Source organism: Muscardinus avellanarius, assembly GCF_963383645.1.
Source record: "Muscardinus avellanarius genome assembly, chromosome: 18".
Lineage (NCBI taxonomy): Eukaryota > Metazoa > Chordata > Mammalia > Rodentia > Gliridae > Muscardinus > Muscardinus avellanarius.
The window spans coordinates 25,964,363-26,108,541 of record NC_137804.1 but is presented as its reverse complement, the minus strand read 5'-3'; the positions used below and the strand labels follow the sequence as shown (position 1 = coordinate 26,108,541).

The 144,179-nt window shown below is 39.0% G+C and overlaps 2 protein-coding genes across 13 annotated transcripts; one reads left to right on the top strand and one right to left on the bottom strand.

The window, feature by feature from the left end:
* Positions 1 to 36,107: 36,107 nt before the first annotated feature.
* Positions 36,108 to 69,233, top strand: CCDC66 (coiled-coil domain containing 66; the record flags this gene model as incomplete). Of its 8 annotated transcripts, XM_080715955.1 has the most annotated exons (16): positions 36,108 to 36,552; positions 39,142 to 39,307; positions 39,707 to 39,810; positions 43,553 to 43,674; positions 44,355 to 44,456; positions 56,744 to 56,875; positions 57,203 to 57,453; positions 57,847 to 57,931; positions 59,054 to 59,215; positions 61,564 to 61,708; positions 62,524 to 62,661; positions 65,278 to 65,747; positions 66,892 to 66,932; positions 67,636 to 67,895; positions 68,126 to 68,250; positions 69,147 to 69,233. In XM_080715955.1, the coding sequence occupies 16 exons, from the start codon at positions 36,108 to 36,110 to the stop codon at positions 69,231 to 69,233; spliced, it is 2,835 nt and encodes a 944-aa protein (XP_080572081.1). The 8 variants fall into 8 exon arrangements, with proteins under 8 accessions (XP_080572081.1, XP_080572080.1, XP_080572077.1 ...); XM_080715954.1 differs by lacking the exon at positions 44,355 to 44,456 and having other exon boundaries at positions 39,142 to 39,286; positions 57,332 to 57,453; XM_080715951.1 differs by lacking the exon at positions 44,355 to 44,456 and having other exon boundaries at positions 39,142 to 39,286.
* A 1,859-nt stretch (positions 69,234 to 71,092) lies between these two features.
* On the bottom strand, positions 71,093 to 137,812 carry TASOR (transcription activation suppressor; the record flags this gene model as incomplete). 5 transcript variants are annotated; one of them, XM_080715835.1, is made up of 24 exons in its annotated part: positions 71,093 to 71,148; positions 71,765 to 71,926; positions 73,077 to 73,255; positions 75,326 to 75,434; positions 75,892 to 76,051; positions 76,824 to 76,946; positions 80,602 to 81,536; positions 85,914 to 85,973; positions 87,509 to 87,653; positions 88,658 to 89,064; positions 96,231 to 96,926; positions 98,477 to 98,548; positions 98,630 to 98,702; positions 104,824 to 104,927; positions 105,233 to 105,336; positions 106,003 to 106,108; positions 107,194 to 107,225; positions 115,840 to 115,964; positions 120,763 to 120,924; positions 121,247 to 121,338; positions 123,518 to 123,590; positions 125,425 to 125,517; positions 128,070 to 128,215; positions 137,485 to 137,812. In XM_080715835.1, the coding sequence occupies 24 exons, from the start codon at positions 137,810 to 137,812 to the stop codon at positions 71,093 to 71,095; spliced, it is 4,542 nt and encodes a 1,513-aa protein (XP_080571961.1). The 5 variants fall into 5 exon arrangements, with proteins under 5 accessions (XP_080571961.1, XP_080571964.1, XP_080571962.1 ...); XM_080715838.1 differs by having other exon boundaries at positions 80,602 to 81,413; XM_080715836.1 differs by having other exon boundaries at positions 88,691 to 89,064.
* Between the last annotated feature and the right edge of the window lie 6,367 nt (positions 137,813 to 144,179).

The window sequence follows — 144,179 nt, the reverse complement described above, 5'->3', positions numbered from 1 at the left end:
GGAAAGTGAGGCCTTAGGAAAGAGGGACAGGCCTTCAGAGAAGATGGCCGTGTCCCCAGAAATGATGGTGTGAACAAGAGCTGGCATGAATTTCTTTGAAAATTCAGAGTTGGTGAAGATAAACACTGGTGAGCAAAATGAGAGAGAAGTGCACATTTCAAATGGGAGAGAAGAATGAGAAAAAGGAAAAAGAATCAAGCCCACCACACTAGGATTGAACAATAATTTTGATTTTGATATTCTTGAACACAGAACAAAACAGCTAATTGGTTCATTGTTTCACTAATATATATTGAAATAAGATTCCATTTATTGATTATTTACTATGCATTAGACATAATTCTAAGTACTTTATTTTTTTTAATTTTTTAATTTTTTATTTTTGGTGGTACTGGGGTTCCTGGAAGTCCTTCTGCTTCGGGGCTACACTCCCAGATATATATATGAAACAGGTCTCTTAAGCCAGCGTGGCTGGCTTCAAACTTGCGCGATCCTCCTGTCTCCATCTCCCAAGCGCGGGGATTACAAGCATGTGCCACCATGCCCGGCTTAATTCTAAGTACTTTAAAATATTATGTTTATTTATTATATTTGTAGTGCTGGGAATTAAGCCCAGGGCTTTACACATGTTTGGCAAATGTGGACAGGAGGGTGCAAAGAAAGTATACTAGCAAAATATATACCAGTAAATCTTAAGTTAAAAACTATTTTTTGTGTGTGGTACTGGGGATGAAACCCAGGGGTCTTCTTCTACCTTTGGTCTCTGCACTTTCAAACTTATTTTATATTTTGTTTGGAAACAGGGTCTCATCAAGTTGCTGAGAGACTCACTAAGTAGCTGAGGCTGGCTTTGAACCTATAAACCCTCCTGTCTCAGCCTCCCAAGTACTGGGATTATAGGTGTGTGCCACTATGTCTGGCAAGTAAAAATCTATTTAAACTTAACTCTGTGTTTGATTTTTCAAAAAGTGTTGTAAAAAATGTGATCTTACAGTCAAAAGAGGTGGTGCATTCTTGTAATCCCAGTACTTGGGAGGTGAGACAGGAGGATCGCAGGTTCACAGCCTGGCTCAGCTACTTAGTATGGCCCTCTGCAACTTAGTGAGACCCTGTTTCAAAATAAATAATAAAGACTTCCGTAAGATGGCGACTGAGGGTAGCAGCACATACCACTCCTGCTGACACCTGATCTCCATTGCCTTAAAAATAGCATTCTTACAAAAGCCAGAAAATATCATAACTATAAAAGGAGCATGATAAGTAAAAGGTAGAAGAAAAAAAGTGATCAGAGAGCAGAAAAGAAACCCACCCGCCTCACAGCCTCGGGCACCACAGTGGCACCATCTTGCCTCACTGCACCTGACTCCAGAGACAAACTGGAAAACAACCAAGGATGTGTAGTAAGTAGCTGCAGGTTATCAAAACTGTATGCCATCAGTTCCTTCTACACAAACACTGGCTACGGTTTCCAGCAGTGGCAGTTGAGCTCACCACACCCTTCAGAGATCTAGAGCAGCTCTCAACAACACCATAAGTGAGGCCACCATCCCAGCAGGAGAATACCCAGTGCAGCACCCCCCAGGCACTGGCACAGCCACAACAAACTCCCTGGGTCTGAGACTTTGCGGTTCAACCCAGCAAAGGTGGGGGTGGAGCCTGCTGTTGGACATAGTAGAGGCTTGGACAGATTCAGTGGAAAGTACAGAGGAAGACCTATGCTTAACACTAAATCTAACTAGTAGGATCTCCAGGATCACCAGAGACCACTCAATTGTGGTGAATGGGGAGAAGTCAGACCATCCCATCTCTTGCTGTGCAAAAAAAGACCCTTACATTGAGTTTTATCTCAGAGGTATCTGCCACCTACAGAGGCAGGGAGAGACTAAGACTCTACATCTGTGGAAAGCATGGAGGGTCACCTACGCTTAACACTAGGTCCAGCCCCCTTGTTACCAGCCACCAGCATAGACTGAAAGACTCAGAGAACCAGGCTTGCAGAAGGAAAGGTGCCAGTGGCACTTGGTATCTGCACAAGAGAGAGACTACAGAGGCCCAGTCTGCTGAATATTCATATATTTGTAGAGCTACATTATTTTGTTTTTGTTTTGTTTGTTTGTATGTGTATGTTTGTTTGTTTGCTCTCTTCCCAATTCCTCTCCCAAGCTTCTTCCCCTGTACATAACTATTTTCTTCTCTCCATCCCTTTTCTTTTTTCTCTCTTCCTTTCTCTTTTTTGTCTTGTATTAAATCCACTTCATAGCACTATACTAAAAACTCTACATTAGTTACTAGAATACTACTAAATATTCACTATCTCTAATCTCTACTATACACTACCGTACCAAACTCATACTCTCATTTTATTTGATCCCATCTGTAGCTTTATTCTATTTTTGCATTTACGACCTCACTTTCCTCCTCACTCAACCTTCATTGTTGAATACAACACAATTTGCACCTGAACATACCAGCTGAGACCTAGAGATTGAGAGAAATCTACCAAAAGCAACAAATACAAACTTCTGAAATTATGAGCAGGAATAACAAGAAAGCAATGAGCTCCCACAATCTCACAATAACAGAACCTGACAACACAGAAATGCAGAGATCTCCAGAAGGTCAAATGAGGAATGTAACTGTAGAAATAATACAGGACTTAGCCGGGCGTAGTGGCGCATGCTTGTAATCCCAGCATTCGGGAGGCTGGAACCTGGAAGATTGTGGTTCACAGACAGCCTCAGCTACTTAGTGAGGCCCTCTGCAACTCAGTGAGACCTGGTTTCAAAATCAAGAATAAAAAATAGGGCAGGGGGTGTAGCTTGGAGGTCAAATGCCCCTGGGTTCCATCTCCAGACCCGCAAAAAAAAAAAAAAAAAAAAAAAAAAGAAAAGAAATAATACAGGACTTCTAAAGAGAATTTAGAGAGAGTCTGAAAGAAATAAAGGATGCAATCTTTGAAGTCAAGGCATCAATTCAAACTATAAATGATCGATTAGACCACATGAAGAATAGAATCTTGCTCCTAGAAGACAATCACTCCAAAAATGAACACATAGTATATAACTTAGAAAGAACAATTTGATGGCATGAATTGGATATTGAAGAAATATGGGTCCATTTTAAAAGAGCTAACCTAAGAATAATTGACATAGAAGAGGGAATAGAAGGTAAAATCAATGGATCAACAATCTTTTCAAAGAAGTAATATTAGAAAATTTTCCAAACATAAAACAAGAGGTTGATAAACAGGTACAGGAAACTTATAGAACCCTCTTTAGACAAGATCAGAGAAAAAGTTCACCATACCACATAATAGTCAAAATGACCAATGTAGAAGCCAAGGAGAGAATCTTAAAGGCAACAAAAACAAAAGACCAAGGGACATTTAGAGGCAAACCAATTAGAATCACTCCAGACTTCCCAAACCAAGTCATGAAAGCCAGAAGGGCCTGAAGTAACATATTCCAAACTCTGAAAGAAAACAATATGCAGTCAAAAATATTCTATCCAGCAAAACTATCTCTCAAATTAGACAGGGAAGTAAAAATCTTTCACAATAAACAGAAGCTGAAGGAATTCATGTCTTCCAAACCAGCACTAGAGAATATACTCAAAGAGATTAACTGCAAAGAAGAAATAAGTAATATACTCCAGAACCAGAGAAACAAGAATTTCTACCCAGCAAACAACTAAGGAAAGAAGAACAAATGCTACTTCAAACAGAAGTTAAATCTCAATATGTTAGGAATTAAAAACCATCTCTCAATATCACACTGAACATAAATGGCCTCAACTCCCCCCCCCCAACAAAAGACATAAGGTAGCAAAATGGATTAAAAATCAGAATCCATCCTATCTGTTGCCTGCGAGAAACAAACCTTACAAGTAAAGATAGTAACAAATGTAAGGTAAAAGGCTGGTAAACCATGCCTACTAAACTCAGATACAACCAGGAGTAGCAACTATGATATCAGAGAAGTAAGACTTCAAGTCCAAGCTTATTAGAAGCAAGAAAGTAGGTCATTTTTTACTGGTAAATGGAACAATCCACCATGAGGAAATAACAATACTCAACATTTATGCCCCAAACATAGGTGCAGCTACTTTCAAAAAACAAACTCTTTGCAACATTAAGTCACACATAAGTCCCAATACAATAATACTGGGAGACTTCAACACCCTTTTCACACCATTAGACCTATCTTCTAGACAAAAGGTCAGTAAAGATGCCTCAGACCTAAAGAACACCATCAACTAAATGGACATATTAGACACATATAGAATATTCCACCCAACTACATCAGAGTTCACATTTTCTCAACTGCTCACAGAACCTTCTCCAAAATATATCACATCCTGGGCCACAAAGTGAGCACTAGCAAATTCAAAAAATGTGACATACTTCCCTGTGTCTTTTCAGACCATAATGGAATGAAACTAGACACCAACTCTAAGAAGACTCAGAGAAACCACATAAACATGTGGAGACAAAACACCATACTGCTTAATGAAGAATGGATCATAGAAGAAATAAGGGGTGGCATCAATAAATTTCTAGAAACAAAAATAGAGATACAATATATTATATCCATTGGGACACTCATTTGAAGGCAGTATTAAGAGAAAAATTCATAGCACTGAGTGCCCAAATAAGAAGAACAGAAAATCATCAAATAAATAACCTAATGACACATCTCAAAGTCCTTGAAAAACAGGAACAATCTAACCTCAAAACCAGCAGAAAGCAGGAAATTATTAAAATCAGAGCAGAAATAAATGAAGTAGAGAATAAAAACAATACAGAAAATCAACAAAACCAAAAGCTGATTTCTTGAAAAAAAATTAACAAGATAAATAAACCACTAACCAACTTAACAAGAGAGAGAGAGAGGGAGAGAGAGAGAGAGAGAGAGAGAGAGAGAGAGAGAGAGAGAGAGAGAGAATCAATCCAAATTATGAAGATACGAGAAGAAAAAGAAGATATTACCACCAACAGGGTAGATATCCAATGGATTATCAGAAACTACTTTGAAAAACTATACTCCAACAAAATGGACTATTTGGAAGAAATTGACAAGTTTCTAGATAAATAAATCTTCCTAAACTGAATCAAGAAAATATAGAAAATTTAAACCAACCAATAACAATCAAAGAGATTAAAATAGCAATAAAGATCTTACCATCAAAGAAAAGCCCAGGACCATATGGTTTTCTCAAGTGAATTTTATAAAACTTTTAAAGAAGAGTTAATCCCGATATTCCTCAATCTGTTTTATGAAATAGAAACAGGAGTCTCCAAAACAAATTCTATGAAGCCAACATCACATTAATACCCAAACCAAATAAAGACAGCTCAAGAAAGGAAAATTACAGGCCCATATCTTTAATAAACTTAGATGCAAACCTGCTAAACAAAATACTAGCAATGCACATTCAGAATCACATCAATAAAATCATACACCATGACCAAGTAAGGTTCATCCCAGGGATGCAAAGCTGGTTCAGCATACAATAAACAATCCATGTAATTCATCACATAAATAGAACCAAAGACAAAAATCACATGATCATCTCAACAGACTGAAAAAGCATTTGACAAAATCTAACATCCATTTATTCTAAAAGCACTGCAAAGAATCATAATAAAGGGAACATATCTCAACATCATAAAGATAGTCTAAGGCTGGGCGTGGTGGCGCACGCTTGTAATCCCCGCGCTTGGGAGGCGGAGACAGGAGAATCGCGCAGATTCGAAGCCAGCCGCGCTGGCGTAAGAGACCCTGTTTCAAAAATATAAAATAGGTCTGGGAGCGTAGCCCAGAGGTAGAAGGGCTTCCAGGAACCCCAGTACCACAAAAAAAAAGATAGTCTAAAATAGGCCCACAGCCAATGTCATAATAAATGGGGGGAAAACAGTGAGAATTCCCCCTAAAAACAGGAACAAGACAAGGATGTCCATTATCACCACTTCTTTTCAATATAGTACTTGAGACTCCAGCCAGAGCAATAAGGTAAGAAAAAGAAAGTAAAGGAGTACAAATAGGAAAATAAGAACTCAAACTTTCACTACTTGCAGATGACATGATACATAAATCCACAGAGAAAGAAATCCAGAAAAAAACTTCCACTCAGGATAACACATACACACACACACACACACACACACACACACACACACACACACACTTAAGAATAAACTTAATCAAGGGGGTAAAAGACCTCTACAAAGAAAATTACAAAACATTGAAAAAATAAATCAAAGAAGACCTTGAGGATAGAAAGATCTTCCATGTTCATGAATAGGCAGAATAAATATCATCAAAATGGCCATACTTCCAAAAGTGATCTACAGCTTCAATGCAATACTCATTAAATTACCAAGATCATTTCTTACAGACATAGAAAAATCAGTCCTTAAATTCATTTGGAACAACAAAAAACCGAGAATAACAAAAGTAGTTCTCAGCAACAAAAACCATGCAGGAAGAATCACAATACCTGACTTTAAACTATACTACAAACCCATAGTAATAAAAACAGCATTGTACTGGCACAAAAATAGATACATAGACCAGTGGAGCAGAATAGAAGACTCAGAAACAAATTCACACACTTACAGCCAATTGATTTTTTACAAAGGGGCCAAAAACATAGACTGGAAAAAAGATACCCTATTCAACAAATGGTGTTGGCAACACTGGTTAACCATATGCAGAAAAATGGAAATAAACCCCACTTTCTCACCCTGCACAAGAGTCAATTCAAGATTGATCAAAGACTTGGAAATTAGACAAGAGACATTGAGGCTCCTTAAAGAGGGCTGAGGTCCAACACGGCAACACAAAGGCACAGACAAAAACTTTCCCAACAATACTCCAAAGGCACAAGAAACTAAAAGGCGGATCAAAACATGGGATTGCATTAAACTGAAGAGCTTCTATACAGCAAAGGAAACTATCAAGAACTTCAACTGAGAACCAACAGAATGGGAGATTTTTGCCACCTACACCACCAATAGAGACTAATATCTAGAATTCCCTGGATTCAATCTCCAGTATCACAAAAAATGTGTGATCTTACAGCCAGGTGTAGTGGCACACACCTATAGTACTTGGGAGGCTGAGACTGCCACATTCAAGGCCAGCCCTAGCAATTTAGCAAAACTCTCAGCAACCTAGTGAGAACCTGCTTCAAAACAAAAATAAAAAGGGGTTGGGGTGTAGCTTGGAGGTAGAATGCCCCTAAGGTTCAACTCTCATTAACACACACACACACACACACACACACACACACACACACACAGTTTTACCCCACAATAAAAAAATTGTGAGATTCTTAAGTAATTTTATATACAGAATTTATTTGCAAAAGACAAGCTTCAAGTATTAGTTCACACACTCACTCAAATCTTATGAGAATGAGGGTTACTTGCTATTTCTTTGGAGATGGTGGTTTAGCTATATCAAGGAAGCAATTTTTGTGTGTATGTGGTACTGGGGTTCCTGGAAGCCCTTCTACCTCCGGGCTATGCTCCCAGACCTATTTTATGCTTTTTTCTTTTCTTTTTTTTTTTTTTTGGAAACAGGGTCTCTTAAGCCAGTGTGGTTGGCTTCGAACCTACGTGATCCTCCTGTCTCTGCCTCCCAAGCACGGGGATTACAAACGTGCACCACCACACCTGGCTCAATGAAGCATTTTTTGTAAATTTTTTTATTGGTGCATTATATTCATACATCTTATTGTGGTAAAAAAAAAAACTTGTGTGTACATACATGTACACATCACTGATTTAACCCCTACCCAATTCCCACCCCATTCCCTCCCCATCCCTCCCTCCCTTTCTTGGCTTAGTGGTTGACTTCAATGAAGCATTTTTAAATGAGCTTAATATAATTAAAAAAATATGTTTCTAAATCCCCAGGAAAGGAGCTATAATATTCTATAAATTTAAATTTATGTTACCCAGTTAAAACCAAAAATTTTCAGCTAAAAGAAATTTTATCTGTGAATGTATCCATGTGGTATTGTCACGTAGGAAGCTGGGTTTACACTGCCATCTGCTGGGTTGAGATTAGGTTCAAAATCACCCACATTACCACCCGGCATGGTGGAGCATGCCTGTAATCCCAGCACTTGGGAGGCTGAAACAGGAGGATTGTACAGATTTAAAGCCAGCCTCAGCTACTTAGTGAGGCTCTCAGCAACTTAGTGAAACCCTGTTTCCAAATAAAATATAAAATAGGTCTGGGAGTAGAAAGCCCCTGGGTTCCACCCCCAGTACCACCAAAAAAAAAAAAAAAAAAAAAAAAATCACCCACATTGACTGGCTTTCAGGAATGTAGAATGCACTTGGGAAAGGGCTGTACTGCTTTGCTGTGTGGAAAACCAGTGCAGGATAAAGCATATAATTGCAGCTCTATATTCCAAATTGTATTAGAAATGTGAGAGAGGGCTATTTTTTTTTAATATGACACATTAGACACATGGTGGTGTACACCTATAATCCCAGTATTTGGGAGGTTGAGACAGAAAGATTACAGGTTCAAGGCCAACCTCAGCAATTTAGCAAGACCCTTAGTAACTTAGCAAGACCTTGTTTCAAAAAAAAAAAAAAAGTAAGGCGTGCATGGTACATACACCTGCAATCTCAGTATTTGGGAGGCTGGTAAAGAGAATTGCAAGTTCAAGGGCAGCATCAGCAACTTAGCGGGGCCCTCAGCAATTTAGTGCAACCCTGTTTTACAATTTAAAAAATATAGGACTGGAGATGTAGCCCAGAGGTAGAATACTCTTGGTTTCAATCTGCAGTACCCTCCACTCACACAATAGAATAAAATAAAATAAAAAATAAAAAGGCTAGGATGTAGTTCAGAGGAAGAATGCCCCCAGGTTCAATCTCTGGCATAAAAAAGGTACATTTGGGTAAAAGTAAGTAGACTGCTACACAGCTGGAGTCTGCCATCAGCAGAGGACCCTTTTAACACTCTTTCCATTGTCACATCTCCTTTCTGCCCTGCTCTCCCCCTTTGCTTGTGATTATATTAGGCCCCCTCAAATCCTCTAGGATAATATCCATATTTTAAGGAGAGCTCATTAGCAAATTTACTTCCATATGCAACATTAATTTCCTTTTGTATGTATCATAGCATATCCACAGGTTCTGGGATCTCGCTGAAATTTAAGAATTTAGCTGCCTAGCTAATCTTTCTTTAGTTGCTGCTGAGTGAGTTTTATACTAATCATGGTGTTCTCTTTAATTTGCCACCTCTAAGAAAATATAGCCGGGCGTGGTGGTGCACGCTTGTAATCCCCGCGCTTGGGAGGCGAGACAGGAGGATCGCGCAGGTTCGAAGCCAGCTGTGCTGGCGTAAGAGACCCTGTTTCAAAAATATAAAATAGGTCTGGGAGTGTAGCCCGGAGGAAGAAGGGCTTCCAGGAACCCCAGTACCACCAAAAAAAGAAAAGAAAAAAAGAAAATATAAAGTATGTGCCTCAGTCAGGCATGATAGTGCACTCCTGTAATCCCAGTACTTGGGAGACTGAGACAGGGCTATCACAGGTTTGAAGCCAGCCTCAGCAACTTAATGAGGATGTCATCAACTTAGTGAGACCCTGTTTGAAAACAAAAAGTAAAAAAATAGGACTGGGGTTGTAGTTAGAAAATAAAATGCTCCTGAATTCAATCCCTATCACCAACACTCACCACAGACACACATACACACACACACACACACACACACACACACACACACACAATTTATGAGCCTCTGTATTCCTATAATAAATTCAGAAGCAGTATTTCCCTATTTTATAAGATTCCTTTTCCATCAGGCAGTCATTGGTTTATGGTGACTTTAATATATCTTCTTTTGAACAAATATTCCTTTTGGGTTTGCCATGTGTCTTTGGTGGGCAATGATAAACAATGATTGCATGACCTCTCTAATGAGAATTCAGAAAGCAAATGCCTTTTGGCTGGAAGAAAAGAACAGAGTACACCCCAACCCATCAAGAGAGAAGCCACAGTAGGAAGAGGCTCCCAAAAGGATGTGAATTCTCAGCAAAAACTCAGGAGACCTGGGTGAAGGGGTACTATGAGGAAAGCATTCCCCTAACACTGCAAAAATAAAGTAAGGCGAAACAAAATAAAATCAGTGTGTTCAGAGGAGCAGTGTGAGAGAGAAGTTTTAAAAGTCAGGATGGGACTCATCAACATGGGAAGCCCCCTATACTTTGCATCATAAAGACAGCAGGATTTTTTAATTATTGAGTTTCATCCAGGCATAGTGGCACATGCCTGTAATCCCAATACTTGGAAGGCTGTGACATGAGGATCACAGGTTAGAGGCTATTCTCAGCAATTTAGCAAGACTCTGTTTTAACATTTTAAAAATAAATATCTCCCATGATGACTACAATGACCATGATGACTACTTCCAGCAGGAAGTAGCTAGAGGATGATTGCTGCCCACTATCCTATAACAAAAGGGTAGAATGTTGGCTCAAAGACTCTCTGCTGCCTATGGCCTAGTGATAACCCTAATGCAGAAACAGAAAATGCCCAGGAAGTATGGAACATATAAGCACCTAAAGAAACAAACAAACAAACAAACAAAAAACAACCTGCAGTTGCAACTTTCAGCCACAAATATTTTCTCCACCCATTCCTGGGACTCTTAAAAACCTGCTAACAGCCCTTAGGCTGCTGGCTTTCTGTTTGTTTTTATCCCATGCACCAACCCCTTGCAACCTGCCATTAGAAGCTAATCTCAGAGTTCTTTTGTGCCTTCTTCATCCTTTTCTGATCTGTAATTCTAACAGAGGACAATGTCAACAATTTAGCGAAGTCCTCAGTAATTTAGTGAGTCTCTGTTTCAAAATAAAATATATCTGGAAGTATAGAGGTAGAATGATCCTCTGCTCAATCACCAGTTTAAAAAAAAAAAAAAAAAAAAAAGCTTGGCGTGGTGGTGCATACTTGTAATCTCAGCATTCAGGAGGTGAAGACCAGAGTATCTCGGTTCCCAGAAAGCCTCAGCTACTTAGCGAGGCCATTCACAACTCAGTGAGACCCTATTTCAAAAATAAAAAGACTAAAAAAATAGGGCTGGGGGTGTAGTTCGGAGGTAGAATGCCCCTGGGTTCTATCACTAGTACCACAAAACAAACAAAAAACAAACAAAAAAAACACCTTCCTAGAACCAAGTGATGCAGAATGCAAATACACAAACATCAATCATTTGCGGTAATCATGTGCTGGTTTGAGTTTGGAGTGGATCCACACTAGTTGGCCAAGGCCTTGTGAGGATGACAAGATGTGGTCCTGTCCATTGTGGCTGGAAGAGGTCTTTATGTCCCTGATGCTGGGCACTGGAGTGTAGATAGGTATGGTCTCCAGGTTTCAAGGAGTGAAGAATTTTTTCTCCAGAGGCCTGAGGAATAATCTGGTCAGCATATTTCCTAAAAAGCTCTCTAAGGAAAGTGAAAGTGGGTAAGTAATTGTTTAGGAAAGTAGGGGGTAAAGTAGGAAGATTACCCAACATGAGCTCAAAGGGACTAAAAAAAAAAAAAAAATGATGGGGCTCCTGGAACTGCACATAATTTGGTCAAGCTCAATGGGAGAAGAGAGGGCCATGGCAGGTGGAGTTCAAGGGCAAGTTTGGCCAAATGATCTTTAATGAGCTCATTTGCCATTTCCACTTTGCTGGATGATTGAGGCCTGTAGGGGATATATAATTTCCAATGCCCAGTTGTGCAGAGACTGCCTAAGTAACCTTAGTGATGATGTAATATTTTTCCTGCAGAGTCAATCATCCCTCCTGGGAAATTGCTCCCTGTGATATTAGGTTCTTTTGTTGGGTAAAGGAGCATGCAGGAGATAGATGTGCCAGAGCTAGGGAAAAAAATATTGTCCGACTGAAATGAGGTATTGCTAGCCTGTTTGGCCTCCATTTCAGCCAAATCGTTTCCCTTGGCTTTCTCACTAGTTAACATCTGGTGTCCTTTACAATGAATGACAGCTGCTTTAGCAGGGAGATAAGAAGTGTTCAGTAGTTTGGAAATGAGTGACACATTAGTGACTGGATATCCTTCAGTAGTCAGGAATCCCCTTTCCTTCCAAATCAAGGCATGGTGATAAAGAATATGGAAGACATGTTTAGAGTCAATATAAATGTTAATTGTTTAATCTTTTGCTAAGGTGAAAGCCCTGATTAGGGCTATAAGCTCTGCTTTTTGAGAGGTGGTCCCCAAGGAAAGAGGTCCAAACTCAATGGTCCCATCTAGAAAGACTTCTGCAAACCCTGCTCTTTGGTTCCCATTAGGAGTAATAGAGGAACTGCCATCAACAAACCAAGTATGGTTGGAAGTGGGAAGTGGGATTATAGGAATCAGGGGGTCAGCATAAGTAAGCTCCTGGAAGGTCTCAATACAAGAGTGGGTGAGGGTCATCTCAGAAGGGAGAAGAGTAGCCTGGTTGGTTGAAAGAAGAGATTTCCAAAGTAAGAGAGGGGTGGTCAACAATTGTGGTGTGGAAGAGTTGTAGTTTAGATGGTGCTCATGTGGCTAGAGAGTAGTGACTGAGTAAATCTTTAAGGCAATGTGGCAGTTATTGATTGTCCCAAAGTTAACTCTAGCCCTTCCTGGGCCAATATGGCTGCTGTTACCAGCGCTTGAAGAGATAGCTGCCATCCCCTAACAGTGGGCTCCAATTGTTTGAACAGATAGTCCACCGGAGCAAATGTTGGCCCCTTCATCTATCCCACGACCCTGGGGGAAAATCCCTTGTTTTTAGTGGTGTATAAAAGATAAGGTTGGGGAGAGCAATGCCAGAGTCATAGAAGGACCTCCCAGATTTCTGTGAATGCCATATTTACTGATCCCAGGGGGTCCACAGATTCAGATAGGTTCCCCTTGGATGCCTCATAAGGGGGTTTTGCAATCAAAGCAAAGTTGGGGATCTAGATGTGTAAATATCCAGCAATACCCAGAAAAGAGAGTCTTCTATTTGGTGGTGGGGGTTTTTAGGAATTTGAGGTGATTCTTGCAGTCTACAGTAGGGCAATGGGAAATGAGTGTGATGAGAAAGCCCAAATATTTAACCTTGGATAATGAAAGTTGGGCCTTGGCAAGAAAAACTTGATATCACTTATCTCCAAATGAAGTCATTTGTATGGGCTAGAGTCGGAAAAAGAAGGGGAGCAGAGTAGGAGATTGTCTACATACTATAAAACCAATGAGGGTGAGAGATCCAGGAAAGCCAGGTCATGGGCTAGGGCCTGCCCAAGTAAATGGGGGCTATCATAGAATCCCTGAGGCAAAACCATTCAAGTCAGCTGAGAGGCCATCCGGGTATCTGGATTTTCCCATGTAAAGGCAAAAATATTATGGGAGTCTGGATGGAGGGGGATGGAGAAAAAGACATCCTTTAGGTCTATGACAGTACAGTGTGTAGTAGATGGTAGGATTTGGGATAGCAGTGTATATGGGTTGGGAACTACAGGGTGGATGGGAACCACTACTGCATTGACAAGATGTAGATGTCTCTTTGTTCCATATTTTCCTGGGGGTTGTTTTTTTCTGTTTCTGCAGATGCATATATGTTCTGGACTTCCTGGGGGTTGTTTTTCTGTTTCTGCATTAGGGTAGGGTCATCATTGGGCCATATGCAGTTGAGAATCTGAGCCAACATCCTCAAACCTGTGATCCTCCTGTCTCAGCCTCCCAAGTACTAGGATTACAGAAACACACCACTATGCCTGGATTTCAGGATTTTTTATATTTTATTTTTTATTTTTGAGGTACTAGGGATTGAACCCAGGGGCATTCTACCATTGAGCTACACTCTCAGCCCTATTTTTCTGTTGTTGTTTCTTATTTTGAAACAGGGTCTCACTAAATTATGGAGGCTCTCACTAAGTAACTGAGGCTGTTCTCAAACCTGTGATCCTCCTATCTCAGCCTCCCAAATAATGGGATTATGTGTGCCACACCTTACCTGGCCTTCCTGAAGGTTTGTTGTTGTTGTTGTTGTTGTTGTTGTTGTTTGTTTGTTTGTTTCTTTGTTTGTTTATGGGGGTTTTTTGCAGTACTGGGGATGGAACTCAAGGGCATTCTACCTCTGAGCTACACCTTCCATTATTTTTATTTTATATTTTGAAACAGGGTCTCTCTGAGTTGCAAAGGACCTCACTAAGTAGCTAAAGCTGTCTGTCAATCACAATCCGCCTGTCTCAGCCTCCAAAATGCTGGGATTACAAGTGTGCACCACCATGCCTGGCTCCAGAAGGTTTTTTAAAAATCAGTTATTTCAGATTTTCCACATGGATTACAACATTTGAGAACAAAGTTTTATTTCTTTCTTTTCATTCTGTATACCTTTTTTAAAAAAAATCTTTTTTTCTTCTCTTAGCCAGAGCTAAGGCTGCGTCCCAGAATTAGCTCAGACTTCTAGTACAATGTTGAAGGGCAATGATGAGGTCTTTGCTTTTTCCTGATCTTTGTGGGCTTTTTAAGGATAGTTGTTAGTTCGTTTGTTGTTGTTTGTTTGTTTATTGTTTATTTTAAGGAGAGTTTAAGGTTCACCGTAAAACTATGTGGAAAATTCAGAGATTTCCTATATATTCCGTGCCTCCAAGCTTCGCCCATTATCAACACCCTACCCCCACCAGAGTGGTACATTTGTTGTGCTGTAATTGGTGAAACTACATTAATCACTCTGAGTCCATAGTTTACATTAGGATTCACTCTTGGTGATGTATATTTCATGGTTTTGCACAAATGTATAGTGACATGGTGAAGGCTTTGAGAATCGCCCACCAACCCAAATAACGAAGAACTCACAAGAGATGTAAAATGCAAGCGAGGTTTATTGTGCTGCAGCTCTGTCCCGGCAAGCCAGGGGTCAAGACCAAGACACTAAATGGTCAAGGTTTGACCCAGAGCTCACTCCAAGGTCTGAATTTATAGCCCCAGGAGGGAGTGGTTACACACGTCAGAGCCCGCCAAAAGTCGGAGCCTGCCAACCTTAGAATACAACCAATCAGATACAAGGACAAACAAGTATAACCAATAATTTTAAAACATGCATCCACACGTCAGAGCCTGCTAAAGACTGCTTATCTCCCTTATGGTATGTGCTCCTTCCCTAGGGCTGCCTTTCCCACCCACCTGGGCTGGGCCAGGCTTATCTCTGCGCTGAGGAATCTGCCTGGAGAGCAGATTAGCATGGCCTTCTTTCCCAGGCTGGAGGAGGAGGGCTGACCTGGCTCAGAGATAGGGGGATGGGGCCCATGTTGCTTGCAGCTGTGGGGGCAGCACAGGGAGCGCAGGGAACGGGGAGGACAAAGACCTTGGCCGGCAAGCTGGAGATTAGAAGCTTTGACCTGGCGGGTCCCCTACCCTGGTCCTTGAATCCTACAACCTGGACAGCTGGGCTTACGGATCTTCATTCTGTTTCCAATCCTACCTTACTTATATATCTTAACTCTATATTCTAATATCTTATTTCTAATCCTAATATGGGAGAAGACTTCTCTAGTTAACTTCTCATGCTGGGGGGGAAGCGCTTCTTCCAGCCTGCTTTCCAGCACCCCTACAATGGAAACACAATTGCAGTACTATGAAGAATAACTCACTACTCTAAAAATTCTTGATGCTTTGCCCAAAGATGAGAGTCTTTCACTATCAAGTCTGATATTAGATTTAGGCTTTTTGTAGATAGTCTTTTATCAAATTGAGGAAGTTCTTCTCTGAGAGATTTTAAGTAGCAGAGTAACTTAAATAGCTCCTCCTCCTCCTCCTCCTCCTCCTCCTCCTCCTCCTCCTTCTTTTCTTGTGGTACTGGAGAATGAGCTCAGGAGCATTCTACCCCTGACCAATACCTCCAGCCCTACTTAGATGTTTTATTTGGAAACAGGGTCTCGCTAAGTTGCTGAGGCTGTCCTTGAAGATGTGACCCTACAGGTATGCACCAGCTTAGCTTTACATTTTGAAAATCAGTCTGAGCCAGGTGTGGTGGTACATGCCTGTAATCCCAGCATTTGGGAGGCTGAGACAGGAGGATTGGAGGTTTAAGGACAGCCTCAGCAAGTAGAGAGACTCTCATCAATATAGCAAGACCCTGTTTCAAAATTTAAACAAAATATGGCTAGTGGTGTAGCTAAGAAGTAGAATGTCCCCCAAGGAAAGAAAATCCATCTGGCCATAGTGGGGACAAGTTAGGAGGCTACTGTGTTTCTCCCAGAAAGAGAGAGTGGCCCTATCTAGGGTGGAGGCAGTGAGTATGGAGAGATATTAAGGATAATTTAAATCATCCATTTACAAACTGAAAGGGTCCTTAGACAGCTTGTCCAATCTTTCTTTTATACAAAGAGCCTGAGATCACAGAGGGTTAACTTGTTCACATAGTGATTTTCTTTCTCTTCCCTTGCGCTTCCCATATCCTTAAAGACATTTCTCAGAATTACAATTAAGACCTTCATCCCATCACACTTGAACAATTTATGTAACTTAATTTTGTTTTTGTATAATGTATCTGTCCTTCCCTTTGTATTGTCTGGTCTTGAAGATAGGGAAGATTGCTAATTAACTTCCTCTGTGGAGCTGCAACTCACAAATGAATCATAAATGTTGCTTGATGGTGTTTAAAGAGGAAAAGTGAATGCCACAAGTGGAGGATGCAGGAAAGCCTTTATAATCACTTAGTTTTAGGAGTGTGTGTGTGTGTGTGCGTGCACACACACACGCATGTGTGCAAGCGCACACTACTGGGGATTGAACCCAGCAGCATTCTATCTCGGATCTACACCCCAACCCTATTTTATTTTTATTTTAAAACATGGTTTTATTAGGTTGATGAAAATCTACTTGCTGAGGCTGTCCTTGAACCTATGATCCTCCTGTCTCAGCCTCCCAAGTACTAGGATTATAGACATGTGCCACCACATCCAGCTCTGGAACAGCTTTTGAACAATTTCTCACAAAGCTGCAGAAATCACTAAACCACAGGTCTGTGATACAGTTTTCCAAGGCAGGGTTTTGTATTTTATTTTTGCATAATATAAAAATGAGACTGGGCATGGTTGAACACACCTATAATCCGAGTACTTGTGAGGCTGAGATAGGAGGATCACAGGTTTGAGGGCCGCCTCAGCAATGTAGTGAGACCCTGTTTCAAAAGAAAAGTAAAAAAGTCTCAAAGGAAGAATGCCCCTGGGTTTAATCCCTTGTAATACATGTGGGTGCGCATGTGCACACACACACGCAGACCCACAAATACACACTTCGAAAATCCTGCTAGAAAGAAAACCATAAAAACCAACAATAAGGGTCTTAGGGATTGACTATGAAAAAGATTCTAGGTCATTCTGACAACAGAAGTCCTCGTAGTTACATAGGTCTGAAGCCATTGATTTTCACCATTAATAAAAATGACCTTGGGCCATCTATAGATGTTTGATATATACAATGGTCCTGTCTATTCTAATACAAATTCAGCCTGAATGGTGCACTGCCACACACTACTGGTCATACATGTGTAAGTGTCTAATAAATTGATCAGTAAATTTACTAGAGTCCATTGCAATGACCTGAAAGGAAGAAAACACTTAATAATTGGCTCTCTACTTATACACTTCATGAAAACTAAATAGAGGTGCTCAAAGTTCATTCAGGAAACATAAATTAAAACTATGAGATGCACATTTCACATCCACTGGAATGGCTAAAATTAAAAGCCCAACAAGATCAAATGTTGAAGATGTGAAGCCACTGGAACTCCCATCATCATACACCGGGAGTGTGAAATGATATAGTCTCTTTGGAAAACAAATTGTATTTCCTAATTAAAAAAAAAAAAACCTGCCCTGGGACTCAGCAATTCTTCTCCTAGGTACTTACCCATGAGAAATAAAATCTCTTGTCCACAAAGATAAAGTTAGGGCAAGAGTGTATAGAGTAGCTTTTTTTTTTTTTTAAATAATGACTCCAAGTTAGAAATGATTGTGTGTGTGTGTGTGTGTGTGTGTGTGTGTGTGTGTGTGTGTGTGGTTAGTTACAGGCAATTAAACCCAGGGGCATTCTACCTCTGAATTACAACCCCAGCCCTATTTTTTTTATTTTAATTTTGAAACAGGGTCTTGCTAGGTTGATGAGAGTCTCCCTATTTGCTGAGGCTGTCTTTGAACCTGCAATCCTCCTGTCCCAGCCTTCAAAGTACTGGAATTACAGGTGTATACTACCACGCCCAGCTTATACCCACAGATATTTTACCTCTGAGCTACACCCTCAGCTTTCTTTTATTCTTTTTTTTTTTTTTTTTTTTTTTTTGGTGGTACTGGGGTTCCTGGAAGCCCTTTTACCTCCGGGCTACACTCCCAGACCTATTTTATATTTTTGAAACAGGGTATCTTACGCCAGCACGGCTGGCTTCGATCCTGCGCGATCCTCCTGTCTCCGCCTCCCAAGCGCAGGGATTACAAGCGTGCGCCACCACGCCCGGCGTTCTTTTATTCTTTTATTTGGAAACAGGGTCTCACTAAGTTGATGCAAGCCTCACTGAGTTGCTGAGGCTGGCTTTGACCCTGTCTCAGCCTCTCAAGTACTGGGATTATAAGTGTGTGCCACCACAGTGCCGTGGTTTAGAAATAATCTCCAAACATCCAAAAATTGTCACATATTCATGCAATAGAACACTGCACAGAAGTAAAAAAAAATGAACCATGTACTCATACAACACAACACTCATAAATATTATGAAAAATGGAAGAAGTCAGGCTCGAAGCACACACTATCCCATTTATATGAAGCTAATCTATGGTGATGGAAATCAGAACAGTGGTTGCCAATAGAAAAGGGCGAGGAGTGATAAAAGAGGTACAAGAGAACATTCTAGGGTCACACAAATGTTTTATGTCTTTATTTAAGTGGTGATTAAATGGGTGCATATATTTACCAAAACTCAAAATTTTCAGTAAAGATCTATATATTTGACTGTTGGAACTTGTGTGTGTGTTTGTGTGTGTGTGTATGTGTGTGTGTGTGTTTGTGTGTGTGTGTGTGTGTGTGTGTGTGTGTGTGTGTGTGTTTTATTGGGGATGATGGAACCCAGGGGCTTTTCTACCTCCAGGCTACACTCCCAGACCTATTTTATATTTTATTGGAAATAGGGTCTCACTAAGTCACTGGGGGGCTCATTAAGTTGCTGAAGATGTCTTGGAATCTGTGATCCTGCTGTCTCAGCATCTCAAATTCTGGGATTCTTCATGTGCTACCTCATCCCCTGATTATTGGTAATTTTTACAGAGTTTATTTTTGGGGGAGAGGTGCTGGGAATTGAACCCAGGGAAATTTTACCTCCAAGCTATACCCTTAGATCGATTTTATTTTATTTATTTGGCAACAGGGTCCCCCCCTTTGTTTTTGTTTGTTTGTTTGTTTGTTTGTTTTTTGGTACTGGAGATTGAACCCAGCCACATTCTACTTCTGAGCCACATCCCTAACCCTATTTTTATTCTTTATTTTGAAACAGGGTCTGAGTAAGTTTCAGAGGGCCTCACAAGTTGCTGAAGCTGGCCACAAACCTGCAATCCACCTGCCTGTCTTATCCTCCCAAGTACTGGTATTACATGCATGGGCCATCACGACCAGGGAGAAATAGGGTCTTGATGAGTTGCTGAGAGCCTAAGTTGCTGAGGCTGGAGGCTGGATTCAAACCCATGATCCTCCTGTTTCAGCTTCCCAAGTACTAGGGACTACTGGCATGTGCCACCATGCTGGACTTATCTTAATTTTTTTAATTGGAAAATTTTTATCTAAGAATCCTGAGTTTCTGGCTCTCTAAGTCACTGAGCTCAAACAGCACTTCTTTGGTAATAATTATTGTTAACACATTACATGGCACTAAAGGTCAGTACTATCCTAAGCATTTTGCAAATATTAAATTCATGAAATTCTCACAATAATCCTATTAGAGTACTATTGTTCCTGCTCATTATATTGTAGAAGAAACTAAAGCAGAGAACGTTAACAACTTACCAAGTTATTGGTAACCTGATAACTAGCAAGCAACAGAGCTGTGTTGTGATGTGAAGCCAGGGATTCTAGCTCCAAAATGCTGATAAATTATGCCATGCACTGGAACAGAACAGAAAGGGCATGCATTTCTTCTCCCTCCAGGTAACTTCCATGTTGTGCACCTCAAGGCTCCAGTGCACTGCTGGTAGGACCTGGAAGTGCTCTGGAGGTGCTTGGCACAGGCCAAGATCCCCCAGGAGTAGGCAAGTTCAGGACAATGTGACACAAATTCATATTGCTATTTGTTTATTTAATCTATCAAGCCAACAGTGTTCATTTAAATATGTCTTACATAGGCCAAGTACAAAAGCGAATGTTAAAAGATCTCTGAGTCCCACACAAGTTTTTTTTTTATCCCATTATGATGTATAAATACAATGCACCAATAAAAATTGAATAAAAAAAAGATCTCTGAGTAGCCGGGCGTGGTGGCGCACGCTTGTAATCCCCGCACTTGGGAGGCTGAAACAGGAGGATCACACAGGTTGGAAGCCAGCCTCAGCTACTTAGTGAGGCTCTCAGCTACTTAGTGAGACCCTGTTTCCAAATAAAATATAAAATAGGTCTGGGAGTGTAGCCCAGAGGGAGAAAAGCCCCTGGGTTCCACCCCAGTACCACACACACAAAAAAAGATCTCTGAGTGTTCTCTGAATGTACGACGAAAGTTCAATGTGCCTCATCTTTAATCAATTATAGTTGTTGTTTATTTGTTGTTTGCTTATTTGTTTGTTTGTTTTGCAATACTGAGGATGGAACCCAGGGGCATTCTACCTCTCAGCTACACCTCCAGCCTTATTTATTTATTAATTTTTGTCTTTTACTTTTGAAACAGGGTCTCACTGAGTTGCAAAGAGCCTCGCTAAGTAGCTGAGGCTGTCTGCGAACCATGATCAATAGGTCTCGGGTCTCCGCCTTCTAATGCTGGGACTACAAGCTGCGCCACCATGCCCGGCTCAATTATTGTTTGTTGTTGTTGTTGTTGTTGTTGTTGTTGTTGTACTGGAGATTGAGCCCAGGGTCAATCTCCAGTGAAACAGGGTCTAAGTTGTGAAGGGCTGAGAGCCTCACTAACCAGCTGAGGCTGGCCACAAAAATGCGAACAGCTTGTCTCAGTCTCCCAAGTGCTGGGATTACAAAATGTACCACTACACTGGACTTAATCATCTATAGTTTTTTTTAAAAAAACATATAAGGGTAGATACTTGACAAATTGTGAACTTTTAGCAACAGCATTATAATCTAGGGTCATCCTTGTCGTGAAGTGTGCAGTTGGTCAAATTTAATTAAAAATGTTGATTTTTTATTTTTTCTGTTCATTCATGTAATATTTACAATCTACACTGTGCAGTTGCAGGTGCTGCAGCTACAGAAGTGTATAATGCACTAATTCTCTACCCTCTTAAGCTCCCTCTGGTACAGGATCCTAAATGAATTACGTGTTCCGATAGAAAGGCAACTAATTTACTCCTTAGTGGATTCCAGGAGGGCTTCCTGGAAGAAGTGACTTTTAAGTTGAGACCTGAAAGATGAATAAGAGTGAGTTAGGATTCCTAAGACATGGGTTCTGGTGCTAAATTTCTCAATGGTCAATGATGTTGGGCAAGCCGCTTAACCTCTGTCTCAAAGATAATATTGTAGGGCTTAAATAATAGACATAAGGGTTCAGATCCATGAATGACACATAACATCTAAATTTATCGAGCATTTGTGGTTGCTGCTACAGAGCTACGATGTGCCAGGCTTACTGCGGAGGTTACAGTCAGAGACAAGAGGAACCCACTATGTGCCCTAAGTGTCCCCTCTTACTCAGCTTCTTTTGTACTAAATATCTCTCTTCCAAATAAATACAGTATAGAAAGTGGTAGTGAAAACACCTTTTTGTATCTCCCTATATTTTGCCAGCGGAGGCACTTCTCCAGGGTCCCCAGTGAAGAGGCCAGACACGCAGGTCCGCTCTGCAGCCGGACTCCGCCCCTTCCCGAGGCCCCGCCCCCACCCCAGGCCCCCGGCCGCAGGACGCACGCGCCAGCGTACTTCACTCTGATTGGTCCGTCCCTCCAGCTCGCCGGCACCCGCGCGTCCAATCTGCGCGGCGCTTGTTGAGCGGCGTCGGCAACCGTTGTACACAGGGGCCGCGACGGCGGCGGAGGCTGCGGCCGGTCCCGGTCGGGCCATGAACTTGGGGTGAGTCGAGGCGGGCAGTGGGTCGTTCGTGGGGAAGCAAGTGAAGCTGGCCAGGCCCTTGGCGTCTTTAGCGAAGAACTGCTCCGAGCGTCGCCTCCTGGAGCAGCAGAGCCCGGCTTCCCGAGAGGAAAGAGGCCGGCGGGGCCGGCCTCACGACCCGCTGACCTCGCTTCCCACTCGTAACTCGGCCTGAAAGCGTCGGTGGCCTCCTTCCCGCGCCCCAGGACCTTCACTGGGGAGGAGGAGAGGCGTGGCGGGAAGCCGCGGAGGGCGGGCGGGGAGCGAGCTCAGCGCCTTAGCGGGAGGGATCGGGCCCGCACAGGGTTCTTGGCGACCCGTCCTTGGAGTCTTGCCGAAGATCGGAGCGCCCGGCTTCGTGGGGAGCCTCCTGGGAAAGGCGCCCGGTATCTGACAGGTGCTCCTGAGCACTGCTTGAATAAATTAAGAAGTCTGGACGGGGCGTGGTGGCACGCCCCTGAAATCGCAGTACTGGGGAGGCTGAGACAGGGTTGTAGATTCAGGGCTGGTGCGCGGTATCTTAGCGGAGATCTTTCTTTCTTTCTTCTTTCTTCCTTTCTTTCTTTTCTTGGTGGTACTGGGGGTGGAACCCAGGGTCTTTTCTACCTCCAGGCTATACTCCCAGACCTATTTTATACTTTATTTGGAAACAAGGTCTCACTAAGTTGCAGAGAGCCTCACAAAGTAGCTGAGGCTGGATTCGAACCTGTGTTCCTCCTGTCTCAGTCTCCTAAATACTGGGATTACAAGCGTGCGCCACCACGCCTGGCTCAAGACCTTGTTTTCTAATGAAAATTAAATCCGGGCGCACGTTTGTAATCCCAGTACTTAGGAGACTGAGACAGGAGGATCATAGGTTCTTGGCCAGCCTCAGCTACTTACGAAGGCCTCCCACAACTTAGTGAGATCCTGTTTCAAAATAAGAAATAAAAGATACAGCTGGGGGTGTAGCTCAGCAGTAGACCACCTCTGGGTTTAGTCCCCAGAACCAATAAACAAGTAGGTCTGTGGCGTGGCTTTCATCACTCACATTTGATGTTTAGGAAAATGAGGTGGGGGAAGCTATCAAACCCAGATTTAGGTGCACAGCGTCCAGCAAATGAATTATGTTCTAGAATCTGGAGATTTAGAAATAAAATGGCCTAATTTGGGTGTGGCCCTGTACTTATGAGGATAAAATAGAAGAGGCACAGGTTCCAGGCCTGCCTTGGCAATTTAGCAAGGTCTTTAACAACTTAGACTGTGTTTCACAATAAAAAATAAAATGGGGCTGGGGGTGTAGATTGAAAGTAGAATGACCCTGGGTTCAACCTGCAGCATCTCCTCGCCCCCCCCACCCCACGCCCCCAATTAAAAGAATTAAGATGATCTGCTGGTTAAGAATTTAACAGTGTGGTGTAGAACAGATACTCAGATATTTTGCAGTTTCACTCAAGGTGTGTGTGTGTGTGTGTGTATATGTGTGTGTGTGTGTGTGTGTGTGTGTGTGTGTGTGTGTGTGTGTGTAAATTCACCAACATGAACTATTCATAAGTGCAATAGGGAAACATTTACAAACCTATTTGTTCCATTGGTTTTACCTTTAATAAATCTTAGATAATTTGACTTCCCCCACCTAAGCAACACCATACATTTTGGGGGGCCTAATCAGACTTTTCCCAAGCTCCCTTTACAGACAGATTTACTCTTATCCCTTATATTTCACTATTGACCCTAGCAATGTATGTTGACATAAACTTGTTTTTGGCTCTTTTCTCCTAGTAAGACAATAATGAGTTACTGAATGGACTGCATTTTTTGTTTTTAATGGAGTATTTAATTTATTTATTTGGTGGTACTGGGGGTGGCACTCAGGGGCTTTCTACCTTCAGGCTATACCCCAGACCTATTTTATATTTTTATTTGGAAATAGGGTCTCACTAAGTAGCTGAGGCTGGCTTCCAACCTGTGTGATCCTCCTGGCTCAGCCTCCCAAGCGTAGGGATTACAAGCATGCGCCACCACACCTGGCTTTAATGGAGTATTAAAGACCTTAATCCCGGTGCTTGGGAGGCGGAGACAGGAGGATCGCACAGGTTCCAAGCCAGCAGCGCTGGCTGAAGAGACCCTGTTTCCAAATAAAAATATAAAAAATAGGTCTGGGAGTGTAGCTTGGAGGTAGAAGGGCTTCCAGAAACCCAGTACCACCAAAAAAAAAAAAAAAAAAAGACCTTAACAGATGTAGTTTTGTTGGCATATATGCTGTTACTTTATGTTTGTGGTGTGTGGTGGGAGGTACTAGGGATGAAACCAGCTAAATCCCCAGCCCTTTTTTTTTTTTTTTTTATCTTGAAATAGGCCTCTTTAAGTTGCTGTTGCTGTCCTTCAGCCTGCAGTGCTCCTGTCTCAGCCTTCCAAGTTCAGGGATCACAGGCATGTACCATCACACCCAGTTTATGTTCATGCTTTTAAAATGTACATTTGCGGTATGATAGCAGCTGAGGCTTATTGTCAGTTTGTTTATAGTAACAAGTCACTAAATGTAGGTGTAGATTATTTAAAATATTCAAAATAGAATGAAACTGCTCAAGCTTAGTAACCTTTGCAGCTTTGATACAGTCATTTTCATGTGCTTTAGAGCTTCATAGAATTTGTTAGTCTGGAGATCATTATGAAACTAATAGATTGTAGTTAGATAGGTCTTGCTCATTTCCCTAGCTCAGGAGTTTTTGGTAACAGTTATGTTTTTCCATTCCAGATTCAAGAATTAAAAGTATGGTATGATAACTGGATTAATTTGCTTGCCAATAAACAAAAATGAGGTTTCAGGATAACAAATTCTTATACTTTGAAACATTTCAAGAAATTTTCTCCCTGTAGCTTCTTGTTTTCTCTTCAAATGAAAAACATCTTACCCAGGTGTGGTGGTGCGTGGTTGTGATCCTAGAACTTGGGAAGCTGAAACAGGAGGATAGCAGATTCAACCTAACAAGACCCCATTTAAAAATAAAAATAGGAGCCGGGCGTGTTGACACACTCTTGTAATTCCAGCATTTGGGAGGCTGAGACCAGAGAATCACAGTTTGCAGACAGCCTCAGCTACTTAGGCCCTCCACAACTTAGACCCTGTTTCAAAATAAAGAATAAAAAATAGGGCAGGGGGTGTGGCTCAGAGGTTGAATACCCCTGGGTTCCATCCCTAGACCCACAAATAAATTAATAAATGTAGGGCTGGGAATATAGCTGGGAGGTAGAATGCCCCTGGGTTCCATCCCCAGTACCGCAAAAAAAAAAAAAAAAAAAAAAAAGAGAGAGAGAGAAAGAAAGAAGAAAGAAAAGAAAAATTGCCTTGAAATGTACACGATTCCTATATAGATTCTAAAGAGACAGGCTTACTTTCAAGGTTCTAATGAACATTTCTATGTAAAATGTTGCTAATCTGGGTATGGTGGTGCACATCTATAATCTTAGTATTTAGGAGGAAGAGATAGGAGGATTACAGGTTCCAGGACAACCTCAGGGATCCTGTTTCAGAACAGAAAATAAGGCTAGGGGTAGAGTTTATAGGTGGAATGTTCCTGGGTTCAATCCCCAGTACCCCCCCACACACACACACACACAGACAAAAGTAAAATGTTGCTATTTCTCCCAAATGCTGGAATTAGAGGTGTGTACCTCTGTCCAGCTCTTAAAATGTAGCCATTTCCTCCCCCTCTCTTGGTACTAGGGATTAAACCAGGGGCATTCTACCTCTTGAGTTACACCCCCAGCCCCCCCCCCACTTTTTTTTGTTTGTTTTTTCCGTACTAGGGATTGAACCCAGGGGCATTCTACCTCTGAGCTATACCCTCAGCCTTATTTTTTATTCTTTATTTTGAAAGAGTCTCACTAAGTTGCAGAGGACCTCACTAAGTTGCTGAGACTGGCCCTGAATGAACCTGTAATCCTCTTGTCTCAGCTTCCCAAGTACTAGGATTACAAGCATGCACCACCACACCTGGCTCCTGTTTTATTATTTATTTATTTATTGGTGGTACTGGGGATGGAACCCTTCTACCTCCAGGCTACACTCCCAGACCTATTTTTATATTTTTTATTTGGAAACAGGGTCTCTTAAGCCAGCAGGGCTGGCTTCGAACCTGCATGATCCTCCTGTCTCCATCTCCCAAGCGTGGGGATTACAAGTGTGCACCACCACGCCCTGCTTATTTTTTATTTTGAAATAGGGTCTCACTAAATTGTGGAGGGCCAGCTGCAGTCCTCCTGTCTCAGCCTCCCAAGTACTGGGATTACAGACATGTGCTACCACACCTCTCTGCTGTTTCTTAAAAGTGACAGACAACTTTCTTTTATATTCCAGAGATGGCTTAAAGCTTGAAACTGAATTACTGGATGGAAGAATGAAGCTAATATTATCTCCATATGGTATGTGGAGTAATTGGACATCTAAAATGTTAACTTTTAAATAGACTGTTTGCTTGTTATAGAGTGGTATATAAATGATACTTTGAAAAAAGCTGTTTCCCCAAACTGCTTTAAATTTATGTTTAAGTTAGCAGTTGAATAGTTGCCTTCTAAGTAGGGAGGAAGGACTATGCCTAGTGTCCACACGTCTTCTGATATAGGAATTATTGGTGCTGGCTTAAGGGAGGTCTGCTACTCTCTTGAAGCAAGTCTGAGCTGCAGTATTCACCATGCCAAAAGCCTTTTCATTCTTCCATTTCTCCAGAGCTTTGCTACATCTGCTCTGGTCCCTGGAACTACAGACTCAGTATCACCTAGGAGTTTGTAAGAATTAAAGGCTCTTGGGTACCATCTCAAACCCACTAAACAATTCTTCTGTGCATTAATGTTAAATAAATTTAGAGCTGCACTGTCAGATATAATAAAAAGTATTTAAACATGTTTTCATGTTGAAAATAAAATTTTATCAAGTGAAGTGTGATTATTTCAGTGTTTATTACTATTATTACTCAGATTCATAAAATGTAATGTTCTGTTATACTTAATTTATAATATTCTGCTTTTGCATTTAGCATATAATCTTAATGCTTAATAACACAGGTGAAATTTAAGTATTTGCATGTAAAGAAGATATTGTTTGTGAATATTAAATTTATAGTAAGACTGCAGTTGCAGAGTCATTTTTGGTATTAGTTCTTAATATACTTTGGTAAGTTCCTTCATGTTATTTACTTTCTTACAGTTTTACATTGGAAAGATAAAATGAAATAGAAATAAATACTTGAACAGCATTGTAAAAGTTGAAACATTCTGGCAAGATTTAAAGTGAATGCTTTTGGGGTTAATATTTCTATCTTAATACTAATTAAAATTTCCTTTTATGACTACCTTAGTGTGTTTTGTTTCATAGTTTAGTAATTTTTTTTTCTTTTGTAGAGCATAAGTCAAAAATTTCTGTGAAGGTAAGCCAAATGACTTTAACCTGACCTCTTTTCAAATGTAAAATACAGTTTTCCTTTTGTGATTTCAAAATAATTCCTGAAAGATGTCAAAGTGTTTTAGGGGTTTGGAATGATGGTGAGAAATTATTGTTCTTTTGTTATCAGGCTGGTCCTTTCACAGAAATGGAATCATATATATATTTTTTAGCTTAAAAAATCTAATAGAACACTTTTTTCTAGATGAGTACTCTCCAGTAAAACTTTTTTTTTTTTTTTTTTTTGAGGGAGGAACTGGGGATTGAACCCAGAGCATTCTACCTTAGAGCCACATTCTAAGCCTATTTTATTCTTTATTTTGAAACAGGGTCTCAGTTGTGGAGGGCCTCACTAAAGTAGCTGAGGCTGACCGAGAACCTAGGATCCTCCTGTTTCAGCCTCCCAAGTACTGGGATTACAAGTGTGTGTCACCATGTCCAGCTTCCAGTAAAACTTTCTGTAAAGATGAAAATGTTTTAAAATTGGTGCTTTCTACTATGACAGCCACTAGCCTTATATAAATTGAGCACTTATGGTGTGGCTAATACAGCTGGGCGTGGTGGCGCACGCTTATGATCCCAGTATTTGGGAGGCTGAGACCGAAGGGTCTCGGTTCAAGGAGAGCTTCAGCTACTTAGTGAGGCCCTTTGCAACTCAGTGAGACCTGGTTTCAAAACAAAGAATAAAAAATAGGGCTGGGGGTATAGGTCAGAGGTAGAATGCCCCTGGGTTCCATCTCCAGCACCGCAAAAAAAAAAAAAAGAAGTGGCTAGTATAACAGAGGAACTGAATTTTTAATTTTAAATTGACTTTAATAGTTACTGCACTAGATAGTCCTGTTTCAGAGAACTTTAAAATGATTTTTTTTCTTTTCATACTCATATTTCATTTGGAAATACCAAAAAGGAAATTTGATTCATAAATCTATGTCCATTTAGTTTTTTCATTTAAAAGATTACACTTGAACTTAAAAGTAATCTTCCTTTCAGATTATTCTTCTGTATCAGAAACCTTTTCCTTTTTCTACAAAATACATTGCCATCTAAAAATTATTTTATATTTATATATTTTTACATTGCTACTTTTCTTGTTCCTTGTTTTTGTTTTCCTTTTTTTTTTTTTTTTGTGGTACTGGGGTTCCTGGAAGCCCTTCTACCTCTGGGCTACACTCCCAGACCTATTTTAGATTTTTATTTGGAAACAGGGTCTCCTAAGCCAACGTGTGCGGCTGGCTTCGAACCTGCGCAATCCTCCTGTCTCCGCCTCCCAAGCGCAGGGATTACAAGCGTGTGCCACCACGCCCGGCTTTGTTTTCCATTTTTAAATTAACGTTTCCTTTACCTTTGCAGTATCTTAAAAGCCTTAGTTTGACCTGGGCATAATAGCACATGCCTATAATTCCAGTACTTGGAAGGCTGAGACTGAAGGATTGAAAGTTTGAGACTAACCTCAGCAACTTAGCAAGACTGATTCAAAACAAAGATAAAAGAAGGGTTGAGGGTGTAGCTGGGAGGTAGAATGCCCCTAGGTTCAATCCCAAATATTACCATACATGCACACACAGCCTTAGGTTGTCTGTGGGCAGATCCCAGTTTGGATTGTGTAGTACTTTTTCCTTTAATTCTGGGCCTTTTATGCTTTTATTTCCTCCAGGCTTAATATAAGTGAGGAAGTTCTTGAGTACCCATGAGATTAATCACTTTTAATAGGTGATTCCTCAAGCTGCCTATAGAAATTATTTCTCCTTTTATGTGTATAAGTAATCTCTTCCTTTTCTGTGATTTTATCTTTAGCACTTTCAATTACTTGTGGTCATCTGTGTCCAAAAGTATTAAATGGAAAATTCCAAAAATAATTCTTAAGTTTTAAATTGTGCATTATTTTGAATAGTATAATGAAATCTTATTCTGTCCTAACCTGGGGTGTGAATCATCCCTTTGTCCAGCAAATCCATGCTGGTCACTCAGGAGCCACCTTTGTTATCAGATTGACTGTGCTCACATAAGGGGGTTGGTCTTAATTTGCCATTTCAGACACCCACTGGGAGTCTTGGAATATTTCACCTAGGGATAAGGAGAACTTCTGTACAGGATATAGTTACATGCCTTGTATACTCTCTTAATCACAGAATATAGTTTGTATATTATTTCTTGTCCCCTACAAAATACCGCAAATAACTTGAGTCACATTAACAATTACAGTTCTCTTTTTTTAAAGGTCCTAGATGAAAGACTATTTATAATGGTGATTTCTTTCTCCTCCAGGCTTCTATTCTATTTTCTCTTACATATTCCTTCTTCATATTGATGGGGTTTTTTAGGGTTTTTTTTGGGGGGGGGGTTGGTGGTACTGGGGTTCCTGGAAGCCCTTCTACCTCCGGGCTACACTCCCAGACCAACTTTTATACTTTTCTAATTTGGAAACAGGGTCTCTTAAGCCAGCATGGCACTCCTGTCTCCGCCTCCCAAGCGCGGGGATTACAAGTGTGCACCACCTGGCCTTATATTGATGTTCTTAACAGATTTGCTATAGTTACCTGACTTTTGAAGATATTTCATTGTAATTTTAGCCACCTTAGAACATCTGGAGATCTCATAGTACTTGTCTTTGTTGCTTTAATTATTTTTTAAATTTCACAAGCATTACAGTTCCATAGCTTATATGTTGAATTCTCCTTTCTGTAGATTATTTATGAATTCTCTCTATATAGTGCTTTTCTTCTTTCTTCTACTGGGGTAAATTCCTGTGTGACTGCAAAACCTCAGTTTTCTGTTTTCTCTATTCCTTGTGGGTTAAAATACTGTCATCTCCATTGTGCACATACTCTCACTCACTCTCGCTCACTCTGTCTGTCTTCTTTTCTTTTTATTCGGTACTGGGGATTGAGCCCAGGGGCATTGTATCTTCAAGCTACATCCCTAGTTCTTTATATTTTTTTGTTTTGAAACAGTCTCACTAACTTTCTGAGGGTCTAAGTTAGTGAGGCTGGCCTCACACTTGTAATCTTCCTGTCTCAGCCTCCTAAGTAGCTAAAGCAAGTACCACTACATCTGGGGGGGGGGGGAATTCAAGTTTTATATTTCAACTAATTTTGGGGGTATTTTAAGTATAAGAGTTTGAGTCAACTATTTTTATGAATTCTTTGTAATACTAAATAATTTCTTAGGAGGAATGCCTAAGCCCAGGAGTTTGAGACCAGACTGGGCAAGAGGGCAAGGTTGCATCTCAAAAAAGAAAAGAAATTTTCATGGGTATTTCTGCATTGAGAATCAGTGACATATACTAGGTTATGTTTAATACTGATGTTAGGTAACACATTCTATATTTTAAGTGTTACTTTTTTTCCTTCACACAAATCCTGACCCTATGTAAATCATTAAATCAGCCAGTATTAAATGCTTTAATATGATATAGTATTATGAAAAATACTGGTAGAATTAAAACTAGGTAAAAGTGCAACGTGCAATCTAAAAATGTTTTATGCCATGAAGGCCTCATTTGATCACTTAGAATTAATGTCCTCTAGTAAACACCTGGAAAATGATTTTTGGCTGGCTTGCTTTTTATTTAGTATCTTGAATATAATTGAATCTTTGATAGTTCATGATTTTTTGCTGCTCCCCTTTATTGTTCCTCTTTGACTTTAGATACAAGTAGTCTTCATAATTGAGCTAAATGCATATTGATCACATACTAAGTCTTTGCTTTTGTTTACATATAAAGATAGACATATATATAGAGAGAGATATTTCTCTATGTTATTTCCAATGTAATTAAAACATGGCAAAATAATTCCAGTTAAATTAGAACTCCAGTTAGTACATTTCTATTGAACAAGGATTTATTGTAGTTGCAAAATTCTAGTATGGATTATAGGATTCCATTCTTGGCTTTATTCTGGCTATAAGAAAAAAAGCAAGCAAAACCTCTTTGTTTTCTAGAAGTAGAGGTATCAGTTGGGTAAAAAGGTATATAATAAAGGGTAGAATAAAGTCAGTGTTATGATAGGATTTTTATTTTGTTTCTTTTTTTTTCTTCTTTTTTTTTTTTTGGTGGCACTGGGGGTGGAACCCAGGGGCTACCTCCGGGCTATACTCCCAAACCTATTTTATACTTTATTTGGAAACAGGGTCTCACTAAATTGCTGAGAGCCTCACTAAGTAGCTGAGCCTGGCTTTGAACCTGTGCGATCCTCCTGTCTCGGCCTCTCAAGCACTGGGATTACAAGCATGCGCCACCACGCCCGGTGCTATGATAGGGTTTTTAAAAGGAGAAAACACTGGAAAGAACACCTTTTCTGGTTTGGGGAGAGCAGGGAATCCTTCATAAATGAGGTGAAATTTTTATTAGAACATAAAAGATGAGGGAGATTTTTATGGTTAAAGAAGTTAGGAATAGTACCAAGTTACAAATCATAAATTAAATGGGAATAGTGTGCATCTCAGGAAAAGTAGAACATAAAGCTTTGGGGAGGGTGGTATGGTCAGTGAAGACTTTGAATGTATGTTCAAGGTACTTTAAACTTGAATTGCATGTAGGGAGCCACTAAAAGATTGTTGATAAGAAGCCAGGCCTGGTGGCACATAAATGTAATCCTAGTACTTAGGAAGCTGAGACAGGAGGATAGAAGGTTTGAGGACAGCCTTAGCAAGTAGTGAGACTCTTATCAACCTAGTGAGACTGTTTCCAAGTAAATGAAATTGGTCTGGGGGTGTAGTTCAGAGGTAGAATGCCCCTGGGTTCAATTCTCAGTACCATATACACACACATGAAAAGGTTGTTGATAAGGATACTAAATGTCTAATTTTAGGATGAAACATTATCATAGTGGGGAGACCAGTTAATTGACAATTACAACACTCCAGCAAGAGTTTGATAGGGTCCTGAACTAGAGGAATGAAAAGGAGGCCAAAATGAGAGGTTTTCAAGATATGTTAAGGTAATGCACTGTATTTAGCAGTTTGGATGAAATAAATTGTCTAAAGAACTGAATGCTCAAATCACCCAGAAAAAGACCTGTATGAATTAAAAGAATGGCAAGTAGATCAGTAGGTGTGCTGATTGGCAATTGAGGTGGAAGGGTTCAGCTACCTCAGACAGATTTAATACATACAGTGATGTCTTCAGAAACCAGAATGACTTTTCAGTGTTGAAAAATTGGAAAATTTAGGTTATGCATTGTTGATTCTTTTGAAATGTTGGATGATTGAGCCAGGTGTGATGGAGCATGCTTGTATTCCAAGTATTTGGGAAGCTGAGACAGGAGGAATAGAAGTTTGCAGCTTCAGCTTCTTGGTGAAGTCATTCACAACTTAGTGAGACCCTGTTTTAAAATGAAGAATGAAAAATAGGGTTAGGGTTATAGCTTGGAGGTAGAATACTCCTGGGTTTAATCCCCAATGCCACCACTACCAAAATAAAAATGTTGGATGATGTAGCACGTAGGCTCAGGTTCTTGCTTGGCAGTGTCAGGTGACTGAGTGGTGACTGTCTCTTTTAGAAGGGAAGAGTTGAGTATGGTGGCGCACTCTTGTAATCCCAGCATTTGGAAGGCTGAGACAGGAAGATCATGATTTGAAGACAGCCTTAGCTACTTAGTCCCTTTGCAACTCAGTGAGACCCTGTTTCAAAATAAAGAATAAAAAATAGGGCTGTGGGTATAGCTCAGAGGTAGAATACCCCTGGGTTCCATCCCCAGGACTGCAAAAAAATAAAAAATAATAAAAGGGAAGAGTGATCTCCAGTACACCTCTGTTCCCATATGGTCTCATTCGTGATAGGTATTTGAGTTAGAAAGTTATATTAAAATAGCTGTGAGAATAAGAGTAAATATGCATTTTTAGATTGATATTATAAAAAAATCTAAAGCCAGGAATAAACAAGGTAAGGTGAGAAAAGGATAATAAAGACACCTTGCCAGGCATGCCTATAATTCCAGAACTTGAAAGGCTGAGGCAGAATTGCAGGTTCAAGGACAGCCTCTACAATATAGTGAGACTCCCAGTAACCTAGTGATACTCTATTTCAAAATAAAAATAAAATAGGGCTGAGGGTGTAGCTTGGAAGTAGAATGGCCCTGGGATCAATACCCAGTACCACTAAAAAAAAAAAAAAAAAAAAAAAAAAGGCGAGAGGGAGCTCTTGTGGCTTATGCTGCCAGGTACATTTTGAAAAGTGAGAAAGTGAAGTGAAATACAGCTGGTAAATTGGTCAGTGTGGTATTGTGTATTTTGGAGTTTCTTGGAAGACAAGGAAAGTTTGGATATGATAGCCAGGTGAAAGCTCTTATGACATTTAGCTCACTCTTTGACAGCAGGGATCTTCTTTTATTCTTTTCTTTTAATCCCCAACATTTTTTTCTTTTTTTTTAATCCCTGTAGTGGTAAACACAGCACATACAAAGCAATACTTAATTACTGATGAACTAAGATCCTGAAGGAAGAGGATCAAAGATGAGCCCATGGTTACTAACCCAAAATTAACACACCAATGCCACAGAAATGGAATTTTTTGAAAAGAAAGCTAATTTGAGGATAAGAGATATAGAATGAGTAGCATGGGTGGTAGAATTGAGGATATTTACCCAAAATTTATTGGATACCTACTCTGCTCTACTCACCTGTTCAAGGTACTGGGGATACAGGAGTCAATAAAACATAAAAATTTCTGCCCTGTGAAGTTTACATTAGAAAGGTATGGGATGGGCAACCACTAAGCAAAATAAATATTAAGGAGGTACTGTGGACAAAAATAAGAGAAGTATGATCCCTTTACTGGATTAGTAGTCCTAGGAACAAGAAATGCTAGAGAGATAGAAGGGTGGGTAGAACAGGAGGGATAAGGAAGGCCTAATTGAGCAGGTGGTATGTGAGCAAAGATGGCAGTTAGCCATGCAGAATCTGAAGAAAGACTGAACAGCCCTATTGAGTTCATGGAACAACCAAAAACTGTATGGCAGGAGGCTGAGGTAGAAAATAAGAATGAGAACACAGAAGAAGAGGGAGAGAAGATGCTTTCAGATTATTAAGGCTTTTAAAATTATTGTAGAAAGTTCAACTTTGCCTTTAAGATGAGAAAATACCAGGCAAGGTGGTGCACACTTGTAATCCCAGTACTTAGGAGGCTGAGACAGAAGGATCACAGTTTCGTGGCCAGCCTTTTAGCTACTTAGTGAGATCCTGTTTCGAAATAAAGAATAAAGTAGGGCTAGGGGTGTCACTCAAAGAGGTAGAGTGACCCTGGGTTCCAAAATCTAGCTCTTAAAAAAAAATATTAGGAAGTGAAATGAGAACAGAGGGATGTGGTAGGACTGACAGGGTATAGACGCCAGCATAGTTAAAGAATATTTGGAGCTGGGATATAAAAGACAAAAAATTAGAAAAAATAGGAGGGTATGGTTCTTATCCAGTGCTTGAAATTGAGATTGTGGAGGGTAAAATGTCACTGTGGGAATGAGTAATTGTGGTAGCATGAAGCTGTGCATGGTGGCACACGCTTGTCATACCAGTACTTGGGAGGCTGAGACAGGAGGACCGCAGGTTCACAGCCAGCCTCAACTACTTAGTGAGGCCTTCCACAACTTAGTAAGACCCTGTTTCAAAATAAAAGAATAAAACAAAAGTGGGTCTGGAGGTTTTCTTGGAGGTAGAATGCCCCTGGGTTCAATCCCTGGTACTGTAAAAAAAAAAAAAAAAATGTAGTAGCATGGAAAATAATAGTGTAGAGCCAAGTTGTTGTTGTTTTGTTACTGGGATTGAATCTAGGGTCATTCTGCCTCTTACCTATAACCCCAGCCCTATTTTTATTCTTTATTTCAAAACAAGGTCTCACTAAGTTGTGGAGGGCCTCACAAGTTGCTGAGGCTGGCCATGAACTTGTGATCCTTCTGTCTCAGCCTCCCAAGTACTGGGATTACAAGCGTGGGCCACCACACCTGGCTTAGAGCAGAGTTTGAGGAAATGAAAGGCCAGGATGTTGGAAGAATGATCTATACGAAAGCACCACTAATTAAGAGAGTTATATTAGAGAGAAGGTAACCAACAAGCTAAAATAGTCAAGGAATAGGAACTAATACATGTGGTCTGTAGACGCATGTAAAGAAAAGTATTGTAGATGTTATACTTCAATAGCATAAAATCCAAAACTGGAGTAGAATGGAGGTGTCCTATAATATTAGGATACAAGTTCACCTATAGTCTTCATTATCAGTAAAGCAGTACTTTCTAGTTATAAACATTTCAAGTGAAATTTACACACTTAAAATTAATTTCTTAGGCTTTATTATCTAAGAGGATAGCCAAATGAACAACGTTTAGAGGACTCATGTTATATCACGAATAATGTAAATAATGGTATTTGTTGATTTTTTTTTCATGAACCATTATAAAGAAGAAACTTCTCGTGTTTTAACAGATGGGAAATAAGAGCAAGATTGCAAAATGCCCCTTAAGAACAAGGCAAACAGGATACATTCTAAAATCACAAAATACTTGTATTGGGAATCAAGAACTTTTGCAAAAGAAGACAGTTGGTTCAGAATCTTCACAGGCAAGAGGTGAAAAAAATAGAATGGCACTTTCACCCATTAAGGATTTAGGTAAGAGGTATGCAGATAAAGACTGTCTTCATACTCAAAAAGAGATTTCACCTACAACCCCTAACATACAGAAGACTAGAAACACCATAAATTTATCTCTAGTAGATAAACAGAAGCCTCTCAAAAAAACCATCACAGCTGAAAACACAAGCAGCAGTTTGGTGTGTCTAACACAAGACCAACTACAACATATTTTGATGACTGTAAACCAAGGAAACGGGTCTATTTCCCTGGCTGAGAATGGAAAAGAGGAGGAAGCAAGTAAGATTTTTCTTAAGTTTTGATGATTTTCTTAGTATATGCTTTAGACTTTTCAAAATCATTGGTTTTTATGTATCTGTGCCTCTTAAGTTCTAATTTAACATGTAACAATTTTTAAAAAATTCTTTGAGAACTTTTTCTAACATGGAGAATTGATTTTATGCTCAAGATAACTCGTATACACCACAGCCTTAAGGAAATTGGTTTCTGTTGACTCCAAAAAAGATGGTAGTACAAAAAACTTGGGTATACATTTTAGAATTTAGTAGGCTTATATTTAAAATAATTATATGAAGCTGTTTTAATAATACCTTCTAGTATTTCTAGTGAAAATTAAGGAACTTGATTGTGAAGGTTTGACTTGAATTACTGAAAAACATTGCTCTCCTGGCCCCTGTATTTGCTGCTCTTCCTGTCCAATTCATGCTAAGGATTGGCAATACTGTGTGTGTGTGTGTGTGTGTGTGTGTGTGTGTATTGGTGCATTACAGTATCACATAATGTAAATCAAGTTGACAATGACATACACGCACATGCTCTTTGTGTGACCCCCCCATTTCCCTCCTTCCCAATACGGAGTACCCAGGTTGGTGCTGGCATATCTTAACATGTTTACACGTACTCTATGGTAGTATTTCTATTAATGAACCTAAGCCTTCCTCCACCCCTACCCTATATCTCCTGTCTAGCTCTCCTAAGGTTTCTCCTCATCATCTGGAGTCTTGAATACCAATTGTTCCCTATCCTCCACATATTAAAGAAAACATATAGCCAAGCGTGGTGGCGCATGCTTGTAATCCCTGCGCTTGGGAGGCTGAGACAGGAGGATCGTGCAGGTTCGAAGCCAGCCTCAGCTATTTAGTGAGGTTCTCAGCAACTTAGTGAGACCCTGTTTCCAAATAAAATATAAAATGGGTCTGGGAGTATAGCCCGGAGGTAGAAAGCCTCTGGGTTCCACCCTCAGTACCATAAAAAAAAAAAAAGTATGACCCTTCACTCTGTGATTGGCTGATCTCAATATGTTCTCCAGGTCTTTCCATTTTCTTGCAGATGATGTAATTTTATTGCTAAGTAGAATTCCATTGTGTGTATTTCCCATAATTTTATAATCCATTCATCTTTTGATGGACATCTAGGTTGGTTCCATGGCCTGGCTATTGTGAATTTTGCTGCTATGAACATGGGTATGCTTGTATTACTATAGTTCTCTGGTTCCAACCCCTTTGGAAAGATACCCAGTAGTGGTATGGCCAGGTCATATGTTACATCTGTTCTCAATTTCCTAAGAGCTCTCCCCACTAATCTCCATAGTGGCTGGACTAGTTTGCACTCCCACCAGCAACGTAGAAGAATACCTGTTTCCCCACAGCCTTGCCAACATTTATTGTTATTTGACTTCTTTATGGGAAATACTGTCGTTTTACCAATGTTAAGCAGACTTATTCAGAAAGAATGGTAGTGTTTCATGATTTCTGTTACAAGTCAGGGCATTGTGTTTTTAAGCTTTCTGATTTCCAATTTCAGCTAAGAAATTGTAAATAAGGTAGGTGAAATATTACTGAAATTTTGTTAGGTGATAGTGAAATAAATAAAAGTAAAATTAACAGTCCCAACAGAGGATGCCCCCAAACTAATTTGGGAGCCACGTAACTCCTACACACTCCCAAAATATTCACAGTGGAGTCATTTACCTTTCTCTTTGGTCTAGATTATACTTCATAAAATGAGAAAGCTTGACTTGTCTTTAACAAATCAAGAATTCTAGCTCAGAGAAATTAGCAACTTATTAGGCACCATAAGAGATAATATGAAAAAGTTAAAAACATATTTTACCTAATGTAATGACTTGCATAGTAGAGGTACTTTCTTTTCACTGGGAGAACTACCACATTCAGGAGGACTTTTTTTGTATGTATTTGTGGTTCTGGAGTTTGAAACCAGGGGTATTTTACCTCTGTGCTACATCCCCACCCCTTCTAAATATTTATGGTAAAACAAAGTCTTGTTAAGTTGATGAGAGTCTTGCCAACTTACTGAGGCTGTCCTCAAACTTAAAATCCTCCAGGTCTCGGCCTCCCAAATACTGAGATTACAGGTACACGACAACCCCTAGCTGACTTTGAGCAAGTTTTTAAACCAACATGGGTCCTCTACTAAATATTTTATTTAGCTAAATCCAGAACATAGAGACAGTAGTCATGAATTTTTTTCTACTTATTTCACAGCTAAGTGAGAAAAATAAGGGCAAAGTAATGAGTTTTAATTAAACTATTTGGAACTTTAGGTTGTGATATGTGTTATTTGTGTGTTTTATAAAAGTATGTTTAAATAAATGGAGACTTACTTTTCTGTCATTACTTGTTTTCTTTCTTATTTGATACAAGAAGTTGTATGGTTCTGTTCATGAGTGAAGCATTTAATCTCTGGGCCTCTGTTTCCCTTTTTTGACAGGTAACCATGCCAATCATTATTGTAAGAGTTAAATTAGGTAACATATAGGACTTTTAAGAAACTGTATATCAATAATGATAAGTTATTGTACTAGATATAATTTAATATTAATTTTTAAATATGCATTTTACTTCCTAGGTGAGGATAGTCAACACTTAAACAATATTCCTAATCAGCCAAAGGATGAGAACATTATGAATTTAATCCATAATACTGAGACTGATTCTTCCATCCCACATGAAAATAAATCTGTTTTAAATAAAAGCCAGGAAGCATCTAAACAGTATGAGCAGAAAACTACCATGTATGTAACTCATATCTGCTATTGCGGGGTCATCTGGGGAAATATGGGTTTGTCTTTCCTTTATTTGCAAGCGAAATACTCTGAAAACTGAGAGCTATTTAAAAGTTTATTACTTGAAGCTGGATGTGGTGGCACACACTTATAATCCCAGTATTTGGGAGGCTAGAACAGGAGAATTGCAGTTCATGGACAGCTCAGCTACTTAGGCCCTTTGCGACTCAGACTGTGTTTCAAAATAGAGAATAGGAAATAGGGCTGGGGGTGTAGCTCCAAGGTAGAATACCACTGAGTTCCATTCCCAGTACTACAAAAAAGAAGGTTTATTACTTTGTATTTTAATGGAGTGAGTCACATATAAACATGATGATAGTGTTTTTGTGTGTATGTATTTTATCTTAGAGAGAATGAATGGAGACCAGCTGACATATTCAGTACTCTGGGGGAAAGAGAACGTGATAGAAGTTTGTTAGAAGCAAAAAAAGCCCAGTGGAGGAAAGAATTAGGTAGGTAATTTTTGTACCTTTTATTATAGTTTTGTTGGCTCATGGAATATAGAATGAAGATGAATTATGTCTTTTAGAATATTACCAAAAATCTTATTTCATATCGTATGGCATCTAGAGAAGGTCTCTGCCAATGCAAAAGAAGCTTTGTGGTTTCACATTGCTTTAAGTTGTACCTTTTTGTTTGGTACTTTGTGGTGTGCACCAAAAGCATGGATGTCACTGGTATCCTTCTGGAGCCCTGTAGCTCAAGTAAAGGTTCCTATACTTACCTCTTTCATATTTTTTTGAATATAAGACTTCTGTGGAATTAAGGCTGGTTTTATTAAAAACTGGCTTCCATATTTAGTCAAAACATTCTAATAAAAATATTATGTCCAGCAGTATATTTCTAGATAAAAATAAGATTAGTGCTTTCTGTCAGTCTGAGAATCTAACAGAAATGTATATAACCTAACCTAGTCATGAAATTCTGTTCATAATCAAGTAACCATCCATTACTTCTTAGACTAGACTTAGTATTCAGGTTTCATAATTTGGAAAATTTGTGGCTTAACAGTTGTACTTCTTAAGAATAGCTATACTAAAGACATGAGATTGGTTTCGTCTTCCCCTTAACTAGGAAGCTGGATGAGACAATTACTAACTGATGGAATGGTTGATTTAACAAAAAAAAAAGATAAGCAGCAGAAATGGGGAATGAGGCCCCGACCCCGGGAGGGTGGGTGGGCGTGGGGGGGACACCCTTAGGCGACTCCCCTACCTGGAAGGCCCCGGAGGTCTGGGCCGCATGGCCCTGACCCCGGGAGGGTGGGCGGGCACGAGCGGGGCACCCTTAGGCAACCCCCTCTCACCCGGAAAGAAAAGAAAAATTTTCATCGCTACCGAGTACCTGATCCCACATCCTCCCCAAACCACACATACTCTCTTCTCTTATTTAAAAAAAAAAAAAAAAAAAAAAAAAGGAAACGAAAAAAGAAAAATATTCGAGAGGGGTAAGATAGCCCTGGCGGCAGCTACAATGATGGAGATGCAGACAAATCATATCCATCTGAACTGGAACTTTTGGAAAAATTCCCCACGAAGGAGGACTGCTGCTTCTCTACATCGTTAGGGATCCTGGACATCATCTGTAAGGAGAGAGTCTAGCGGAGATGTAGGAGGAAGGCGGTGGCGGCAGCAGTGGCCAAGATGGCGGTGGAGACTTGGATTTGGGAGAGGCAGACATCTGACCCAACCCACCCTGATCCTCTGAAGAAATTACACCAAAGGTCAAATGCTACTGTTGCGCATGCTTAGGAACACTGGACATTATGCAGTTTGGGAAAGATTTGAAATGGTGGAGGCAGTCACATTGGCAGCGGCAAGTAATCAGGGGAGGCAGAGATCTGACATAATACACCTGGAACTTTTGAAGAAATTACCTCAGAGGCAGAATACTACCACCACACACCCTTGGGAACAGGGAATAACCTGCTGGGAGAAGAGGGTGCTCTGATCAGAGCCTGCCGAGGGGTGAGGCCGGTGCCGGGGCCAGCGAGGATCGGAACCTACTGTGAGGCAAGGCCAGTGCTGGGGCCTCCGAGGCCGGGATCGGAGACTGCCAAGGGTTTGGGCCGGTGCTGGGGCCAGCGAGGCTGGGATTGGAGGCTGCCGTGAGACAAGGCCGGTGCCAGGGCCATCGAGGCCAGGATCGGAGCCTGTTGTGAGGCAAGGCCGGTGCTGGGGCCTCCGAGGCCTGGATAGGAGCCTGCCAAGGGGTTAGGCCGGGATCAGTCTGCCGAGGGGTGAGGTCAGTGCTGGGGCCAACGAGGCTGCGATCGGAGCCTGCCATTAGGCAAGGCCGCTACTGAGGCCTCCGAGGCAGGTATCAGTGCCAGCCAAGGGGTTAGGCTGGTGCCGGGGCCAGCAAGGTTGGGATCGGAGCCTGCCGTGAGGCAAGACCGGTGCTGGGACCTACGAGGCCAGGATCGGACTCTGCCGAGGGGTAAGGCCAGTGCTGGGGCTGGCGAGGCCGGGATCGGAAACTGCTGTGAGACAAGGATGGAGCTGGGAATTGCAAGACCAGGATAGGAGCCAGCCGAGGGGTTAGTTCGGTGTGGAGGCCAGCGAGGCCAGGATCGGGGTCTCCCATGAGGCAAGGCCGGTGCTGGAGCCAGCGAGGTCGGGATCAGAGTCCTCCGGGTGGCCAGGCCATTACTGGGGCCGTCGAGTGGGAACGGAACTTGCAGTGCGGCATGCACAGAGAAATAGCACAGAAAATAAAATCCAGGTGCTTCCCCTAATTAGCAAGAAGGAGGAGGAAAAGGGTAACAGGAGGAGGTCGAGTAGTAGAAAGGGCCCTATTGAGAAGCAATTAAAGTGACCAATCGGGAGGGAATGGGGGAGGATGGAATATCTTTAAAAGTCATGAGGTGTGTAAACAATTATATCAAAGATAATCACCAATTAAGCATGGGATTGAGGGAGGGGGAGGGAATGGAATGGGGATTGGATGAGGGCTTATTGGATGATATGTGCTTGTATATCCTCTCAAGTCTTGTATTCCAAAGTGATTACCAAAAAATAAATAACTGCCACAAAAAAAAGAAATGGGGAATGAATTGATGTTAGAATACAAAATAACATACAATGAAAAAATTAATTTATGGTCATAGTATCAAAAGGTTTTAAGTTTGATGTATATTTATATCAGAATTTCACCTTTAAATGTTTTCTTTCAGCATATTTTACATACCAAAATAAGTACCTAATTTCCATAACCAGAAACTACTTCAAAACTAGCATTTTATGCTTTAATTATTTTCAGTGACTTACTTCCTTTTACCTAACACTGTTAGCAAGGGACATTGCTAAGTCATTCATTCTCTTACTAATTTTCTTGGAATTTAAATTTATATATCTCTGAATTTTGTATTTATAGGACTATTAGACCATGTGTGATGGTACACACTTATATTCCTAGTACTTGAGAAGCTGAGACAGGAGGATCTCAGGATCTCGGCTGGCCTCAGCAATTTAGTGAGACCCTGTTTCAAAATGAGCAAAATAAAATAGGGCTGGGGGTATAGCTCTGAGGTAAAACACCCCTGGGTTCAATCCTCAATACCACCACCACCACCCCCCAAAAAAAAAAAAAGAACTATTGATGATTGGAGGCTTAGTTTTTACTCTGTTAGACATATGGGGTTTTATGTATACCTTTCAGCAATTATTAGAAATAATGACTAATGTATTTATTTTGTGCCAGGTCCTAAACTGAAATAAACCCTATTATCATCCCCACTTTATAGTAGAAGAAGCTAAGGTTTAGAGAGATTAATAACAGTTTGTCCATAGTTAACTAGCTAGGAAGTGGTTGAACTTGAAGTTGACCATAGGATTTTCTGCCTTCAGTGTTGTAGCTTTTATTCTCAAAATAATAACTGAACGAATGATAGAGGAAAGTAGAACCTCAGAATAAGGAACATAATATGTTATTCTGAAAAATTTTTTCATATGGATAATTGTGTTAACAAAATAAATATTATTAATACATTTGTGCTGTGCTTAAGTTTGGTTCTGATTAAATGTTTCTTTTATTCTGTATTCCTAAAAATTCCCCTCTGCCTTGTGAGTTAATCTCCTCTCTAAATAACAATTTTGCTTAAACCTGTATCACTCTTTAAGAAGGTCATGATTTGTTTACATGATTTTTTTTACAGTTTTTATTCATTTTTTTAAAAAAGGACATTATTTACAGATGAACAGGTTGCTTTAAAGAAGAAAGAAAAAGAAGCTTCTGAAAAATGGAATAATCCTTGGAAGCAATGTAAAAGTGATAAAATAATGTGGGAAAAACTTCAAATTCTTGATCAATCCAAAGTAAGTATCAAAATCAAGCATATCTTAACACATCTTAACATAAATCATCTTTATCACAATTTTTTCAGGTTTTAAGTTGTGTTCATATTATAAAATTCATTTTGAAATCCTTTTTAAGAACAAAAACTCTTATATGGTATTTTAGAATATATTGAGTTTAATTATGACCTGAACTAGATTCTATTTTCATCCTATAAGTTACTGTGTCCGTGAGTATAGAGGCCCCAGCTACCTCCTTTAAGTTCCTATAATGGAACACTAATTTTTAAGTAGCTCAAAAATCTACCACTAGCTTTGTGTTATCCACTACAAGATTATCAAATCAACCAGTGTTTACATATCAAACATAATTGTATACCAGGTATCCTTCAGGTACTGCTTTTATGATCTTTGTTTTTTTAGCCAGGCGTGGTGTCATATGCTTGTAATCCCAGTACTTGGGAGGCTGAGACAGGAGGATCACGGTTCATGGACAGCCTTAGCAAGTTAGTGAGGCCATCTGCAACTTAGTGAGACCGTGTTTGATAAAAACAACCTAGCAAGATCCTGTTTCAAAATAAGAATAAAATAGGGCTGGGGTTGTAGCTTGGAGGTAGAATGCCACAGGGCTCACACACAAAAAAAAGATATAAAACCTTTTTGTTTTTTATCTTTTAATTAATTTGTGTGTTTTTTATTAGGCTTCTATTGGTTCTTCAAACATTCAGTCACTGTTTTCTTGCCAGGTTATGGTGGTCCAGGATGATGGGCCCTTACTGCCTAGAAGTAGTCAGATTTTAGAGGTAAGTCCTAAGTGTCGCTACTTTAAATATTGAAACCCTTTAATGTTTAATGTCTATATAACCTGATTTCCTTGAAGGAGTGATTCTAAATCCTCTTTACTTTTAATTATAAGTTAATTTTTACTGAGTACATTTATCTAACTCCTTAATTTTTTATCCCTTCCCTTTTTGAGAATATGTATATTCTAATAAATGTATTCTAAAAATAATGCAGTAACCTAAAGGGGTAGGTTATGATGGTGGAATTTTTCAGCACTGTGGCCCAATTGAGTAGAACTGTTACAGAACCCCTCCAAGTTAGATTGTCTGCATGGCTTACTGTTCCTCCATGAAGGGCTGACTGCCCTATATCAGTTTTGTTGTGTGTTAACAATTTTTACTTATCAAAAAAAATAACATCTAAATTGTATTTTCTACTCTCCCAAAAGTACTTTAATTCACTGTTAAAAAGGAATAAGTCTTGCCGGGCGTGATGTAATCCCCGCGCTTCAGAGGCAGAGACAGGAGGATCGTGCAGGTTCGAAGCCAGCCGTGCTGGCTTAAGAGACCCTGTTTCCAAATAAAAATATAAAAATGGGTCTGGGAGTGTAGCCTGGAGGTAGGAGGGTTTCCAGGAACCCCAGTACCACCAAAAAAAAAAAAAAAAGAAGAAGAAGAAGTTTAAGTGTTTGAAGTTTTAAAGTTGATGTTTGCAAATATAGTATAGGTTGAGTATCCTTAATATGAAAATTCAAAATCAGAAATGCTTCAAAATCTGAAACTTTTTGATCACCAACATGAAACCACAAGGGAAAATTCTGTTCTGACCTCATATGACAGGTTATAGTCAAAACATAAGTACAATAAAAATACTTTATAAAATTACCCTTGGGCTGTGTATAAGGGTAGGTGAAATATAAATTAATTTCATGATTAGTCTTGGGTTTCATCTCTAAAATCTCATTATATGTACACAAATATTACAGAATCTCAGATCTATAATGTGTGTGGCTCCAAGCATTTTGGATAAAGATACTCAACCTATTAAAAGCTACATCTAAAGCTAATTTTCCATGAGATTGGTAAGGATCAGTTATTGGCTTATTATTGAAATATTAAGTATTTACAGTTTTCAAACTGAAATGTTAGTAGTATACCTTTTATTGCTATTTTGCATGGCTTTTTAGGTCATTATTTGGGGAATAATCCACATTGTGAATATTAATGCAAATAAGGAATCTGGAGACTTTTAGGTTGGGTTTTAAATATTTTGTAAATATTTTTAATGTTAATATATATTTTTAAAAATAATCCAAAAAGAAACAGTAAGTTGTTTTGGAGTCAGAAGTAAAAAGTTGGTAATAGGAGGACTAAAATGGAAAACACATATTAAATCCAGAACAGGACAATTAAGAGTTAAAGACTATAATTACCTGCTCACTCATACATTATCTAATGTATTTTATATACTTGTATGTGCCTATGTTACAAAATTGGAGAGATGCAATTAAGAAAAAAGGAATTAACTATGTAACAAAAAAGCCCCCTTTTCAAATACCTGAGAGCAGTTGTTTCAGCCAACATGGTTCCCAATTATTTATATCATCTTAAGTTAGACTTTTCATGTAATTGGCGGGAGGGAGTGAGTAGCGGTTGCAGTCAGTAACCGAAGTCTCTTTTTTTAAAAACATGAGCTAATGCATGTCAAGTGCTTAGGAACGGAACTGGCATAAAACAAATGTTTAATAACTTTGCCTGTAATTTATGAAGCAGGTCCATTTGGAGCCATAGCTGTTTGGGATTAATCATTTCACCAGCTTTCTTTTCCTCTTTCCTCTTCTTGATTCTCAGTCTCACTTTTACTTTCCCAATTGAGGTCTCCATCTCACCAGCCTTGTTTTCTCATACCTCAAGTGTTCGGCCCAGTTTTACACTGCGTAGTTTACAACTCCTTTTGTTTTTTGTTTTTTGGCAGTACTGGGGATAGAACCCAGGGGCATTCTACCTCCAAGCTACACCCCCAGCCCTATTTCTTATTCTTTATTTTGAAACAGGGTCGCTCTGCTTTGCAAAGGGCCTCACTAAGTAGCTGAGGCTGTCTGAGAATGATGATCCTCCTGTCTCAGCCCCCCAAATGCTGGGATTATGAGCATGTGCCACTGTGCCTGGCTTCTTTTTATGTTTTAAAATATAATTGTAGCATCAGTGTTTTTAACAATACGTTCATCTTAATGAAAACATGACTTTTCCTGATGACTAGCCCTTCCTAAAAACCTCTTATATTAAAAAGGGTATATTCTAATGTACTCCTTGTTTTAGTTTTTGTTTTTGTTTTGTGGTGCTGGGAATGGAACCCAGCGTCATTCTACCTCCCAGCTACACTCCCAACCTTATTTTTTATTCTTTACTTTGAAACAGGGTCTCACTGAGTTGCACAGGACATCCCTAAGTAGCTGAGGCCAGTCAAGAACCTGTGTTCTTCCTGTCTCAGCCTCCCAAGTACTGAGATTACAGGCATGCCCAACTGTAAGCACATCATGCCCATCTTATTTTGCCCATTTCATAGTGACATTACATACATTCACATCGTTGAATAACCATTACTATTATCCATCTTTGAATTTTTTTCATTGTCCCACACTAAAACAGTCACTCTCATTTTATTTTTCCCTTAGCCCCTGGCAGCCACCATTCAACTCTGTTTCTATTAATTTAACTATTCTTTGGTTCTCATATACATGGATTACAGGTTGAATCTCCCTAATTTGAAAATTCAAAATCTGGAATGCTCTGAAATCTGAACCTTTTTGAGTATGGACATGACTCAAAAGATTTGGGGTCAGACTGGCATGGTGGTGCATGCCCATAATCCCAGTACTTGGGAAGCTAAAACAGGAGGATCACAGGTTTGAGGCCAACCTCTGCAACTTAATGAGACAGACCCTCAGCAACTCAGCAAAATCCGGTTTCAAAATTTAAAAAAAAAAAAAAAGTGCTGGAGTATAGTCCAAAAGTAGAATTTTGAATTCAATTTCCAGTACCAAAAACAAAATGGGGGCCAGGTGTGGTGATGCGTGCTTATAATCCCAGTCCTTGGGAAGCTGAGACAGAAGGATCACAGGCTGGAGCCGGGCGTGGTGGCGCACACTTGTAATCCCCGCGCTTGGGAGGCAGAGACAGGAGGATCGCGCAGGTTTGAAGCCAGCTGCGCTGGCTTGAGACCCTGTTTCCAAATAAAAAAGTATAAAATAGGTCTGGGAGTGAAGCCCGGAGGTAGAAGGGCTTCCAGGAACCCCAGTACCACCAAAAAATAAATAAGGCTGGGGGTTAGCTCAGAGGTAGAATGCTCCTGGGTTCAATCCTCGGTGCTACAAAAAAACAAAAGATTTTAGGCCAGGCATGATGACATATGCCTGTAGTTCCAGTACTTGAGAGGCTGAAATAAGAGGATCACAGGTTCGAGGCCATGGCTGGGGTTGTAGCTGACAGGAAGAATGCCCCTGGGAACCAAAGAAGGGAGGTTTGGATGTTGTAGCATATTGGATTAGGGGTGCCTAACTTTGTGTACCGTTATTTGTTTATTCATTCATTTGACTTCTTGTTTTTACCTTTCAACAATTTTGAGCAATGCTACTAAAAATATTGGTATACAAATAATCTGTTCCTATTTCAGTTCTTTTGGGTAAATGCTCAGAATTGGAATTGCTGATTTATATAATTTACATGTAATTTTTTATGTTAAATTTTTGCCAGTTTTAAAATTTGTCAATTGTATGGCTAAATAATATGCTGCTTTCCACAGTAAATAAATCATTGTACATTCGTATCTTCATTGCACTAGAGTTCCAGTTTCTCCACATCCTCACAAATAACACTTTATTTTCTGGTTTATTGACAGTAACCATCCTAATGGGTGTGAAGTTGTATTTCATTTTTTAATTTGCATTTAACTAAGGATTAGTGGTGAGGAGCCTTTTATCACATGCTTATTGGACATTTGCCTTTCTTTGGAGAAATGTCTCTTCAAGTTCTTTGCCCAATATTTAGTATTGTATTTTTTAGCACTGGGGATTGAACCCAGGAGCATTCCATATTTGATCTACACCCCCAGCCCTGTTTTATTTTTTAGTTTGAAACAGGGTCTTATTGAATGGCTGATGCTGGTCTTTATACTTTTGATCTTCCTGTCTCAGCCTCCCAGGTACTGGGATTACAGGTCCATGCCACCACACCCTACTCATCTTTGACTATTTTTAAAATCAGTTGTTGAGTTGGAGTTCTTTACATATTCCAGATGTTAATTTATTATCAAATATATGCTATGCAATTATTTCTCTCCTTCTGTGGATTGTTTTCCCTTTCAGTAAAAGTCTCTTTTCATATACAAAACAATTTTTTTGTGTGTGTGGCACCTGGAATTGAACCCAGAGGCATTTTACCTCTAAGTTAAACACCCAGCCTAGTTTTATTTCTTTTAAGGAAACAGGGTCTCACTAAGTTTGGGGGGGGGGGGGTTGCTAAGTTGTTAATGCTGGCTCTGAACCTGTGATCTTCTTGTCTCAGCCTCCCAAGTACTAGGATTACAAGTGTGTGCCACCATGCCTGGGTACAAAACAATTTTAATTCTATTTTACCTTTTTTTTTTAATTTTTGTTGCCTATGCTTTTGGTATTTTATCCAAGAAATCTTTGCCACTTCCAATATTTTGGAACTTTGCTGTGTTTTTGGAGTTTTATAGTTTTGTTTTCATGTTGAGGTCTTTGACCCATTTTGAGTTAATTTTCACATGTAGTGTATGGTAAGAATTCAACTTTATTCTTGTTGTGTGTGGATGTGTGTGTGTGATACTGGTGACTGAATCCAGGGGCATTCTACCTCTGAGCTACACTTCTAGCCCTTTTTACTTTTTACTTTTGAACAGGGTCTAAGTTGCTGAGAGTCTCACTACATTGCTCAGACTGCCCTTGAACCTGTAATCCTCCTGTCTCAGCTATCTGTATTCTTACACATGTGAATATCCAGTTTTCCCAGTACCACTGCTACTGAGACTGCCCTTTCCCCACTGTATTTTCTTGGCATCCCTGTCTGAAGTTATTTGACTGTGTACATATTATTCCATTTGTTTGTATGTTGGTCTTTATGCCACTGACCCACTGTATGTATGTATGTATGTATGTATGTATGTATTTTGTGGTACTGGGGGTGGAACCTACAGGCATTCTACCTCCCAGTTACATCCCCAGTCCTATTTGTTATTCTTTATTTTAAAACAGGGTCTCACTGAGTTGCAAAGGACCTCACTAAGTAACTGAGGCTGTCTGCAAACCTCAATCCTCTGTCTCAGCCTCCCAAATGTTGGGATTACAAGCATGTGCCACCACTCTTGGCTCCACTGTTTTGATTACTATAGCTTTGTAGTCAGTTGTGCGGTTTTTGTTTTTTTGTTTTTTACAATGCTGCGCATCATATCTAGGTCCTGTACATACTAAGCAAGTGCTCAACCACAGAGATGTACCCACAGTCCTTATTGTAACAAGTTTTTAAATCAGAAAGCATGTGTCTTCCAATTGTGTGTGTGTGTGTTTTACTGGGGATGGAACCCAGGGGCATTCTACCTATGATCTACACCCCCAGCTTCAGTTTTTTATTCTTTTATTTTGAAACAGGGTCTCACTAAGTTGCAGAGGGCATAAGTAGCTGAGGCTGTCCGCGAACCCCTGATCCTTCTGTCTCAGCCTTGCAAATACTGGGATTATAAGTGTATGCCACCATGCCCAGCTCCAACTTTCTTTTTTTTAAAGATTGTTTTGACTATCAGGGTCCTTTGAGATTCCTTATGAAATCTAGGATGGATATTTATACCAGAGAATGTCATTGTTGTTTTCTTAAGTATTGCATGGAATCTATAGATTGCTTTTGGTAGTATTAGTATCTTCACAATATTAAATCTTAAAGTTTGCAAGCACAATATTTTTACATTTGTGTTGTCTTTAATTTCTTTCAGCACTGTTTGCAGTTCAGAATACAGGTCTTTCGTCTCTTGGTTAAGTTTATTCCTATATGTTTTATTCATTTTGATGCTATTGTACATGGAATTTTTGCTTTTGTTTTCTTGGTACTGGGGATCGAACCCAGAGGCAGTCTACCTTGAGCTACACCACCAACCCTATTTTATTTTTATTTTGAAACAGGGTCTCACTAGATTGATAGTCTCATTACTTGCTAAGGCTATCTTTGAACATGCAATCCTCCTGTCTCAGTGTCTCAGGTACTGAGAGTACAAATGTGCACCAGAATGCGCAGCATACAAAGAATTTTTAAATGTCCTGTTCTGTATTGTTCCTTGTTAGCATAGAGCAACACAGCTGATTTTTATGTGTTGATTTTTTATTCCACAGCTTTGCTAAATTCACTTATTCTAAAAGCTTTTCTTATGGAATCCTAGTGGTGGTTATTGTGTAGTACATGAGATGGATTTGAATCTTTCTGGTACTGTTTTTTTACTTAATAAGTATATACTTGTCCAAGGAATTCATGTATGCATACTCATAACTGGACTGTATGCACATGTCCCTTGTAGAATTTTCAGCTTTCTGACTTTCAAAAATGTGTACTATTTCTATTTCTGACATGAAAAAGAATAGAAAAAATGGTAAAACATCTGTCCATGTCATGCTCATTCAGGAAGACCCCATTATGGCATAGTTCAGAATCTAGCAGGAGTTTCTGTGGATTTTTATCACAGCTCAACAACAACAGAGGCCAATAAACTAAGCTGCAAGAAATGCCAGAAGGAGAATTCGGAATTTTGATCTTAGGAAGTTTACAGGAGCCAGGCTTGGTTGCGCACGCTTGTAATCTCAGTACTTGGGAGGCTGTGACAGGAAGATCGTAGATTTGCAACCAGCCTCAGCTACTTAGTGAGGCCTTGTTTCAAAATAAAGAATAAAAAATAGAGCTAGGGGTGTAGCTTGGAGGTAGAATGCACCTGGGTTGGGTTCAACCCCCAGTACTGGAAAAAAAAAGTTTACAGAAAGTGAATTAACATGAATAAAGAAATTGAGGCCCTAAGAAAGATCCAAAAGGAGGCTTTGAATGATATGTACAATAATTAAGGACCTCAATAGAAACCATCTCGGGCAACCTAGACAACATGCAAAATAGTCTCATTCCTGGAAGACAATTCATTCAAAATTGACCATACCATCAGCAGTATAGAAAATACAATAAAACGACACAAACAGAACATCCAAGAAATATGGGAAATATGAAACTTATGGATAATGGACATTGAAGAAGGTCTAGAAGGATAAACAAAGGGTACCAGAAACCTCTTCAGAGAAGTAATACCAGAGAACTTCTCAAATAAAAAGATTTGGAAATCCATGTATGGTAGATGTTTGGAACACCAACAAAATAAACCAAAGAAGAATTTCCTCATGTTACATAATAATCAAAAAGACTAACATAGATGCCAAGGAAAGACTCTTCAAAGCACAGAGGACAAAAGAACATGTGACATACAGAGGCAAAACAATAAGAATCACTTCAGACTGAAAGAAAACAAATTCCAACCAAGACTGCTATATCCAGCAAAGATATCATTCCAAATTGATGGAGAAATAAAAACCTTCCAAGATAAGCAGAAACTAAAAGATTCATGACTATCAACTTGGTAGTGAGAAAATACTTAAATAAAACACAAAGAAGAAAAGAAATACTAGGACAAGATAAGAGGCAAATTCCATCAGATGAGCAACTAAGTGAAGAAAAAACACTACATCAAACAGAAGATAAAACTCAAAATGACAGGAAACAAAAATCATCTCAATAACACTGTCAAAAGACTAAACTTCCCAATTTAAAGGCATAGATTCACAATGTGAATTAAAGAACACAATCCAAACTCTAGGCTCCTTCCAAGAAATCCACCTTAATCAGAAGAGACAAGGGACGTCAGTTCTTATTTGCAAAAGGAATAATCCAACAAGAAGATGTAATAATGGTAAATATTTATGCCCCAAATGTGGGTACAATCTTGTACCCACAAGGATAAGGAATTTAAATAAGAACTGGAATTATCTCTGTCTGTAGCTATTATTAGCCTATGTTTATTTATTTTGCAGTACTGGGGATGGGACCCAGGGTCATTCTACCTCCCAGCTGCACCCCAGCCCTACTTTTTATTCTTTATTTTGAAACAGAGTCTCACAGAGTTGCAAAGGACCTTACTAAGTAGCTGAAGTTGTCTGCAAAGTGAGATCCTCCTATCTTAGTCTCCCAAATGCTGGGATTACAAGTGTTCGCCACCATGCTTGGCATGATCTTATGTTTAGAAAACAAGTGACCAATAAAAACATGAAAAAATGTTCAATAGCATTAGCAGTCAGGGAGATGCAAATCAAAACTACCCTGAGATTCCATCTAACCCCAATCAGAGTGGCAGTCATCAAAAAGACAAGAAACAGTAAATGTTGGTAAGGATATGGGGAAATTGGAACTCTTCTACACTATTGGTGGGATTGCAAATTAATTCAGCTGCTATGGAAATCAGTGTAGAGATTCCTCAGAAAAATGGGAATTGATCCAACAATACCATTCCTACATACCTAGCTAAAGGGGCCAAAATCAGGAAATTATAGTAATAGATGCATATTCTTGTTCATAGCAGCACAATTCACAATAGCCAAATTATGGAACCAACCTAAGTGTCCATCAACAGATGAATGGATTACAAAGCTGGGAAATAAACGCAATGGAATTCTACTCAGAGTAAAGAACAAAATGCCTTTTGCAGGAAAACTGACAGAACTGGCAGACATTTTTTTTTTTTAACTTTTTTTACTTTTTGCAGTACTGGTTAGGAACCCAGGGGCATTTTGCCTCTGAGCTACACCCCCAGCCCTATTTTTTTTATTCTTTATTTTGAAACAGGGTCTCACTGAGTTGCAAAGGGCCTCCTTACTAAGTAGCTGAGGCTGTACACAAACCATGATCCTCCTTTCTCAGCCTCCCAAGTGCTAGGATTACAAGCATGAACCACCATGTCTAGCAGCAAACATTATTTTAAATGAGATTAGCCAGTCACAGAAAGTGAAGATCATATGTGGAAGCTAGAGAGTAATCGGGATACCAGAGGGACTTCTGATAATGGAGGAGGAACTGTGGTAGAGCCAGGGAGGTGGTCCAGGGAAAGTGGATAGGGAAGAGAGGGGATCAATGAGGAATGACTTCCATTAACATTATGAGCATATGTCATTCTCAGTGCCCCGTTTGAGGAAGGGAGGGGGAGAGTTGGGGGGGTTCGGGGGAAAGTCCACTATGTTTCTGTGCATGTATGTCACTATGATTTACATTATGTGAGACTATAATGCGCCCATAAAAGTATATAAAAGAATAAAAATAAGAGCATTAGAAGAAAAACATAACCAAAAACAAAAATCAAGTGGAAAATATTGATAGCAAATAAGCTTTATACTACATGCGCAAATACTATGATCTCAAGATATTGAATTCTAATGCAAACTGCTGATAGCTTTCCCCAAAATCAATCCCTATGATACTGAAGAAACTAAGGGCAGGTGTATTTTCAGTTTTGTTTTCTTGTGTTTTGTTGTTGTTTGTTCTAGGATGTTTGTTTGCTTTGGTTGATGTGATGGTGGATGGGGCCTGGAGTGGAAGTAAATCCATATAGTTGTGGGAAATTGTTGGAGTTCTGGTCATGCTAACCTCCTCCCACACACAAACTCAGTGCCAGTTTCTTAATACCTCACCTTACATTTACTATAATGCAAATCATTGTTTTAACTGTTCACTAGGGAATAAAAATCTTGGACAGTGCTTGCTTGAGTCTTTTTGGCCCACCAAACTTACAGAGCTGGTCAGTTACAATCAAAGGAGTATTCTCCAAAGAGTGAGGTTCTCTTAAGGAGTTGGACTTTTGCGTGTGTGCTTGGGAGATTGGGGAGGGAACTCTACCTCTAAGCTATACCCTACTCTTTTTTACTTTTTACTTTGAAATAGGATCTCACTAGGTTGCTGAGTCTGACTAAGATGCTAAGGCTCATCTCAAACGTAGAATTCTCTTGATTCAACCTCTGAGCACTGGAATTGGCTTGAGTTATTTTGAAGGATGGGGAATAATTAATCAATTGTCTCAAAGGATTAGGATGTAGCTCAATGATAAAGCACTTGCCATGTAAGTAAGGCCTCTGGGTTCAATACCCAGTTAAAAAAAGACCAAAAAAAAAAAAAAAGGAAAAAGAAAAGAAAAAAGAAACCCTAAGAATAACAGAATAACAAAAAAGAAAGAAAGAAAGAAAGAAATGCTTGGAACTTTTGTACCTTTGGCTAGTCTGTTCAGTATTCCTACCCAGTGAGTTTATTGGATACTCATTGCCAGATATTTGTTATTTTAGTTAATGTCAGAACAAAGTTAAAGTGACTGAAATAATAACACATTGGAAGAAAACTATTTCTAAGGAAAAAAGTAACAAAGGGTATCAGATTCTAAAAGAAACAGAAAATGCAAATGAGTCAATAGATGTTGCCCCCAAAATGTAATAAAAGTAGTATAGGAAAGCATTACCAATGAAAACAAGAAACCAAAGTTTAGGCATGAGACATAAAACTAAAAAAAAATGTTAAATACAATTAGGTGAAAAATGTTCCTCCAAAATTCAGATGTTGAAAACAAATCCCCAATGTATTGGGAGAGGTGAAACCTTTGGGATTGGTACCGCAGTGAGAAGGCACCATCTCTGAGGAAAAAATCAGGATCCTAACACTGAATGTGCTAGTGCATTGATCTTGAGCAGTCCACCATCCAGAACTGCGAAAATAGATTTGCTTGTTTATAGCTGCTCAGGTTATAGCATTTCCTTACAATAGCCCAAATGGATGGAAACAAATTGGATAGTAGTGAGAGCTGTACAACTCTTACTATACTAAAAACCACTTGAATGTTATGTACATATAACAGTATATGTACATAATATGTAAGGATGAAATCAAATCAAAGTGACTTGTATTTCATTATACCATTATATATTTGGAGCCTCTATGCCCCTCTCCTACAGTTTTTCAACAAATATTGTAAACTACCATCACTGTGCTCTACTTAAAACAACTCTATGCCATATTCCTTTCTAACTTTATTTCAATACCTAACCTTCTATTTTCCCCTCCCCAGCCTTTCCTAGTGTCTAGTAGTCACTATTCACTCTCCTACTCTTTTTTTTTTTTTTTTGGAGTGGGGTGAGGAGAGGGAGTTTTGCTGAGGATTGAACCCAGGGGTTCTCACATGGTAAGTGTGTCTTCTGTCACTGAGCTATACCTCCAACCCCTCTTCTACTTTAGATCAGCTTCTTTAGCTTTCACATATGTAGTATTTATCTTTTTGTGCCTGGATTATATGATTTAACATTATATCAGATGACAGAATTCATTCTCTTTTATGGCTGAATGATATTCCATTGTGACAATTAGCAATTCTTATTTATCAAAGGGTGAGGAATTATTTTTATTCATATCAGTGGAAACTAGCTAATTCCTTGTTTTGGCTTTTATTAATAGATAAAAACCTGGGAGTACAAATAACTATTTGTTATGCTAATTTAATTTCCTTTGGACAGATTCCCAGAAATGGGAGAGCTGGATTGTATGGTATATATATATTTTTTTTTTCTTTTTTTTTTTTTTTTAGTATAGCACTAGAGATTAAACCCAGGAGCATTTTACTTCTGAGTCACACCCTAGTTTTTTGTTTTGCTTTGTGTTTGTTTTTTTGAAACCAGGTATTACTAAGTGGTTGAGGCTGGTCTTGGAACTTGATATTCTCCCATTCGTCTTAGCCTCATGCTTACTGGGATTACAGGCATGTGCTACCATGCTCATTTTATGTGATCTTTAGCTTTATTTTTATAGGTTGATGAAATTAAATGTTTTGTTTTTCTTACTCTTAGATATCTTATATCCTCTTACTAGTATGCATTTAAAATACAGTTCTGAAGCCGGGCATAGTAGCCACGCTTATAATCCCAACATTCAGGAGGATCCCAGTTCAGACAACCTCAGCTACTTAGTGAGGCCCTTTACAATTCAGTAAGACCCTGTTGTAAAATAAAAATAAAAAATAGGGCTGGGAGTGTAGCTCAGAGGTAGAATGCCCCTGGTTTTCATCCCCAGTACCACAAATAATAATTTTGAGAATCAGAATATATCTGTTTAATATATAGTCAATATCTTTTTTTGAGGCTATTGCTTTATTGGGTTAAGTATATAGGTTGATTTGATTAATTGTTGTTTAGGAAGCATTGCTGCTGGAACACCCTTTCAATCCTATGAAACAAGAACAACAGAAAAAATGGATTGAAGAGTTGAATAATCAAGTAGAAGATGACCAGCAAAGGAAAACTGAGGGGAAAAAAATGTATTCAAAGGTAACTTTGGAGGCTTCATGGCTATAAAGGAAAAAATTCAAAATCTTTAATCATATAAACTTAACAAATATTCTGAAACTGCTTGACAAGACTATTCAAACTCCATATCTGCCCATGTGAACCTATTTTCATAGGTTTCATTTAGTGTCATTTTTTACAAGTTCTTATGTTTTTAGAGATTTGCTGATGTGATTATATTTTAAGTAATCAAAAGTTTTTCCAATTTTTATGCTTATTCTACTTAGAGTAACTTTCAGAAATCAAATATTTGACATTTATACGGGAATAACTGGAAAAGTTCTCAACAATTCTATTTGTCACAATTAGGGTGAAGAACCTGACAGATGGGCAGTGCATTTTGGATCTTTAAAGAGTCACCCTAGTTCTCAGTCTCAGCTGTCCTCTCGGGCGGCACACAGGCAACCAGAGTACTTTTGTGTTTCTCCGGACCCCCAGGAGCTGACTGAGGTGAGCAGTGTTCACACACCTATGACTGGAAACCAGGGTGAGCCTTCAGAGGAGGTGCGTGCAGCAAAGCCTGCGAGGGATGTGACTCAGGCAAACAGTCAGAAAACAAAGTAAGTTCATTCTTAAGAATTTATTGGTTTGTAAGAATATATGTGTTTTACTAGGACTGTTGATATACCTAATTGATTTCCAGGCTTGGAATTTTTCTTTGAAATAATAGTGATAATAGATGATAAATGTATTCCAAGCAAAAAGGATTTAGTAGTAGAATTGATAATGTGTATTCATTTTACCACTGGCTCCATCAAAATTATGTCTTGAATTTGAAATGTTAGTGACTCCATTATATTCCACTTGTATCAAGTGGCAAAGAGAAATAAACTATCTTAAAGAACACCAAAAATTATATATAAAGGCTGAGGATGTACTTGAGCTGTAAGAGCACTGTTTGTTGATCCTACTTTGGGGAGGTTTTAGAATAGCTAATGTATGTATCTTGCCAGCTTTCTCCGTTCTATGACTGCTCTCTTGGACCCAGCACAGATTGAGGAACGGGACAGACGGCGTCAAAAACAGTTAGAACATCAGGTACTGCATTGTAAAACATTGTTCTTTGCCTTAATAAGTAATAGTCATGGCTGACATACACTGAAGTAGATGGAAATTAAAATTCTGGTTCCTGTTCAGCACAGTTCCTGTTCCATCCTGTAATAAATCCAGCCTGTCCCTTAACTGGCATTATAAGGTTAGAATTAGCTTATTCTGAGAAACAAGACAGAATTATATACTGTAGCCAACTGCTTTCTAAAATATACATATATAAATTTGTTCTCTTAGTTATTAGGGGTGTGTGTGGGTGTGTGTGTGTGTAAAGCACTAGGGATTGAACCCAGGGGCATTCTACCTCCAAGCTATATCACCAACCTTATTTTATTTTGAACAGTATCTCACTAGGTTGATGAGAATCTATTTGCTTGAGGCTATCCTTGAACCTGTGATCCTCCTGTCTCAGCCTCCCAAGTACTGGGATTACAAGCTTGCACCACCACACCTGGCTCTTTCTTATTTCCCTTAAAGTTTTGTTCATGCTGAGAATTAGTTCTTTGAAAGGAAACAATACAGGAAATTGAGGTAGAATTCTGATCAAGAAACCTAGTAGATAATGTAAATGGTTAGGGTTAAAACTTAGTCTAATACTGATGAAATAACTGAAGTGTCTGCATTTTCTTTTTCTAAAAATTTTAACTTTTCAATTTTTTTTTAAATAGTGTTTTGATAGGTTGTCCAGGCAGGTCTTAAACTCCTGGGATCAAGGGTCCTCTGCCTCAGCCTCCGAGTATCTGGGACTGCAGGTGCTACATGCCCAGTCGATTAACTCTTTAAAACTTTGAGATGTGAATAATTTGGCATAATTATTTTTATTCTTATTTGGTTCACTTAATAATTTTATAGAATCTGTTGTTTACAAGATACTATATTAAATATTAAGTTGTTTTTCTATCATTTCTTCTAACAGCCCTTATGGGGTTGAAGCAAAAACATAGAGCTTGATTGGACAAATGGAAGATGGGAGAAATGTTATAAATATTTGGCATTTAATTTTACCCATAGTACTCTGTATAAAATACTGATAAAAACTCATTTTCAAATTACCACATGCTTCATGGATTTTTATTGATGGCAGTGATATATGTGATTATTTATTGCTAGAAAGCAATCACTGCTCAGGTAGAAGAAAAACGCAGAAAAAAGCAACTGGAAGAGGAGCAAAGAAAGAAGGAAGAACAAGAAGAAGAACGTCGCTTAGCACGGGAACGAGAAGAGATGCAGAAACAGTATGAAGAAGACATACTTAAGCAAAAACGAAAGGAAGTAGGTATTTATATTTTAACTGTTAATTTAGAGTGTGTTTCCTTAGGTATGGTGGCGCACACTTGAAACCCCAGTACTTGGGAGACTGAGACAGGAGGATTGCAGGTTTATGGCTGGCCTCAGCTACTTAGGCCCTCCGCAACTTGGTGAGACCCTGTTTTGAATTAAAAGAGTAAAATAGGGCTGGGGATTCAGCTCAGATGTAGAATGCCCTTGGGTTCAATCCCCAGTATCAAAAAAAAAAAAAAAGGTTTGTCTTTTAGAGGAAAAATAACTTAGAAGTTTAACATTTTGTGTATTTTGAAATTATGAAGCTTTTTGTGGAAACAAAACTTTGGCTAAAGAAAGAAAAATAAGGGAGAAACCTGAAGTTTTATCATTTCACAGAACATAGTTCTCAAATGCTATACTGCTTTGACTTTTCCTGTTGAAGTCAAGATGGGTTGTTATAGCACAGATCAAGTTATCCATATGCTTTATTTTGATCTCCTAGATCTAGGGGTATGTACACTTCATTTCTAAGAGGTGATTATTAATAATTCTAGGGAGAAATGATTCTGTCCATGTCAAGTGGTAAATAAGCATATTTTTGCAAGGTGATTGATACAGTTTTGGCTATGTTGGAGGCTTCCCTGTGTTACTAAATACCAGCCTTTTAAAAAGAGAAGGTGCCTATTTGGTTAAGAAATCTCCTGTTAGTGATTCAGATATGGTAGGTATTTGGGCATGGTGGCACATGCCTGTGATCCGGGTATTTGGGGAGGCTGAGACAAGAGGGTCACCAGTTTGAGCCCAATCTCAACAATTTATTGAGATCCTCAGCAACTTAGACTTTGTTTCAAAATAAAAAATAAGAACAGACTAAGGATGCAGTTCAGATGTAGAATACCCCTGGGTTCAACATCCAGTACCAAAACCAATGAACCAAACAAACAAAAACAGACATAGTAGGTAGAATGGTGTCGATACCATATATAAGGTGACCTGGCAAAGAGCAGATCACATGGTGAAATTCAGTTGCCAAAGATTTAAAGAGTAGAACACAAAGTCTGAATTTTCTTGTCTTTTCCCACTTGGCACCGTTTACTCTAAAACTGGCTAGTAAAGGCCATATAGTCTGGGTTCTGATCTCATTGAATTGAAAAGGCTGAGGCAGTCAAAATATGTGATAACCATATAAACATGAGAAAAGTAAAGCTCCATTTGCTTGCACTGCTTAGCCATTAATGCTATTTCACTTTTAGCATTTCTTCTTAATCATAATTATGAAATTGACTATTAGTTTTTTGTGGATTGTTTTTGCAGTACTAAGGATTGACCCTGAAGCATTCTACCTCTTATCTATACCCCCAACCCTTTTTTAAAAATTTAGTTTGGGAGGCTAAGACAGGAGGATCGCACAGGTTCGAAGCCAGCTACTTAGTGAGGCTCTCAGCAACTTGGACCCTGTTTCCAAATATAAAATAGGTCTGGGAGTGTAGCCTGGATGTAAAAAAGCCCCTGGTACCCCCAGTACCACACGAAAAAAAATTAGTTTGAAACAGGGTCTCATTAAGTTGCAGGGGGCCTCACCAAGTAGCAGAGGCTGGCTGCAACCTACAACCCTGTCTCAGCCTCCCAAGTACTGGAATTACAAGTGCACTATCCCCCTTGGCTCCTAACAAAGTTAGTAAACTTGAAATGGGTAAAAAAAAAAAAAAAAAAAAAGAAAGAAAGAAAGAAAGAAAAAAAGAGTTCTTATAATTTCACATATATAGCTGTAGAAGCTGGGGTGTGCATGCTTGTAATCCCAGTATTTGGGAAACTGAGATAAGAGTATCACGTGTTTGTCGACAGCTCCAGCTATTTAGTAAGTCATCATGCAACTTATTGAGACCTTGTTTTAAGAGAATAAAAAATAGGGCTGGGGGTATAGCTCGAAGGTAAAATGCCCCTAGGTTCAATCCCCATTACCACAAAAGAAAGAAAATAATAAATATAGCTGTAAAGCTTGGGATGGTGGTAAATGTTTGTAATCCCATCATTTGGGAGGCCGAGACAGGAGGATACAGTTCATGCACAGCCTTAGCTACTTAGTGAGGCTCTCTGCAACTCAGTGATACTGTTTCAAAATAAAGAATAACAAATAGGGCTGAAGGTGTAGGTCCTAGGTAGAATGCCCCTGGGTTCCATCCCTAATACCACACACACACACACACAAAGTTAAAATATAAGTTCCAAAAGGGCAGGATCTAGTATCTAGACCAGTACCCAACACATAAGAAAAGCTTGGGAAATATTTACTGAGAAAACATGAAGTCTGCACAAGTTTGACAAGTGTATTTAATAATTTTCTCTATGCTTACTAGGAAATCATGACTCTTAAGACAAATGAGCTATTCCAAACAATGCAAAGAGCACAGGAGCTGGCACAAAGACTAAAACAAGAACAGAGAATCCGAGAATTGGCTCAAAAGGGACATGACACTTCTAGATTGATTAAAAATCTTGGTGGTAAGTTATTAACCAGAATTTTGTTTTGGAGATTATTTTAAAAACTCGCCTATTTTGCTGGGCGTGGTGGCGCACGCTTGTAATCCCCGCGCTTGGGAGACAGAGATAGGAGGGTCACGCAGGTTTGAAGCTAGCCGCGCTGGCGTAAGAGACCGTTTCAAAAATATAAAATATGACTGGGAGTGTAACCCGGAGGTAGACGGGCTTCCAGGAACCCCAGGACCAACAACAAAAAAAAACTTGCCTATTTTAATACCTTTAATATACCTGTTAATGAAATACTTTTAAAGGAATTTCAAATATTGAACTAACTTTATAAACAAATAGTTTTCATTTGGGAAATTGCTTTAAGAGTAAAATAATAGAAAATTTCTCAGAATCTTGTGTGGTGTGTATGTGTGCCTGGCATATGCTAATCAGGCAGTCTGTTGATGAATTACTTCTCCAGCCTTCACATGTTTTCTTATGTGTTCAGTTATCCTGTAACAGAGGTAAAATGTTTTAGTTTTATGCCCATATTTACAGTAGAAAAGTTAAAGTCTCCCTAATCCCTAAGTTCAGTAAGTGATAAAAATGCAAGTTACTTCTTGTAAGAACATATAGGCTAGACTTACTAAATTTCTATTGCAGTGTTCATTTTTATCAAACTAAAATTCTTCTGTTGATTTAGTGCCATAGATAATTCCTTTTTATTATTAGCGTGTAAAACCCAGGCCCTCGATTAAGTGCTCTCTTACCATTTAACTTCCCTAGTGCCTATCATTAGTTTTGGTATTATTCCTCGAATTTCACTGTAATTTTTTTCTCTTTGCCAGTTGATACAATCCAAGTGGGATATAATGCATTCACTAACACTTCAAATTCAAGATATGACTTTGATGAAGCCACTAGCAAAACAAATACACCTATCAGTTCTACAGCTTCTCCCAAAAAGGAGACTGGTGTGCAAACAGGTATTTACCTGCAGATTTTCATTAGACTTTAAAATTAGAGTTACAGAGCAATTTGCATTAAGTTCTATTTTAAAGTTTAAAGAAATTTCTGTGTGTGATGGTACATTCCTATTATCCCAGAAGTTGGGAGGCCGAGAAAAGAGGAACACAGGTTCAAGGCCAGCCTCAGCAATTTAGCAAGTCCTTTATTTTGAAACAGGGCTTCACTAAGTTAACCATATGTTGGCATGTTTATTGAGATATAATTCATATATATACAGATTTATTGAGATATGTCACATGCCATAAAATTACTTTTAAAGGGCACTGTTGAGTACTTTTTTGTATATTTATAGCTGTATAAGCAATCACTACAATCCCACTAACAATCACTTTATTTTGCCTCCATCCTCCAGTTTATTTTCTATCTTGGAATATTTGCCCATTCCAGACATTTCATGTAATTGGAATCATACAATATGTGATTTTTTGTGTCTGGTTTCTCCTACTTAGTATGTTTTAAAGCTCATCCATGTTGCATTCTATTATCAGGAAGTAATTCCTTTTTACTCCAGAATAATCTACTATACAGATATATTTTAGTCCTAATTCATAGACATTTGGGTTATTTCCACTTTGACTTTTATGAATATGCTGCAATGAATACTCATGTACAACTTTTGGTATAGCTGTTTTCAGTTCTCTTGGAGGGGAGTGTCAAATTGCTGAGTTTTTTGATAACACCATGCTAGGCCTTTTGAGAAACAACCAAACCCTTATACAAAGAAACCATACCATTTTACATTCTCACCAGCAATATGGGGGTTCTAATTTCAACATGTTCTGCCCAACACTTAATCACTCTAGTATTCATAAAATGACATCCATTTGCATTTCCTCATCTTTCCATGTGCAGATTTTAAATTATTAAATAGGTGCTAAAGTGATATCCATGTTAAGTATATTATGAATCCCTTCAGTCTGCCTCCTGCTTTTAGAGATTTTTTTTCTTTTTCGGTCTGGGGATGGAACCCAGGGGCATCCAACCCCTGAGCCACACCTCCTGCCCTATTTTTTATTCTTTATTTTGAAACAGGATCTCACTAAGTTGCAGAGGTCCACACTCAGTAGCTGAGGCTGTCCGCAAACAGGCAATCCTCCAGTCTCAGCCTCCTGAATGCTGGAATTACAAGTATGCACAACCTCGCCTGGCACTGATTTGATTATTTACAAGACGGTTCTTGCTATGTTTCCTAGACTGGTCTTGAATTCCTAGGCTCCAAGTAGGTCATCTCTTCGGGTGTATGTGTGTGTGTGTGTGTGTCAGCCTCCCAAGCGTGCGCCATCACACCCAGCTTTTTACTTTATTTTTTATTTTTTGGCGGGTCTAGGGATAGAACCCAGGGATATTTGACCTCTGAGCTACAGCTCCTGCCCTATTTTTTCTTTTTTTATTTTGAAACCAGGTCTCAATGAGTTGCAGAGGACCTCACTAAGTAGCTGAGGCTGTCCGTGAACCGCGATCCTCCAGTCTCAGCCTCCTGAATGCTGGGATTACAAGAGTGCACCACCATGCCCAGCTAGCTTTTTTCTTTTAAAAAATTCTAGGAATTTATCTTTTCACTTTATAAAGGAGGAACTTTCTTGGGGATCCTATAATACCTTAAAAATAGACATCGAATTTGGCTGGCCATAATAGGAACTTTTCCAGACCAGCCTAGAATTGGGTAACCTCAAGCCCAAAACGTCCTAAGGAAATCATAACAGCATTGTTTGCTAGCGTTTTGGATTTTACAGCGTTTTGGATTCTACCTCAGTAAACCAGATTAGCCACATCATATGAAGTAGATTGTAATTGCGTGGCATTATAGACGTGCTTAGTACAACTGGATGGCTAATGTAATTGCGTGGCATTATAGACGTGCTTAGTACAACTGGATGGCTAAAATGGAGGTTTTGAAGAAATTTGAACCCTTGTGCACTGTTAGTAGGAATGTAGGATGATGTAGCTAAATAGAGGTCACTCCTTAAAAAAATGAAAAACAGTTCTAGCTCTAGCCGGGTGTGTGGTGGCGCACGCTTGTAATCCTCCCGCTTGGGAGGCGGAGACAGGAAGATCATGCAGGTTCGAAGCCAGCCTTGCTGGCTTAAGACACCCTGTTTCCAAATAAAAATAGGACTGGGAGTGTAGCCTGGAGGTAGCAAGGTTTCCAGGAACCCCAGTACCACCAAAACAAAACAACAACAACAAAAAAATAGTTCTAGTTCTATACCCAAAAAAATAACAATACTTGTGCTCAAAGCAGCATTATTTATTAACTGTTCAGGCACAGATTAATGTATAAATTAAATGTGGTACAAACTATACAGTAGGATATTAGTATTAAAAATTTTTATTTGTATTTTGAGCAATTTATGCTAAATGAGTAAGAGTCATAAAACAACAAATATGACTTCATCTAGAATAGTTAATTTATAGAAACAAAAAATTACCAGTGGAATGAGGGTTAATTGTGAGCTAGGTACTCTTTGATGGGTGTAGACTTTCAGTTTTGAAAATTAAAAAGTCTAAATAATAAAATTGCTTAATGCCTTTGAAAAAGTTAATGCATGTGATTTTTTTAAATGTTTTTTTAGATGACTTACGTACAGGGATATTCACCAATATAGAATCACTGTGTGAGTCAGTAGAAGAGAAGGAAATTATAAATGTTTCATCTCCAGAGATTTCTACAGAATTTAATGAACAGCTAAGGAAAGACAGGCAAGATAAGGATAAAGAAGCTAACTTAGAAAAAGAAAACAGTTGGCATAATGACCAGTTCATAACAGAGAAACAAACAAAACATAAAAAGAAATGTTCTAAAAGGCCTGATTGGAATATAAATAAGCCTCTCAAACGGTATGTTCCGGCATCAGAAAAGTACCCCAAAAAGCTTCAAAAGCAGAGAGAAGAAAAAAAGGTAAGAAGGCAGATGGAACTCCTTCATTTGGTAGAGAAGAATAATCCTGAACACCTCTCTCAAAATAGAGGCACTTCACCAGAAGGTCTTCATTCATCTCATCAAGAAACTGAGTCAAAGAGCAGGTGGCATCTAGTCAAAAAGGTAAGGTCTTCTACCTTTAAGCATATGTTGACTTATCTAAAAACAGTTCAACAAAAGTGCTCTGTGTCTAAAGCCAGAAATTTGATTGTTAGGGTTCAGCAAACTACACCCTGTGGGCAAGTTCACTCACCTGCTTTTGTAAATAAAGTTTTTTCCCCCTAACATAGCTATGCTCTTTTCCTTTATGATCTGTCTACAAATGGCCTCATGCTTCAACAGTAGAGTAGCTACAACAGAAAACTCAGCCCAAAAAGCTCAAAATGTTTACTACCAGCGTCTTTAACAGAAAAAGCTGACTAGATGAATGCTAGTCCTTATTCAAATATCCACTTTTTTTTTTTTTTTTTTTTTTTTTGCGGGTTTGGGGATGAAACCCAGGGACATTTGACTTCCAAGCTACACCCTCTGCCCTATTTTTTATTCTTTATTTTGAAACAGGATCTCACTTGCAGAGGGCCTAAATAAGTAGCTGAGCCTGTCTACGAAATACGATCCTCCAGTCTCAGCCTCCCAAATACTGGATTACAAGCATGCGTCACCACACCTGGCTTTCAAATATCCACTTTTAAAAAGCCCTTTTAAGCTGGGCGAGGTGGCTCAGTACTCAGGAGGCTGAGAAAGGAGGATTGCAGGTTCATAGGTAACCCCAGCTACTTAGTGAGACCCTCCTCAATTCAGTGAGACTATTTTCCAAATAAAGAATAAATGGGGCCGGGCGTGATGGCGCACACTTGTAATCCCAACATTTGGGAGACTGAGACAGGAGGATCACGGTTTGCGGACAGCCTCAGCTACTTAGTGAGAGCCTTTGCAACTCAGTGAGACCTGTTTCAAAATAAAGAATTAAAAAAAAAAAAATAGGGCTGGGGGTGTAGCTTGGAGGTAGAATGCCCGATCCCCAGTACCACAAAAAAATTTTTTTTAAATAAAAGATTTGGGGGTGTGAGCTCAAAAGTAGAATGCTCCTGGGTTCAATCCCCAGCACCACACACATACACAAAAAGTATTAGGTTGGCCTGACTCTGGGAAAATACTAAATCTTTCCAATATCCATCAGTAAATAGTGTTCACATTATTTCACTAAATAATCATTATCTTGGAACACATTACTATGTAATCCTTTCTGCATTCATTCAACTTTTAGGAAGAAGAACCTTTGAAAATCATCTCATTCAGCAAGGAAAGGTATGTGAATTATTTCCATACCTACTTAGTGCTTTCTATATGAAACATCTGCTCAAAATCTAGGTGAAATCGGGCACATGGGTATATGAAGACAGTCCATAGGAGAGGGTATGGTTTCCAAGCAAGGGATTTAAAAGTGGATTAGGATGACATTTTAGCTGGAGTGGATCTATGTAGGAATGTGGCTAACATGTATATCCTTTATTCTCTCCAAATTTAAGTGGTCTTGATTTTTCTGGTGTATCAACAATAGGCATTCTGCTGGGGGTAGGGGTGGGGATAGTGACTTGTAAGGACAATGTGAATATATTTAGTTAACTCATGGAAGATATTAGAAGTGTTAAAATTTTTATTCTGTGTCTTCCAGCTACAGTTGTTTTGGAATGGGGCTTAGACAGTTCAAATAGCAAGGACAAACATGAGGTTTAACCCATCCAGTACTGATCCTTAGGGTCTAGCAATTTAATTTTCCCTCTTGTACTATAGTACATATATCCTTAGCCAGCATTAGTAAGAACTCAAAGTAATCTCTTCCTGTTGCCCTGTTGTGTTAAAACTTATAGACCCCCAAATATACACAGTATTCCTAAAAGTAATATAGGGATATTCTGAGTAAGTTGAAATGAGATTAAGGAGTAGATATGCCTACAATATACAATTTTATATTAAAGCTAATCAGTCTGTGCCCTTTTTTTACCCAAAGGTTTCAATCATCACCAGTTCCAACAGTGAAAAACAGAGCCCAACAAACTCAAACTAATACATTACCTTTACCAGTAAAAAACAGTACCTATGAAAGAGAGAATTTGATAACAGGAGAGAGCCAAACAGAATTATCAGTTGGGACGTCTGAACCACCGCATTTTATTCCCTATGTTCGAACAAATGAAATCTATTACCTTGATCCAGATGCACCATTGTCTAGGCCTTCAACTCAGGACCCTCAATACCAAAATTCTCATGGCAAGTAACCATGTATTCACTGTAAGAATTGAAGAGCAGTGTGAACCCTTGACCCTTAAATTCACTTTCTGCACTTAGTTCTAGAAACTGTCTTAGGTTTGCCACATAAGGTGCCAAGTCACTTTCAGATTCTATGCATGGTGCTGCCCTAGGATATATAAATAAATCTATTAATGAAGTCTTGAGAATATTACAAACGTATTTGACTTGTAAATTTTAACTGGTTTCAGATTGTGACGCAGAACGACAGCTATTTGACTTTGACCATGTCAGGGACCCACTTCTTAACCCTAACTTGTTAAAAAATAGAGATCGACAACAAGCAATCCTTAAGGGACTTTCAGAGCTGAGACAGGTATGGTCTTTTTACCAAGGTTACATGTGACTATTTTCCATGTTGAGGATGGGGTGATATTTTAACTGTAGGAACTACTTTAGTTCCTACATTTAAAAAGACTTTCCTGGGATATTGTCATATTATCATCTTCAGTATTTCTTTTCCAGTATGAAATCATGAGACAGTTCTAATATTGACAATTTTATTGAAGGAAAAATGTATACATTTATATAGCACAACACAAATTAGGCCTGAAAAACACATAATTATATACTTTCATAAAATTTTAACCAATGTGTCACATGGCTTTTAAAAACAAACATGGTGGTAGGTTAGAACAGAACATTGATGTCTGCCCAAAAAAATATGTATAACCTTGTTCACCAGACTCTCCCAGACCAATTGTGACTTCCCCCACCCCCCACCCCACTGCATTTCAAAATGTTGGTTCATGTGGTGTTTACTCATGTAAAGACTATAACACAGTTAAGAGTATCCTTTAAATGCTAGCTCTGGTAAGTTACATATAGCTTGAGAATTTGGGTAAGAGTATGAGAGCCATTCACCCACCACTATAGTGCTGCCTCTTGTTCCAGCACAGCTGAGATAATCACTGATGTTAAGGGAGACTTCCTCAGTTACTCCTGCCAAATTTAAGAGCACTTGGAGGGGGATAGAATTTCAATTTAGAATTAAGAAATTTGATTTTAAGAAAAGTCATCCCAGTATAGTATTTCAAATAAATAGTAGCTACATAACATCCAAGTGAGGTGAATTACTGAAAAAACTGATTTAAAAAGTGAAGACAAAGCTTAAGCTCTGGCCAATTGTTAGCTTTAACAGGACTGGAATATAACATAGGAATGATTTCCAAGTTGGCTACACACCTTACTAATATATCAATGTGATTTCAGGGCCTTCTCCAGAAGCAAAAGGAGTTGGAAACTAATCTCATGCCTTTAGCTGCAAATCAAGAAGAGAGTTTTAGTTCTTCGTTTTAAACATAAAAAACAGTTTGTGTCTTTCAAATGATAAAATGTGCTCATCACTCAGCTGTATTTTTCAAGTATTCTAGATTTTCCAAATGCTCATTAAAAACTTGCACATTATGTAGTAAAATGCTGTATTTTTAATACAATAAAACATACATTTTTATAAAAGCGTAATAGTAAAAAACTTTTTCTGTTCCTTTATAGTCTGGGTGTTTAAGTCCTAGAAAAAGAGTTTCTACTTACCTTAATAGTCTGGAGTTCCTGACCTGTTAATACATTCTGTTTTATAAAAGGTTCTTGAAACAAAAGGACTGTTAAAACTTTGATCCTTTACTAAATTAACCCAAATTCAGTTCGAACTCCTGTGGAAGTTTTCAAAAAATGTACAAGTAAGCATTAGTAAGGAGAGGCAACAGGTGTGTTAGAATAGGGCTTGGAATCTATCTCCACCATATATTTTATCTGTTAAATTAGCCCTAAATTGCTCGGTAAATTATGATACTACTGAAGACCATCAAAATACATATTTTTTTCCTGACTACCATCTAAAAATTGTTTGTTCCTAAGTTCAGTGCAATTGATAAACAGAAGCCTTATCTTTTAAGTCAGAGATCACAGAAGTGCTGAAAATCATAATCATCAAATCCTCTCAAAAAGTTAGCCAAAGCTTTTAATGATGCTGTATTTACATGGGTAAGCCTATCCTATTGCACATGTTTATTACATCTGGAATTATTGGGGAAAATCTTGTAAATATTAACATCATTAGCTTATACCTATGTAAAAACACTATAACAAAAGCTTAATCCAAATAAATAGTTGTGATAAGCAAACTAGTTTGTATTAATTGACAGAAAGCTGTTGCTCTTAATGTTCTATATTAAGTATAGGTAAGAGACTAATGTAAAACTTAGTGCCAACATAATTCAAATACAAGGTATGTTAGAAATATATATTTATTTCAATTTTCAGATGCTTCAACTGTTACAGGCCATCATGATTTAAATAAGAGGAAAAACATTGCAGAAAGGATAAGAAACTTTGTTTCGAGAATGAAATATAAAGTTAATAAATTGTATTCGCTTAAACAAAAAGTCCACAACAACCTATTTTTAAAAAAAGTTACTGCGTTTCTCTTTTGAAGCCTTTTTCTCCCAATTTAATGGAGATGGAGTTTATCACTATCCAAGCTTTGAGTATAAGCAGATAAAAAGTAATTTTCGTTTTCTTGAGACTGACTTGATGAAAGAGTATATGGTGTCCCCAGAAATGTCTGATGAGTGAGAACATTAAAATGACTAAAATGATGGGTCATACTTAATTGACTTTGATAAACCTGAACGTTGCTATACAAATCTTGTTCTGCTGAATTGCTCTTCTCTCCTTCAGAGCATACTGTATCAACAGAAGCTCTCTCTTCAGAATCAATTTGGTAAGTCTTATCTTCTAATAAACTTTTTTGCACGTCAAGAGACGATTGCAACTCAATTTGAATATTCCTTTTTTGATCTGTTCCACTTGATCCTTTGGTCTCTTTCGCCAATATCTCTGAATGAAAATTGCTGCACACTTCTATATGTGAGATTTCATCCCCTGAATCCAGAGACATATCCTCTTCATCCTTTTCATCGTTTTCTAAAAGAGCTACATTTAAAACACAAAAAGTCCTCCTCTATTGAAATACACAATTTGTTTAAGTTTTAAAATTATACACTACTCACACAATATAACGCGTCAGGGTCTGCAAGTCCATAATCCCTTAAAGCTTGGTCTTCTGCCACAAGTTCACTTAGTCACAACACTCACAACACTAGGTGTGAATGTCCAGAAAATCCGATGCTAAAAGCTTCTGCGAAATGTGTTCACGTTTAATGTTGGGAAACCCCAACTCCCAGCTCCAAAGGGGTTAATGTCAAAACAGCATCTAAAGTTATACGGTAATTCAGTATTTGACAAGACAAATATAAAATAAAATTTCTGACATCTAGCTTCATTGGACTACTAAACTGGATAGCTCTATCAAATGCTCGACCATCTCTGCTTTTCACCAAAAACAACCATAAGCACAGCTTTCGTTTTACATAAAATCTGGAACCAAAGCAGAGGCCATTAAAAGACTGAAGCTATGATATCTCTACTACCTTATAATTACATTCCTTCATATACCTGAGGAGACTGTAGTAGCCCAATATGAAATATCTGGTTCCTATTTTTTCTTAATGAAACCCCTTAGCTGACAGTAGCAGTCAAGAAAGCTTACATACCCTCAAAGAGAAAATGTATACACCACAATATGCACAGTCCACAACAGAGCAGAAATGTAGTCTATAGTCAATATTTTGTATTGACTACTGAATAATAAATGAGCAGATCTTGTGCATCTTAAGTCCTAGAATGATGAAATGCTCTCAAATACTATTCCTAAGTCTGTTTACACTGAGGTAAGTGGTATCAAAATAAGCATTTCACTATTTGATAACAGACAAAACCATTCCTTTTTCTGCCTGCCCTTAAAGAAAAACAAACTATTGAAAAGTTACCTGACTGAGACTCAAGATTCTCATTAGCACCAAGCACTGGGTTTTCTTCTGTGTTTGAGTTGTGATAGCCCACGAGATTTTTAAAGTTTTGCATAAAGTCTTCAGCAGTTGCAACTACTATTCCATTGTCTGTATAACTGGAGAGCACCTTGATATTCTTCTCTAAATTAAAAAAAAGATTCATGAATAAGGCATTTGTGAACTCAACAAAATCTTTATTCTACCAATTTAGGACAATAGCCACCCAATGGTGTATGGTAGCCCACCCTGTAATCCCAGTACTTGGGGGGCTGAGACAGGAAGAATCACAGGTTCTCAGCCAGCCTTGGCAACTTGATGTATTCCACAACCTTGTGAAACCCTATTTTAAAAAATAAAACAGGGCTAGGGGTATATCTCTGAGGTAGAATGCTCCTAAATTCAATCATCAGTAACACACACACAAAACTATAGCCACCTACCCACTACAGCCCCCATGATATCCTTTTATCCACATTCATACAGACTTTGTTTTTTTTTGCTGTACTAGAGATTAAAACCAAGGGCATTCTACTTCCAAGCCTTCCAAGCTATGCCCCTGGCCCTAGTTTTTATTCTTTATTTTGAATCAGGGTCTAAGTTGCAGAGGGCATAAGTAGCCCATGCTGGCCTTGAACCTGAAATTTTCCTGTCTAAACCTCCCAACTACTGGGATTATAAGCTTGGACCACCAGGCCTGGCCATAGTAGACACAGAGTGGTTTTTAGGATTTTATTGTATAAATATACATCACAGTGAGATTAAGTGATACAATCATGTATGCACATATCTCTGCTGTGGTTCCCTCCTAAACCCATCCTGCTTCCTCTCCATAACACGCTAATAAGGTTAGTGATACATTCATATATGGACATACTACATGGTCTACTTCCTTTCTCAAGCCTCCTGTTTTCACTATAGTGTCCACATGAAAAAAACATGGCCCTTTCAAAATGGCAGATCTCACTTAAAATGTTCTCTAGTTCCATCTATTTCCTTGCAAATGACATAATTTTGTTCATGGCTGAGTAGAACTCCATTACCATATTTTCTTTATCCATCTGTTGACAGACATCTGGCTAATTCCATAATTTGGCTATTGCAAATGTGCTACCATAAACATGAATGTGCATCTATCACTATGGTATTCTAAGTTCAATTCTTTTGGAAAGTAGTATTAGCAAGGTCATAAGGTATTTCCATTCCTAAGACTATTTGAGGAACCTTCATACTGATCTCCATAGCACTTTTACTCATTTACAATCCCAACAGTGTATAAGCATTCTCTTTTTACCTGTTAAAAAGACTATGTGCCGTTGCTGTATGTTCTGAGCCTGAAGTCTGATAAGGCAATCCAATTCTGGAGCATTTCGAGTTTGAGAATCACAATTGTGGTACGACAAAATTTCCACCAGATGTTTCTTCTGATAGATATTGAGAAGTGTCAACAAACTTAGAGCTTTAGCATTCAACCTGTGAAAATCATTACAGTTTAGTTTCTGGATATGCACTTCTGAAACTTAATATGGAAATGTTTATATCAGATTAAAATCATAATTTCTCAATTTTGAAGCAACTAATGATAGCTGTGATGCTTAATTCAATGACTGCCATGGGGATGTTTCTTTAGACAGAGCATTGCGTGGCTGAGGAATGCTTGGAGCAAGTCCTGAAGAGTCTGGCTATTTAGGTTAGGTTAATATTTCATCGAATCATTCTATTTACTAGATAACAAGTCAATTATTTTTAGCTTTATTAAATTTGGGCTTTTTGTTCTTTTATGTCCTTCATTAGAGTAGGTAGATACATTCCAAAAATACAACACACGGCTGTATTTTTTTTTTCTCCTTTTTTCTTTGTGGTACTGGGGATTGACCCAGAGCATTCTACCTCCAAGCTACATCCCCAGCCCCTTTTTTGTTTTGAAACAGTCTCACTAGCTTGCTTAAGATTCTCACAACATTGCTGAGGCTGGCCTTGAACCGGTGTGATCCTCTTGTCTCAGCTTTCCAAGTACTGGGATTATGGCTGTGTGCCACCATATCTGGCTTCACATGACTAATTTATAAGCTATTTCTATAATGGAAGACAACAAGTAATATTACTGATAGGGTTATGAGGATAAGGGTACTACTATTAAATACTACTATTAACTATTATTAACTAAGCACGTTTCACTTTTGGATCTCAGTACTGTTAAAAGACTTGTCTTATGCCTACTTCACAGACTTTGAAGTTAAAAAAAAATTGCTAAAAACAGGTAAACAGTTGAAAAATATTTATCCCTGCGTTTTCTTAAGTGTACCATGGAGAATATCAATAAATATCATGAGAAGTAAAATTTCTATGGTCTAAATTTAAGATATGATCATTGACACAAATATAACAGAATTTTTTAAACCAGAATTTCTCTCATTTTTTAAGTATCTTTTATGGACTCTCTACTGGTAGGATATATACTCAAACTCAACTATAAATGTTCCTGAAGACTTTTGTGACTACTGTTCCAACAAAGTGGCTTCCAGGGGTATTAAAATGAACACAAACATAGATGAACATCTTAATCCTCAATCTCATCAAGTTGAGATTAATCCTTGTCTAAGTATGAGTAATTTTATCAGATTAGCTAATTTGATAAATGTAATCCTTAATTGGGAGAAGGCCTTATCTACCTGGCATATACAATTCAAAGAGAAAAAAGTTAATAATCTATTTTGATTATTCTAAGTGAAGCCGATTAAACCAATTTCACCTATATACATAACTAGAACATCACCAAACATCTACCTAAACAAATCCCTGGGTTCAATCCGAGCACCATTAAAAAAAAAAGAAAAAAGAAAAAAATACCATTTCTTCCCCCAAAAGACTAGAATAATTACGTCTACATTCATATTACTGGCTATGAACATCTGTGAGAAGAGCAACATCTATAATCTAAAAAGAAGCCAGGCGTGGTGGCACACGTTTGTAATCCCAGTATTTGGGAGGCTGAGACAGGAACTGCAGGTTTGTGGCCAGCCTCAGCTACTTAGTGAGCCTCTCTGCAACTTAGACCCTGTTTCAAAATAAAGGATATGAAATAACTTGGTTTGTCTTTTCCTCCATAATTTTTTAGGTTCAGTATAATCTGTTGTGAGTTTTAACAAACTAGTCAAAGGATTAACATAGTTTCTGTTTCCTTTACATAAAATAGATATAAAGCTTTCTATGAGTTCTGGTAACCTAAATTGATTGTTAATAATCATATAAAACTTCAAGAGCAAAATCTTATGTATAAATTTATTTCTCTTCTTTTACACATCTTCTTTTGTAAAGATTCATTTGTAGATATTTTCTGCTACCAAATAAAACTTTTCAAACAGTTAAAAAATAAATAAAGGATAAAAAAATTGAGCTGGGAGTATTAGCTCAGAAGTAGAATGCCCCTGGGTATAATAACAATAATAATCTACAAAGAAAATAATCTACAAAGAAAAGAAAAATTTTATAAACACAATGTTAAAATCAACAACCATTACACAGTTATTTTCCAAATCTTACCTGCCCAGTTCCTTTAGCTTTTTCTGAAATTTACAGTGGACTTTCCACTGCCATTTTCCTTCTGGTGTACTAAGATCTTCAAGGAATGTCAAAAAATGTTTAAGGCTCTCTGTTAGAGATAAAGTTTATTTTAAATAACTCCAAATCTAAATTATGGAAAAAGTATTTGTTCATACAATGTAAAAACATCTTTTCTTATGTACCATTTCATTCATTCTCCCTCCCTCCCCAAGGGAAAGGAAGCCCCCTACTTATCCCTAAAGCTCCACAAATGTAACATCTAAATATGGAAAAAAAAAATACTGATTACAGTTATACCAGAAGTAATTCAAGTGCAGCAGCAAATACCTTACACTGGATTCACAAAAAAGAATTTGGAGATACCAAGAGAATGGGAAAGAAACGAGGTAATGAAAACTCAGGAAAAGATGGAAAATGTACTCATTTGTGAACTGCAGAATAGGCAATACACTAAAAGCTACGAGTCACTAGTTTTAGTTTTCTCTTAAAACTCTGGAAAAAACAGGAGAAAGTACATGCTCAAAAAAAAAATGCATTAACCTTACCAATTGTGACAATTTCTGGATTTAGAATTGATTCATCAGACACAATGAAACCTCCAGATACAAATAATTCGTTGTATGTATGATTTTTAACATCATCCAGGCTATCAACACCAGCAAAACTAACACAGGGGAGCTTCTTTAAAGCTACTAAGCCAGGTACCTGTTAAATATCAAAAGAAAAATAAGGGGTGATGCAGAAAATAACTGATACAAATGTGAAATAACCTACAAGGAAAGTAACAAAATATAATATTGCTCATCCACTATATTAATGCATTAAATCTGTAAAGTCACACACAAAAATATTCCCAACATTTATGTAGTGGGGGCCTATAACAACAGAATACTAAGATAATTTTTTTAAAATGGACAAATGGTAAGCTATCTATAACCTGTGAACACAGAATTCAGAAGAGGGCAAGAGCCTATGTGCTGGGGTAGTCATGAAAGGCCTGAAGGTAGGCTCATGAGCCTAGCCAGAGAAATCCAAGAGAACGGGGGACTGGTTTGGCAGAGTGGCCACAAACAGGTTTTGCCTGGAACAATACAAACAGAGAAGACCCCGTACGTAGCATTCAAGGACTCAGTACTTTTATTATTCTTGACTAATAGGGGAAATCGATGATATACAGCAAATTAAAAATTTGCAAAGGTATAAATGAAAGCTGATTCATGAAGCTGATTTATGAAAGGGTAATGTCTTTAAAGTTTATTTCAAAATCAAAATCTTTCATCTCATAGACAAGATTTTAAAAAGTAGTATTGGAAGGGAAGAAGGTAGAAGAGTGGGATATGAAGGGAAATATACCAAGTGCTGTTTGTATGTATTAATGTATCACTTTGAATCTCACTATGATATATAATTACAATATACAAGTAAAAGAATTAGAGAATTTCCAAAACCAAAGTAGTGAATTTGACTTATAGTCTACCTTGTGGATGAAACCTGCAATGTCTTCATTTTGAATAATAATCAATAATTTATCTAATTTTGATCTTCTTTCCAAAAACTGTTCTGGATGGCATTCTGTATTGCCTAATTTGATAAGATATTCCTGTTAAAGAAAAACAACTAATCATTAAAAAACAAAGACTGATGTTAAAAACATCAATTTAACACTAGAAATGCAAAATAAATCAAAACTTAAACTACCACTAGAACACTTAACTATGAACTTTTACTCTAGGAAAACTCAGCTCACCAAATATACTTTTCTTTTATAGAATGGAATCAAAAGGTGAGATCATCCATCACCCATCACACATTCATAATGTTAGAAGGCTGTGCAATTGACACCAAGTAAATGCCAGTGTGAGATGACAGAACTCTGAAGACAATGGATTAGCCCAGATTCTTGCCCCAGCTGATAGTTAAAGAAAACCCAGAGACTGCTTTTTTCTCCTTAAGTAGGCCCTTGGTTATTTAGGCAGTATTATTGGACTACTCCATAGCCCCAAAGCACTTTTAAGGTCACCTGAGCTTCATACACAACAGCTACAAAAGTAGCTGGTGCAGAGCTCACAGCTTCCCTACATACAATGGTATTGAGCAGCCATTTTGCCATGTGTGCATCTTCAACAAAGTACACTCCCATCAACACCTCCCTCCATGACACAGTACTACCTTTGAAAGGACACAGGCAGAAAGTTCATGCAAAGTTCCCTTTGCTCTTTGCTTGCTGGTAGAATCCTGAACCCAACTGCAGGATCCTGAAGGTCACATTCCTCATTTCAGATGTAGAAGATACATGTCTTAAGGTTAGCACAGCTGCTCAGACAGCTATAATCAAAACCTAGCTTGCTTGACAACCAGTCTACTGCGCTAAGAACTGCCTAAGTATCACACTCCAAGAACACATTTTTATTTAGCCCTAAAGCAGCTGATTTTGCTATGTTTACTAAATCTATGCTGATTTTGCTCTTAAGCTCTGAAGAAATCTTAAACTAGTTAACACTTAAAAGGTAAATTACACGCCGGGCGTGGTGGTGCACGCTTGTAATCCCCGCGCTTGGGAGGCAGAGACAGGAGGATCGCGCAGGTTCGAAGCCAGCTGCGTGCGCTGGCTTAGGAGACCCTGCTTCCAAATAAAAAATGCAAAAATAGGTCTGGGAGTGTAGCCCGGAGGTAGAAGGGCTTCCAGGAACCCCATTACCACCACCACCACACACACAAAAAAAAGTTAAATTACTGGTAGTTTTAAACTTAACAAGTTTTAAATATTATTTCTAAGTCTAATTCATATCGTAATAAACTGTCTACAGATACTAGAAAATTTTGTGTGTGGCATGGTTTTGTGTATGTAATACTGGCCATTGAGCACAGGAACATTCTGAGTTATATCACTCCTCCCTCCACCCCACCCATTTCATTTTGAAACAAAATCTAAGTTGCTGAGAGATTTAAGTTGCTGGGGCTGGTCTCAAACCCGTGATCCTCCAGTCTTCACCTCCCAGATACTAGGATTATAATAGGTGTGTACCATAACATCTGACTGGAAGTTTAAATTTTTATTCCTAGTCTTTAGTTCTACTGTAACTTTTGTGTGTGTGTGGTGGGGGGAGGTTACTGGAGGTGAATCCAGGGGCTTTTCTACCTCCAAGCTATACTCCCAGACCCATTTTTATACTTTATTTGGAAACAGGGTCTAAGTTGCTGAGAGCCTAAGTAGCTGAGGCTAGCTTCGAACCTATGCAATCCTCCTGTTTTAACCCCCCCAGCACTGGGATTACAAGCATGAGCCACCACACCTGACTTACTATAACATTTTTGCTAGAAAACTTCCAGGAACTGATTTTTAAAAATTAGAGAAGTTCCAATCTAATTTTCTATCAGATTTATAAAGAGCAGTCACTTATTTTGTGTAGACAGTAACAGAGAAACCAGGCATGGTGGCATGTGCTGTTAATCCCAGTACTCGGGAGGCTGAGGCAGGAGGACCTTAGATTTGAGGACAGCCTCAGCTAACAGACTCGTCAATTAGCAAGACCCTGTTTCAAAATAAAAATTAAAAATATATAGCTGAGGGGCCGGGCGTGGTGGCGCACACTTGTAATTCCAACATTTGAGAGGCTGAGACAGGAGGATTGCGGTTAGCAGACAGCCTCAGCTACTACTTAGTGAGGCCCTGTGCAACTCAGTGAAACCCTGTTTCAAAATAAAGAATAAAAAATAGGGCTGGGGTGTAGCTCAGAGATGGAATGTCCCTGGGTTCCATTCCTGATATCGCCAAAAAAATAAAAAATAGGGCTAGGGGTATAGCTTGGAAGAATGTCCTGGGGTTTTATCCCTAGTACTAAGAAAGATTAGACAGACAGACAGACAGACAGACAGAGCATGCACATGAGCTGGGGTTATAGCTCAGAGGTAGAATCCTCCTGGGTTAAATCCCTGGTAACACACACACACACACACACACACGAATAAAATAGGGCTAGAGGAGTAGCTCAGAAGTAGAATGCCCCTGGGTTCCATCCCCAGTGACACACACACACACACACACACACACACACACACACACACACACAGTAGTGACAGTTGATTTGTTCTATGCCAGAATGAATTCAAAGCACCATTCATAAGGAAATGCATTTCTCATCCCCTCCCAGTGTCACACAGGATGTTTAACAATCCTTTAAGAGGAAAGAGGGAGGTAGAGTTATGCTAAGCATAATAGGTACTGTGTCTACACTATTCTCTCACCTGGGGCTATACCCCAAAGAGTTCTGTACTTGGAAACATGTTGATTGGGTGGAAAAAAGTTGAGAAGCTCTATCATACAGGGCATGTGGTTTTATCCTCCCAAGAGATCATATCATTAAGTGTAAGGAAAGCACAACTCCTTTCTTTCCATGCTCTTCATGTTCATACTGGGTATACCACATAAAACATGCTGACACCAGAGGTCCCCAAACAAAAAGGTTACTCACTGGTCAGTACTGCCGAGTACTGGGCACCACTGGGCTATATAAACCATACTAATTTATTTTCTCTTCTGCTTTCCAGAAACCAGACAAGTAAATTCCATACATGGAACAAGCGTAAATTCCATACATGGAAACAAGCATTTATTTCAAAACCCATGTCATTCCCTTAAGGAATTAAAATTCTATCATTTAATGATTATTAATCACTATTAAACCACTGATGTAATTGTTCCAATGTGTTATCAATTACACCCTTACTTCTAACAAATTTTACCTAAATCTAGAACTATACAAAAGCAAATTCTGAGCCCAGAAGGGCAGCACAGGCCTACAATCCCAGTACTTGAGAGGCTGAGACAGAAGAATCACAGGTTCGATGCCAGCCTCAGCAACCTAGTGAGACCAGCAACTCCAAAGCCCCCCCCCCTTTTTTTTTTTGGTGGTACTGGGGTTCCTGGAAGCCCTTCTACCTCTGGGCTATACTCCCAGACCTATTTTTACATTTTTATTTGGAAACAGGGTCTCCTAAGCCAGTGCGCAGCTGGCTTCGAACCTGCGGGATCCTCCTGTCTCCGCCTCCCAAGCGTGGGGATTACAAGCGTGCGCCACTACGCCTGGCTGCCCTGTTTCAAATAATAAAATAGAATAAAATCTCTAGATTCTACCTCTAGTACCAAAAAATATATAAAATATTCATTCAAATATTTCTTAAAATTCTATTTTATAGAGCTCAGACCAACAAGACAAATTTAATACAGCATTATTATTACCTTCTTGTTTAGTTACCTTTATTTCTTTACAGAGCACACTCTCTTCTTCTTCATGAATATAAAATTTCACAGTATTTTTCTGGACATCTTTCATGATTTTAACCAAACTATTAAATACTTCCGGTTCTAACTGACTTATAAAATTTGAAAGTGCTGGTTGGGCAGAAATGTTTATTTCACTGGGAGATTTTGTTGCTTCTTTTTCTACTAGTTCCTGGGCAGCATCACCAGGTACAGTATGATCCAACATCACGGTTACCTCGGTGACATTGTGTGGCTGGTTCATTTCTCCTTCCGTTACACTCAAAGTTGAAGAGGAATGCTGTTCATTAGAGTTGTTGTCTCTCAAAGCATCACTACAAAGTGGCTCAAGGAGGCTTTTATTGTCAAAGTCACTTGAAGAAACTGTTATGACATGCCTTCCCAAAGAATTCAATGCTATATCAGTACCAGAATCATTAGGACTGACTGGTGGCAAATTCCCACGCTTGGCTAATGCTTTAATAATAATAGTATTTAGTTTGTCATGCAAGCCATCTACAAACTCCTGTACACCAACTTTGGAAGTCTTAGAATATATGAACTCAGAAAGCCGTTTCATCTTCTCTTGTGTTGAAAAAATAGGTGTGGCAATTCTACTGACATATGAAACATTCTTTTGCTTCAAAATCTCTTCTATCTTCCTAGAAAACAGATTGTACTCTCCTAACACTGTTCTCTCTGTAGTTTCACTCACTGCAGGCGGCTCTGCTGCTGGCACACACTGCTCCTCCACTGTCACCACCTGACCTGTCAACACGTCATCCTCAGTGGTGCCCTTTTGTGTGTCTGTAAATGAAGAGGATGGAAACTGGTAATCAGAACTTCTCTGTCTACTTATTACCCGGGGATCGTTAGGAAAGGCCTCCTGTGGTGGCAGACAGAACAGTTGTTCTTCTGGTGATTTGATACCTATACAGGAAGAGTATATTATTATAAAAGCAATCCAAAAAGATAACACTTGAAAACACAAACTCTTAAATCAGAACAACAACAAAAAAGGTCACGTACATATTTAGAATTAATTATTTATCTGAAAGTAAAATGAAAACCTTAAATACTAGTGTGAACTTTACGTATCTTACGGATTGCTATTTGGACTTCTGGAGGCAAAGTAACAACATTTTCTTTGCTTTTGAAGCATTTAAACAAGCATCTCTTTTAGGTTCAGCGATTTGCTTCGTTCTAATTCCCTACCATTCTACAGATCTATTATTTTAATCCTACATTCCTTACCAGGTAATATCCATTACATAATATTCCCTTAATATAAGAACAGAAGCCAGGTATGGTGGCACACACTTGTAATCCCAGGACTTGGAATGCTAAGACAGGAAGATCACAGGTTCAAGGACAGCCTCAGCAAGTAATGAGACTCATCAACCTAGGAAGATCCTGTTTACAAATAAGAAATAAAATCGGGCTGGGGGATATAGCACAGAGGTAGAATGTTTCTGGGTTCAATACCCAGTACAAGAAAAGAAAAAGGGGGAGGGGGATGTAAGGTAATTGAAAGAACACTACATATAAATGCTGTGGGAATGATTGTCTAGGATAATTCATCTGCTCTGCTCTCAGACTTGCTCTCACACATGGGGGTACTTAGTGGATTCCCTGCAATGTTGGGGGGGTGCAGATCAACAAGATAGGAGAAAAAGTATTTCATTGTTGGATTTTGCACTATGAACTTCAGTAGTGTGTTCAAAAGTATTTCCATTTTGTTTGGAAATAATTCCAAAAGAAATTAGGATAACTACTGTCCCATCTGAGATAAAGAAGTCCTTATCACTTTATCTCAAATGAGATCAAAACTTCTGACTTTTGACAATGAGCTCAATCCACAATATCATACATACCCAACTCACAAACAACATGGAGTTTTTTTGGTTTTTGTTTTTGGTGCTGGGGATGGAACCCAGGACCATTCTACCTCCAAGCAATACCCCAGCCCAATTTTTTATTCTTTATTTTGAAACAGGGTCTCACTAAGTAGCAGAGGGCCTCACTAAGTAGCTGAGATGGCCGCAAACCGAGACCTTCCCGTCTCCGTCTCCCAAGAACTGGGATTACAAGCATGCACCACCACACCTGCTAACCTGGAATGTTTTTAACACTACATTTCAAAACAAGTATCTTAAATCCATTTTATAGAAACAAGGGACAAGTTGGGCGTGGTGGCGCATGCTTGTAATCCCCGCGCTTGGGAGGATCACGCAGGTTTGAAGCCAGTCGCGCTGGTTTAAGAGACCCTGTTTCCAAATTTAAAAAAGTATAAAAAATAGGTCTGGGAGTGTAGCCTGGAGGTAGAAGGGTTTCCAAGAACTCCAATACCACCAAAATAAGAAAAAAGAAAAATAAAAGAAACAAGGGACAAACATGTTTAACTTTAATTTATATATACTATATATATTTTAGGATAGGGAAAAATTCATGATCTTTGCCTAGAAGATTATATTACACAATTTACCCTTTAAAAAGTGACTTCATTCTCCTTTAAGCCGACATTTTCTAATATAGGAAATGGTAACTCTAAATCAAAAAGTCTAAAGTTCTCAAACCTATAATACTTTAAAGATATACTGACTGGGCATGGCGGTGCATACCTGTAACCCCAGAACTTGGGAGATTGCAACAAAGAGGATCACGGGTTGGAGGATAGCCTCAGCAATTTAGGCTCTCAGGAGGAAGAGGAGGAGGGGGAGGAGGAGGAGGAAGAATAGAGAGAAAAAGGAGGAGGGGAGGAAGAAGAGGAGGAAGGTGGGTGGGTCGGTGGAACTAAGGAAGGAAGGAAGGAAAGTTACCTAGGGGTATAGCTGGGTTCAATCTGCTAGTAGAGAGCAGCATGTGTTCTCTACCCAAAATTCAATTATTTTTCCTAATACACTCAATACTTTTCTAAAGGTTTAAACAGCCTCAGCAGCAGCAGCCTATAATATTCTCTTCTGATCCTAGTTGTTACCAACCAATGCACTTATTAACTACTGCAAAGACCCTTGCCAACAGACCAAAAAGACCACAGCAGGTAAAGTGAGAAGGGAAGCAAACTATCCAACTGGCCAGACAAATAAGAATTACAACTGTATGAAATAAAAACAGAACCTAAGTTCTACAAAATTATTCAGAAATGATCAATGTTGTAAATTTTCTCCTTAAATCTACAACACTAAAATGAAGAACATTTTGTACAAGTACAAAAAGTATGCAACAGTATACAGATATTAGTAACAGAAGCCAGGTGTGGTGGCATAGGCTTGTAATCTCAGTACTTGGGGGCTGAGACAGGAAGATTGAAAGTTCTTGCCCAGCTTCAGCAACCCATGAGGCCCTCCACAACTTAGTGAGACCCTGTTTCAAAACAATAAAATAGGACTGGGGATATATAACTCACAGGTGGTATGCCTCTGGATTCAATCCCTAGTACCATACACACACACACACACACACACACACACACACACACACACACATACACACAAATGATCCATTAAGGGAAAACTAAGCATACGTTAATATATGTATTTTTTTTACTTCTTGAATCATGGACCATATGAAACATCTGATTTAAATTCTAAAAATTAAATTTTATCTTGTAAAACAAATGGGTTTGAGGATACTACCTATAATCCTAAAATTTTTGAATCATTATAATGAAATACCTGATACCAAAATTTGTAACTAAACATCAAACCAATAACTTATTACTGAAAGGCTTTAGATATAGTGAACTTTTAAAAAATTAAACCGACATGGAGAATTTCCCCTACTAATAAATCCTAAACCAAGCCAGGTATAGTGATGTATGTCTATAATACAAGTACAAAGAGAGAAGGAATGCAGGTTCAAAGACAGCCTCAGAAAATAGTGACACTGTCATCAACCTAGCAAGACCTTATTTCAGAATAAAAATAAAGTAGGCCTGGGGATGCAGCTAGAAGGTAGAATGCCTCTGGGTCAACCCCCAGTACCATATACACCAAATAAATGTATACGTGTCAATAGCCATAATGATTTTTTTTTTCTTTAAAACACTGCAATATTTTGACTTCTAAATGAAAATGGAGTCCTAAATTCTCTACAGGCAACACCATTAAGATTAGCTAGCTATACTTTGTTAAATAAATATAGTATCCTATATCCTAAATGAGATGAATGCCAATGCCCATGAAACAATTTGAAAGACGAGATACCTGCTAGTCCTAATAAGAATCACTGATAGATCACAACATAAATGAAACCCTTCTGTAAGGCTGTAAGGTTGAAAGAGACAAATACAAAAGAAGACCTGCATGGGTTTCATTTTTCTTAAGTGCAAGAATAGGCTAATTTGTTGCAAAGAAGTGAGATTAGTTATTGGGAATAAGGAGGGTTAGGACTGGGAAGACCTTAAAGAAAATTTGAGGTGATAGAAATTTTCTATTATCTTGACTTTGGTGATGTATGCATATATGTATACATATAGAAGTGTATACATATGTAAAGCTTCACTGAGCTCTGCACTATAAATCTGTGCACATTCCTGTATGTAAACAGAATATATCTGATGCTTATTTTTTCCTAGAAAAATATTTTTGAAGAAAATCAATAAAAAAAATTTTTCAATTCTCAAAGGATCAATGTGAAGATCTTTGAAGAAAGTCATTTGGCTTTCCTTCTATAAATTAAAAACAACTTATATTTCTGAAAGAGAAAGATACAACAAAATGAAAACAATACAAAAGATCACCACCACACTTAAGGAAGCAAATAATGCCCAGGATCATATGCAGAAAAGATGAACTGAGCTCAGATATAGGACTGCCTTCACTTCAACTAGCTATCTGTAACACTTGTGTTTCTGGAATCAAGAGAATTTCTTATTCTCTCATTTAAACTACCTGCAGAATTTAGCATCATAACCAGAATTTGGTTAAAAATTTCAAGATTTAAGAGTAATGTACCTAAAGGATAAATGGTTTTACCTCCTGGTATCTTTTAAATTTAAAAGAAAGTTTAAGACTACTTCTTAAAGGATACTCTACAAAAACAGATTAAGAAAATATTCTAGTCTTCCCAAATCAACCTATCAGAAAACTGTAGGTAAAGAAAACTTGACCTATAAATATTCAGTGACTTCTTTGGACACATTGTAGTAAGAATATTTAATAAATTTAATTATTTAAATCTAAATATGGTATTGCCCAAATGTTCTGTAATTAGTGGAACTTAATGCCCTGCTGACAGAACCAGAAATGCAAGCAGCAATGCTGAAGAAGGGCACGCTGGGAGGAAAAGCAAAGCAGGCCTTCTCACCTGGTGTTTGCTTCTCACCATGTTTCCCCAGCTGGTCTTCTGGGCTTCTTTCATTCCCTCCTGAGGGAAAGCATCCATTAGATTTGTAGGCTCTCTTCAGGTATCAGTGAGACCTATTAAGCACCTTCCAGGCAACCCCGAATGCTAACAAATCCAAGTATTCCTTCTATTGCCTAAAATATTTCTGAAGAGTCATTAAGAAATGAGAAGTTGCTTCCCATTCCATTCAGGTGATGATGAAATAGCAACACCTAGATGTTGTGCCTACAAATGGCTCTCAACAGCAACTATGAAGATGTTTAAATGAAAAATTATTAGACAACTATCAACTACTTGAAGTCGATATCTGTATGCTAATAAAAGAGTACCAGTTCCCTCTCTATCATCTCCATTACGCCTCCTATCCTCTCTAGCAAAGCACTAAATAGAAAACAGTGATGAAGCCCATAGAAATTCAAGTTTTAGAAATTTTCTCAGAATCTTTGGAAGTCTCACAAGCCCTAGGTCACAAGCCAGTACTGTTCAGAGAGTAGTTTTTTTCTTAAGGTAAAATAAAGGTCTAAGAATGAAAAAGATGTGCCCTTAAAACATTTCTAAAAATATTTAGCTAACAAAAATGAGAAAGAACTTGGAATATTAAGAATATATATTTTCATGTATTTGTATGGAGAAATTAGAACACTACAAAATAATAATCATTCTTGCCTCATGGTTTAATATGCTTTCTTAGGATATTTGTATTTGATCATTTCAGGTCATTCTCCAACATAATCCAATTTCTTTAAGATAATCTAATATTTTAAGAAATAAATTTTAAACAGATAGATTAAGTACTTGCTGTCCAAAGAGCATCATTTCATCTCTGTACCTACTATTCTTTATAAAGAAACTCAGTTTCTACTGAAAGGCCAGTCCCCGGAGTGGGAGACCCTCACTCAAGTCTCGGCATAAGCGACGCCCAAAAAATTCACACGAGAGACTTTCCTTGATGCAAAAGCAGGAGGTTTATTATCAATGGGCCAGTGCACTGGGGCCGTCTCGTAACTCATGCAGGAGCTAAGTAGATCGGCCTCGAGCGACTGGGACTGAGGGTATTTATAGGGAAAAGACCACTAGTTAGGGGGGGATTGGGCCAGATTGCATGCATTTACAGAAAATTACAGAATCATTTGAAAAGTACATTCTGTGGTCAAATGTTAGATAAGATACTAGGTGTAGTCAGCAGGTTCCCGGCATGGGGCGCACTGACCCGGTGAGCATAGACAAGATGCTAGGTGGGTTCCTGGAACAGGGCATGCTTATTGCATATTTCTCATTCTCAAGCCTATACTTCTTAAACTGCAGCAAAAATATATTTTTTAACTATTGGCTGGTTGCTAGGGGCTTATAATTTTTCTTTTAAAATGGAGCCTTTCACTACCAACAATTTTCGTAATAGTCTACATGCTAAATTCCATAAAGTATGTCCTAAATCCCTTCATTATTAACAGGCCCTTTAGCAAACACTTAATGACTCAAGAGTAAAATCTTGAAAAGATGAAACCCTTCCGGAAAGTGGAGGCAGCAAACCAAAGACCTCCAATACTTGTTCTTACCTGTAATGGGTATCAATTTCCAATGTATTTCTGTCTCTTCAACATTATTTGACTTAGACTGTTGTCTATGGAATCCATGTTCAATGGGAACATTGGGACACATACTGCAGTCTTCAAAATTATTCATGTTAATTAAATTTGGATCCTAAAATTAAAGTAGATATTCAATAGTAGATTTCTATTCCAAAAATTTAATGTCAAGAATAACTATTTTTTCCACAGGAAATTTTCAAGCTTTAACCTAAACATTACAAATGAGTAATATCAACATGGTAATGCTATAATACTCTAATCTCAGAAAAACAATTTCTTCCCTCAAAACTTAATTTAAGCCAGATGTGGTGATACACCTTATAATCCCAGTACTTGGGAGGTTCAAGTATACAAAGCCAGCCTCGCAGCCAGGTATGGTAGCACACACTTGTAATCCTAGCATTTGGGAGGCTGAGAAAGGAGGATCGTGGTTTGAGGACAGTCTGCTGAGCTACTACTTAGTGAGGCCCTTTGCAACTTAGTGAAATCCTGTTTCAAAATAAAGAATAAAAAATAGAGCTGAGGGTATAGCTCAGAGGTAGAATGCCCCTGGTTCCATTTCCAGTACAAAAAAAAAAAAAAAAAAAAAAAAAAAAAATCCAGCCTCGGCAATTTACCCAGGTTCTCAGGAACCTAAGTGAGATCCTATTTCCCATTCCTATATGCATGACAAATATCAAATACCTAACTTTGTTATACTGGGGCAATGAGTAATGAGTTCCTTCATTTTATCTGCCTCACCTTTGAATTCTGTTACTACCAGCAGAAAGCAGTCAATGCTTTGATTAATTTTATTATGAAACAATACAGGATTAGCTCCCAATATATTTCGGACAAACATTATCCAACCTTAATTTTATCACAATGAGTAAACCATAGGCTATACATACAGCCTACAAACAGGAAAGAAAAATACTTCAGCATTTATCTTTGTAACAAAGAAGCACCATTCTGGATATTTTTTTAGTTCTTTTTCATAGGAAAAAAAAAAATCATTTCCTAAAGCACATACCCTGTGGTGTGTGTATTACACACACACACACACACACACACACACACACACACACACACACACACACACACAGATAAAGCAAAGATAAAACAGCATATACTTACTTCTTTTAAATGTAGCTTATGGTCAATGCCTACTTCACTGGTAGAAACAGCAACCGGATACTTTAAAGATGATGCGTGAACTTCTAGCAATGGGCTCTGAGCACCCTTAAAATGTACATTTTCAATTTTTGCACAAGTAGACTGCTCATACTCTTTCTTATCTGAGGTAGAGTCCAACTCATACTCATGTGTTTGCCTCAGCTCTTGATAGGCATCATCAGCACTCAATCCTAAGGCTTTGTTGACTGTATCCGTCAAGGATGCATCAGAATGGCGTGCATTTGCTAACGTTTCTGATAGCCAATTAAACAGCTTATGGATGTCAGTAGCGCCAGAGTTACAGTTATCCTGTGGCTGCTGTCTCAAGTCAGCATCATTCTCAAGCAAACCAACGGGCTGTGGAGACTCTGAGAAAAAAAGAAAGGGAACTCATTTCTTAGAATTAAGCTTAAAAGCCAACACTGGTTTTTGTTGTGTTTTTTTTTTTTGGGGGGGGGCAGTACTATAGATTGAACCCACCCAGGGCATTCTATTTCTGAGCTTCACCCCAGCCTGGTTTAATTTTTGTATTTTTAAACAGGCTTTCACTACAGTGCAGAGGCTGGCCTTAAACCTGTAATCCTCCTGACTCAGCCTCCCAAGTACTGGGATTACAAACATGCACCACCATTTCCAGCTGAAAGCCAGCACATTTTGAAAATCAAATATATTGCCAGCATGGAGGCCCATGTTTGTAATCCCAGTATTTGGGAGGCTAAGACAGGAGGATCAAGGGTTCGTTGGCCAGCCTCCGGGTTTTGTGTTCAGCCTCAGCAATTTAATGAGGCAGTCTGCAACTTACAAAAATCCTGTTTCAAAAATAAAAATTAAAAAAAAAAATAGGGCTGGGGGTGTAGCTCGGGATAAAATGCCTCTGGGTTCAATCCCCAGTGCCACAAAAAATTAATAAAAATAAAAATAAAATATACCTTTAAAATTAATTATAAGACATTCATAGGCAGGAACTCAAACAACAGGGGCTTAGACTTTTACAAATATGCCCATGCCCTCCTTTACAGATACAATTGGTTCTATAATTTTGTACATAGGTCAAATTCCTATTAAATAAAAGATAGTGTTTGTCATAACTTAAGCATTCTATTAATAGGAAAACAAAATCATACATCAAGTTCTAAATATAGACAATAAATATTAATGACCACACAGCAATTACCTTAAACTCTGTAACCAAAATGTCACTCAATTAGGTGGTTGATCAAAGACAAAACATTTCCACTTGCTATTTTGCTAATTGTAAGAGATGCTAATTACACTTAAATCTACCAAAAAACCCACGACTCACTTCTGCTTGTTTTTTGTTACTGTGTGTGTGTGTGCGCGCTGCTGAAACTGAACCAAGGGGCATTCTAATTCTAACCCCTGAGCTACAACCTCAGCCCTATGTTTTTGTTTTTTTGGTTTTTTTTTTTTGTTTTTTTTTATTATCTGAAAACAGGGTCTCACTAGTTGCAGAGGATGTCACTAAGTTGCTGAGGCTGGCCACAAACCTACAATCCTCCTGTCTCAGCCTCCCAAGTACTAGGATTACAAATGTGGGCCACCACGCCCTCTCACTTTTGCTTGTACTTCCTCCATACCTCTTGCCTTTTGTCCTTAAGGGATAGGCTAACTCTATTAAAATCTAAGCCTCATCTTTTTTTTTTTTTTTCAGTTTTAGGAATGAAACCCAGAAGCACTTTGCCTCCAAGTGACACCGCCAACCCTATTTTTTCTTTATTTTGAAACAGGGTCTCAATGAGTTGCAAAGGGCGTCACTAAGTAGTAACCGCAATCCTCCTGTCTCAGCCTCTCAAATGTTGGAATTACAAGTATGCGCCACCAAGCCGGGCTTCTAAGCCTTATCTTGAAAAACTAGATTACCTATATTCATAATGAAGCTAGGACATTAAAGTATCTAAAGAAATCTAATCCAAACTTGTACCAAAACAAAAAAGGACTAGGAGAGAACATGTTAAAACAGGGTTTCAAGCAGGTATAAATCCGGATAATTTGCTAGGTGTGGTGATGCATATCTGTAATCCCAATACTTGAACTGCAAGTTTCAAGTCAGCCACAGAAACTTAGCAAGGCATTGTTTGAAAATTAAAAATTAAATGCTGGGATATAGCTTGGGAGTAGAATGCCCCTGGGTTGCCTTTTATATAAGTGACTTCACCACCAAATCAAGAATAGAGGTTTTTTATTGAACCAGGGGAATTCTAACACTGAGCTACATTCCCAGGTCTTTTTTATTTCTTGAGACAGGGTCTTACAAAATTACTGAGGTTGGCTTCAAAACTGTAATACTCCTGCCTCAGGCTCCAGAATAGCTGGGATTATAGATGGGTATCACTTTGCCCAGCTCTTAGAGCAGGCTGTTCTAAAAGTTAAGACTCCAGCTCAAAATTTATACTTTCAGAAACAAAAATGTACAAAAAGATCAGAAAGAAACAAGTGAGGAACACGTAGAAATCCAAGTCAGCACAGATCATGAGTCTAGCATAAGCAAAAGGACATTAAAACTATTAAGAAACAGAATAGCCAGCAAGCTAAGGAGGGATCTGACCTGTGAAGATGTAAAACTTCAAAGAACTAAAAGAGGCTTCAGGAAAAAGGTGAGAAGTAAAAGACTTACCATTGTATGTTCTGGAGAAGGATGAGCATTAATCAGAGCATGTGAAAGAGCTGCAAACACAGCCAGAAGTGGCCAATTTCTAATATATCCTTGAAAGGCCAAGGACAGAAGATGAGACTAGTAATACATTAACAAAACATTGAGAAGAACATGATACTGAAATAAAGAAAGGAATAAGCCAGAAAGGCCAACAAAGAGATGACAATATAGACAAGGAAAGTGATATTGGAAAGAAAAGCATATGCAAGTCAAATAAAGAAAATAAAAAACCTTCCAAGTTAGTGCAAATAATAGCACCACAATGTCAAACAGAACTTTCTACAGTAGTTAAAATGTTCTCCATCAGGATTTTGTTGGTGTGTGGTTTTTTGTTTTGTTTTTTTGCGGATGAAACCCAGAGGCATTCTACTTGTGTGTTATACCCCCAGCCCTACTTTTTATTTATTTTGAAACAGGGTCTCACTATGTTGCAGAGGGCCTCACTAAGTAGCTGAGGATGTCCTTGAACTGCGATCCTCCTGTTTCAACCTCCCAAATACTGAGATTACAAGTGTGCACCACCACGCCGGGCTCTTGTTTTAAGTTAAATAGCACATAGCTAGTGACTACCACATTATATTGTATAGCACAAGAATAAAGCAATAAAGAAAACTAAAAAGACAGAAATACAGACTAATGAGAACATAAAAAGGACAATAATCTATCTGAGACAGAATGAATTTGAAACAACAAACACTTCTCAGTAATGACCCAGGCTTAGTGGTGCATGTTTGTAATCCCAGTATTTGGGAAGCGGAGACAAGATGATCAGCCAGTCTTAGCTACTTAGTGAGGCCTTCTACAACTGTTACTGTGTTTCAAAATAAAGAATAAAAAGTAGGACTAGAAGGAGTATCTCAGAGGTAGAATGCCCCTGAGTTACCAACTCCAATTCCACAAAATAAAGAAAAATCTACTAAGGAAATCGGTAAATTTCTAAGCACATATAACCTACCTAAATTGAACCAAGAGGACATAGAAAACCTAAACCAACCAATAGCAAGCAAATAAATAAAAACAGCAATAAAAATTCTGTCATCAAAAAAAAGCCCAGACCCTGACAAGTTTCTAGCTGAATTCTACAAAACCTTTAGTGAACAACTAATCCCAATACTTCACAACTTGTTCCAGGAAATCGAAAGAGATGAAATTCTCCCAAACTTCTTCTATGAGGCCAGTATCACATTAATACCAAAACCAAACAAATATACCTCAAGAAAATAAAGTTATAGACCAATATCTTTGATGAACATAGATGTAAAAATTCTAAACAAAATACTAGCTATTCGTATTTAAAACCATATCAAGAGAATTGTACACCAGGACCAAGTTGGTTTCATCCCAGAAAAGCAAGGCTGGTTCAACATATGCAAATCAATACATGTTATTCACCATATAAATAGAACTGAGAACAAAAACTGCATGATCATATTAATAGATAAAATGTTAATTTACATTAACATTCATGTTAAACATACTGCAGAAAATTGGAATAGAAGGAACGGAACATATTTCAACATCATTAAGGCAATATACAATAAACCCAAAGCCAACATCATATTGAATGGGGAAAAACTGCAAGAATTTCCTCTAAATTCAGGAACAAGACATGGAACCCACTATCACCACTCCTTTTCAATACAGTACTGGAGACTCTTGCCACAGTAATAAGACAAACAAAGAATATCAAAGGAATTCAAATAGGAAAAGAGGAATTAAAATTATCTTTGTTTGCAGATAACAGAATCCTTATCTACAAGACCCAAAGAACTCAACCAAAAGACTCCTGGAGTTGATTAACCAACTCAGCAAAGTTGCAGGAAAATCAACCTAAAGAAATCAGGTTTTTTTTTGTTTTTATTTTTGTTTTTTGCGGGTCTGGGGATGGAACCCAGGGGCATTCGACCTCCAAGCTACACTCCCTGCCCTATTTTTTATTCTTTATTTTGAAACTGGATCTCAATAATTTGCAAAGGCCTCACTAAGAAGCTGAGACTGTCCGCGAACCACGATCCTCCGGTCTCAGCCTCCCGAATGCTGGGATTACAAGTGTGCGCCACCAAGCCCAGCTAGGCAACTGATTTTTGACAAAAGGGCCAAACTCATGTGCTGGAGAAAAGACAGCCTTTTCCACAAATGGTGCTGGGAGAACTGGTTATCCATTTATAGAAAGATGGAACTAAATCCTTACCTCTCACCATGCACAGCAATCAACTCGAGATGGATCAAAGACTTAGAAATTAGACCAGAGACTGTGAAGTTATTAGAGGAGGTCATAAGCTCAACACTCCAACATATAGAGAGGCACAGGCAGTAACTTTCTCAACAAGACCTCCAAAGCACAGGAAATTAAAACAAGAATTAACAAGTGGGATGGCATCAAACTAAAACATTTCTTCTCATCAAAGAAAACCATCAAGAACCTAAAGAAAAAGCCCACAGAATGGGAGATCTTTACCAGCCACCACTCTGTTAGAGGGCTAATATGCAGAATATACAAAGAGCTCAAAAGACTCTACACTAGCAAAATAAATAATCCAATCAAGAAATGAGCAAATGAATTGAATAGACACTTCACAAAAGAGATAAAAATGGCCTGTACATTAAAAAAACGTTCAACATCATTAGCCATTAGGGAGATGCAAATCAAAACTATACTGAGATTCCATCTAACCCCAATCAGACTGGCAAGCTTAAAGAAGTCAAATAACAACAAATGCTGGCAAGGATGTGGAGAAAGAGGAACTCTTTTACACTGTTGATGGGAGTACAAACTAGTTCAGAAGCTACAAGTATCAGTGTGGAGTTTCTGTAGAAAACTGGGAATGGATTAACCATATGATCTGGCTATACCACTCCTGGGTATCTTTTCAAAGGTGATGAAATCAGAACTACAGTAACATATGCATACCCATGTTCACTGCAGCACAATTCATAATAGCCAAAATATGGAACCAACCTACGACTCCATCAACAGATGAATGGATTGCAAAATTATGGGAAACACACAATGAAATTCTACTCAGCAATAAAGAAAAACAAAATCGTGTCATTTGCAAGAAGATGAAAAGATCTGGAGAACATTAATGTTAAGTGAGATCAGACAAGCACAGAAAGAGAAGGGACATGTGCTTTCTCTAATATGCCCAAATTAGGGAGTATTAGGGATACCAAAGGGACTCCAGATAAGGGAAGGAAAGCCTCAGCAAAGCTAGAAAGGAAGGGTAAGAAAGGAAGAAGGCTGAGGTTAATTAACTGAAGCACTACATGTGAATATGTGTATAAGTGTGAATATAGCAAGGTCATCCTAGACACTCATTGTTGGGAGGGGGTAAAGGAAGAGTGGGGGGAGGACACCAAGTACTGTGTGATTGTATGCCATTTTCAATATGACTCACATAAAAATAAAACAAACAACAAAATAACTATTAAAAAAATTTTTTAAACCTGCTCAGTAAAAAAATGGAAACATTCAGATCCACCAGTCAATAGGAACAGCAGCAACAGCACAAAATGTAAACTGTTACATCAAAGAAAGGTTCTGAATGCAAAAGAACACAGTTCATGCTTATGTACTGCAGTGTGCACATTTTATGAAGAGGATAAAAATGTTTTAATTTATTTGAAATATTTAAACAAACATTATTTAGACAAGGGCTTCCCTTCAACTTTTTTCTGTCTACTAAAAATAGAACAAAGAAAAGCAAAAAATATAGAAAAAAAGATAAGAAATGCCAGACATTTCTGGATTCCTAGGGCTAGAAAAAGTATATACATACATCTAAAAAATCTATTTTTTTTTTTTTTTTGGTGGTGGTAGTGGTACTGAAGATTGAATATAGGAGAACTATACCTCTGAGCTACAACTCCAGCCAGATCTTTTATTTTTTTGTTTTTGAAACAGTTTGCTCAGAATTGCTGAGGCTATCCTCAAACCTGTGATCCTATTTCATCCTACCAAGTACTAGAATTACAGGTGTGTAGCACCACACCCAGCTTTACATCTAAAATATCTTAAAGTTCAGAAGTTTTATTTCATTAAGCAACATTCTAGAAAAACCCAATTTTTTTGTGTGTATCAGAGATTGAACTCCTGGGCATTCTACCTCTAAGTTACACTCCCAATCCTATTTTATTTGGAAACAGAGTTTCACTAGTTGCTAAAAGCCTAGGATTACAGGCTTGCAACACTACATTGGCAAAGCTCAGTTTTTTGTTTTTTTTTTTAAATGCTATAGTCCTTCAATTATGAAAACAAACACAATGGGATAGGAACTCTGATTAGTAGGATAACAGGTGAATGTATTACTGGATTTTGTCATATTCTCTTAAACCAAACTATTCAGAAAACTGATATACCAGGGCAGGAGTTAGTGAACAGTTTCTGTATAAGACCAGAGATTAATATTTTAGGCTTTATGGGCCATATATACATTTGTCTCTGTACCAACTCTGCCATTAGTGTGAAAACTGCTCCATACACAACTCAATGGGTACAACTATATTCCAGTACTTTCATTTTTTATTTTACTTTTTTTTTTGGTACTAGAGATTGAACCCATAGGCATTCTACCCAAGCTACACCCCGCTTCTATTTTTATTTTGAAATAGGGTCTTACTAAGTTGAAGGAGGACAAGTTGCTGGGGCTGGCCACAAACCTACAGTTCTCCTATCTCAGCCTCCAATTACTTGGATTACAAGCCTATGTTATCACGCCTGGCTTCAAACAACTTTCTTTACAGAAACAGAAAAATTTGGATTTGGCCTTTAGGGTTTTATTTGCAGACATCTATACTATGGAAAAGAACAGAACTTCCTATAGTTTTTGTTATTAGAATAAGAGCAGTGTGATATTTTACCTTCATAAAGATGGCAATTTTCAGATAAATTACTGGTTTTGGCGAGCTTTCTCATATTTTCAGGTAGGTCCTCAAGCTTTCTCTTCAAGATAGTTTTGCTTCTCATATCTTCGCTGTCTGACTCCCCACCCACATTTTTTTTCCTACACTGAATTAAATTAATCAATTCTTTGAATCTGTCCTTCTCATAATCCAAAGAATGAGATGACTTCTGCTTTTCTGCTGTAACATTTTCACCCCTTGAGTTATTTCGTTTTCCAAATTTCATTTTTGTGCCATTCATTTCTTCTTCTTCATAATCTGAAAGTGGGCTAAACTGCTGAAGCTTTCTATTTGCTTCAAATAATTCTTTTAATTTGTAAATAGATAACTGATACATTTCAGGCCGAAAAATATAGGTATGCAAACAATTATCAATATGAGATTTATTTCTTGGTGCTGAGTATAAGAATTTTTTATCATCTAATCGTGAATCATACGAAAACATGATAAACTCTCGTTTACCTGAACCAAAACCTCGCTTAAAAAATTCATTTACATACTTTTCAACAACAGAATGATAGTTTATAGTGTTTATATTTTTGAACTCTTTTCGACACTGAATCAAAGAAAACTGTAAAAATTGAGTTATTTTTAATACATCTGGCATGCTCTCATGCCTCTCTGGTGGTGCTGTATTGGTAGAACCTTTTTGTGCTGTAAAAGAAAACAAAAAAGGAAACCATGTTAGCAATCAAGAAACTAATCAAATACAGATTTCTATACTGCAAATTATAACATTTATACATTAATGTTGAATCAAATATAGAAGAACTTTTTTTTTTTTTAAGTCCAGGAGCATAAAATGTACTAATAAAAAAACTAAAACAAGCCAAGCTTGGTGGCTCATATTTGTAATCCCAGTACTCAGGAAGATAAGACAGGCAGATCGCAGGTTGGAAGCCAACCTCAGAAATGTAAAAGAAGTTCTTGGCAACTTTGTGAGACCCTGTTTCCAAATAAAAAATTAAAATTAAAACAGGACTGAGCTGTAGCTTGAAGGTAGAATACCCTGGGTTCCATCCCAGTACTGTACGTACACACACACACACACACACCTAAAACAAATGAAAAAGCAGAATACATTTTTAAAAGAAAAAACCACCCACTCATTGAAGATATTTCCTAATATCCTTAGGCAATTCAAATGGTGGCAATCAAAATATAAAAAGAAACAGGGAAATAAAGAGTGCAAACTGAGTCCAGGCAAGTTCCTGCAAATGATAAGCCCAATGTCAATCCTTGCTCTCGTAAAGTAGAACTCTAACTTCACATCAACTCTTTCCTACAAACAGATATGCAGGCAGTCGCCACAATTGAGAAATTCATCCTTTTAACAGTTTGTTATAAGCTAAGAACAGTTTGTTCTTAGAAAAAGTACATAAGCACTTTTCTCTAACATGTCAAACATTTTTGTTAGGCCATTATGAATAACCTAATACTTAATTGAAATTTCAATGTAAAAATGAACTAAGAAAAATCATATAAAACCTTTAAGCTGGGAGTGGTGGCACACTCTTGTAATCCCAGTACTTGGTAGGCTAAGACAGGAGGATCACAGGTTCGCACCCAGCCTCAGCTACTTAGTGAGGCCCTCTGCAACTTGGTGAGACCCTGTTTCAAAATAAAGAATAAAAAATAGGGGGCCAGGTGTCGTGTGACATGCTTGTAATCATAGTACTTAGGAGACTGAGACAAGAGGATCATGCAAGTTCAAAGCTAGTCTCAGCTACTTAGTGAGACTCTCAGCAATTTAGTGGTACCCTATTTCCAAATAAAATCTAAAATATAGGTCTGGAAGTATAGCCCAAAGGTAGAAGGCCCCTTGGTTCCAACCCAGCACCAAAAAAAAAAAAAAAAAAAGGGTTGGCATTGTAGCTCAGAGGTAGAATGCCCCTGGATTCAATCCCCAGTACACAATAAATAAATAAATAAATAAACAAACAAACGAACGAACAAACTCTCAAAAGCTAAGCTGTAGCACTTTAACAATTACAATCAAACGTTATTATTAAATGCACAGATAACTATGAAACTGATTTGGTTTTCAAGAAATCAATGCAAATGTTTTATGTTGATAATACCTACTTCCAATATTTCCCAAAACATAAGATATAAAAGAAAAAACGCTTATTGAGTTATCTGAAATTTTTCAATAAAATGTAGGTATGTATAAATAAGCAGATTTAGAAATTCAAAGAACTTACAAGTAGCTATGCCTCTAGGTTCTTGAAATAGAAACAAAGCATGTAGGAGTCGAGACTTGACAGTATGGTGTTCTAAAAACCAAAAGCCAAATTCATTAGCAATGTGATTTAAATAAGATTTTTTAAATTGTAAAAAGTAAACAGACCACCTACCATATGGAGAAACCATCTGATAAGGAGAGAGAAGAAAAAGGTATCCTCGGTCTCCCAAAGGTTTAACAAGAACCTGCATTTTCAGGAGAGGGAAGAAGTTATTTATAACTTTTGATTATTTGATTAATTGCATTTTTAGTTGTGAAAGAAAAAAAGCTTTTAATCATCTTTTTATAAAAAAAAAAACTAGAAAATAGGGCTGGGCATGTAGATCGAAGGTTCCATCCCCACTACCACAATAAAAAAAAAAAAAAAAAAAAAACGCTAGTAATTTAAATTCTTTCCTTCTCAGCACTATAAAAACAAAATCTATTCCAACTGTGCTCATTAACAGAATTCCAAAAAGTTAAAACTTGTCACAATGAGAAAGCATCACTGAATTAACTCCCCCAGTTAACTGAACCCAACTTGTTAATTTTTCTCTGAAGCTAAAATACAAAGACCAGCTGGGCGTGGTGTCGCACACTTGTAATCCCAGCATTTGGGAGGCTGAGACCAGAGGATTGTGGTTCGCGGACAGCCTCAGCTACTTAGTGAGGCCCTCTGCAACTCAGTGAGACCCAGTTTCAAAATAAAGAATAAAAAATAGGGCACGAGGTGTAGCTCGGAGGTCAAATGACCTTGGGTTTCATCCCCAGACACGCAAAAAAATAAAAATAAAAATAATTTTAAAATAAGGTAAAATACAAGGACCAGCTAAGGACTTCTAAAATGTTCCTCAGTGGAACTGGACTCCCCTTCTCCTTGGCCGAGCTCTGCCCTTGCTTTTGAAGCTGAGCATTTGGATGGAAGGTGTCGTCTACCCCGTCTGGCCTTAGGCCTTCTCAGCACAGCCCCGTGCCAGGATCCCATTCTCAATACTGACCAGTTCAGTGTTTTATTCAAGGGACTTGAGTCCTAGGGTAGCCAGAATCCTCTGTGGCCACACCTGGAGATTGCCAAGGAGGAAAGGAGGATGAAGAGGCAGAGGCTGGCAGGCCACACCATGGAGGTGGTCAGGGTGTGGCCACCAGTGCTTGGGAAGGGATAGCTGTGGATCGGGAGTCGACTCCCGCCCACCTACCCTGGCCCCAGCTGCAGCCTTGGAAACCCCGCCTTCTGTCCAGCCGTGCTACCACCTGGGGCTGGTGGCTTTGGCAGAACTGGCAGTTTAAAGCACAAAACTACTGCAGGGAAGATGCTGAGTTGCTGGAACTTTCTCATGACACACAGTGTGGTGGAGACACCGGCAAGCGACTACTATGATATCAGGGCAGATGTTTCTTTGCCCCTGCACCCACCCTGGGGGCATCCCCTGATGGAGTCTGGGCTGGGCGCAGGCACAGTCCCTCTCTGCAGACTCTGCCTGCCTGGTATGCTTGTGTGGCCAGGACCCACCGCACAGAAGCAGCACATCCTTTCCCACCATGTGGCCCAAACCTGTGGCATCTGTCTCTTTGCCATCTCAAACAGGAAACTTTTTGCTTGCTGCTTTCTTTGTTGGGCACAGCCTCCTCCTGGTCAATGCCAGTGCCACCTCTCCCACCCACCGCAGGCCTTCCTGAGCCTGGCCCTCTCCCAGCTCCCAGATCTTCTCTGCCCTCGGAGTATAAGAGCAAATTCTGCAGTGAAAGTTCTGTTTCTTTTTTGACATCTTTTTTCCATCCTAATAGCCCAACCCTCTCCATCCCCAGCACTCAGCCAGTCCTCCGACCCTACCATGCTTCAGCCCAGCCCTTTAAACCAGTGTCCCTCGGGCCTTGCCAGGAAGTAGGAAGTACAGACTGCTCGATGAAGAGTCCTTTGTCAGAGAAGACCCCTGTGGGGAATCGAGCCACACCCTGCCCACCAGCTTTGCCTAGCCACCACTGCCTGCCCGGGCTCCAGCATTCCCAGCTATTGGCTAGCACAAGGTGTGTATGTGTGTGTGTGTATTTTTTTTTCTGTACCTCTGCTGTTAACTGTATATAGTGTATAAAAGCTATTTAAGCCTCATGCTGTACATTTCTGTTCCTAGATTGGGTGTGTGCATGTGTGTGTTATAAGAAGTTGTCATAAATAAAACCTCAATGACCCTTCCAAAAAATAAATAAATAAATAAAATGTTCCTCAGTAAGTCAAAGACATGTTATTAATTGCCAAGGCAGTGTGATGGATGTTGGATATAAAACATACCTTGAAATACTGCCTTTGGCTGAGCATGGTGGTGCATGCTTGTAATTCTAGTACTTGGGAGGCTGAGACAGGAGGATCTCAGATTCTTGGCCAGTCTCAGGAACTTAGTGAGGCCCTTGGAACATAGTAAGACCCTATTTAAAAAATAAAAAATGACACGGGGTGTAGCTCAGACATATAATGTCCCTATCCTTGGGTTCAATCTCCAGTACTACAGAAAAAAACTAAAGACTTGACAGCACCAACAAAAAAGCAATCTACGCAAAACAGATATTACAATTTTCTGATAAACTTTTTACTGTTCAAACTTTCAATACTCACCAAGAACAAAAATCAATATCCTCTTCCTATCCAATACAAACTTCTATCTAAAATTTTACTTCCTGAATTCAGAAATTAAGTATTCTTTTTGAAGGGTTGGAGGAAGTACTGAGGATTAAATCCAAGGTCTCTACACCATTTTTATTATTCTGAGACAGTCTCAGAAAATAGTTGCACAGACTTGTGATCCTCCTGCCTTAGCCTCCCACATTGCTGGGATTATAGGCATGAGCCAGCATGCCTGGTACACAGATTCTGATCTAGTACTATAGTTAGGCTGTGAAAAGAAAACAAGAAATATAAATACAAACATAAAAGTATATTTGCATGGAGAGAGGGAAGGAGGGATCACTCTAAGACACCTAGCCCAAATGTTTCTAGCCAGTAGTTAAAAAATTAGTTAAGTGTTTTATATTCTGTATACAGGTTTATATAAAATTTATCCCATCTACAAAGTAGTGACTGATTAAGCCTAAATTTACACATACAATGAAATTCTACATCATTAAAAGTGAAGTTACAGGCTCTGAGGACCACTGATAAAAATATCTATTTGATTACCTAGAAAGTGGGGCTTACCAAAGTGATGAATTAAAAAGTTAGTTGTTTAATAAATAATACAAGTTTTAAGTAAAACTTGTATTAAATGTAAGTCTGCAAAAAAAATTTATCTTTCTTTACTTAAAACATGACCTCATTTATTTAATGTTAAACCTTAAGCCGGGCATGGTGGCACATGATTGTAATCCCAGCATTTGGGAGGCTAAATCAGGAAGAGGATCGCTAAAGGCCTCAGCTACTTAGTGAGGCCCTTTGCAACTCAGTGAGACCCTGTTTCAAAATAAAGAATAAAAAATAGGGCTGGGAGTATAGCTCAGAGGTAACATGCCCCTGGGTTCCATCTCCAGTACAGAAAGAAAGAAAGAAAGAAAGAAAAGAAAAGAAACCTTTTCATGTTAAAAGAAGCAAAACTCAGCTGGGCGTGGTGGCACATGCTTGTAATTCCTGCGCTTGGGAGGCAGAGACAGGAGGATGGAGCAAGTTTGAAGCCAGCCTTGCTGGCTTAAGAGACCCTGTTTCCAAATAAAATTTTAAAAATAAATAAATAAAATAGGTCTGGAAGTGTAGCCCGGAGGTAGAAGGGTTCCATCCCCAGTACCACCAAAAAAAAAAAAAAAAAAAAAAAAAAGAAGCAGCAGCAGCAAATCTGCAGATTCAATGCCAGCCTCATCAACTTAGCAAGACTTTGTTACCAAATAAAAATAAAAATTAACCAGGTATGGTGGCACACACTTGTAATCTCAGTACTTGGGAGGGGCTGAGAAAGGAGGATCACAGGTTCACAGCCAGCCACAGTTGTTCTCAGCAACTTAGTGAGATCATTCGCAGCTTAGTGAAACCCTATTTCAAAAAAGTAAAGTAGGACTGGAGGTATAGCTCAGAAGTAGAATGCCCTTGGGTTCCATCCCCAGTAGCACAAAAACAAAAACAAAAAAAATCGGAGGATGTAGCTCAGAGGTAGAATGACCCTGGATTAAATCTCCAACAAAATAAAAATTAAAAAACAGAATGCCTCTGAGTTCAATTTTCAGTACCACCAAAAGAGAAAGAAGGAATCTTCGGCTAACCCATGATGCTGGCAGCATGTATTCATTTTTTCATTCACCTTCCAACCCATTACAACCTGATGTCTGACTCAACTTCTCTGTCCTCTATTAAACTGAACCTTATCTACTAAACATACCTTCTATCAATCTCTTTTGTCACTATTACCTTTCTCATCTAATCTACCTTCCCCTCTATAATCATCTCCCTCTTTCAATTTATTCTCTAAAGTAAAATAGGTAAAATTTCAAAACACAGATCTGATTGTTACCTATATACTCAAGGCCTCATCCCGCTCCCTTTTAAATCCTTCAGAAGGCCAGGTACAGTGGCACACACCTGTAATCCCAGCAACCTGGGAGGCGGAGAAAGAAGGATCCTAAATTAGAGACCATCCTTGGCAAATTAGTGAGACCTGTCAGAAAGAAAGAGAGAAAGAAAGAAAGAAAGAAAGAAAGAGAAAAAGAGAAAGAAAAGAAAGAAAGAAGAGCGGGGCTAGGTTTACTGGTAGAGAGTCCTTGGGATAAATTCCCAGTTCCTCAAATTCCCAAATATTCAAATTCTGCCTGAATGACACTGCATGAATTAACTTCCTACTACTTACCCTAACTACTCTAGTGCTCTCTTCAACCTCACCAAATTTCTCATTCTTTTGGATCTTCAAATATGTTGTCTCTACTGGAACAAACTACACCTACTTAACTTTATTCATCTTTACTAATCTTGCATAAGAAACTAATATTCGCTGGGCATGGTGGCGCACGCTTGTAATCCCCGCACTTGGGAGGCGGAGACAGGAGGATCGCGCAGGTTAGAAGCCAGCCTTGCTGGTTTAAGATACCCTGTTTCCAAATAAAAATATAAAACTAGGTCTGGAATGTAGCCCGGAGGTAGAAGGGCTTCCAGGAACCCAAGTACCACCAAAAAAAAAAAGGAAAGAAAGAAAGAAAAGAAAAGGAAAAGAAAAGAATATTCAATAAATATTTGCTGATGATCACATTCATAATCACTAAGTATAATGAAGATATTTCATGCGGAAGACTGTTCTGTAAGTCTAGTGTCATGGCCAAAAATAAGAGTAACACAATTCACCATAGCCAAATCATAAGCCAGCCTAGGTTTCCATCAACACACAAACAAATTACAGAATTATGGGATATACACAATGGAATTCTAATCCCCAATAAGGAACAAAACTACATTTTTGTAGTTTTGGTAAAATGGGTAAACCTGGAGAATATTATATTAAGTGAGATTCACTAGGCCATAGAAAGAGTCAATAAATAAATAAATTAAATTAAAAAGAAAGTGAAAGGTCATATGTTTTCTCTTTTTGTGGAAGCTAAGGAGTAACTGGGACACAAGAAGGATTATAGATAAAAGAGAAACCTGAGTGGAGCCATGCAGAGGACCTAGAGGGTGGTGGTAAGGGGAGGGAGGGAGAATTAATGAAGAAAACACTTCCACTGATATCTATATATGTGAAACTGAGGCAGAAGCCTAAGATGGCACTGCCCAGCCTCTGCCAACTGGGGCCTAATATGGTGTCTTCAAGGGAATCAGGCTCAGGAAAAAAAAACCTGAAAACTAACCTGAGCTTCTACTCTACCCCTGCTTGTTACCAATCCAATCAAAACCTGCCCCATGGCCCCCGGGGCTATATAATCTGTATGCTGACCCATTCCAGGCTCAGACTTCAGATGCTAGTCCTCTGAGTCTTGCTAGCAGGAATAAAGAAACTCTCCTTCTCAACCTGGTCTGTGGGCCATTTTTATCTCTTCAGGATGAACCTCTGAATCTCCTGCATCAAATAATAACGCCAATCTCAACATCATAAATGAGGACGGGGAGGGAGTGAGGAGGGAGCGGGGAAAGCTCACCCAGTGCTGTGGGCATGTACAGCCCTATCACTCTGAACTTCATTATGATGTGAGACTACAATGCACCCACGAAAGAATATTAGAAAAAAAAAAACCTCAGCCATAGTAAAACACTGTTAACTAAGTGGAAGCAACAAAGAGACTTTTTGGTACTTTCAGAGGCAAAAATAGATTAAAATATTATTGTGATCACTTACTAATATATTTTAAAGTATTTCAAAACCTTTCACTCACAAGTTTTTCTTTCTCTAGTTTTTGCTGTAAACTCTCCATGTTATTTCCAATTCTTGTCTTTTCTACGACTTCATAAAGGCTGCAATACATTCCATTCTTCAAAACTGACAATAGAAAAAAATACATGGTAACTATCCAAATCAAGTCTGCTTCTTATACCTTTAGTAAAATTAAATTACTTAAGCCGGGCGTGGTAGTGCACGCTTATAATCCCCGCACTTGGGAGGCTGAGACAGGAGGATCGCACAGGTTCAAAGCCAGCCTCAGTTACTGAATGAGGCTCTCAGCAACTTGTTTCCAAATAAAGTATAAAATAGGTCTGGCAGTATAGCCCGGAGGTAGAAAGCCTCTGAGTTCCACCCCCCAGTACCACCAAAAAAAAAAAAAAAAAAAAATTAAATTACTTTACCTTCATTTGGACCTAAGTATGTTTCCTTATAAAACAGTGCCGGAGGAATTTTCTGTTTCAGATGATCAATACTCATAACTGTTTCAACATCTAACTTTTCAGGACTGAAAGTAAAAAAAAAAAAAAAAAAAAACTTGTTTGCCTTATCTTACCTATAATTTTAACTCTAACAATGTTCTATTTCTCCCCCCAACACACACACACATCACACATGAATAAAAATAGAAAAGTATATACATTAATAGCTTGCCCTATCCCTTTTTTCTTTCTTTTTTTTTTTTTTGAAACAGGGTCTCACAGAGTTGCAAAGGCCCTCGCTAAGCACCTGGGGCTGTCAGCAAAACTGCAATCCTCCAGTCTCCATCTCCCTAACACTGGGATTACAAGAGAACGCCACCATGCCCAACCTCCTAGTGTGCATGCGTGTGCATGTTACTGATTGAAACCAGGAGTGTTCTACCCCTGAGCTACATCTCCAGCTCTTTTTATTCTTTATTTTGGAAAAAGGTTCTTCCTAGGTTGCTGAGGATCTCCCTAAGTGCTGAGAGGCTGGCCTTGAACCTGTAATTCTCCTGTCTCAGCCTTCCCAAGTATTAATATGACAGGTATGTGTCACCATATCCAGCTGAATGTTAACTTTCTGACTTTATTAAATCAACCTTTTATAAAACAAACCAACATTTGTGTTGAAGTTATCCCAGCCCATTTTTAAAAAGTTAAAGGATTAGCAAGCACCAATTGCTATTTTTTTTATAATATAACATACTTACAGCTTAATAGGCAAAAAAGCACGAGTGGCTGACCTCAAAGAAATATAACACAGAAGTTTTCCTTTATTTAAAAGCTGTCCTTTCCACAAAGTGTAGTTAAATTTTTCTAAATAAAAAGAATAATGACACAACTTAGTCTCTTAACAACCAAAGACACAGATGCAAATTTACTAAAAAGAAATTAAGACAAAATTCCTATAAACAAGGTTTAAGTAAAAAACAAACATAAAAGCGACATTTCCATTTATTAAAAAAAAGAGTTCAAGTATTAAGATTTTAGTCTCTAGTATCTTTTCCCCTAAAAAGAAAAATCATTCCAGTCTCAACAAATTAATTTGTATAAATGTTCTCATCAGACAGCTGAGTAACAAAGACAATACAATCACTGCTCTACTTCCCCCAAAGGACAAATTAAATCTAGTTACTATAGAAATGCCAACAGTGTTTATTGTTCAGTATTCATTATGAAGAATACCTAAAAAGCTGAGTGTGGTGGCACATGCTTGTAATCCCAGCACTTGGGAGGCTGAGACAAGAGGATCTCAGGTTCACAGCCAACCTCAGCTATTTAGTGAGGCCCTCCACAACCTAGTGAGATTCTATTTCAAAATTAAAAAATAAAAAATAGAGCTGGGGGTAGAGCTCAAAGGTAGAATGCCCCGAGTTCAATCCCCAGTACCACAAAAAAATAATTAATTAATTAAAATACCTAAAAGTTAATGCCAATATTGCTTTTAATCTTCTCTATCTCTTCTAAACCCTAAACCCCTGATGAATATATGCCCTTTACATAAGTTAAAGCCTTTTTTTTTTTTTTTTTTTTTTGCAATACTAGGGATGGAGCCCAGGGGCTTTCTACCTCCGAGCTACAGCCCTTAGCCCTATTTTTTATTCTTTATTTTGAAACAGAGTTTTACTGGGTTACAAAGGGCCTCACTAAGTAGTAGCTGAGGCTGTCCACAAACCACAATCCTCCTGTTTTGGCCTCCCAAATGCTGGGATTGCAAGCAGGCCACCAAGCCCAGCTTCCTGTGGTCTATTAGAAGCAGAAGCTTCAAGTGCTGATGCTATAACAGAGCTGTACTCACTTTTTCACACTCTGCAGATTTTCATTATAAAATAAAGCACTAGATAATCTTTTACTGTATATATTCTTTCAATTTAAAAAATAAAGAAATACAAGAATCTTACCTATGTTTCTATCTGCAGTAAAGCTGTTAGATCTACAAATAAATTAAAAAAAATTACTGATTGATAACAACTTGAAAGTAGCATTTAGGACCTTATTGACTTTTTTTTTTTTTTTTTTTTTTGTCAAACTATATGCTAGACAAGAGCTCTACCACTGAGCTACTTGCCCAGCCCAGGAAACACTGTTTTTTAATAGCATACTGCACAAAAGAATGAAATCCTTCCTCTGATTTAGCAAGAAAAAAAATGAATTACTTATTACAAAATAACATTGGCCATATTACATTTACTCCTTTTTGTATGTGTGTAATAATGGGGATGGAACGCAGAGGCTTTCTACCTCCAGGCTATACTCCCAGACCTATTTTATATTTTATTTGGAAACAGAGTCTCACTAAATTGCTAAAAGCCTCACTAAGTAGCTGAGGCTGGCTTTGAACATGTGCAATCCTCCTGTCTCAGCCTCCCAATTACTGGGATTATAAGTGTGCACCACCACGCCCGGCATTTTTTATCTTTTAATGGTACTGGGGACTGAACCCACTCTACCACTACATCATACCCCTAGCCCTTTATATGTTTTCATTTTGAAACAAGGTCTTATAAGTTACTGAGTGCTAGCCTCAAATCTGTGATCTCCCTGTATTAGTCTCCCAAATAGTGAAATGACAGGCCTGGTGATATCTGTCCAAATTTAAGGGAATTGTCTTTTTTTCCAAAAACATCCATTAATTGAGAATAGTCCATTAAGTTTTCTTGGCAAATACTTATCACAGTGAGTACATAGAAAAACTGCCTCAAAAGCCAGGCTTTGTGATGCACGCTTCTAATCCCAGGATTTGGGAGGCTGAGATAGGAGGATCATAGTTCGCGGCCAGCCTCAGCTACTGAGTGAGGCCCTTTGTAACTCAGTGAGACCCTGTTTCAAAAAAAAGAATTAAAAATAGGGCAGGGCTAGGGGTGTAGCTCAGAGGTAGAACGCACCTGGGTTCCATCCCAGTACCACAATGGAAAAAAAAAGCCGTAAAGCTGTGTGTGCCAGCCCTGGTCTGTAATCTTAGTACTTTGGGTGGCTAAGACAAGAGGATTGCAGGTTTGTGACCAGTGTGAATAACTTAGCAAGACTCTATTTCAATATAAAAGATAAAAGCCAGACATAGTGGCACAGGTTTATAATCCTAGTACTTGGGAGTACAAAAGGATCACAGGTTTAAGGATAGCTTCAGTAAGTAGTGAGACTCTCATCAACCTAGTGAAACTCTGTTTCAAAAAAAAATAGGGCTGAAGTATAGCTTGGAGGTAAGAATGCCTCTGGGTTCAATCCCCAGTACCACAAAAAACTAAGCACCCAAGGATTCAATCCCAGTACCAAAAGACAAGAACCCAGCCTCAACACCTATACACACATACATACATCAGAAATACGTATATAAAGTATGTGCAAATATGTATATTTAAATATATTATTTCGCCGGGCGTGCTGGCACATGCTTGTAATCCCAAGATTTGGGAGGCTGAGACCAGAGGATGGTGGTTCCCAGACAGCTTCAGCTACTTAGTGAGGCCCTCCGCAACTTAGTGAGACCCTGTTTCAAAGTAAGAATAAAAAATAGGGCTGGGGGTGTAGCTCGGAGATAGAATGCCCCTGGGTTCCATTCCCAGACCCGCAAAAATACATAGAAGAATAAACATAACAAAGTCCCTGCTTGCAAAGAACTTACAATCTAATAAGAAAATAGACAATAACCAAAAAAGATTCAGTTTACCAGGTGATGATGTTTAAGTGCTATAGATGAAAAATGAATGATATATAGGGCACAAGGTTCTTTTTTTTTTTTTTTGATACTGGGTCTGGATAAATTGCCCAGACTAACGTGCCTCAGCTTCACTAGTGGGATTACAGACATGTGCCATCACATCCTAATGATATGTGGCTTTTTAAAACAGCTATGTTCCTAAATCAATAGACATATGTGATTTAAATATGTATAGGAGAGCTGGGCATGGTGGCACACGCTTGTAATCCCAGGGCTTGGGAGGCTGAGACAGGAGAATTACACAGGTTCAAAGCCGGCCTCAGCTACTTAGTGAGGCTCTCAGCAACGTAGTGAGACTCTGTTTCCAAATAAAATATAAAATAGGTTTGGGAATATAGCCCGGAGAGAGAAAAGTCCCTGGGTTCCACCCCCAGTACCACATAAATAAATAAATAAATAATAAATAAATATATATACATACACACACATATTCATATATATGAACTCAAAATGAAAATAAACAGAAATGTGACCATTTCACCTATATCTCCATAAGTTTATGTATTCCATCTGGTTAAAGACATCTTCTGAAATCATCTCATGGAGGGAAAAGGGACAAACTGCTTTATATTTGGCCACCTTATTATCAGTAATACTCAACACTGGCTGAAAATCAGAATTACCCAGAGGCTCCCCACTAAATAAATATTTGACTCTATTGGTTTTAAGTAGAGTTGGAACTTTTTTGTAAAATCTCCTTATTTTCAGAAGAGCTAATACAAAAAGTTTTACTTTTAAACACTGCCATTTTGAGTCGGGCATGGTGGCACACACTTATAATCCCAGTACTTGGGAGGCTGAGACAGGAGAATGTCAGGTTTACAGCCAGCCCCAGCAACTTGTGAAATTGGGCTAGGGGTGTAGCTCAAAGGAAGAATGCCCGTGGGATCAATCCATAGCACCACAAAAGTATATAGATAAACACATACTGACATTTAAGGCAGGTGTGGTGATATACACCTATAACACTGGTATTTAAGTATTTAGGAGGCTGAGATAGGAGGATCACAGGTTTTTAGTCAGTCTCAGAAATTTAGCAAGTCAGGCCGGGCGTGGTGGCGCACGCTTGTAATCCCCGCGCTTGGGAGGCAGAGACAGGAGGATCGCGCAGGTTCGAAGCCAGCCGTGCGCGCTGGCTTAGGAGACCCTGTTTCCAAAATGAAAATGGAAAAAATAGGTCTGGGAGTGTAGCCCAGAGGTAGAAGGGCTTCCAGGAACCCCAGTACCACCAAAAAAAAAAAAAAGAAAGAAATTTAGCAAGTCCTCAGTAACTTAAGAAGTACCTGGAGGGGGAAACTAGGGGCATTCTACCTTCAAGCTACTCCCCTGAACCTACTTTTTTTTTTTTTTTTTTTTTTGGTGGGATTGCTGGAAACCCTTCTACCTATTTTATATTTTTATTTGGAAACAGGGTCTCTTAAACCAGCAAGGCTAGCTTCGAAACTGCGCAATCCCCCTGTCTCTGCCTCCCAAGCACTGGGAATACAAGCGAGCACCACCACGCCCAGCTACTTTTTATTCTTTGATAAAAGCTCTCATTAAGTTGCTGAGTGCCTGTCAAATTACTGAGGCTAGTCGCAAACCTGTGATCCTACCTCAGCCTCCCAAGTACTGGTAATCCATGCTAATGGAACTCTAAGGCAAGCAGGAGTAGCAACTATGGTATCAGACAAGTTAGACTTCAAACCCAAACTTATTAAAGGAAACAAAGAAGGTCATATTTACTGGTAAAAGGAACAATCCAGCAAGAGGAAATAACATTTCAACATTTATGCCCCATACTTGCATGCAGTTACTATCATAAAACAAATTTTTTGTGACATGAAATCACACATAAATCCCAATACAGTAACACTGGGAGACTTCAACTCCCCTCTCACACCATTAGACCGATCTTCCAAACAAAAGATCAGTAAAGATGCCTCAGACCTAAAGAACAGCATTAATCAAATGAACCTATTGGACACATACAGAATATTTCACCCAACTACAGCGGAGTTTACATTTTTCTCAGCTGCTCACAGAACCTTCTCCAAAATAGATCACATCCTAAGACACAAAATGAGCACTAGCAAACTAAAAAAAATGTGACATACTTCCCTGTATCTTTTCAGACCATAATGGAATGAAATTAGAAATCAACTATAAGAAGACCCAGAGAAACATAAACATGTGGAGACTGAACACCACACTTCTGAATGAAGAATGGGTCAGAGAAGACGAAAGAGGTGAAATCAAGAAATTTCTAGAAACAAACAAAAATAAAGATACAACATATCAAAACCTCTGGGACACTTTGAAGGCAGTATTAAGAGGGAAATTTATAGCAGTAAGTGCTCATATAAGAAAAACAAAATATCTTCAAATAAATAACCTAACGACACACCTCAAAGCTCTTGAAAAGCAGGAACAATCTAACCCCAAAGCCTGTAGAAGTCAGGAAATTATTAAAATCAGAGCAGAAATTAGAGAATAAAAAAAAAAAAATACAGAATATCAACAAAACCAAAAGCTGGTTTCTCAAAAACAATTAACAAGATAGAAAACCACTAGCCAACCTAACTAAAAAAAAAAAGAGAACAACCCAAATTACCAAGAGATGAAAAAGGAGACATTACTACTGACAGTGTAGAAATCCTGACGATTACCAGAAACTACTTTGAAAAACTATACTCCAACAAAATGGAAAATCTGGAGGATTTGACAACTTTCTAGATAAATACAACCTTCCTAAATGGAGTCAAGAAGATATAGAAAATTTAAACCAACCAATAGCAATCAAAGAGATTGAAACAGCAATAAAGAGCTTATCATTAAAGAAAAGCCCAGGACCAGATGGTTTCCCAAGTGAATTCTATAAAACCTTTATAGAAGAGCTAACCCCAATACTCCTCAAACTATTTCGTGAAATAGAAAAAACAGGGACTCTCCCAAATACATTCTATGAAGCCAACATCACACTAATACCAAAACCGAATAAAGACAGTTCAAGGAAGGAAAACTACAGGCCTATATCTTTGAACTTGGATACAAACTATTAAACAAAATACTAGCAACACGCATCCAAAATGACATAAAGAAAATCACACACTATGACCAGATAGGGCCAGAGATGCAAGGCTGGTTCAACATACAAAAATCAATCCATGTAATTCATCATATAAACAGACTTAAGACAAAAATAACATGATCATTTCAATAGATGCTGAAAAAGCATTTGATAAAATCCAACATCCATTTATGATAAAAAACACTACAGAGAACTGGAATAGAAGAAACATATCACAATATCATAAAGGCAATCTACTATAAACCCACTGCTACCATCGTATTAAATGGAGAAAAACTTCAAGAATTCCCCTAAAAACAGGAACAAGACAAGGATGTCCACTATCACCACTTCTCTTCAATATAGTACTAGAGACTCTAGCCAGAGCAATAAGGCAAGAAAAGAAAATCAAAGGAGTACAAATAAGAAAAGAAGTACTCAAACTTTCATATATAGAAAACCCAACAAAATCAACAAAAAGGCTTATAGAACTGATCAACAAATTCAGCAAAGTGTCTGGATACAAAATCAATCTCAAAATATCAGAAGCTTTTCTGTACACCAACCATAAATACACTGAAAAAAGAAATTAAAAAACACTTTCTTTCAGGATTTCCCACAAAAAAATAAAATACTTGGGAATAAACTTAACCAAGGAGGTAAAAGACCTCTACAAAGAAAATTATAAAACATTAAAAAAAGAAACTGAAGATCATAGAAGATGAAAAGATCTTCCATGTTCATGGATTGGCAGAATAAATATCATTAAAATGGCCGTACTTCCAAAAGTGTTCTACAGATTTAACGTAATGCCCATCAAATCACCAAGATTATTCCTCACTGACATAGAAAAATCAGTCCTTATATTTATTTGGAACAACAAAAAACCCAGATTAGCCAAAGTAATTCTCAGCAACAAAAATCATGCAGGAGGAATCACAATGCCTGATTTTACACTACAAAGCCCCTGTAATAAAAACAGCATGGTACTGGCACAAAAACAGATACATAGATCAATGGAACAGAATAGAAGACCCAGAAACAAGTCCACACATTTTCAGCCAATTGATTTCAAAGGGGCCAAAAACATACACTGGAGAAAAGAGCCTGTTCAACAAATGGTGTTGGCAAAACATGTTAACCATATGCAGAAAATTGGAAATTAATCCCACTTTCTCACCCTGCACAAGAGTCAATTCAAGATGGATCAAAGACTTGGAAATTAGACCAGAGACCTTGAGGCTCCTTGAAGAGGGCATAGGTCCAACACTGCAACACATAGGCACAGATAAACACTTTCTCAACAAGACCCCAAAAGCACAACAAATTAAAAGGCGAATCAATACGTGGGATTGCATGAAACTGAAGAGCTTCTGTTCTCAAAGGAAACTGTCAAGAACCTCAATCGAGAGCCAACAGAATGGGAGAAGATTTTTGCCACCTACCCCTCCTATAGAGGACTAATATCCAGAATATATAGAGAACTCAAGAAACTCAACACTAAAAAAACAAATCATCCAATAACAAAATGGGCAAGTGAACTAAATAGACATTTCATGAAAGAAGAAATTCAAATGGCCAATAAATGCATGAAAAAATGCTCAACATCATTGGCAATCAGAGAGATGCAAATCAAAACTACCCTGAGGCTTCCTTCGCCTAACTCCAACTAGAATGGCCATCATTCAAAACACAAACAACAACAGATGCTGGCGAGGATGTGGAGAAGTGGGAACTCAGACATTGATGGTGGGATTGCAAATTAGTGCAACCATTTTGGAAAACAGTACTGAGAATCCTCAGAAGAATGGGAACAAATCTACCATTTGATCTAGCAATACCACTTCTGGGTATCTACCCAAAAGAAAGGAAACCAATGCATGTGTATCTATGTTCACAGCTGCACAATTCACCATAGCCAAATTATGGAACCAGCCAAGTGTCCATCAACAGATGAATGGATTACAAAACTGTGGGATATGTACACAATGGAATTTCACTCAGCCATACAAAAACCACAATTACATAATTTTCAGGGAAATGGATGGAACTGGAAGACATTATGCTAAGCGAGATTAGTCAGTCAAAAAAAAAATAAGAAATTGGATGCTTTCCTTAATATATGAAAGCTAAAGAGAAATGGGTCATTGGAACTCTAGATGAAAAAGGAAATCCTATAGAGGAGCAAACAAGACAACCTAAATGAGAGGACGCGAGGGAGGAGAAGGAAATTCTCTAAAGGACACAATATACTTAAACATAGCAAAGTCAACCACTAAGCCAAGCATGGGAAGGAGGGATGGGGAGGGAATGGGGTGGGAATTGGGTAGAGGGTAAATGGGTGATGTGTACATATATGTCCACATAAGTTTTTTACCCTATTATGATGTATAAATACAATATACCAATAAAAAAATTTAAAAAAAAATTAAAATAAGGCTAGGGATGTAGCTCAGAAGTAAAATACTGTCACCACAAAAATAAATAAAAGTCATTTACTCAACTATACAAACCTTTAATATTAAAAAAGGCTTAATCAGTTATATTTCCAAAATCAAAGGATCCTTTTCTTTGTATATATTATTCATTCATTTATTTTCATGGTACTGGGGCTTGAACCCTTTATAATAATTTTTTTGTTCTGAAACAAGACTCCACTATGTTGCTGATAGTCTAGCTAAGTTGTTGAGGCTGGGACTGGTCTCAAATCTATGATCCTCCTATATCAGCCCCACTACTGAGGTTACAAGCATGTGTCACCATGCCTGGGTCACCTTGTCACCATGCCTGGGTCATTTTTTTTTTTTTGGGTGGTACTAGAGAGATTGAACCCAAGGACATTATACCTCTGAGCTACATCCCAGCCCTACTTCATTGTTTATTTGAAAACAGGGTCTCATTAAGTTGCAGAGGAATTCCCTGAGTCGTTAAGAATGTCCTCAAACCCGCAATCCTCCTGTCTCAGCCTCTCAAGTATTGGGATTACAAGCTTGTGCTACCACACTCAACCACACTTACCTCTTTTTTTCTTTTTTTTTGGCAGGTCTGGGGATAGAACCCAGGGGCATTCAACCTCCGAGCTCCACCCCCTGCCCTATTTTTTATTCTTTATTTTGAAACCGGGTCTCACTGAGTTGCAGAGGGCCTCACTAAGTAGCTGAGGCTGTCCGCAAACCGTGATCCTCCCATCTCAGCCTCCTGAATACTGGATTACAAGCGTGCGCCACCACGCCTGGCTCACACTTACCTTTTAAAAGTCATCATAAAAGTCAAATGTGGTGGCAAATGCCTGTATTCCCAGGCCAGTCTCAAAAATTTAGCAAATCTATATAAAAAAAATAAAAATGGAAAGCCGGGTGTGGTGGCACACGCTTGTAATCCCTGCGCTTGGGAGGCTGAGACAGGAGGATCGCACAGGTTCGAAGCCAGCCTCAGCTACTTAGTGAGGCTCTCAGCAACTTAGTGAGACCCTGTTGACAAAAACTATAAAATAGGTTTGGGAGGACAGCCCAGAGGTAGAAAGCCTCTGGATTCCACCCCTAGTAACACCAAAAATAAATAAATAAATAAATAAATAAATAAATAGGCTAGGGGTACAGCATGGAGGTAGAATGCCCCTGGGTTCAATCCCAATACCACCCCCCCAACACACATACACTAATTTAGAGAAAAGTTTAATTAAAAAAAAAAAAAGCGTGGGAAGGAGAAAAAGTGCTTCTTCTAACTCAGCAATGAGCACTCTTAAATGTCACTCTGGATAATGTCTAAAACTTGTCTTACCTGGATGAAGATACAAACTTTGGAGTTTGTATATCATCTTTGTAAGTAAAAGAGACAACTGCATATGGACATACATGTCTTGGTCTTCGCCTTACTTCATCAAAGCCATACTCATAAAAATAATACTAAAAATAAAAAAAATGCAAAGTTCACTTACATAGGCAAACAGTAAAAACATTTATCTGATTTTTGTGTGTGTGTCTGATACTGAGAACTGAGCCCTGGGGCATTATATCTCTGAGCTAAATTCCCAGCCTTTTTTTAAGTTTTTTTGTTTGTTTGTTTGTTTGTAGAACTGGAGGTGGAACTCAGGGGCATTCTACCTCCGGGCTACACTCCCAGGCCTATTTTATATTTGGAAACAGGCTCTCACTAAGATGCAGAGAGCCTATTTTATCTTTACCTAGGAACAGGGTAAACCGGGCATGGTGGTGCATGCACACTTGTAATCCCAGCATTTGGGAGGCTGAGACAGTAGGATCTATGTTCACAGCCAGCCTCAGCTACTTAGGAAGACCCTGCTTCAAAATAAAGAATAAAAAAGAGGGCTGGGGCATAGCTTGGAGGTAGAATTCCCCTACGTTCCAACCGCAGTACTGCCCAAAAAAAAAAAAGTACTAGGATTACATGCATGTGCTACCACGCCCAGACTTTATCTAATTTTTGAGAACATAGAACCAATTTAAGTTGCCTCTGAAAGAACATTTCTTGCAGCTCCAGCTTGTATTTAACCAAAATATTTGCATTAACCTAGCAAGACCCTATTTCAAAATTCAAATAAATACTAAACTAAATAATATTCAAAACTAAAATACTAAAATAGAGCGGAAAGTGTAGCTCAGAGGTAGAATGCCCTGGGTTTCAATCCCCACAGTACCATAAAATAAAAAAAAAAGAAAAACCATTGGGAAATTTGTTGAACATTCCCAGTGGTCAATTTTTCAAAATAAGCATTTTAAATACCTAGCAATAGTAATCAAGAATAATGTGGAGCCGGGCGTGGTGGCACACACTTGTAATCCCCGCACTTGGGAGGCGAAGATAGGAGGATCGCACAGGTTCGAAGCCAGCCGTGCTGGCTTAAGAGACCCTTTTTCCAAATAAAAAAAATATATAAAATAGGTCTGGGAGCATAGCCCAGAGGTAGAAAGGCTTCCAGGAACCCCAGTACTACCAAAAAATTAAAATTAAAATTAAATAATAATAATAATAATAATAATAATAATAATAATAATAAATTTGGAGGTGATAGTGGGAGTTGAATATGGGGGCAGGGGGAGGGGTTCTACCCCAGGCTATACCTCCAATCCTTTTTTTTTTCCCCCTTGTTGAAATGGCATCTAAGTTGCTAAGGCTGGTCTTATACCAGCAATCCTGTCTCAGCCTCCCAACTACTGGTTTTATAAGTAAGTTCTACCACATCCCGAAATCAATTTATTTTTAATGGTACTAGGGAGTAAAACAGAAGTGTTCTACCACAGAGATACATACCTAGACATTTTTTGAGATAGGGATCTACCTAGGTTGTCCAAGCTGGCTGCAAAGGTGGAATCGCCTGCCTCAGACTCTAGGTATACACACTAACACACCCCAGATTCCAGGCATATACCGCCACACCCAACTGTAAATTTTGTGTGTGTGTGTGTGTGTGTGTGTGTGTGTGTGTGTGTGTGTGTGTGTTACTGGGGATGGAATCCAGGGGCATTCTACCTCTGTTACACCCCACCCCTATTTTTTATTCTTTATTTCTTATTTTTATTTATTTATTTTTTGGTGGTACTGGGTTCCTGGAAACCCTTCTACCAGGCTACACTCCCAGACCTATTTTATATTTTTATGTGGAAACAGGGTCTCTTAAGCCAGCGCAGCTGGCTTCTAACCAGCGCGATACTCCTGTCTCTGCCTCCCAAGTGCAGGGATTACAAGCGTGCACCACCACTCCTGGCTTATTCTTTATTTTCAAACCAGGTCTCAGAGAGTTACAAAGGGCCTAAGTAGCTGAGGCTGTCCTTGAACCAACATCCTCTGGTCTAGCCTCCCAAATGCTGAGATTACAAGCATGCACCAGCAAGCCAGGCTAAATTTTAAAAACAGGTAGAAATGCATCACTACATTTCACAAACCATTTGAACATAAACATTTTTATATTTTGCCAGACATGGTAGCACACACTTGTCATCCAGTACTTGGGAGGCTGAGACAAGGGGATCACAGGTTTGCACACAGCCTCAGCTACTTGGTGAGGTCTCTGCAACCTGGTGAGATCCTATTTCAAAATAAAGGATAAAGAATAAAGCTGGAAATGTAGCTTGGAGGTAGAATGCCCCTGGGTTCCATCCTCGGTACCAAAAAAAAAAAAAAGACAGGTCAGTAACTTAAGTGCACACTTATAATCCCAGTAACTGGGAGGCTGAGATAGGCAGATTGCAGGTTTGAGGACAGCATCAGCAAGTATACTTGTGAGACTCTCAGCAATCTAGAGAGACCCTTTCAAAATAGAAATAGAATAGGGCAGGGAGTGTTATAAATCAGAGGTAGAATACCCTTGGTTTCAATCCCCAGTACCACAAAAAAAAAAAAAAAAAAAGGCTGGAGCATAGTTTAGAGGTACAACGCCCTTAGTCATGTCCCAGTACCAAAAATAAATCAAAAGGGCTGAGGGTAAAGATCAGAAGATAACATTACTTTATATTCACACTTCATATAAAAACATAACACTACAATTCATCAAATATTACATTCTAAATATGTATTGTTTAGCAAATGATGACTAAAACATATACACAATTATTATTCTGTCATAAAAAGGAATAAAATTCTGTTGCTTGCATTGTTTCAATTCAAAGAATGATAAAATGTTTGGGGTGACTAATGTGCCAGTAACCTGATCTGATCATGACACACAGCACATGTATAGTGAAATGTCAGTGTACCCCCAAAATATGGACAATTATGTATTAAAAATAAATGTTTAAAAAGAGAACGTGTAGTTGCTATATACCAAATATAACTGAATAAAGCTTAAAAATTATTTGTAAAGAGGCTGTTATACTGTATTGGGGTATATTAAAGATGGAACCTAAGGGTACACTACTACTGATCTGAGCTATACCGCCAGCCCTTTTTATTTTCATTTTCTTTTGAAACAGAGTCTCACTTGCCCTGCCTTAGCAATTCAGTGAAACCTTCAGCAACTTAGTGAGATCCTATAGCTTGGAGATGGGACTGAACAATTCCCAGTACAAAAAACAAAACACAAACAAAAAAAAAAACAGGTTCTTGCTATGTTGCTGAGTCTGGTCTCAAACCTGTGATCCTACTGGGATTACAGGTGTGTGTCACCATACCCCATTTTAAAAATTAATTCACACAGACATAGTGGTGCACACTTATAATTCCTATACTTGGGATGCTAAAACAGGAGGATTGCAGGTTCAAGGATAGCATTAGCAAGAAATGAGACTCATCAACCTAGCAAGATCCTATTTAAAGGGGTTCTTTTTTTTTTTTTTTTTTTTTGTCTTTATGGAACCAGGGATTGAACCAAAAGCGCCACACCTGGAAAGCAGACACTCTACTACTGAGCTACATCCCAGCCCCATCAAGATCCTCTTTAAAAATAAAAGTAAAATAGGGCTAGCATGTAGCTTGGAAGTAGAATGTCCCAGGTTCGATCTCCAGCACCACACACACACAAAAAAATTTAATATAATTTTGCAACTTGAAGTTAATAGAAAATATCACTGGGCATGGTGATTGCATGCTGTAATCCCAGTACTTGGAATGCTTAGAGGATTTTGAGTATAGCCTCAGCAACATGGCAAGATTCCAACTAACTGAGGTAATACCATAGAGATAGGAGGATCACAGGTTTGAGGACCTCAGCAAGTAGTGATATTCTCAGCCACCTAGAAGACACTGTTTCAAAACAAAAAAAATAAAATTGGACTGGGGGTGTTAAGTCAGAAGTAGAATGCCCCTAGGTTCAATCTCCAGTACCACAAAAAATAAAACAAAAATGGCTGAGGACATTCTTGGAGATAGAATGCACCCTGGGTTCAATCTCCAGTACTCAATATACAAAAAAAGAATGTATCAAGTAAATAAAAAATGTTACAAATTAAGGCAATGTAAGCCAAAAGTGATGTCATTCTACTGGCATGCTTAAACACATCATGCTTTAGTGTGATATCCAAAGCACTTTTATTTAACATAGACTCTAAACTTTAACCCATACAGTTATATATATTCTTTATCTTACTCTAAAACAGAAAAAGCAGTTGAGTGCTCACCTAAACATGCTATTGACTATAACATTAATACTTTTAACAAGTAATGGATTAAAATGTTTCAAGGGAGCTTGAATGTTTCCATATGGGTACTATTTTATTACCCAAGAGATGTTTGCAGGTCTAGGAAAATCGAAGTTTCAAATGAAATAAGTTTGTTGTGGTGGTATGTCCTTATAATCCTAGCTACTTGGGGAGTCTGGAGCTAAGGCAAGAGGATCATAAATTGAAGACCAACTGGGCAATTTAATGAAACCCTGTCTCAAAAAAAGGAATGGGAACATAACTCAGTAGTAGAGGGTTTGTCTAGCATGTTCAAAGATCTAAGTTCAATTCCCAGTACCACAAAAATCAATCAATAATGTGTTAAAGGCAGTGATCATACAAATCACACTGAGGCCACAATAGAGAATCAATGAGAAGTAGAGTTTGAATACTACCCTGTAGGCTTGTGGAGCCACTTAATATTTCTAAGCTATCTTGGAAACACTGAACACAGCAAGACACTGGAATCTCTCAGTGATATGTGAGAAGCAGACTACTATAGTGGCAGCGAGAACAGAAAGAGAAATATTGAAGGATTTAATAACTAACAGTTAATAGGTCATAACATTAAATAATTCCAGGAACATACCTGAGTAAGCTCATAGGCTCTATAAGCCAAAAGTGATGTAATTCTACTGGCATTCTTCGACACATGACATTCATGCTTTGGTGTGGGGTCCAAAGCACTTTTGTTTAACACAGACTCCACACTTTTTACACCCATGGGGTCATATATACTTTTTATTTTACCCTAGAATAAGAGAAAGACTTTTAAGTTTCCACTTAGGAATAATTGTTGACTGTATGACATTAACACTTTAAAAATTCTATTAATGATATTCTTCACTAACCTAAATTACACTACCAATATATTACTCTCTTTTCTTTATTCTTTAAGTATAGTTAGATCAAAGATGGAAAATAAGCCATTCTCAAAAGTATTTTCATATTCTGGCAAGTGTAAACACCAAGTATGAAATTTTAATCAAACTCCTAAAGACCTGGAGGCCAACTAAAAATAAATCCAAATCAAATGTTGTCTTTGATAAGTGAAATGAAAAAGTTGAAATTACCTTCATCATTTTAAAAATAACAACATCGCCCACTGCCCCAGGTTCCAAAGGATTAGCTTGTAATAAATCCGCATACCTAGAAAGATAAATTCCTAATAAAGACATATTAAAGAATTTGAATAAATTGGACAAGAACACACAAACAAATCAAAATATTTAGCCAATAATTAAAGATTTGACAATCTTTCTTCCCTTTTTTTCCCCTCTGTGGCACCGGGGATTGACTCCAGGGGCATTCTATCTCTGAGCCATATCCCCCTAGCCAGCCAGGTGTGGTGGCGCATGCTTGTAATCCCAGCGTTCAGGGGAGCCTGAACCAGAGGATCATGGTTCATGGACAGTCTCAGCTACTTAGTGAGGCTCTTTGCAACTCAGTGAGACCTGGTCTCAAAATAAGGAATAAAAAATAGGGCTGGGAGTACAGCTCAGAGGTAGAATGCCCCTGGGTTCCATCCCTAGTACAGAAAAAAGAGGGGAAAAAAAAAATAATAATAATATATATATATATATATATATATATATATATATATATATACCTCCAGCCCTATTCTACTTTTTATTTTGAAACAGGGCCTCATTAAGACGCCAAGACTGGCCTTGAACCTGCAATTCTCCTGTCTCAATCTGCCAAGGTTCAGATTATAAAAATGTGCCACCATGCTCAACTAGCTTTTCTTTTTTCTTGTGGTACTGGAGATTGGAAACCAGGAGTATTATATCTCCAAGCTATAACCCTAACCCTATTTATTTATTTTATTTTATTTTATTTTTGTGTGGTACTGGGGTTCCTGGAAGCCCTTCTCCCTCCAGGCTACACTCCCAGACCTACTCCCACGCCCAGCTTTTATTTCTTATTTTGAAAGAAGATCTCATTAAGTTACCACATCTGGCCTTGAACCTGTGATCCTCCTGTCTCAGCATCCCAAGTACTATGATTACAGACATGGCCACCCCACCCTACTACATTTGCTAGAATTTAAGAAAGCAAATTTCCCCCCAAAATTATCCATCAACAGAAAAAAGAGCAGGGTATGGTGGCACACACTTGTAATCCCAGCATTTGGGAGGCTGAGACAGGAGGATCTGGGTTCATTGGCAGCCTCCAGTACTTAGTGAGGCCCTGTTTCAAAATTAAAGAATAAAAAAATTGGGTGCCGGGCATGGTGGTGCACGCTTGTAATCCCCGCACTTGGGAGGCGGAGACAGGAGAATGGCACAGGTTCGAAGCCAGCTGTGCTGGCTTAAGAGACCCTGTTTCCAAATAAAAAAGTATTAAAATAGGTCTGGGAGTGTAGCCCAGGAGTAGAAGGGTTTCCAGGAACCCCAGTACCACCAAAAAAAAAAAAAAAAAAAATCGGGCTGGAGCTGGGCATGGTGGCACATGCTTGTAATACCCACGCTTGGGAGGCTAAGACAGGAGGATCGCACAGGTTTGAAGCCAGCCTCAGCTACTTAGTGAGGCTCTCAGCAACTTAGTGAGACCGTTTCCAAATAAAAATATATAAAATAGGTCTGGGAGTATAGCCCAAAAGTAGAAAACCCCTGGGTTCCACCCCCAGTACCACCAAAAAAAAAAAAAAAAAAAACAAAAAAAAAAAACGGGCATGGTTCCATCCCTGGGTTCAATTAGAAGTATGCAAAATTGGCCTGGCACTGTGGCACATGCCTGTAATCCCAGTATCTAGGAGGCTGAGACAGAAGGATTACAGGTTCAAAGACAACCTCAAGTACTGAGTGAGACTGTCATCAACCTAGCAATACCCTGTAAAAATAAAAATAGTGCTAGGAGTGTAGCTCTGAGGTAGAATGCCCCTGGGTTTACTCCCCAGTAATACACAAAAAATAATGTATGCAAAATTGAAAACAAAAGATAAAACCAGTTTTACAGATCAGTACCTGATTCAAGTCTTATCTCCTTTCTGTAAACATGATAAAGCATACAGGAATTACTAGGAATTACTAGAACCACAGCCAGATTACATGAGATTTTTTTTGTGTGTGTGTGTGGTACTGGGGGTGGAACCCAGAGGCTTTCTACCTCCGGGCTATACTCCCAGACCTTTTTTATATTTTATTTGGAAACAGGGTCTCACTAACTTGCTGAGAGCCTCACTAAGTAGCTGAGGCTGGCTTCGAACCCTTGCGATCCTCCTGTCTCAGCCTCCCAAGCGCAGGGATTACAAGCGTGCACCACCACGCCTGGCCACATGAGATATTTTTAAATGGCAACTTAATAGCAGGTAAATATAAATAAAACAGAAAATAGATTACCCATGGAAGGTCTGCCAAGAATCGTTATTTTGGAATGGCCCACCTGCAATCCTTTTTCACATATACCTTGAACCTAAATAAACAAAATACTTTATCTTGGAATCATAACATTAAAACCATCAAAAGATAATTTGTAAATTTGTTCCAAACAAAATCTAACAGTCTAAATCATATCTATTAAACATTATGGAAATTTCATCTTTTTATAATTTAAAACTGAATATTAATGTGAAACTGATTTATGCTTCCAAAGAAATTATATCTGAAATCCATCCTTATTTATGCTAAATGTTACAGATACTCTGAATTTTTTTTGGGGGGGGAAGTACTGGGGATGGAACCCAGTAGCATTTTACCTCCAAGCCACACCCCCAGCCCTATATTTTATTCTTTATTTTGAAACAGGGTCTGAGTTGCAAAGGGCCTCAGCTGAGGCTGTCCTTGAACTGATATTCCCATCTCAGTCTCCCAAATGCTGGGATTACAAGCTTGGACTACCACGGCCAGCTCCCAGCCCTATTTTTATCCTTTTCTTTGAAACAGGTTGCAAAGGGCTTCACTAAGTAGCTGAGGCTGTCCACAAACCAGGATCCTCCTGTCTCAGCCTCTCGAATGCTGAGATTACACACCTGCCTGATACTCTGAATTTCTGCCTCTCACAAGCATAACTATCCCCTCTTAAAAAATGAGGAAAATGAGGAACAGGAATTTTTTTTTTTTTTTTTTTTTGGTGGTACTGGGGTTCCTGGAAGCCCTTCTACCTCCAGGCTACACTCCCAGACCTATTTTATACTTTTTTTAAATTTGAAAACAGGGTCTCTTAAGCCAGCACGACTGGCTTCGAACCTGCGTGATCCTCCTGTCTCCGCCTCCCAAGCGTGGGGATTACAAGCGTGCGTCACCACACCTGGCCAGGAAAATATTTAGAAAATAACTACCTAAATATCTTTAGTTAGAAGGGGAGAGAAATGGAGCCAAGAACATATAATTAACAATACAGAAGGCAATCTTTTTGTGTGTGGGGGGGAATAGAACCCAGGAACAATCTACTTCCAATCTACACCCCCACCCAGCCCGATTTTTTATTCTTTACTTTGAAACAGAATTTCACTGAGTTGCAAAGGGCCTCACTAAATAGCTGGGGCTGTCCCGAACCTCTCCTATCTCAGCCTCGCAAATGTGGGGATTTCAAGAGTGCACCACCATGCACACCCAGCTCAGAAGGCAGTCTTTTTTAATAAAGAGAACTGTATTCGCACTGGGCATGGTGAAACATGCCTATAATCCCAGTACTTTGAACACTAAGAAATAAAGTAGGTTCAAGGCCAACATCAGCAATTTAGTGAGGCCCTCTTTGTTGTTGTTGTCGTTGTTGTTCTGAGGACTGAACCCAGGGGCATTCTACCTTGACCTATATCCCCAACCCTCTTTTATTTTTTAACAGGGTCTCGCTAGGTGATGATGATGACAGTCACTACTTGCTGAGGCTGTCCTCAAACCTTTCATCCTCCTGTCTCAGCTTCCCAAGTACTAGTATTACAGGTGTGTGCCACCATACCTGACTAAAAGACCCTATTTCAAAATAAAAAGGGCTGGGAGGTATAGCTAAAAAGTAGAACACCCCTGGGTTCAAAATCCCCAAAACCAAAAAAAAAAAAAAAAGAGAGAGAAAATGTATTATAAAACATTCTAGGGTTTTAAGCTGGGTTGCAAAAATAAAAACATACAAAAAACAAATTACACAATAGATACTTTGTCCCTTTCTAAACCATTTCTTTACCTTATATATCCAGAAAAATGAATTTATACTTATCAAATGTCTTAAGTGTCTTACTTATTAATTGTAAAATTAATAACTTACAATGGAAATAAACACCCACAAAAAATTGTCTTGTAACTTAACTCACCTGATATCGATCAACCATGAGAAATGCATAGGATTCTGAAAGTTCCTTATCTAAACGACCATCAGACTTCAGTTCTCTTCGCTTTTCTGTAAACTAAATGAAAGTGCATCTATAACAACTCCTTAGCAAATGATTGTGCTTTGTAAGTTAAGCATTTCAAGATTTTGTCCAAGAAATCCCAAACCCAAAGGAAAAACTATCTTTTACCTTCTGTCTTTCTATATTTTTCCCTCTCTACTTAACTGTATCTTTATCCATGCAAAATAGTCAAATAAGCATCTAATATTTGTCAACTTTAGATTTCTATTAAAATTTACCATCCTCAAATTCTCACATAGAGTATAAATTCATATTTTAATAAACTGAGCCAGGCATGGTGACAGGCATGGTGACTGAGACAGGAGGATTTCAAGTTCCATGCCATCCTCAGCAACTTAGTAAGATTCTGTTTCCAAACATACTGTAAGCCTGAATTCAAATTCATGTTTTATCTTTATATTTCATTTTACTTAATTTGGTGCAATGCACACAGTAGATAGTTTCATATATTTGTTGAATGAAAAAATTTTTTTATTTTCTTTTTTTTTTGCAGGTCACCTCCAAGCTATGCCCCCTGCCCTATTTTTTATTCTTTATTTTGAAACAGGGTCTCACTAAGTTGCAGAGGGCCTCACTAAATAGCTGAGGCCGCCTGCAAACTGCGATCCTCTGGTCTCAGCCTCCCAAATGCTGGGATTACAAGCATGTGCCACCATGCCCAGCTTGAATGACAAAATTCTAAACTATAAACTCAAACAAGGAAAAATGTTTCTTCATAACTATTCTCAACGCCATATTTACAGGATAAAAAGATTACACACCTGAAATCCCTGTACTTGGGAAGCTGAGACAGGAGGATCACAGCTTTGAGAACTGCCTCAACAATTAGTGTGACTCAGCAACCCAGCAAGACCCTGTTTCCAAATAAAATAAAACTGAGCTGGGGGTATAGCTCAAAGGCAGAATGCCTCTGGGTTCAATCCTCAGTACCACACACACACACACACACACACACACAAAAAAAAAAAAAAAGTGATTTGAGTAACTGTTTCGCCATTCTGGCCATTACTGCTCAATTATATAACATCTTTAGACTAAATTTTGGTAGGAAATTAACATATAATCCCTATCATACCACAAAATCACATTAAACTACAAAGTTTTAATGTTCTCTAGGAGCCAATAATATTAATGCCCTTTGAAGATTCTTTCTTTTCAATACTGAGAATCAAACCCAGAGACTGAGCTACATTCCCAATCTTTTTCTTTTTCTTTAATTTCTTTAAGACAGTGTCTCACTGAATTGCCTCTTAACTTGCAATCTTCTTTACTTAGCCTCCTGAGAAGCTGGTATTACAGGACAGAAGCTGGGAAACAGGCATTTACCATCACACCTCCCTAGGAATTCTCTCAAATTAAATTCTGCTAGCACTTTGGGAAGATGAGACAAGAGGACTGCTATTCGTGGCCAGCCTCAGCTACTTAATGAGGCCCTTTGCAATTCAGTGAGACCTTGTTTCAAAATAAAGAATAAAGTATACTGGGGGTGTAGCTCGAAGGTAGAATACCCATGGGTTCCATTCCCAGAAAGGAGGAAAAAAAAAAAAACTCAAAAGAAGCTGAGGTGTGGTGATGCACACTTGTAATACCAGTACTTGGGAGGCTGAGACAAGAGACAAGAGGATCACAATTCGTGGCCAGCCTCAGCACTTAGTGAGGTCCTCTGCAACTTAGCAAGACCTTGTTTTAAAATAAAAATAAAACAGGGTTGGGGGTTTAGCTCAGAAGTAGAATGCTCCTAAGTTCAATCCCTACTACCATAAAAAAAGAAAACCCTCAAAACAAATTTGTACATAAGACTTAATTTCACTTTCTTAATGCTCAATTACAGCTGAGAGGGGATGATGCATGCCTGAAATCAATCCCAGTACTTGAGGCTGAGATAGGAGGACCACAGGTTAAAGACCAATGTGCAGTATCTCAGCAAGACCTGTTTGAAAATAAAAACTTTAAAAGAACTGGGGATATATGGCTCAATAGTCGAATGTCTCTGGATTCAATCCCTAGTACCACAAAATCAAAATTAAAATGCTCATTTATGCCAGGCATGGTGGCGCACACTTGCAATCCCAGCATTTGGGAGGCTGAGACAGGAGGATCACAGGTTCACGGCCAGCCTCAGCTACTTAGTGAGGCTCTCTGAAACTTTGTGAGACCCTGTTTCAAAATAAGAATAAAATAGGGCTGGGGATATAGCTCAGAGATAGAATGCCCCTGGGTTCAATCCCCAGACACACACACACACACACACACACACACACACACACACACACACACCTCATATAGTAAGTAATCCTTATGGCCAAGACTCCATTTTAAGAACAGAAATTATTTTCCATAATCATACATTAATAAGAATTTAACACAGTACACAAGCATAGCATGACATCAATGTTTAGGGGGAAAAAAGAGATGAGCTATTATTTAAAACCTGCTTACCCTTCTATTAATCTGGCTTTCCTAAAAGCTATCATTTCTAGAGAAAACTGCCCCCCCAGGCTATTAAATGGTTCTGCAAAGAATCTTACAAAAAGTACAATACATACCTCCTTTTCCAAAAGCTCGTTATGTATCAAGCAAGCACGCTTGTAGTTAAAATTTGTTACTGAAGTTGGTTCAAGGTAAGATGAATGGAGAATATTTAAAACATCTTCAAATTCTCGAGATCCTGGAGTTAGTGGCTGGAAAAGTGCTACAATAAAAAACATTAATTTTAAGATTTCACCTTAAATATAGCTTCTATTTGGGGGGTAGTTTAACTTTAAATAAAGCAAAAATAATGAAGGTTATTTTGATATGAAAAAGATCCTTATTAACTCATCGAAGAAAAATTAAAATCAGTTGCCTACACTGACCAGATCCTCTACCAATGAACAGCTAGCCTAACAAACAGGGAGATCACAATTTCCAAACCTTAAGGATGCTACATGAAGTCATCTAGATTTCTTAAACTCATAAAAATCTTTGTATGTACCCAACTTGTTATTTTACTTTAGTGAAATAGTATGTGTAGGACTTATTTCAGCACACTAAATGCTTATACCATAAGAACACTTAGGTATCTAAACAAAATTGCTGTTTGCTCTTATTTATGTTGGTAGGGATTAAACTCCGAGGCATTCTACCTCTGCACTATACCCCCAACATTATTTTAAGACAGGGTCTCACTAGTTGCTCAGGTTAGCCTCGAATCTGCAATCCTGTCTCAGCCTCCCAAGTACTGGGATTACAGGCATATGCCACCACACAGAGCTTCTGTTTGCTCTTAGTAGGATTTTTTTCCCTTGTGGTACTGGGGATTAAACCCAGGGGCTTCTAGTTCCAAGCTATATCCCCAGCCCTATTGTATATTTTAAAACAAGGTCTAAATTGCTGAAGGCCTCATTAAATTGCTGAGGTTGTCCTCAAACATGTGATCCTCCTGTCTCAGCCTTCCAAGTACTGGGACTACAGGCGTGCCCCACCACACTGAGCTATAGCAAAATTCTTAAGGGAGATTTTGGAGTCAAACCTCAACACAAATAGCAGACCTGCCACTTACTCCCTTTATAGATTCTATATAAATAACTTAATAGCTCATTTCTCATTGTAAAATGGAAAACTCCAGCTATCCTAATAGCTATTATATGCACCATTTACTATACACAAGTTGATGCATAGGGAAAGCTCTAAACAATCTGGTGTAAAGACAGTAAGTTTTTATTCCCCATGTCCTCAACCATTCTACAACCTATTAAATTTTTAAAACACTCAAGTCAAATATTAAATTTTTTTCTTTGGGATTACTGGTCTAATAACCTCAGATTTCCAATTTATACATAATTTACTAATGAATTTCAAACATTAAGTCTGTACATATAAATTTTCCCAGTTCAAAAAGGAATGACTTACACTTTTTATAAGTAGTTTTCTATACAGTAAAAAGTAACTATAAGCCAAGTGTGGTGGCACACGCTTGTAATCTCAGCATTCGGGAGGCTGAGACATGAGGATCACAGTTCATAGACAGCCTTAGCTACTTAGTGAGGTCGTCCGCAACTTAGTGAGAACCTGTTTCAAAATAAAGAATAAAAAAATAGGGCAGGGGATGTAGCTTCAAGGTCCAATGCCTCTGATTTCCATCCCCAGGCTCACACACACACGAAAAAAGTAACTATAAACTATAAAAACTGGTGGTGTACCCTTGTAATCCCAATACTTGCTGACACAGGAGGATCACAGTTCAAGAACAGGTACACCCCCAGCCCTATTTTTTATTCTTTACTTTGAAACAGGGTCACTGAGTTGCAAAAGGCCTCACTAAGTAGTAGCTGAGGCTGCCCATGAACCATCATTCTCCTCTCTAAACCTCACAAAAGCTGGGATTAGAGTGTGCCACCACACCCGGTTTTTGTTTTTTTCAGAATTGCAGATTGAACCCAGGGGGATTTTACCTCTGGGCTACCCACCCAGCCCTGTTTTTATTCTTTCTTTGGAAACAGCATCTCACTAAGTTGCAGGGGGCCTAAGTAGCCAAAGCTGGCTTTGAACAATGATCCTCTGTCTCAGCCTCCCAAGTACTGGGATTACAAGCATGTGCCACCATGCCTAGCTTCAGTCTTTGCTACATAGTGACACCCTGTTTCAAAATAAAGAATAAAGCCTGGCATGGTGGTGCACCCTTATAGTTTTTACAGAAACTTCAACAACGGAGCTTAATTCCTACTACCAATAAATAAGTGAAAATAGCTGGGTGTGTGGCTCTGAGGTAAAATGCCCATGGGTCCAATTCCCAGTACCAAAACAAAAACAAATGGTTGCAAGTATGCATGCACACAAAGGAAAAGACAACATAGCTACAGGAGAGCAATTTAAAAACTTACTAGACACTAAAAGTAGTAACTCAAATAGAACAAGAGTACTATGCATAAAGTGTCCTACAATCAAAAATTGTAGATATATTCATAATTTATTGACTTATAAACCTCATGAGAGCAGGAACTGTCTGCCTTGTTCATTACTAATCTTTCCCATAGGCCAAAAGGCAGAGCTGTTGAGTGTTGGCCATAAGTAAGTTGAACAGATGATTAAGTCAGTAAAAAATGAGTAAACTTTGTCGACTTTTTCTATACCAAATACAAATCCACAACTACCAAAATGACCACCATTTTAAATTAAGATTCATTCACAACTGGGCACAGTGGCATGTGCCTATAATCCCAATACTTGGGAGGCTAAGACAGGAGGATGGTAGGTTCAAGGCTAGCCTTCACAACTTACTAAGACTATTTTAAAATAAAATATAAAAAGGGCTTGGGGTAAGCTGGGCGTGGTGGTGCACGCTTGTAATCCCAGCACTAGGGAGGCTGAGACAGGAGCACAGGTTCGAAGCCAACCTCTGCTACTTAGTGAGGCTCTCAGCAACTTAGTGAGACCCTATTTCCAGATAAAATAGAAAATAGGTCTGGGAGTATAGCCTGGAGGTAGAAAAGCCCCTGGGTTCCACCCCAGTACTACAAAAAAAAAAGGGGGGGGGTCCTGGGGGTATAGTGTAAAGGTAGAATGCCCCTAGGTTTAATCCACAGTGCCACGAAGAAAAAAAAAAAAAAAACCTTAGAAAAGAAGGTAAAACACACTGTCTCAGTTCAAATGTCTTATGAAATGTAATAGGATAATCCAACATTATTTTTGTGACAACGGTCTCCAACTAAATTGTAAGAAAAACTGGGCAAGGAGAGGAACATGGGGAAGTTTTACAGGTTTTTACAAACAAATGGGCCATGTTGCCAGTTGTGGCTACAACCCCTGCCCTATTTTTTTATTCTTTATTTTGAAACAGGGTCTAAGTTGTTGAGGGCCTCACCAAGTAGCTGAAGCTGTCCCCAAACCACAATCCTCCTGCCTCAACCTCCCGAATGCTGGGTTTACAAGCATGGGCCACCAGGCCCGGCTTATTCTTTATTTTCAAACATGGTCCCACCAAGTTGCAGAGGGCCTTACTAAGTAGCTAAGGTTGGCCACAAAATTACAATCCTCCTCTCTCTCAGCCTCCCAAGTACTGGGATTACAAGTGTGTGCCACCACACCCAGCTTCCTATTGCTTTTATTTTCTGAAACAGGGTCTCACTTCATTGCTGAGGCTGTCCTCAAACCTCCTGTCTCAGCCTCCCAAGTTGGGGGATTACAGACATGTGCCACATCTGGCTCAATTATCAATTTATTTGGAGAACCAGGCATGGCAACACACACTTGTAATCTCAGTGTTTGGGGAGGCTGAGACAGATTGCATACCCATCATTAAAAAATTTCTTTAAGGACCCAGGCATGGGGTACACACTTGTAATCCCAGTACTTGGGAGGCTGAGACAGGAGGATCACAGGTTGTGGCCAACCTCAGCTACTTAATGAGACCCTCTACAACTTAGTGAGACCCCGTTTCAAAATAAAGAATAAAAAATAAGACTAGGGATATAGCTGAGAGGTAGAATGCCCGTTGGTTCAACCCCTGGTACTAAAAAAAAAATTGTTTTAAATTTTTAAACTGAGCATAGTGGTGTACCTTTATAATCCCAGTACTTGTGAGGCTGAGACAAGAAGATCACAGGTTTTCTGCCAGCCTCAGCAACTTGTGAGGCCTTACACAACTTACTGAGATCCTGTTTCAAAATAAAGAATTAAAAAGTAGAGCTGGGTGTGTAGTTCAGAGGTAGAATGTCCCTGGGTTCAATCCCTAGTCTCCCCCCAAAAAAAATTTCTTTAAATTAGTAGTAACAGAGAAACATCTTCAAAAACTTGAAAGATATTTAAGCAGCTGACATAGATATAAAACTTAAGTCATCAAATAGCAGCATTTTCCTCAACTAGATTTACCAATGTTAGTATAAATGCAGATCTTTTTATATTATGCATATATGTGTATGCAAAAATTATCATACATACATAAAAACATGCTAAGCTTCTAAAACGATGGACTACTACTATCAAAACATACAAATAGACAATAAGAAGTATAAGCAGTTTTCTAATTTAACTTGCTAGGCATGGTGGTGTACAGAAGTATAAGCAGTTTTCTAATTTAACTTGCTAGGCATGGTGGTGTACACCTTTAATCCCAGTACTTGGGAAGCTGAAAGAGAAGGATTTCGTTTTCGAGGACAGCCTCAGCAAGTAGTAACACTCTCAGCTAGTGTAGCTTGGAGGTAGAATGCTCATGGGTTCAATCCACAATATCACAAAAATAAAGCAATTCATGGGAGAGGAAATAATTGCCTACCACACACAAAAAAAATTATGGAGAGAAAATAATTATCAAAGGTAAGCTAGGAATCAAAAGTGGTGCGCAATTCTGAGTCCATACTGATACCTACTGGTACTAACAATTATACTATGACTATCCAATTAGGATGCTTTTAAATTTTACTTTTGTTGGCCAGGTATGGTGATGCACAACTGTAATCCCAGTACTTGGGAGGCCCAAGACAGGAGAATAGCAGGGGTTGTTTCTATGGTACTAGGGACTGATCCCAGGGGCATTCTACCTCTGAGCTACACCCCTAGCCTTTTTTATTCTTTATTTTGAAACAGGGCCGAAGTTTACAGCTGAGGCCGACTGTGAACCTGCAATCCTCCTCTCTCAGCTTCCCAAGTACTGGGATTATAAGAGTACCCCACCAGGTGCTGGTTTGAAGACAGAAGTGTGCAATAACCTTAGCAAGACCCTGTTTCAAATAAAACAGAAATTATTGCTGCAGGTGTAGAGGTAGAGCACCCTGGGTTCAATCACAGTACCAAAGTGTGGGGGGGAGTCACTTTTCTTTGGTTCTCAGAACCCAGTCATCCATACCCAACTACTAGAACACCAAGAAAATTTTCTTAGGAGTAAGACTTGGCCTCAATGGCTTCAAAAAAAATAACTGCAAATTCTGTGGGAAAAAGATGAGTCTGGAAGAATAAGCCATCAACTCTCCCAAACTAAACAAATATGGAAACCAGTACATGAGAAGTTAATTTGGAGACTTCCTTATCCCCTACAGATAATGTTAAGCAACATTTTCCATAAACTATACCATCACTACTATTATCTCCCAAAAACTTTGGAGGGAAAAATTATATCAAGTACAATTACCAATTTTAATTTACTTTTAATGACTTACTAGATTTATTCTTTGGCACTGGGAATTGAACCTAAGGGCATTCTACCACTGAGCTACACTCTAGCCCTTTATATTCTGAAATAGAGTCTAACTTTGCTGAAGCTAACCTGAAACCCAGGATCCTGTCTCAGCCTCTCACTATAGGCATGTGTCACTGTGCCGGGATGATTTCCCAGATTATTTTTATTTATTTTTGTGTTTGAGGTACTGGGGACTGAACCCAGGGGCATTCTACCTCTGAGCTGCACCCTCAGCCCTATTTAATTTTTATATCTTGATTAAAACAGGGTCTTGCTAGGTTGATGGGTCTCACTGCTTGCTCAGGCTGTCCCTGAACCTGAGATCCTCCTGTCTCAGCCTCCCAAGAACTGGGATTACAACCATGTGCCGCTGTACCTGGCAACTTACTAGATTTAGAATAAAAGATGTCAATACAGACAAAATGCAATTCTACAGCCCAATAGATAATATAACACACATCAAAAACAATAAAATACATTTGCCCTTTCAATGAAAAGTCGGGTCACAACAGGGTGGTGCACACCTGTAACCCTAGTATGTGGGAGGCTGAGACAGGAGGATCAAATGTTCACTGCCAGCCTCAGCAACCTCACAAGGCTTTCCTCACTTTGTGAGACCCTATTTTAAAATTAAGATAAAAATAGGACTGAGAATGTAACTCAGAGGTAGACTGCCCCTGAGTTCAATCCCCAGTACCACACACACCAAAAAAAGGCCACTTAAATCTGTCAATACTAATTATATGTTTTCATGGCAAACATAATTTCTCCACCTCACTGAATAATATACTCTACTTCTAAATTTAATGAGAAAAAAAAAAAACTTTTTCCCCATATAAACATGTCAGACCAAAAACTAACAAATCATTTTCTCGTTAGAGTTGCGTATCGGGAAAGCACACTCTACACCTACATTCAAGTTCTATTCCATTATTTATTAGCTGTGTGGCAAATTACTTAACTTCTCAATAGTTCAGTTTCCTCATCTATAAAATGGGAATATTACTTACCAAATAGAATTGTGGTTTCACTAATATATGTAAACTGCTTTGAACAATGCCCACATTGTTCTACTCGATATTACTCAAATTTTATCACTCAATAATATTTGCAATGTTAATAATAAAGAATGGCAGTATTTGGGGTATTAGACTATTACAAAGATCAACAAAAGAACTTTCAATAGGCAACAAGTTATAGAGGCATAGTATTTACCTTTAAGGAATTAAAAAAAAAGTCCCAATTATAAAATTTCACTGGAAAAGCAGTCAAAAAGGTCTATGATATCAAAATATGACCGCAACATAATTTTTTGGGGGGTGGTACTGGGGATGGAACCCTTCTACCTCCAGGCTATACTCCCAGACCTATTTTTATATTTGGAAAGAGGGTCTCTTAAGCCAGCAAGGTTGGCTTCGAGCCTGCGCGGATCCTCCTGTCTCCGCCTCCCAAGCGCAGGGATTACAAGTGTGTGCCACCATGCCCAGCGCAACATAACTTTTGATACAGGAAAGTTCAAGCAGACCTATCTACTAAAAATAATCTAAAACTCACCATAAGAGACTCAGATGATAAAACCTAGTCAAATCCTACACGTAAAATACCTTCACCTTTCAATGTTTCCATATGACGTTAATGTAAAACTAGCAGTCTCTGCACTGATAAGTCGTTTTAAAAATATATGTTGAAAAAATACATTTAAACTCAAACACTAACTTCTCTCAGGTTATTCAGATAATGTCCATGTTCTTAATATAGCTACTTAGTTTAAGTTCTACTTAAACCACCATTGCACTGTTTGAACAAATGCCACTCATATATTCAAACTAAAAATTACTCATCTTCAATAAACATGAAAGTGCCCCACGATATATTTTCCTTGCTCCCAACCTCCTTTACAAGTGACAGGTAACAACCTTTTATCTCTAAGTGAAAATGGAAAATATAAGCTTCCCCTAAAAGGGTATGAGACTCTGGGGAGAAAACAGCTTGGACTTGTATCTCCTAATTCCTCAATTATTTCCATTTACGGTGCGTTCAAATTATGTCTTTTCTACAGCAACCTCTATATTGTGGTTTATCTAAAAAATACATAGTGCTGCCTCAAAACAAATGAAGGTGTTTAAGCCAATATTCTGGTCTTAAAAGGTTTGTCCATATTCTTATCCACTTGAAATGTAAAAGTAAACAGACTTCAAAAAGCTTTTATCTGGAGCCAGGCAAGATGGCCCCGGCTTGTAATCCCAGTACTTGGGAGGCTGAGACAAAAGGATTATGCAGGTTCGAAGCCAGCCTCAGCTACTTAGAGGCTCTCAGCTACTTAGAGGCCCTGTTTCCAAATAAAATAGAAAATAGGTCTGAGAGTGTAGACAAAGGTAGACAGCCCCTGGATTCCATCCCAGCACAACACACACACAAAAAAAGTATTAATCAGCTGGGCATGGTGATCCATGCCTGTAATCCTAGTACTGGGAGGCTGAGACAGGAAGATGGAACATTTGAGACCAGCCTCAGCAACTTACTGAAACCCTATTTCAAATTAAAAACAAAAAAAAAAAAAAATCAAGAAGGGGGCTGGGGTATAGATCAGACGTAGAATACCCCTGGGTTCAATCTCCAGTACCAGAAAAAAAAAAAAAAGAAAAAAAAGAAAAAGCTTTTAACAAGTTGGGAGAAAATAAAAATTAAACCTATCCTCACACCCATCTTCATATAACTGATTATGCATATGCACAATCCATCAGTCAAGATTCTAAATCTCCAATAACATTCAAATAAAAAGCTTTCTACAAATAAGAAGATTCATTATCTTCCAAAGTAGACCATTTAAAAAAATTGAGTCATGCATTAGGGCAAAAATGAACTTTAAAACCAATCTAGACTATCCAAAATTGCTGGATAGTATTAAAAAAAAAAAAAACTAGTAGAAAAGTGACACTATCCCCATTATAAATTTTACAATACAGCACCACGACTTAAAATTTAAACATAAAGTGCTCGCAAGTCAGTTTAAAAAACTAAGCCTTTTCTTTTCTTTTTTTTTTTTCCCCTTAACATGAAGTTCAAAACCCAAGTTGGAGATTCTTGGGCATAAGTGAATTTCTCATTTCTTCCCCCCATAGGGAAATTACTGCACCAAGAACCTACCTTCCCATTCTTTTCAAAGACAAAAAGAGATGCACTAGGTTTGAATTTAAAAGACCTAGTAATCTAAATGCTTCAAAAAGAAAACGGTTTTATATGGAAATGAAGTGTGATGGAAAACAGCAGTGTGCATGGATCACATCTACTAATGAGTACTTCTAAATAAGGGAAGACGCTGACATCAAGCAAATTTCAAGTAGACACACAGAGCTGAAGAATTTCCAGAGAGAAACATTTGTGGTCCTTAGAACTCAATATCTTTGGAGAAAGCCCCAAAATCCATGGCCCCGAGCTATTTCCAGAGTGAGACTTCTCAGAAGCATCTTTTAGGGCACATCAGCTTCTCTGCCTTCAGGGGCTGGGAAGGTGGGGCTCCGAGCACCGTATTTCCTTGCCGGGAGCCTGTGGCAGCTTCCAACCTGAGCTACTTCCAACTTCCAGGGCGGAGGGGAGCGGCAGAGCGTGGTTCCACCGCTCCGAGCGCAGCAGCTGGGCGGCCGTGGCGGTGAGGGGAGGGCGCGGGGCTGCGTGCATGTTTACGTGTCTCGGATGGGTGTGGGAAGAGGAGACAGAGAGGCTCTAATGGAAAGATGGAGAGAGGGGAGAGAGGAGAGAGGGGAGAGAGGGGAGAGGGGACAGAAGGGTTGGGGAAAGGGAGGCACCACCTTTCTTTTCTCTGCTCTTCCTGGGGATCTGAAAACTCCTAAGAGGCCTTTCGGGCTCTTCGGGGCCTTTGGGCAGAGCGGCCGCGCCCGGCTGCGCGGCGCCCTGGGGCTGCTCGTGGCCGAGGTCCGGGGCCGCGTCGGTCTCCTCAGGCCCCAAGCCGCCGCCGCCGGGCTCCGCGATGGAGAGGAGGCCGCCGCCATCTTGCGGGGAAGGCTCCAGGTCCGGAAGCGCCAGCTTCATGTCGTCGTCGTCGCCGCCGCCGCCGCCGCCACCCTCCCAGCTCGCGCCCGTCGGCGGGGAGGCCTCGGTCTCCGCGGCGGCCGCCATGGCGCCGGCGTGAGGAGCTCCGGGAAGCTTCTGCGCACACTGTCGACGCGCGAGGGGGGAAGGGGCGGCAGGCCAGCCTGACCGCACGGCTGCTCTCAGCCCACCCGCCCCCTTCCCCCCGGGGCCGCGGGCCGCGCCGCCAACCCCGCGGCTGCTCGAGAGCCTCCACCCGGGCGCCCAAACGTGCGGCCGGCCGCGGCGCCGCTCCTCGCTCCGGCTCTAATTAAGTCGCCCACCGCCACTCAGCGCGCGCGCGTCGGGCGGGCGGGAGGCGGGGCCTGGGGCCGCTCCGCCTATGGGAGCGCGGCCCCGCCCCCACGGGTGCGGATTCCCGGCGCCGGGGGCGGAGTCTCAGCTCCTGAGCCCGCCAAAAGGGGCGACGCAACGCCAGGCGAGCACTTCGACGCCGGCCCCCGCGCGGTAGGCCTCGGCCCCGGCCCGGGGCGCTTCGCCAGCTCCGGGGCCGCGCCGGCCTCTCGCTGCGGGCGAGGGACGTCCGCTCCGCTGGTCCGGGGCCCACGGGACCCGCCCTGCTCTGGGCTGACAGTGACTTCGACTGATTGAAGCTTCGACCCTCCGTTTCCTGACAAGAGGTTGGGCTGGTGGGCCTGCACCACCCGCCCTTCCACCTGCTCTGCGTCTTTACAGATTAACCCACCCAGTGGCACCCACAAACAGACGCCGAAAGCCTACGATCCTCGATATTTACCACCCAGTGCTGAGAGCTGCTCGCTTTTAGACTGTTTTGGTTTTTTTTTTAACTTTTTGCCCCCTTTAGCTTTCCCAGTTTTTCTGCAGTAGATGTGCATTAAAAACAAACTAAGCTTTTTTTGGACACATCTCAAGATACAGCAACGTGTAGCTATCCCTTAAAAGAAAAATTGGAAAGTTGGGTGTGATGGTGCACGCTTGTAATCCCAGTATTTGGGACGCTGAGACAGGAGGATCATGGGTTTGAGGACAACCTCAGCTACTGAGGCTGTCTGCAACTTAGACCTTGTTTCAAAATAAAGAATAGCCGGTCGTGGTGGCCCACGCTTGTAATCCCCGCGCTTGGGAGGCGGAGACAGGAGGATCGCACAGGTTCAAAGCCAGCCGCACTGGTTTAAGAGACCCTGTTTCAAAAAAAAAGTATAAAATAGGTCTGGGAGTGTAGCCCGGAGGTAGAAGGGCTTCCAGGAACCCCAGTACCACGGAAGGAAGGAAGGAAGGAAGGAAGGAAGGAAAAGAAAAGCACTGGGGGTATAGTTGAGAGGTAGAAATCCCTCAGTAAGGTAATAAATTTGTTGGCAGGTGTGGTAGTTTATGCCTGTAATCCCAGTACTTAGTTTCATGGACAGCCTTAGCAACTAAAGAAACCATATTTCAGCCAGGCAAGGTGGCGCACCCTTGCAATCCCAGCATTTGGGAGGATTGCGGTTTGCAGACAACCTCAGCTACTTAGGCCCTTTGCAATTCAGTGAGACCCTGTTATTCAAAATAAAAAATAGGGCTAAGGGATATAGCTCGGAGGTAGGATGCCCCTGGGTTCCATCCCCAGTACCAAGAAAAAAAAAAAAAACCTGTTTCAGAAGAAACAGAGGTACACGTATAGCTCAGAGGTAGGTGTTCCTGAGTTCAATCCCCAGGATCAAAATTTTTTTAAAAGGTTTTGTTTTATTTGCATTAGGGATTGAACCCAGGGGAATTGTACCTCCAAGCTACTACACACCCCCCAACCCTATTTTAGTTTTTTGTTTGGTTGGTATTTTTGGAAACAGGGTCTAAATTGCTGAGAGCCTACCTAAATCCTGAAGCTGGCTTCAAACCTATGATCCTTCTGCCTCAGCCAATTAGTGGGATTACAGGTGTGCACTATCACTTCCAGCTAAGAAAGAAAATTTGATAGTAAAATTGAGGACCTTTTAAATGGTTTCAGCCAAACAGGCATGGTGACCCACACTTGTAATCCCAGCACTTGGGAGGCTGAGACAGGAGGTTTACAGGTTCGAGAACAACTTCAGCTACTTGTGAGGCCCACTGCAATTTAGAGCCTGTTTCAAAATAATTAAAAGTTGGTCTGGGCGTGGTGGCACATGCTTGTAATCCCTGCGCTTGGGAGGCAGAGACAGGAGGATCACGCAGGTTCAAAGCCAGCTGCACTGGTTTAAGAGAACCTGTTTCCAAAATACAAAGTATTAAAAAAAAAAATAGTTCTGGGAGTGTAGCCCGGAGGTAGAAGGGCTTCCAGGAATCCCAATACCACCAAAAAAAAGTAGAGCTGGGCATGTAGCTCGGAGGTAGAATGTCCCAGGGTTCAATCCCGTGTCTGTCTGTCTGTCTGTCTGTCTGTCTCTCTCTTCTCTCTCTCTCTCTCTCACACACACACACACACACACACGGAATAGTTTTGACCTCATTTTATGCTAACTAGGTTACTGTGGGTTACCCATTTACCTGCATTGTCTCCATTTAGTTTTCATCACAGAGGCACGCATGGTGGCGCGCGCACACACACACACACACCTGTAATCCCAGTACTTGGGAGGCTGAGACAGGAGGATCACAGGTTGGAAGACAGCCTCAGCAGAGACTCTCATCAACCTGGTGAGAATCCGTTTCAAAATCAGAGCCGGGCATGGTGGCACACACCTGTAATCTCAGTACTTAGGAAGCTGAGAAAGGAGGATTGCAGGTTCAAGGACAGCCTCAGCAGTGAGATGCCGGAGCCAGCCGGCAAAAGTACAGGTTCCGAAGAGAGGCGTGAGAATTGAAAGCATTTTTAATTCTAACATGGGGGGCCCCCAGCCTTCTATCTCTACTGACCGACCCCTGCTCCTGAGTCAATATTTCTACTGGTCGACGACTACTCCTGGGTTAGTATTCTCTCCTGGACCAACAATGATTTTATTTTTCTAGAGGTATTTATACAGTTACAGGTCAATCAAGATCCTCGTGCTATCACCACCAGAATACAATAAAGACCAATCCAAAGCACATATATTACAGGTAGGTTAATCAGTACCCTCGTGCCATTACCATCTGATCTTCTCTCAGAACTTTTACTTTGAACTTTCCATAACCCCAAACCTTGTTGACTCTGGGCGAAGGACAGTCAGCTGAGTCAGAAATATTCTTTTAGGGGAAAACCTTAATGGCTTCCCACAGTGAGGCTCTTATCAGCCTTGGGAGACCCTATTTCCAAATAAGAAAATAAGATGCATTCAAACATAGAATGCATCTGGATTCAATCTCCAGTACCACAAAAATAAAAAAAAATAAAATAAAAAGATAGGGCTGAGAGTATAGCTTGTAGGTAGAATACCCCTGATTTCAATTCCCAGTGCCACATACACAAAAATAATAATAATTCTCACCCAGGCACCAGAGAGGTACAATTTTGCACAATTTAAAGTAAGCATTGCAGCAGGGCATGGTGGTGCACCCTTGTAATCCCAGTACCTGGGAGGCTGAGACAGAAGGATCACAGGTCCAAAGGTAGCTTCAGTAATTTAGCGGGGCTCTCAGCAACTTAGCTTGAGTCTCAACAACTTTAGTAAGACCCTGTTTCCCAAAAAATAAATTAGGTCTTGGGGACATGTTGCCTGGAGGTGGAAGACCCCTGGGTTTCATCCCCAGTACCATAAAAATAAAGTATTGCAAGACACTGAACAAATCAAGATAACAAAAAAGATTTGAGGCTAATTTTTGTGGGAGGGGGAGGGGTCTTGGGATGGAACCCAGTGGCATTCAACCTCTGAGCTACACCCTCTGCCCTATTTTTTTTTTTTAATTCTCTTTATTTTGAAGCAGGGTCTCACTAAGTGGCTGGGGCTGTCTGCAAAACGCAATCCTTTGGTCTCAGCCTCCTGAATGCTGGGATTACAAGCGTGCACCACCACGCCCAGCAGAGACTAGATCTTTTTAACTCCAACAGTACTTTAATATTGTAGGCTGAAGATATAGTTCAGTAGTGGAGTGCTTGCCTAGCATGTGCAACACCCTGGGTTTGATTCCTTAGTACCAAGAGGAAGGAAAAAAGAAGCACTTAATCATTGCACTAATTTCTTCTCTAAAACCTAATCTTCATAGCCACTGCACCTGGCTCTGACTGGGGTTTATTGAAGAAACCCCTAGTTTGTAAGGAAGGGGTTCCTGACTCATGGACTCTCTCCCAGTTTTCCCTCCCAGGCTTCATTCCAATTAAAGAGCCTGTTCTGGACTGTACAGCTGTGTTTTCATTATCCTTATTTTTTCTAAAAATAACTTTCTTTTTTGTCAGTTCATTAAAGACACCCCTAAATGTTTATCTTTATTAAATTAAAAGATAAGTAGGAACTAAATACATACCAGTATCACTATTTAACAAGGGGATTCTGTCCACTCAGCAAAATCAACTTTACCTGGAAGGTCCTAGGCTACAGATGGGTAGTAAAGAGTACCTAAAGCCAGGCATGGTGGCGGAAGCTTGTAATCCCAGCAATTGGGAGGCTGAGACAGGAGGACCAAGGTTCACAGACAGCCCCAGCTATTTAGTGAGGCCCTTTGCAACTCAGTGAGACCCTGTTTCAAAATAAAGAATAAAAAACAGGGCTGTTGGTGTAGCTCAGAGGTAGAATGATCCTGGGTTCCATCCTCAGTACTGCAAAAAAATGAAAAAAAAAAAAAAAAAAGAGTACCTAAAACTAAGGCCAGAGAGAACCATTAGTCCTTGACAGATGTTGAAAAATTTTGTGAAGAAAAGATTTGGTTTCCATTTCAAATCAACCTTTTTTTTGATTAGTGAATTTAAGCCATGTGTGGTGGCACGCACTTGTAACCCCAGCATTTGGGAGGCTAAGACCAGAGGATCGCAGTTTGAAGACAGCCTCAGCTACTTAGTGAGGCCCTTTGCAATTCAGTTTGAAGACAGCCTCAGCTACTTAGTGAGACCATGTTTCAAAATAAAGAATTAAAAAAATAGGGTGGGGGTGTCACTCAGATGTAGAATGCCCCTGGGTTCCAAAACCAGTACTGCAAAAAATAAAAAAGTAATAAATTAGTGAATTTAGAGCCAGGTACTGTGGTGCATGCCTGAAATCTCATTACTTGGAGGGCTGAGACAGGAGGATCACAAGTTCCAGACCAGCTTCAGTAACTTAGCAAGACCCTCAGCAATTTGGTGAGACACTGTCTCAAAATAAAAAATAAAATAGGGCTAGAGGTATAGCTCAAATGTAGAATGCACCTGAGCTTAATCCCCAGTACCTAAATAAGTGAATAAAATTAGCAAATTCAGTTTTTTACCTTATAAGGTAAGAAAAAAACCGGGAAACTCCTAACTATATAATTAAATTTTCAATTTCAAAACAATAAAATTCAGTTGGGCATGATGGCACATGCCTATAATCCCAGTACTTGGGAGGCTGAGACAGGAGAATCACAGATTTGCGGCCAGCTTCAGCAACTTAGTGAAACCATCCACAACTTATTGAGAACCTGTTTCAAAAATAAAATAGGAGCCCAGGCATAATGGCACACACCTGTAATCCCAGAACTTGGAAGACTGAAACAGGAAGATTGAGAGTTTGCGGCCAACCTCGGCTACTTAGTGAGACACCCCCCACCCCGTAACTTAGTGAGACCCTGTTTCAAGATAAAGAATAAAAATTAGGGCTGGGGGTCAACTGCCCCTGGGTTAAATCTTAGTACCGCAAAAAATTAATTAATTAAATAAGGAGCTGGGCATGGTGGCACATGATTGTAATCCCAGCATTTAGGAGGCTGAAACAGGGGGATCAAGGTTCGTGGACAGCCACAGCTACTTAGTGAGGCCCTTTGCAACTCAGTGAGACTCAGTTTCAAAATAAAGAATAAAAGAAAAGGGGCTGGGGGTATAGCTCAGAGGTAGAATGTCCCTGGGTTCCATCACTAGTATTGTAAAAAACAAAACAACTGAGTTACATATTCTAGAAAGATGAGTTTTATGATATGTAAATTATTTCTTAAATGACAGAGCTAGACAGTCCTTGAGGGTAGAGACTCCCAACAGTCAAGACTATTCCTCTCCAGCTGCTGGCTTTCAACAAGCACCTTGCCCTGAGTGCTACAGCTGTCAGCACTTGAGGGCTTGTTGCACATTTGGGTGAGAATGAGGCCCTTCTGATGCTGTGATCTCAGCCTCATGGGACCCTTGCGCATAGACCAAGTCCATGCCCAGACTTCTGACCTCTGGAAACTGGGAGGTAATATACAAGTATTATTCTATGCCACTAAACTTGTGATAATGTGTTATACAGCTATAGAAAACTAATATAAAAGCCTGGCACAATGGCACGTGTCTATAACCCTTGTATTTGGGAAGCTGAGACAGGAGGACCGCAGGCTCAAGGACAGCCTCAGAAACTTA